At 45.0% G+C, this 144,179-nt stretch overlaps 1 protein-coding gene across 1 annotated transcript; it reads right to left on the reverse strand.

Annotated features, from left to right (window-relative positions):
* Positions 1-3,595: 3,595 nt before the first annotated feature.
* LOC126237190 (dehydrogenase/reductase SDR family member 11-like) lies at positions 3,596-95,154 on the reverse strand. Its single transcript, XM_049947066.1, has 6 exons — positions 94,963-95,154; positions 58,256-58,418; positions 14,469-14,598; positions 9,804-9,933; positions 6,927-7,070; positions 3,596-5,160 (listed from the first exon to the last, which is right to left on the reverse strand). The coding sequence occupies exons 1-6, from the start codon at positions 95,098-95,100 to the stop codon at positions 5,116-5,118; spliced, it is 750 nt and encodes a 249-aa protein (XP_049803023.1). The 5' UTR covers positions 95,101-95,154; the 3' UTR covers positions 3,596-5,115.
* Positions 95,155-144,179: the final 49,025 nt, after the last annotated feature.

Genomic DNA, 144,179 nt, shown 5'->3' on the forward strand with positions numbered 1-144,179 from the left:
AGTGTCTTGAAAGGAGGATATAAGATGAACATCAACAAAAGACAGGTTCGACGTATGCTGCTGAACGTACCTACAAACGAAAAACTACCACAGCATTCATGGCGGGTTAATTTATTATTTATTTTGTACTAAGTCTATCCGCAACACATTTCGCTGACAGTACTCACATATATCACTGAATGTAGCTACAAAATTATATCATTATACTACCATAGGTCAGGAGGTAAAACGTCATAAATATTGAGCTGTGTGAAAATAAAATTAATGGGCGAAATTCGCAAGGGATACAGGTGAAATATATGTACAAATAAGTGCGAAATATGTTAACAACATGTGAATTATATTTGACACGAGCGTTCGTGGGCAAAGCCACGTGTAAAAAGCGCATCCTAAACCTCTGGAACGATTTCAACCCAGCCTAGTACACATATTGGTTACGGTCTGGAAAGAAATACTGTGGATGTTAGAACCACCTGCTTCCTGTTAGGTGAGGGTGATAACGTGGAGAGAGAAGGTGGGAGGAGGAGATGCACAGACAGAGGAGGAGATGGACGTAGGGGGTGAATATGTACACAGAAAGCGGAAGACGGAAATGGACAGAGAGGTGGGAGAGCAGAAGATGATCAAAGAAAGGAAAGAGGAGAAGATGGACAGAGACAAGGGAGAGGAGGAGATCGACAGAGTGTGGGGAAGGAGGAGATAGATTAATGGAAGATTCGAATAAATACATAACCAGGCAATGCTGAGACTCAGATAGCATATTTATTTATTTTCTGCATGTCAATAAGTAAAGTATCCAGAAGAAATGGCCAGAAGTCAATGTAACTTCGTACTCCATCAGTAGGTATGAAAATGTTATAGTTGAATTCCTTGAGAATGGTAGAATGATCATAACAGTGCGCTGCGTCAGTGTTTTTGTTCATGTTTGGTGTTGTTAGCAGGCCTGGAGAGGTACACAAGCGACGGGAAGTGCATCAGATGTCGGGTGATTACTGTGAGGTACACAGAGCTGCCACGTACTCATGGGAGACAGTGTTATCAGCACCTAACAGGGCTTAAAAGGGCCCCCATTGTCGGTGTCCGTTGGGCCAGCTGTTAAATCATCCAGTATCTAGATTTATGGAGCACTCGTATGTGACAGCAACCCTACGTTGGACTGTAAAGGAACTTGAAGTCTGGCATTCTCATTGCCAAGGTTACTGTTAGCACCACAACACCAGCTGTTGCATTTGGAGTGGTACCACGACAGGGATGCATGGACTGCTAGTAAACGAAGTCACATTGTGTTCAGCGATGGTTTGCGGTTCTGCATTACCCAGGATTACCATCATCAGAGAGTATGGTGGTGGTCTGAGGTCCCATTCTTGGAATATTTTGGACAGCTGTAGAAACGTTTTTCCTGGCGTTATGATGCGAGGAGCCGTTGATATGACTTCAAGTCAGGCATAACGTTGACTGAGGGAGTTCTTGAGGCACAATAGAATATTATAGATACCCTGGGTCCTCACCAGTTACCTCTCGTGTGCCATTTTGCAACAGGACAGTGCTCATTCATACATGGTACATGCCTCTATGAGCTTTCAGCATGATGTCGTGGTATTTCCAGGACCACCAGGGTACCCATATCTGTCACCAATAGAACGTGTGGAAGAAGCTTGGACACTAACTCTATGCCAGTGCCAATAGATGAAATGTGAAGAATGAATTGCAAAACCAAAGCATGTATCCATTCCAGAGATAAGTGGGCTCGTACTAACAAGTTCCCTCTAAATTTGACTCGATATTAATAAAACCGACAAACTTCATGGACGGATCCCAGAGTGGAAATGGAGGAAACCAGGTTTCTATGAACATGTGTCCAGAAATGATTAGTGTACGCGTGACGACAACAAGTTGTCCAAGAACACAGCAAACAATTGCATAACATCCACGGCGCCAAAGACGTTCAAAAGGGCCTCCATGTGGTTGTAGGTGACGGGGAATAGTAGCGGTTGTCATGCAGGATACACATAAGCCTATTCTGGGTTACACCATGTTGGCGGGCCACTTGCCTGGGGCCTACACTAGAGTTCGTGTCAATGTCCTGTAGAATTTGGTCCTCTGAATCTGGTGTACGCACAGTCCGCCGCCTCCCTGCATGTTCGTCTGTTTGAAGGAACCCATGGTCACACAAACGCCCGCAAAGGGCTTGAAATGTTGGGTGATGCGGTTGATGTCTGTGAGGGTACTTGTTTCGGTACAGCCATGCTGCCTCTCGATCATTTCCATCTGCTTGGCGATACACAAAAACCATCCCGACTTGTACCTGACACGAATAAGAGACAGTTCTGCTGCTTACAGTAAGCTGCAACAATCACACAACCTGCAACACACAAGGAACACGCAGCACTTGGTCAGAGGGACTGCCATATATCAGCACCATCTAACGTGGCAATGATGCGTTTCCGGACACATGTAAATAGGACCTTTTTCCTCCATTTCCAGTGAGGAATCCGTCGCTGCTTTTTGTCGGTTTTATTAATGTTCACCCTATACATACACATGCTAGCTGAGTTTAAATATCCATCATTCGCCCTGTTAACGTAATAAGTTCTTCTTTTGCACCATAACTTTCCAGTGCTGGTTTCTTGTTTTGTATAAATTTTGTATCAAAATTTCAGCTCAACAGTCTCATACATTCGCTTATGAGCCTGGGTCACCCGACTGTATTTGTCTAAGTTATGTACTGATGAACTAATATGTTGTCACATTGTTTTTATTTAAAAAACTCCTGGAATTTTCGATAGTACTGTCCTTTCTTCAAATGTCGCATTGTAACTATGACCAAAAACCCGTATTGTGTGCAGTTCCAGTAATTTACATGTAAATTGGTTAAACATCGTGTTTCCATATGTGCCTTATACATATCTTTTATTCATATTATCTTATTTGGAAGTGATAAGGCATGTGTTACTCTACACCAGATGCTTTAGAATTCTAGAGTACGTTAAACTCAAATAAAAAACATCCACCCTCATGAGGAAACCAGACAGAAATAATTTCGTAACCACTGCTGGTTTTCAGTAGTGATATCTGACAAATATAAACAAAATATTTCATTACTTCCTGGTCTGGTGAATGAATTGTAGCACTTTCGTGGAGCGTGTGGTATGTTACCTCATCAATTTCTGGTGGCACCTGTTGTAGTAGCTAGTACATTCATACAATGAAGGCTTTCACGACCGGATGGTACTGTTGTTGATAATTCTTCCGGGTTATATGGCCGTGGTCCATGGAATAGAAGAATTCCATGGACCACGGCCATATAACCCGGAAGAATTATCAACAACAGCTAGTACATTGACTGAAATAATGTTTCTGAAAATACTATATATGTTCAAAGTGAACTCCATCATTAGTGTAAGTAACGACATGTCAACGCTCATCATACTGCAATATGAACTATTCACCACAATCACTCTTATATTTACCGGCAGTAGCAGTCCCGTCTGCCTTTCATTTGCAAAAGTATTATCACTGCATGTCCAATCATCTACTACATATTCATTGTGAAGCAGTTGTTTCATTTACCGAGCCACAATAATAAAATTAACACTAACATTAACAAGTGGTTGATTTTATAGCGAAAAATACATGATTTTCATTTTTTATGTTGTTTTATTTGCTGCACATGATACATTATACACTGAAGGGCCAAAGAAACTGGCATAGGCATGTGTATTCAAATACAGAGATATGAAAACAGACAGAATACGTTACTGCTGTGGGCAATGCCTATATAAGACAACAAGTGTCTGGCGCAGTTGTTAAATCGGTTACTGCTGTTACAATGGCAAGTTACCAAGATTTGAGTGAGTTTGAACGTGCGATAGGCTTCTCCGAGGTAACGATGAAGTGGGGATTTTCTCGTACGACCATGTCACGAGTGTAACGTGAATATCAGGAATCTGGTTCAACTTCAAATCTCCGAAATGGCTGCGGCCGGAAAAAGATACTGCAAGAACGGGAGCAACAACTGAAGAGAATCCCTCAACGTCACAGAAGTGCAGCCCTACCGCAAATTGCTGCAAATTTCAATGCTGGGCCATCAACAAGTGTCAGCGTGCGAACCATTCAACGAAGCGTCATCGATATGGGCTTTCGGAGCCAAAGGCCCACTCGTGTACCCTTTGTGACCGCGCGTTACAGAGCTTTACGCCTCGCCTGGGTCCGTCAACAAAGACACAGGACTGTTGATGACTGGAAACATGTTGCGTGGTCGGACGAGTCCCGTTTCAAATTGTATCGAGCGGATGGAAGTGTAGGGGTATGGAGACAACCTCATGAATCCATGTACTCTGCATGTCAGCAGGGGACTATTCGAGCTGGTGGAGGCTCTGTAATGATGTGGCGCGCGTGCAGTTGGAGTGATGTGTGACCTCTGATACCTTCAGATACGACTCGGAAAGGTGGCAAGTACGTAAGCGTCCTGTCTGATCACGTGCATTAGGCATTCCGACGGACTTGGGCAATTCCATCAGAACAATGCGACACGCCATAAGTCCAGAATTGCTATAGAGTGGCTCCAGGAACAGTCTTCTGAATTTAAATACTTCCGTTGGTCACCAAACTCCCCAGACATGAACATTATTGAGCATCCAGAACTAAATTTTCACTCTGCAGCGGAGTGTGCGCTGATATGAAACTTCCTGGCAGATTAAAACTGTGTGCCGGACCGACACTCTATGGTAGAGCACTTTCCCGCGAAAGCCAAAGGTCACGAGTTCGAGTCTCGGTCCGGCACTCAGTTTTAATCTGCCAGGAAGTTTTATTATTGAGCATATCTGGGCTGCCTTGCGACGTGCTGTTCGGAAGAGATCTCCACCCCCTCGATCTCTTACGGATTTATGGACAGCCCTGCAGGATTCATGGTGTCAGTTCCCTCCAGCACTACTTTAGACATTAGTCGAGTCCATGCCACGTCGTGTTGCGGCGCTTCTGGGTGCTCGCGGGGGCCCTACGCAGTATTAGGCAGGTGTACCAGTTTCTTTGGCTCTTCAGTGTACTACATACGCATGTTTTGTTAACCTTAAAATCAGAAATTACAGTACACTGAAAGAAACATTCAGTGCAAAATCACTCGTAAAATTCTCCTGTTGGCCGGATAATGATGTCGTGAACCTGAAACAAATTAAACACATTAGTTAAGAGGAGAAGTAAGGAAGAAATTAATGATAATGGCAAATACATTCGGTTTTCATAGCTGCTATTTTTTCATTGGCTTAGGGCAGGAGTAGTGGACGTTTTTTACCTATAGCCCCCTTCGGTATCTCTGATAGCAGTAAAATTTTCTATCTGCTCATTGGCCCCACAATAATGGTGGTTTATAAAGTAGGGAAGTAACCGTACTTGGTGGAAATGATAAAGCAGAGTTATTGCAAGTTAAAGCGTGTAACTGTTACTATTTAGCAATTATTTTATGTCAAATTTTCATGGAAAGCTAATGGAAATGCTTTTAACACCCAAACCGCCTAGGACCCACCATGAATTCTAAAACGCCCACTAGTGGGCAGCAGGGGCCAGGTTGACTACCACTGACTTATTCTATGACGTAGCATTGGAACAGTGACAGAGGGTGACATCAGAAACTCCTTCCGCTGTTGGGTGGGTATATGCTGCCGAATGCTTATGGAGTAAACGTTTTCTTTATTGTGGGCTCCAGGCAGGGCCTGGTCGGTGTACCGCACGGCGGCTCCCTGTGCCACGTGGCTGCCCACCGGCAGTGGCCGGCCGTGACACGTGGACCTGTTAAGAATCAAACCAGTAGGCGCGACGTCACTTCCGCCGCTAGCATGCACTGTGGGTTCCTTTCCACCGTTCGCGTTTGCTCTCATTACGGCGCAAACCACGACAGATAAGTGAAATGAAAGAGGAGATCAAAGGAACTGTGTCAGTGTACAGTCGAGATTTACAATTCATATGTACGAGAAGATACAACTCCGAGAAGATGTATGTACCTGAACTTCAGCATGTAATTAATAACTTTAGTAATACTTATTTTCAAAAGAGATCAAACACTAATTGTAGCTCTTAGTAACGAACCTTGATTGAACTACTGACATGTATCATATCATAATTAATTGAGCTGTGAGACACTTTTTTAATTTAACTTTAATTAAAATCTGCATCTAATTTAATATATGATACATATGCCATTAGCAAGGCAGCATGTCTTAGTGGTCACAATGACAAACCTCGTCCAACATCTGGTCCGTACGATTTTCATTCTGTTAATTTGCTGTTTATTTATTTGCGTAGTTTCGCCTGCAAGCTAAAAACTACTTCACCTAGCATAATTCTGAGTAGTTCAATGGAAAGAAGAGGAAAAATCCAATAAGAATATGGCGCCATATGCATATTTACTGTAATAAGTTACAGCACAGAGATTACGAACTGATTTTCAGCACTGCAACAAATTTTGTATTTATTTAACTTTAAATTTTGGGCTAACTAGTGCACGTAAAAATAAGGGTATGGTTTCTGTCCTGCTTAGAATTTTAGTGCACAGGTAATGGCGCAATCAGATTTTATATATCATACATGTATTAAAAGTTGTGAATAAGGCTGTTGAACGTACAACATATCAAGTGACGTAGATTCTGGGTGTTTCCATGAGGGGGGAGGTCTGGGGCCTTAAAAGGGCGACAGTCATCTCGCAGTCACTCACAGTTTGGTGTGAAGCTGAAGACGCAAGAGCTATGTTGGTATGGGTGGTATATCACCGGTCGTTTGCTGCTTGCGTAAATACTGGACGACTACCACTCCATAATTACAAGTTTTATAAGTAATCTTTAAACTGCCCATACCTGCAGTATTAAAAAACTTTAATTGGAAATTTTCGAACATTTCTTAAATAAGGTAATTTGAAGTAGCAGTAGAAAACTCACCTGAACCCTTGGGGGCTGCGAAAGCATGTAGACCACGGCTTTTGCTATGTCTTCCGCTTCCAAGTAAGGCATTGTCTTGAACGTTTGTGCCCACCTTTCAGACTGGTTCATCGCATTGGTTTTCACGACCCCTGGAGAAATTTGCTGCAAACAGAGGAATTAATTGTTAGTGTTCCATGTATGTACAATGATAAGGTGATGTTTGTAATTCTGTTTTCGATACGAAGGAATGTTTTATGTATTGTAAAAAATATTGCAATTTTTAATGGTTACAGAATTATACAAGCGTAAGCGCGGAAGACCACGACGTTCTTGGACAGACCACATAAATGCAGTAATGGAAAATCACTGCATCGACAAGGAAGATGCACTGGATAAAGGGGCTTGGCGAAGAGCAGCAGGAATACAACAAGATGTTGTTACTAATTAATCTTTTTAATCCTGTAATAATAATAATAATAATCTTTTAATGAATGGTATCCATTTTTTTTAATTCAAGCCAATCTAATTCAGACACAGGACGACAACATGGTTTGGTATTATACCTACTGTAGGAAAGGTACCTTTTTGCTAAACATACCTATACTTGAGCTCTAATCTTTTCTTCGAAGCCAGAGTAATACCCACGCTTAGCGATTTTGACAAAATTATGTCTGAGACGGAGACTCTAAGTCGCCTTTCCCATGGGAAGGTCAAATATGTGGCTTAGAGTCTCCATATAGCACACAGTTTTGTTACATATGTGCTTGTCTACTACTTGTCTATTACTGCAAAATATATTTTTCACTAGCACACTGGACTCGCATTCGGGAGGACGACGGTTCAATCCCGTCTCCAGCCATCCTGATTTAGGTTTTCCGTGATTTCCCTAAATCTTTTCAGGCAAATGCCGGGATGGTTCCTTTGAAAGGGCACGGCCGATTTCCTTCCCAATCCTTCCCTAACCTGAGCTTGCGCTCCGTCTCTAATGACCTCGTTGTCGACGGGACGTTAAACACTAACCACCACCACCTATATTTTTCACTGTTCATATGTAACGTTGTTGGTAAAACCTACAATTACCAAAATTATGTTTTTGTGTTCATTATGAAGGTGGAACTTATTTTACAGCCGATATATCACTTAATTGTAGATTACAGGCTTTGTAATGATAAGACACATACTTCGAAACTAGATGCCTATGTGTATTACGACCATAATTTATTGATTATGAATTCCAGAATAAAACTCAATAAAATACACAAACGTAGGAAATTAATTCCAATGCCAAAGGAAGTACTAACTGACAGTAGCAAATATTACCGAACCGTCATTCCAATAAGTCATGGTTGCAAAACACGAGCGCAAATTATTTACGGAAGAAAGGAAAAACCTGGCAGACTCCTACCGCGTGGAAGGTCAGTTTGAATTCCGGAAAGGTGGAGGAACACGCGTGGGAATACTGACTTTACAACGTGTCCTACAAGATAGCCTGAAGAAAGACAAGTCTGCCTGTATAGCATTCATAGAATACTTTAACATTATTTGAAACTCTGAGAGTAGCGGGAATAAAATACAAGGAGCAAAATGTTATTTACGACTTGTACAGAAGCCAGACTGCAGTTATAAGAGTCGAAGGACATGAAAGGGAAGCAGAAGTTAAAAAGGGTCGATGAAAGAGATGAAGCCAAACTTCAGGATGAAGAAATAAAAACTTTGACGTTTAGCGATGACATCATAATTCTGTCAGAAACAGCAGAAGTCTTGGCAGAGCAGTTAACGGAATGGATAGTATTTTGAAAACACAAAATGAGAACAAGTAATAGAATGTTGTCGAATTATATCAGGCGATGCTGAAGAAATTGGATTAGGAAGTGAGACACTAAGAGCAGTAGATGAGTTTTATTTGGGCACCAAAATGACTGGCGATGGCAGAAGTAGAGAAAATACAAAATGCGGACTGCCGATAGAAATGAGGACATTTCCGAAAAGCAGAAATCTGTTAACATTTAATATAGATTAAAACGTTTGGTTCAAATGGTTCTGAGCACTATGGGACTTAACATCTGTGGTCATCAGTCCCCTAGAACTTAGAACTACTTAAACCTAACTAACCTAAGGACATCACACACATCCATGCCCGAGGCAGGATTCGAACCTGCGAGCGTAGCAGTCGCGCGGTTCCAGACTGCGCGCCTAGAACCGCGAGACCACCGCGGCCGGCAAAACGTTTGGAAGTATTTTTTGTAGGTACTAGTCTGGAATGTGGCTTTTTATGGAAGCAATACGTGCATATTAAACAGCAATTGCAAGAAGAGAACAGACGCTTTTGAAATGTGGTGTTACAGGAGAATGTTGAACACTGGACGGGTGGTTCGGATAACTAATAACGAGGTAACGAGTCGAACTGGAGAAAAATGAAATGCATGACGCAGGTTAACTAAAAAAACGGAATTATTGATCGGACACATTGGAAAATTTGTGGTAAGATCTTATGGGACCAAACTGCTGAGGTTATCGCTCCCTAAGCTTACACACTACTTAATCTAACTTAAACTAACTTACGCTAAGGACAACACACACGCCCATGCCCGAGGGAGGACTCGAACCTCCGACGGGAGGAGCCGCGCGAACCGTGACAGAACGCCCTGGACACATTCTGAGACACATAAAGGAGGAAAGTGTATGTTGGTAAAAATTGTAGAGGAAGAACAAAGCATTACTACAACATTGTTCCTAAAACGGATGTTGGTTGCAGTAGTTGTTCAGGGCAGTGCTCAGGATAGCTTAGCGTGGATAACTGCACAGCACCAGTCTACGGACTGAAGACCACAGTGACAACACATTAATGAAAGGATTTCTACATACGTACTGACAGGACGAGAAATGTTGTCTTACCCCAACACGAATATTGCTCTTTTTGGCGACGAGGTCCTTCCTGAGTCCTTCAGCCACGACCCTCACAGCTGTTTTGTTGGCTGAGTGCATCCCGAGGCCATCACTCAGCGTCGGCATATGGGCCGAAATGCTGGAAAGGAAAGTCACTCATACAGCGTCGCCGAAGCTCAGGTTGCTTCGTATCAAGTTCCCATTCTGCAGACTACTGTGAAATTAATGGCAGAGCAAAGGAGGATGGCAAGATTGACTACTAAACTGTCTCTATGCGAGCTGTAATTAATCGAACCTTGTCTTCGCAGTACCTAAGAGACCGATAAGTAAGGGGTGCTAGTGTATTCCTAGACTCTTCAACACCTACTCGTGAAATTTTGTAGCTAGTATTTCGCGGGACAGCCTGTGTCTGTCTTCACGTGCGCAGCAGTTCCGCCGTTTCATCGTCCTAGCAAGAAACCGAAGGCTGCCACCTGCTTCATCCCCTACTCAGCCTATGCGATCATTCCTTTTCATATCACGACAAATTCCTACCTCAAGATATTTGTATGAGTCGACTGTTTCCAGCTGTGACTCTTAATAATTGTACTCATAGGATATTTTGTTTATGCTGAAACTTCCCCTTAGAAAAATTATACATGACTGTGCTTAAACTGACACACAATATTTTTTAGCGCAACGCATCTGACTTTCAATAATCCCTACAAGAGAATGGCCCTGACTAAATTAACCTATACGTTTCACAAATCACTTACCTCACAAAAATCTTCGTTACTCAAACTACTGCAATACAGCGAGCGCCAATACTGCTAGCTAAATAAAAGATTCAAACTACTGAAGGCACTAACTACTGATAGGCATAGTTAGCAAATGAAAGATTTTGATAGAGAACAAACAATGTATTTACCTTAATAGTGTTCAAAAGTCATAATATATATAGCAGTTCATGACATCCCTTCTTACAAATGTACTGTTTCTGATGGGCACACGTCCAGACCACCCGCTCTCAAAAATCCGCCATCTCACTCCCCCACATCCACCACTGCTGGCGGTTCACCTCCAACTGCGCAACGCTACGCGCTGTTCACATCCAGCTGCCCAACACTACAATGGCAGACAACAATGCAAACTAGCCACAGACTGCACACAGCGCAGCCAGCGATTTTCATACAGAGCGCTACGTGGCGTTACCAATAAGAAAACCTAAACAGCCTACTTACAATGCACTTTGTAAAGTGCACAGTTTTATATTTTTGAATATTTAAAGCAAGTAACCAATCATGGCACCTCTTTGAAACCTTATCAGTATCCTACTGGACATTTCTGCCGTTTCTTTTCAGGTAGTACGTCGTTTCAGATAACTGCCTCATCTGCAGAAAGTGTGAGATTACGGTAAAGTCTGCCAGGTCATCAATAAATAACGCGAATAGCAAGGATCCCAACACACTTCTCTGGGCAGACCTGAAGTTACTTTTAAATCTGTAGATGACTCTCTACCCATGTTGGAACCTCCTCACCAAACAATCCTTAATCCATTCACAAATACCGTTTGATGCTCCATATTGCCGACCTTTCTGTAATAAGTGCTGGTGCGATACAACGTGAAATGCTTTCCAGAAGGTAATAAAAATAGCATGCGTCTCGTTGGTCCAATCCTTCGTTTTCGCGATATGATGTGAGAAAAGCGCGAGTTGGGTTCTCATGACCGATGTTCGGAAGTCCATGCCACTTAAAAAATGGTTCAAATGGCTCTAAGCACTATGGGACTTAACATCTGAGGTCATCAGTCCCCTAGACTTAGAACTACTTAAACCTAACTAACCCAAGGACATCACACACATACGTGCCCGAGGCAGGATTCGAACCTGAGACCGTAGCAGCAGCGCGGTTTCGGACTGAAGCGCCTAGAATAGCTCGGCCACAGCGGCTCGGCCACAGCGGGGAAGCCATTCTGTTCTAGATACCTCATAACGTTTCATTTCAGAACCGTAATGTATCCTCTCCCTCCAGTGAGTATTTTTGTGATTTTTAAATTTAAATAAGAATGTACCATGCTGACGAAGGGAAGACAAATCACAACGCCAACGAGAAAAGAAAACGTACAGTTATGAAAATTGGGAAGAAGACGTTGAACCTTACGCTATTTTTGTGGTATAAAATGAATTTATAAGAGATTATTTCTTTACTCTTGCGGGTTTTGCTACAGGACCAGAAGTGGTCGTTGGTGACGTAAGATTGTGTCATTGTTTTCACTGCAAAGAAATAGCCGGCACAGTAATAATAATAATAATAATAATAATAATAATAATAATTACAATTAGGCATCGTTAAAAATATAGGTTGAATTTACAAATGTCGAAATGTGAAAACGACAGCGCGCTTATGACGAGTGATCATTGCGCCACAAAACTGACTACTCCCAACTAATTTAAAAGGCCAAAAGTATACGAAATATTTCATTTTGCAGGAATGACAGGGTAATGCACTTCACAACCAAAATAAAGTCGTAAATGGCGTACAACAGAAATCATGGTACCAGAATGATACAACATTCTAATAGTGAGGCCCTAGGAAAGAGAAAAAGAGGAAAGACTATTTCTCTTATTTTTTAAGAAAAATGATCGAAAATTTCATAGGTGGTTATAGCATCGAAATATAATTACTAACGCATTTTAAAGCTACATCTATGAAAATTGATAACTGACTTCTCGCTTAGAAGCAAAAAAAGGAAACATCTTTCAGTGGTTTTGGAAATTCAGCCCCCTAAAGAGGTGACATTGGGGATGAAAATTTTAAGATATTATTTCATTATGAAAGCATTTTCAAACCTAAATCTGCGAAAATTTGTATTTGGGTCCTGTGTTAGTAATAAAACTCACGTTTCACGGGTTTTGAAAATCCAGTCCCACAAAGTATGAAATAGTGGATGAAAATTTTTAAGAAAATATTTCGTCATTTAAAAAAAATTTGAATATAGTTTTATGAAAACTGTTACTTCACTTCTCGATTAGGTATAAAAGAATATGTGTTAGAGGACGAAAGTTTTTATTGAAATATCACCGCAAGGACGCAAAAGTCATGACTAACCAAAAACGTTGGACTCCAGCTACCAGAATCGCTTTTTGGGAGGAAGTACAATCGGAAAAAACCATTCTTCTATGGCTTTAATTGGCGTGGAAAGTTTAGAAGGTTTTAAAATTTGCGCGTAACTTATAAACTCGATTAATGAAAAAGAAAAACCCTCTGTGCATACCACACAGTCTATGCAAGCGAAGCAGCGGACGATAAGCTAATTATTTAACAAAACAGTTAAGAAAACTTTCCCATTATTCTTTCTGCAACTCTCGTACGTGCCCGACATTTATTGATCGTTCCCATACGAACTCAATATTATCGAGAAATATCGTGAAACACTGTTCATCAGGTAGATTTTTAGCAACTGTAATTAAATGGTGCAGGTCACATTGTGATACTTTTTATTAGTGTCAGCATCATTCAGCAAGTGTTAAAGAGAATTACGGAATAAAATTGTTGATGTCAGGCATCTTCCCTGGTTCCAAAGTAACGGAGAACACATGTTGTCACTAGCGTTTCTACCACAGGACGAAAAATTTCCTCTCCCACTCAGACACTAATCAACAGTGATATTCAGAAAGATTTAATAATTAGTACGAACAGATCGACTAACACTATTTTAAACCAATTAACAGACATATACGTACGTTTTCCGTTGTATTATGCATCCTTGGTGTGCGACACACAGCATTAGAACGATATATCTACTACCGACACTCTCGGAAAAAGTATACAAAAGTAATTACTCTTCAGTTAAAGATATTCCTACTAAAGTTTTACAGGCAAGAAGCTGTCAGCCCATAAAACGCATAAACTCAGGGTGATCTGTGCAGACTCATTTGTAAAATTAATGCAGCTCAAGTGTGTGTTCACAAGAAAATAAAAGTGCCTGTGCTGCAGTTTTTAGTTCTGAAGTAGAAACTCAACCAACAGTGTTTAACAATATTGTACAGAAAAAGAAACGAGATAACATTCAGTTGTCAAAATAGCTTTGTTTCAATAGCTACAGCTTCAAGCACTTGACAAGGATGCAATTTTCAATCTAAATCCGCAACAGTTCGAGTGTGTAAATCGATGTGAGTAAGGAGTCTTCGGACTTGTGTTGAGCCATTGATAAATTTTGTCCTGCTCTGTATCAAGAGACGACATACCTTGCAGATTTAGATCAGTTCTTGCATCCGTGTAAGAAGCCTGAAGTTCGAACCACTTGGGACTGGAATCGAAAGTATTTAAATTTGGCATCAATAAACACAGCTAGGTCGAGAAAGAACTTCTTTCTTGTGTGAAATATCATAACGTACAATTGACACCCACACTGTATGTACAAATGTATCTCAGTTACTCCGACGTGAATAAAGAGTGTAGCAACGTTCATCATCAGTATCGAGGTTGCGAACTCTTTACGTCAGTAAACATTTGATTTTTGGCTACCAAGAATTTTGGGAACGTAAGAGTCTACGATTGCTGTCATTAAAATGAGAAAAGTAATACATATCTAAAAGTCAACAAGGATGTAAAGTACTGTTGGGGTGACAGATGAATCTGCATTAGAGTTAGTCCCACTGCAGTCACTATTGCAGTACCTACTTACTAAATTACCTGCTGATGTGGATGATGAAGCCATCGTCGACGCCCCTCCTCATCATGTCCTGGACCGCCTCCCTGCTGCAGATGGCCAGGCCAAGCTCGTTCACCTCCATCATCTGTCTCCAGTGTTCTGTTTTACCCGCTGAACAAGTCAAGACAATTGAACATCAGTCATATTTCTAAATATGCTTACATAATTTAAATCGCAGTTTTGATGCAATAATTTCAGAGGAAGAAGCAGGTTATAAAACTACGTCTCACACTTCACAGATGATAATACGGTCATTTATGCTTAAAAAAGAAATCTGTCGAGAAAATAAGTTAAAAGGAGACATGAATTTTCATTGTTCATGACTCGTTTCTTAGAGGCTGTTTAGAGCAGCCATAGGAAATTTCTACCATATATTAACTGCAATTTCGTTTTGTAACAGTGGAATGACGGCGTTTACATTAACACGAATGATCCAGTATTTTTTACTCGATATCTATATATTTGATAGCGTTTTCGACACTGTAAATGTAATAAACGTAAGTCACGAGGTGATTTTTCCGTAACGTACCGTTGGGTCTCTGGGGCCCCTACGTTTAAACCGAGATTTAAGGCGCAAATCTTCTGAAATTGTTGATTTAAGTTAAATAACAATTACTTTTACAATTAATTAAGTGTTGTTTAAATACTTATTGTTAATTTAATAGCAGTAAATAACTCCTGTAGTATTTTATTTTTTTGTCACACAAAATCACTTAGTTTCGTGCATTTTTTTAAAATAGTCCACATAAACGAACTGTTAGAGAACTGAATTTTACATTCTGAAGAATGATAGTTTCCCTGTATAAAGTAATTTATCACATAAAACTAAATTCCAGAATTTAAATTTTCACATCAAAATTACGCTCTGTAGATGCAAAAAGAAAGTCTGCAAAATTGACATTCACTACTGGAATCTACGTTTTTCTTTGTCATCACTCAGAACACATTTTATTTTAACTAACATGTTACGTATTTTATTGCAGAAATGGAAAGGTCAACATCACAACTATCCTGACGTTCTCGCTTTCTATGGTCTTCCGCTAATAGATGTGTCATCACTGGCTTTTGAAAAATCGTTGTCTTTTTGTCTGTTTCTTGGTCTATATCGCTGACATCTTCCTCCATCCACCGAAAAACAATTTCATTGCACTTAAGATAGAAAAATTGACGCATTTTGTACTGTACTGAAGAAAACAGATACGAAGTTCAGGAGGCGCGTTCTAGGAGAGCCCAACAAGTCTCAGTGGCACATGTCAACAACAAAGAAAGAAGGCGATAATGCAACCTAACAACAAAATATTATAAGATTGGCGATTTCAAGAGGGTAGGGAGGGCGTAGAAGCATTCTGCCAGAAATGACCATAGAGAGCGAGTCAAAAAATTTTCGCGCGATTTGAGAGACCTCGCCTCTTGATTTAACGGTAAAAACAAATGAGCTTATATTCACGATTACAGATCCATGGCTTTTTGGATGTCTGTAGAAGAATACGTAAACTTTTCAAAGCAATAGTTTGAATGGGTTACGGGAAACGGTGAATTAGTAGCGAAAAATGTACAAACTCAGAAAAATACATTTTAAAATTCCATACGACATTTTTATCTTCATTGCCACACAGTGTTAAATAAAAACAACATGCACAAAATTTCGAGTTATCGTTACTCCCCTGCTATCGGGTAACTACCGTCTTTTCATTACACTAGCTCTCCCCCCCCCTCCCACCCCCCCCCCACCACCCCCACCCCCACACATTTTTTTTTACTGAAGCCTCAGCTTCGTTTACACCTGGTACGTCCACTTCATAAAGTTCTTTCGCCGTACACTTCCCCAAACTCACTACTAGCTTCTCAAGTGTTCTCATTCTATCACTACTTCTACCATTAAATGTAACTACAACATCATAGGTCCCTAATTTAACACTACCCACAAACACTAAAAAGAATATTCCTTTTGGCGCACGTCATGCCTGTTAAACAAAGAACTTCAAGAACGGAATGCTACCTGAAGTATGCTGTCTGGTAAAAAGCAACGAAATCCGCAGCGTTATAAATAGTTTCGGAAGTACATCCAGCCAAATTATTAAACGAAATTCGTGATCAGGTGAGAACAAAACACTACCTAGAGAAGGCTGTCCGCTACAAAGCAACGAAATCCACAGCCTTTTACATAGTTTGATAAAATGCCCAGCTAACTGAGTCAGCGTAATTTCTGACATATTGACAATGTAGATGACTAAGAAAAGACAGTAAAACTAAAAATGTAATCTTTATTCCCAATAAATAATACATAAAAATGTCAAGATGGTTTCAAAGAGGGCATTCCTTCAGAGATGCTGAAAGAGGAAAGATATATCCTACAAAGGAGAGTGTACCACCTAGTCTGTTTATTTGGAGGAGAGAAAGGAACCCGGCAGAATGGGAGCGGTATATAATCTTTCCAATACCTAAGAAGGGGGACCAATCAGTTGCAGAAACCATACAGGAGTTACCTTACTATGCACAGCTTAGAAGATACTGAGCATGTTCTTCCTGCAGCAGCTAACGCCATACATCGAGGAGGCACTTGGATGCCAACAAGCAGGATTTAGAAAGGGAAAATCAATCGTTGGTCAACTACATATAACAAAGCAAGTGCTATCCAAGAGCTAGGAATTTTGCAGTGATGTTCAGTGTCTTTTTTGCCGACTTTCAACGGCGTTTGGTAGTGTGAACAGGCAAGCTATACACTGAGGTGACAAAAGTCATGGGATAGCGATGTCTTAATATACAGATGGCGGTACACAGCGTGTAAAAGGGCAGTGCAATGGCAGTGTACTCAGGTGATTCACCTGAAAAGTTTTCCGACGTGATTATGGAATTAACAGACTCTGAACGCGGAACGGTAGTTGGAACTAGAGGCATGGGACATTCCATTTCTGAAATACACTCCTGGAAATGGAAAAAAGAACACATTGACACCGGTGTGTCAGACCCACCATACTTGCTCCGGACACTGCGAAAGGGCTGTACAAGCAATGATCACACGCACGGCACAGCGGACACACCAGGAACCGCGGTGTTGGCCGTCGAATGGCGCTAGCTGCGCAGCATTTGTGCACCGCCGCCGTCAGTGTCAGCCAGTTTGCCGTGGCATACGGAGCTCCATCGCAGTCTTTAACACTGGTAGCATGCCGCGACAGCGTGGACGTGAACCGTATGTGCAGTTGACGGACTTTGAGCGAGGGCGTATAGTGGACATGCGGGAGGCCGGGTGGACGTACCGCCGAATTGCTCAACACGTGGGGCGTGAGGTCTCCACAGTACACCGATGTTGTCGCCAGTGGTCGGCGGAAGGTGCACGTGCCCGTCGACCTGGGACCGGACCGCAGCGACGCACGGATGCACGCCAAGACCGTAGGATCCTACGCAGTGCCGTAGGGGACCGCACCGCCACTTCCCAGCAAATTAGGGACACTGTTGCTCCTGGGGTATCGGCGAGGACCATTCGCAACCGTCTCCATGAAGCTGGGCTACGGTCCCGCACACCGTTAGGCCGTCTTCCGCTCACGCCCCAACATCGTGCAGCCCGCCTCCAGTGGTGTCGCGACAGGCGTGAATGGAGGGACGAATGGAGACGTTTCGTCTTCAGCGATGAGAGTCGCTTCTGCCTTGGTGCCAATGATGGTCGTATGCGTGTTTGGCGCCGTGCAGGTGAGCGCCACAATCAGGACTGCATACGACCGAGGCACACAGGGCCAACACCCGGCATCATGGTGTGGGGAGCGATCTCCTACACTGGCCGTACACCACTGGTGATCGTCGAGGGGACACTGAATAGTGCACGGTACATCCAAACCGTCATCGAACCCATCGTTCTACCATTCCTAGACCGGCAAGGGAACTTGCTGTTCCAACAGGACAATGAACGTCCGCATGTATCCCGTGCCACCCAACGTGCTCTAGAAGGTGTAAGTCAACTACCCTGGCAGCAAGATCTCCGGATCTGTCCCCCATTGAGCATGTTTGGGACTGGATGAAGCGTCGTCTCACGCGGTCTGCACGTCCAGCACGAACGCTGCTCCAACTGAGGCGCCAGGTGGAAATGGCATGGCAAGCCGTTCCACAGGACTACATCCAGCATCTCTACGATCGTCTCCATGGGAGAATAGCAGCCTGCATTGCTGCGAAAGGTGGATATACACTGTACTAGTGCCGACATTGTGCATGCTCTGTTGCCTGTGTCTATGTGCCTGTGGTTCTGTCAGTGTGATCATGTGATGTATCTGACCCCAGCAATGTGTCAATAAAGTTTCCCCTTCCTGGGACAATGAATTCACGGTGTTCTTATTTCAATTTCCAGGAATGTAGTTAATGAATTCAATATTCCGGAATCCACAGTGTCAACAGTGTGCCGGGAATACCAAATGTCGGGCATTAGCTCTCACCACGGACACTGCAGTAGCCGATGGCCTTCACTGAATGACCGAGAGCAGCAGTGTTTGCGTAGAATTGGCAGTGCTAACAGACAAGCAACACTGTGTAAAATAACCGCAGAAATCGATGTGGGATGTACGACGAACGTATCCGGTGGGACAGTGGCGCGAAATTTGGCGTTAATGGCCTATGGCGAGTGCCTTTGTTAAAAGCACGACACCGCGTGCAGTGCCCCTTCTGGGTGCCTGGTCATATAAGTGGGTCCCTAGAAAAAGAGTTCTCAAACTTTTTTCGTCGTGCCCCCTTCTGAAACATAAATAACTGCCCCCCCCCCTCCCACCGCCCAATTTTTCTTTCCTTCCTCAACACTTCTCATACTTGGCACAAAAATGGCTCGCAATATCTATTTACTTCTCTATAATTTTTGCAACTATCAGTTACTACAACAATAATATTAATAATGATAATAATTAGAGAGTTTCTTTCAGGCACGTCAAAATTAAAGTTTTTTAAAAGTATTGTTCAGTGTGGTGAAATTTAACAATTACAACTTGTATAAAAGTAACCATGGCTCTGTGTGTAGAGTTATTGGAGCTGAGCAAATATTTGTATTTCACTACATATTTTTTTACACGTAAGTTCACAAATTAGTTAATTGGTTCAAATGGCTCTGAGTACTATGGGACTCAACTGCTGTGGTCATCAGTCCCCTAGAACTTAGAACTACTTAAACCTAACTAACCTAAGGACATCACACACATCCATGCCCGAGGCAGGATTCGAACCTGCGACCGTAGCAGCAGCCCGGTTCCTGACTGAAGCGCCTAGAACCGCTCGGCCACAGCGGCCGGCAAATTAGTTAATTAATTAATGTCTAAGTTTAATGATTTTTCCATCTATACGTCTTCTAATTCATTTAGAATGTTATAATATTTGAAAAACCGTGAGGTACATATGACGATAGAACAGTAATCAACATTAAAAAGGCAATTTAAATGATGTTATATTTAAATTATCGTCAAAAAACGGAATAAATAACAGTAGAAATGCACATGGTTCAAAATTCGGAAATTTTCTCATATTTGCACATTTAGTGTGTGTGTGTGTGTGTGTGTGTGTGTGTGTGTGTGATTGAAATTGTTTAGAAATCAGATTCAATCTTGACTGTACCGCTGAAACGGCAATTCGCAGATCTCCTTCCACCTGCAGCCGAGACCAATATTTCGACTTGATTAATGCTATTACGAAATATGTTGACTCACTCAAGTAAGCTGATGTGAAGGATAATAATACGTCCACTGCCTTTCTTGCTAGATTGGGATAATAATTGCGAGTCTGCAGCCAGAAATTTTCAAGTGACTTCGATTTAAATTCGTTTCGAAATGTTCTAGCACTTAAGAGTTCTATTAGCTCCTCATGTTCTGTTGTTGACAAGAGTCTGGTCGGTAGTCTGTTACAATAGTAACGAACGAGTTGTAGATTCAGTCATAACCAGACGAAGGTTCTGGAAATTTATACTCGAGTTGTTGAAGAAGGTTTTAGAGATGTACTACGCCCATTCTACTATTTTTGTCTACATCTGACTCATTTTCCTTCGCGAAACTATGTAGACAAAATAACATCTCGCAGTTATCCTCCTCCATCAGTGTTTTCCAAAGCCCAAGTCTTCTCTGAAACGCATACACTTTCTCACTCAGAAGGAGGAGATGATATTACTATTGCGGCCTTAAAGTGATAGGTTAAGGTCACTCAGTTTTTCAAAAACATCGGCCAAGTAGTAGAATATAAGAAGCCATTTTTCATCCAAAAACGGAGCCAAAATCGGAAGTTCATCGTTCAAACCCTCAACGCAACGAAAAACTTACAGCTGAGTAGCCGGCATTGTCCGGGTATGTATTTATTCCAGTCTTTATTAGTCCATCTCCTCCTTCCCCCTCTCTCTGTCCATCTCCTCCTCTCTCCTATCTGTGCCCTTAGAGTCCTTCCCCCTCAATGTCTGTCTATCTACTCCTCCAGTCGTCTCTCTCCATGTTATCACGCTCGCCCCAATAGAATGCTAGTGGTTCTTAATCCCACAGTATTTCTTTGCCAGATCGTAACTAATGTTGCTGTTGTTGTGGTCTTCAGTCCAGAGACTGGTTTGATGCAGCTCTCCATGCTATTATATTTCGCCTGTCTCATACATCTTGCTCACCAGATGGTAGAGTTTTGTCAGGACTGGCTCTCCCAAGGCTATCAGTAGTTCTAATGGAATGTTATCTACTCCCGAGGCCTTGTTTCGACTTAGGTCTTTCAGTGCTCTGTCAAACTCTTCACGCAGTATCATATCTCCCATTTCATCTTCATCTACATCCTCTTCCATTTCCATAATATTGCCCTCGAGTACATCGCCCTTGTATAGACCCTCTATATACTCCTTCCACCTTTCTGCTTTCCCTTCTTTACTTAGAACTGGGTTTCCATCTGAGCTCTTGATATTCATACAAGTGGTCTCTTTTCTCCAAAGGTCTCTTTAATTTTCCTGTAGGCAGTATCTATCTTACCCCTAGTGAGATAAGCCTCTACATCCTTACATTTGTCCTCTAGCCATCCCTGCTTAGTCATTTTGCACTTCCTGCCGATCTCATTTTGAGACGTTTGTATTCCTTTTTGCCTGCTTCATTTACTACATTTTTGTATTTTCTCCATTCATCAATTAATTTGAAATTTCTTCTCTTACCCAAGGATTTCTCCTAGCCCTTCTCTTTTTACCTATTTGATCCTCTGCTGCCTTCACTATTTCATCTCTCAAAGCTACCCATTCTTCTTCTACTGTATTTCTTTCCCCCATTCCTGTCAATCGTTTCCTTATGCTCTCCCTGAAACTCTCTTCAACCTCAGGTGCTCTCAGTTTATGCGGGTCCCATCTCGTTAAATTCCCACCTTTTTGCAGTTCCTTCAGTTTTAATCTACAGTTCATAACCAATAAATTGTAGTCAGAGTCCACATCTGCCCCTAAAAATGTCTTACTGTTTCAAACCTGGCCGGCTGAAGTGGCCGAGAGGTTCTAGGTGCTACAGTCTGGAACCGCGCGACTGCTACGGTCGCAGTTTCGAATCCTGCCTCGGGCATGGATGTGTGTGATGTCCTTAGGTTAGTTAGGTTTAATTAGTTCTAAGTTCTAGGGGACTCAGAAGTTAATTCCCATAGTGCTCAGAGCCATTTGAACCTAGCCAATATTTTACGCAAGAGGACGCCATCATCATTTAGTCATACAGTAAAGCTGCAAGCCCTCGGGAAAATTAAGGCTGTAGTTTCCCCTTGCTTCCAGCCGTTCGCAATACCAGCGCAGCAAAGCTGTTTTGGTTAGTGTTACAGGCAAGCTAAGTCAAAGGCTGCTGCCCCTCTTCAGGGACCACATGTTTGTCTGGCCTCTCAACAGATACCCCTCCGTTGTGGTTGACCTACGGTACGGCTATCTGTATCGCTGAGGCACGCAAGCCTCCCCACCAACGGCAAGGTCTATGGTTTATGGGGGGGGATAACTAATATGTGCACTAAATTTGGTTCAATTCGTTCCAGGGATTTAGCATGAGCTTTTTACCTGTAGTTTTGCTCACCAACGCACATGTCAAATATATTTCATATATATTTAACATATTCACACCTAACTGTGCACATATTTCATACGTAATTGTACACGTATTTCACCCGTATCTCTAGCAAATTTCGCAATGCAGTTGCATTTTCACGCAGCTTAATGTTTATAACGTCGTATATCCTGAACTCTGTGCCGTACAGTGGTACAGTTCTACAGCTACATCCGGTGGTAAATTTGGCAAGTGTCTGCAAAATGTGTTGTGAATGGCCTCAGCAGTAAAAAAGTAATAAATTAAAACGTCGTGCATGATGTGGCAGTTCTTCTCGCATCTCAGTGTTTGTGACGTTCTATGTTCTAAATTATGTGTCGTACGATGATATACACTGATCAAAAAATGGTTCAAATGGCTCTGAGCACTATGGGACTTAACATCTGAGGTCATCAGTCCCCTAGAACTTAAAAGGAAACCTCCCCATCGCACCCCCCTCAGATTTAGTTATAAATTGACGCAGTGGATAGGCCTTGAAAAACTGAACACAGATCAATCGAGAAAACAGGAAGAAGTTGTGTGAAACTATGAAAAAATAAGCAAAATATACAAACTGAGTAGTCCATGTGCAAGATAGGCAACATCAAGGACAATCTGAGCTGAGGAACGCCGTGGTCCCGTGGTTAGAGTGAGTAACTGCGGAACGAGAGGTCCTTGGTACAAGTCCTCCCTCGAGTAAAAAATTTAGTTACTTTATTTTCGCAAAGCTACGATCTGACCGTTCATTCATTGACGTCTCTGTTCACTGTAATAAGTTTAGTGTCTGTGTTTTGCGACCGCACCGCAAAACCGTGCGATTAGTAGACGAAAGGACGTGCCTCTCCAATAGGAACCGAAAACATTTGATCGCAAGGTCATGGTTCAAATGGCTCTGAGTACTATGGGACTCAACATCTTAGGTCATAAGTCCCCTAGACCTTAGACTAACCTAAGGACATCACACACACCCATGCCCGAGGCAGGATTCGAACCTGCGACCGTAGCAGTCCCGCGGTTCCGGACTGCAGCGCCAGAACCGCTAGACCACCGCGGCCGGCCGCAAGGTCATAGGTCAACCGATTCCTCCACAGGAAAACACGTCTGATACACTCTATACGACACTGGTGACGGCATGTGCGTCACATGACAGGAATATGTTGTCGACCCACCTAACTTGCACACTTGGCGAATGGGTAAGAAGATTCTTCTACCTTGCCCGATTTAGGTTTTCTTGTGGATGTGATAATCACTCCCAAAAAAGTGATGAAAACATAAAAGTTTGTCACATAAACTGCAACAAATGAATGCAACAGTTTCACAGTCGCACAGTTTTCCCTGTGCTCTGTCAAAACATATGTTTTTAACGTTTTCAAATGTTTCCGTGTGTAGACCGTCAAATCCTGCATATGTCCAAGCAAATCTAAACATGTCCTGGAATTTTGGAGAGCGAAGTTGATTATGTGTGAGTGCCTGACCTTTAATAATTGTCTGAAAATAAAAAATTAAACTTTTCACTCCAGAGAAGATTTGAACCAAAGACCTCTCGTTCCGCAGTTGCCCACGCTAACCACGGGACCATGGCGCTCGCAAGCTGACACTCTCCTAGATGTTGCTAACCTTGCGCATGGCCTGCTCAGTTTGTATATTTTGCTTATTTTTTTCATAGTTCCACACAACTTCTTCCTGTTTTTTCGATTGATCTGTGTTCAGTTTTTCAAGGCCTATCCCTGTGCCAACTTATAACTAAATCTGAGGGGGGTGCGATGGGGAGGTTCCCTTGCTAGAACTACTTAAACCTAACTAACCTAAGGACATCACACACATCCATGCCCGAGGCAGGATACGAACATGCGACCGTAAACGGTCGCGCGGTTCCAGACTGAAGCGCCTAGGACCGCTCGGCCGCACCGGCCGGCTACCTACACTGATCAGCCACAACATTATGACCACTGACATACAATCGATATAAACCCGTCCCGTCTGACGAGGAATAACTGCTAGTCAGATACATGCACGGTGCATGCACTGAAACTTCCCCTTTGAATATTTTTACAGGACTGTGCTTAACCTGACACACAATATTTTTTAGCGCAACGCAATCTGACTTTCAACACACAATATTTTGTTAGCGCAACGCAATCTGACTTTCAAAATCTCTAGAAGAGAATGGCCCTGACTAACATTAAACTATCTCTTTCACAAATCACTTACCTCACAAAAATCTTCGCTGCTCAAGCTACTGCAATACAGCGAGCGCCACTACTGCCAGCTAAATAAAAGATTCAAACTATGGAAGGCACTAACTACTGATAGGGATAGTTAGCAAATGAAAGATATTAATAGAGAACAAACAATGTATTTACCTTGACATCATGACAAATTACAAAACTGCGCCATCTCTCTCCCCACATCCACCACTGCTGGCGGCACACCTCCAACTGCCCAACGCTACGCGCTGTTCACAGCCAGCTGCCTAACACTACAATGGTTGAGTATTACAACAATGCAAAGCAGCCACAGACTGCACACGGCACAGCCGGTGATTTTCATACAGAGGTGGCGTTACTAATAAAAAAACCTAAACAGCCTACTTACATAGCCCCCATGCTCCCCACAAAAAATTTTACAAATTTTGTTGGGCACTGGCCAATACATATTTGTTAAAATTTTTTTTTACAATTACAATAACAAAGAAATCAAATGCACACACTTATTGATACAATGTTGGTCAAAAGCTAAAATTTTCTCACAGTCCATAAAGACAGTCCTGATCATTCATCACATTGCAGTGTTTTTCTCAAAGTCTGAGCAGTAAAAGAAAATGCACACGGAAGTAGTGGATTTCCATGCAGTCTTGAAGAAGTATCGTTGTCCTTCCAACGGAAAGACAGTGCTGACTCTCGACATGCTGACAGGTAATGGGCCACAAGAGAGCAAACCCACAGCGGAGTCAGTCGAAGTTTTGAAGAGTATTGGTGGGTAGGTCATCACAGAGCAGACCCACTGTAGTCCTGGTAGAGATTACGGTATTGGTGGGCCACCAGAGGTGCAGACCCACTGCAGTCCTTGTAGAAATAATGGTATTGGTGAGTCATCAAAGGTGCAGACCCACTGCAGTCCTTGTAGAGATAATGGTACTGGTGGGCCACCAGAGGCGCAGACCCACTGTAGTCCTTGTAGAGATGGCCAGCAGCCATCTGTTGTGACTGTGCAGGTACACAATCACCTTTGAAGAGTCTTGCGGATAATATAACAAGTCCATAACCACCACTTGTTCACTCACAAAGTTGTTGGAATTGTCCTTAGAACAAGCAATGCTGTTATCCAGTCCCTTGCTGAATTATTAACACACGTGCAAACACTAACAGTCCCTACTCCTCACATATTGTCCATATACTATGACCAATAGAAACGTGTGCAGTGAAATGTAACTTACAAGTTAATTAATTTGATGACCTGGTGTCAATTACAATTTTATAACATAAGAATACAATTACAAAGGTACAAAATACATCATTAAAAACATAATAGTAGAGATAACATTCGTAGTAATAGGGGCTTTACAAAAGAATAGAAATAAACATATACATCAGTGTTACAAAAATAATGACATAAGTACATACATAAAGATCAGAATAACTTTTGGAATATCAACTTCCACATGAGCATTAAAACAAAACAGAACAAATACTGTTTAAACATGTTTACAAAGTAAATAACATATTATCAATGCAAATTATATTTGAGGATAACAGTATTCCTCATCATAGTTCATGTAGCTTAGTATTAGAAGAAGAAAAATTCTATGAAACTACACAGAGACAGGAAGAAAAGAAATACACAAGGGTACACAAACACATAGTGGGATAACACAATGGAAAGGACAGGGTTCGTTTTCAGTGTAACTTTTGGTACTGCAGTCCAACCCAAAACTTCATTCCATAGATCTTTCGTCTTATTTCCACATTTGTTTCCACCAAAAAAATCCTATTCAAGCATGCTTTCTGTATATATATATGTTCACATATTTCTTACCTCATTATTTATTTTCCATTATCTTACTTCATCATTTATTTCCAAGAAAATCCTACCTAAACTGTTGTCCCTAAACCCTACCTTTTTTTGGTTCATATCCTATTTCAAAATACTGTTTTGGCCAAACCATTTTCTTATAGATTTTCAATGTATTTCTTCCAATTCATCATAGTTAGTTTCTTATATAGTCTACCCCCTCTTAAGCTAACTTAAATCTACTGAGCTCAGATATATATACCAAGGGACGAGGCAATGCAGCATCACATAAAACAATTAATATAAACAGCAATGAAAAAAAAATGCAGATTTGCGAAGCAAGCAGCATTAAGAAATTAGCAAAGCAATTGTAATATTACAACTAATCTAAGGCGATGTGCAGCAAACAATAAAAATATAAAAATAAATCATTAGTAAAACTGGCTTAACAGAATAATACAAAATCAAATTCAATAACACTATGCCTGGCAAACAGCAGCAACTTATACCTAAATATGACATAGCTCAAGCAGAAAAAATAGTACACTAAAGATAACAATGCAGATAAGGGAAATGTATAATCACATCTTAATGTCTAAGTAATTAAAGTGGTGCACCACAAAAACTAATTCTACAAAAGATTCCTAAATACTAGAAAAGAAAATTATGTATGCAGTTCCTGTTATTAGTCCCTTCTCATTGTTCTTTCCATTCCAAGAGCTCCTTTTTCAAAGAATGTGGATTACAAAATTATTATTTAATAGATCTGCAGACAGAAAATATTTAAATTAGTACATCTATAAAATTTTATTTTAACCAGTGCTGCAGTGCAGCTAGAAACTAGATATTAAACAAAATGGGCAAAGCAAGGCGTGAAACGTCATTCACTAGCCATATGGCATTTCTCTCAATTAACACGACAATAGCCGTGAAATGTTTCTCATCGTTTTCAAGTTCGACCGTGTCGTTTTTGCGATGCTTTCTACAAAGGAACGTCAATAGCGATTATAATGGCCTCCCCTAATGGCTTTTTCTTTTTCTACCTATGCCGCTGGAAGGCTAATGGCTTTTTTTTTCGGGCGGCTGTCGCCCAGCTGCGTGCCCACGACGCATTACGTGCAGGTGGTCACTGAACTTTCTTACCGAAATATATACAACAGCAGTTTCCGCTACGACAGTCTCACATAAAAATATTTCACAGGTCAAGAATTAGCGTTGCAAATCTGTAGAAACAAAATCCTATGAATATAAGTGTCCAAGAAATTTTCGCCGTCATTGTGATACATTCACGCATTTACACACATTTCATAACTCTTAAAGTACGATTCTTGGTTTCCAACATCCTTTTCCACAAATCAGAGTGCCCTAATCACTATTCATTACTCCTTACCTTATTACATATATACAAATTCGTCGACGCTTCTTCAATATTTCCTGTTAATAAATACATAACATAATCAAATAACTCATATAGCATCAGCTCCTTGACCATAAACATACATCAGCAGCATAATACACATCATCGTCATAACATCATAAAACCTCAGCCAAATCTCAAAATCGTCGTAGCTTCCTGAATATTTTAAAACCTAAAAAAAAATTCTCTGCTCATTTCAAAAGTGTTATCTACCTCAAACGTACTTTAAAATCATGCTCCCTTACCAAATATATCATTCAAAGCTCTCATAGTATCACAATGGGTCCAAAAAAATATGAACAGTTCACAAAGTATAGACAAAATACAATTTCGTAAGTGTGAAGGTATCCAACTGTGTAATTACGTAAACATCTGTCACTGATGTAGTAAAAAGAAGGTTTGTTTCTCTGTCAAATAATCAGATAGCTGTGTAATTTATGTGTTAGAGAAATATGGTACCGATGTGTAAAGTTGTATAAGCAAATACCATATTAGCTAGGGTTCCTTGTGGTTGCCACACACATGGTACACAAAGTAAGCGTGTACCCCCCTGAGGATTAATGTAATTATACCCTCAGGTGTTACAGATTACAGCAATGGAATGAAATATATCTCGGAAAACGTTCTTTGCAATTTAAAAATCTTTAAAAATAAATGTTTTAAGTACAAAATTAATCACTCAAATACGTGTCCTGTAGCGCTAAACTGTGCGTCTTGTTGTAAGACAATCTCTGTGTAAGTGTCGTAGATATCGTCCTCCGAAAGCTGAGTTCCACAAAAGTCAATGTACTTACCTCATGATACACAAAAGTGAAATGCTTTGCGTATAGATATCTTAGTTATTACGCTTATTGCCGTGATGAGGAAAGTACTGTCCTGTAACGTATTGTTGTGCCACGAAAAAGGCTGTCTCATTGTAGCTATACCACAAAAGTTACTAATAAAACATGTTTTTCTTTCCAAAAGAATTCAGAAAACTGTGCAAATATAAAACAGAAACACCTCAAAATCAACAAGGTAAATTGTGTCACACATTAGTAGCGTCGTGATATAGTCGTGTAGCTGTCAAATAAACTAACCTCTGTGTCATCTGGTATCTCTCAGAAAGCACTTTAATTTCAGAATGTATTTTCAAATAAACCAAAATGTAGCATTAAAAGAAAAGCAGATTATCTTTCAATAAACGGTTTTACATGTGAAATGTGGTGTAAACCTTTACTCTTCCTAGTACGCAGAGTTTCAACTTCAACGCAATTATCATGTGGTATACGTCGGATTCTGTAAGGTCCATTGTAAACTAGAAAGAATTTGTGACTCAAGTGTTTCTTCTTATGTGACAATGAATGAGCTTTAATGAGAACTTTCTGACCAATATACAATTTCTTTGCGTTTGCTTTTCCGTGTAGTTTTCTCCTTTTGTCTGCTGCAGATTTTATATTTTTAAGAGCCAAATCAATTATGTCTTTGTGTCGAAGTTTACGTGTGTTCGGGAAATGTACAAGCTCTCTAATTCTGTTCAGCGGTTTTTCATTCTTCAGTACAAGAGTAGGTGGTAAAGCAGTGGAGTCATGAGGCATTTCATTCAGCACGTTTTGAAATAAGTGTAAATATCTGTCCCAATGCTGATGCTTTCTGTGACAATAAAGTCTGCAAAGCTTATTGATTTCTTTCATAATCCGTTCGGAGGGGTTACAATGTGGTGAGTACAATGAAATAAAAACAGGTTTGATTTTATGGTTGCGAAGCATGCGAGACCAAACAGCAGATCTGAATTGCGGTCCGTTATCTGAAATGACTTTAGCAACGTGGCCAACTTCACGTAAGAAATTTTTAACAAAGGCGTTGGATACAGATCGTCCAGTGGCTTTACGTAACGGAGTGAAAGAAACAAATTTGGAAGTAAGTTCAACAGCGACTAGAACGTACGAAAATCCATTCGATGTTCTGACAAGGGGTCCCAATAGATCAACTGCAGCAAATTCTTTTAATTTAGAAGGAATAATAGGAAACAACGGAGCACGATGTGAGACAGTAGATGGTTTCGCCTTTTGACAAAGTTTACAAATAGACAAAACTCTTCGAATTCTCTTTTCCATATTGTTAAAATAACAAGTCGTTCGAAGAATATGATAACATTTTCGTGGACCAAAATGTGCGTAGCTGAAATGAATGTACCAAATGAGCTTATTAACAAAATCGTCAGGAATGCAAAGTACCCATAGCTTGTCATCAACAGTGCAGCGTTTGAACAGTATATTGTTTCTAACCAGATAATAATGCCGAATCTGTGTGTGTGTCTTTTCATGCCATTTGCTTTTGATGTCTTTCCAAATCGGATCTTTATCTTGTTCATGAGCAATGTCCTTTAAAGATGTGGTGATGAAGTTTTCAAAGGCGACTTTCTGAATGTAAAGAATACTGAAATTTTTCTCGAGGTTGCCTTCTGTGTTACTTTTCTCAAGCCCAGCCGGTGCGCGTGACAGTGCGTCCGCAACAATGTTCTCCTTGCCGGGAATGTAGACTATTGTGAAGTGGAATTCTTGCAGAAACAATGCCCAACGTTTTAACCTGTCATGATTTAATTTTGAAGACATAAGAAATTGTAATGCACGATGATCACTGTATACTTTTACGTGCTTACCAGAAAGAAAGAAACGGAATTTGTTAAATGCCCAAACAATAGCTAAAGCTTCTAATTCAGTAACGGAATAATTTTTTTCAGATTTTGTTAGCACTCGGCTAGCAAAAGCAATGGTTTTCTGAACAGTAGTGTCATTTTCTGTGGCTTCTTGAAATAAATGGGCACCAAGACCGACTTTAGAAGAATCCGTGCTAAGGCAGAAATCTTGTGACAGATCTGGATGAGCTAGAATTGGCGCGTTAAGTAGCGATTCTTTCAAAGAATTGAATTCCAACTGTGCTTGTTCGTCCCAGTTCCAAGTAGTATTTTTTCCAGTGAGAGAACAAAGTTTTGGTGTAACAAGGATTTGCATATTCAGAAAACGACGGTAAAAATTTACGAGACCTAGAAAACTGCGGACTTGTCTTTTTGTGGATGGAACTGGAATGGCTCTGATTGCTTCTAACTTTTCAGGATCCGGCTGAATGCCTTCAGAAGAAATAATATGTCCCAAAAACCTCACCTTTGACCTACCGAATTCAGACTTTTCCAAGTTAACTGTAATTCCAGATTCTGCAAAAATACGTAACAAACTGTTGAGGATGCGATTATGTTGTTCCCATGAAGCTTCTGCTATTAGAATATCGTCCACATATAAGGTGATGTGACGTTTTAAGAACTCAGGTAATATGGAATTTAGCCCGCGAATGAATGCTGCTGAAGAAATGTTCAAGCCAAAAGGAAGTTTCCGAAACTGATAACAAACGCCGAAACAAAGGAAAGCTGTGTATTTTCTACATTCTGGATGAAGTTCGATCTGATAAAAGCTGGATCTGAGATCAATGGAAGACAACACGTTTACACCATTAAAATTTTGAAGAAGTTCTTCCAACGTTTGCGGCCTGTCTGTTTCAGGAATAATGATCGTATTAATTTGTCTCGAATCTAAGACAAGCCTGATTGATCCATTTTTCTTCTCAACAACATGTAATGGATTGTTGTATGAGCTTACTGCAGGCTCAATAATGCCCTCGTCAAGCATAGATTGTATTTCTGTTCTAACACGGTCCCTATAATGCGTCGGAATTACGTATGGTCTAACACAAAATTTAGTATGCTCACGAACACGAAATTGGTATTGAAATCCCTTGATTGTTCCTGTTTTATGAGTAAAAACTGTGGAATGTGCTTGTAAAATCTCAAAAAGGTCTTGCCTATCATTGTCATTACAATTCTCAATTGTTTGAATTTTATTCTGAATTAACTCATTAGTATCAAATGCGCCGTCGATATCACCCCTGTCAGTACTTGCAGAGTGATTGTTAGTGTCAAGTTCCGTCGAAAATTCCGAACTGTTGTCTAACAGGAGGTAAAGCCGATTAATTTCTTCGTCATGGTTTGAGAGCCAATCTTCAAAATTCAAAGCTACTGACTTACCTTCTTTTTCTAAACTTATTTCAGCATCGTGAAAGCTTAAGATTGCTTTGTATTTATTCAAAAAGTCTACTCCCAGTATAATTTCCGTCGACAATAATGGAACAATAAGAAAGTTCATAGAGAAGCTGTGGCTTTGACAAAAGAATTCTAAGTAGGTTTGTTGGCGTATATCTACACTTTTTCCAAAGATTGCACCTTGTAATTTAATCTTACGCAACGGAAGTGTGGGGCAATCGTTCGATTTGTTGCATTTGTTAAAAGCTGTTTCACTAATTACTGAAATGGGACTGCCAGAGTCAAGTACTGCCGTAAATTTTACGTCATTTACTGTAATGTGAATCACAGGATATGCAATGTTGTTATGTTTTACGTCGTGTTCTTGGAGTAAGATGTCCCTAATGTCTTCCATTTTTACGTAGTTACTAGCTGCGTCGTTAGTCTCATACGAACGTTTTGTGGCTGCCTGTGGTATGAGTCATTGCCTTTGTTGGCGCGCGTCGTTATTGGGATTCGGAGACCGAACCTCCACAAATTCACCGTGACGAGAGGGCCCTGCCCTGTTTAAATCCCGCCAGTTCTGATGCAATTCAGGTCTGTCGTTACGATCACATCGTCTGTCGTCATGTCGGTAGTTTCTGTGGTTTCTTTCTTGTCGGTTAAGTGGTGGAGAATTTCTCCCTGAATCGTAACTGCGCGCTGGACCGTTGCGTCTAAAGTTATTCTGCCCCTCGTAATAATAATTGTTTTGGTTCCCATATTGTCTGTTTCTCTGATTGTCTCTGTGATAGTCATTACCGCGGAGAGGTGATCTTTCCCTGTAATTATTACTACTCTGCCAACGGTTGTTATACGGGTGGTGTCTGTTTCGGTCACGATTTGTGTTGTGAGAATAGCCTTGTCGCGTCCAGTTATTATTTCTTTCATCGCGTAATTGCGACGGATGTAATCTGTAATTGTTGTGCTCCTGCGTTCCGCGATTGTCAGTGTCAATTTCCAGTTCTTGTAACAGTCCCTGAAAAGCTTCAATGTCGTCTTTGCAACGTCCTGCCAAAATAATATGTCTTAAATGTTCAGGTAATTTGATTAAGCAAATGCGGATGGGTTCTGAGGGGCTGTATGGGTTTGACAGGTACTGATTTTTGTGCAACATGTCTTCAAAATATTTCACAAGACTGGAGAATTCAGATTGTTCGAAATGTTTCATCATTATGATGCCATGTTTTACTCGGTCTTGTGTGGCTTGAGACCAGTATGCGGAGAGGAAGGCATGGTAAAATTCTCCTTCACTGTGGCAATCGTGAATGACCGATCGCATTCTTACAGCTGGTTCATTCTCTAAGTAGCTACACATAAATTCTAATCTGTGTTCTAACGACCAGTTGGGAGGAAAACAATGAGAGAATTGATGGAGCCATGCTTGTGGATGAATGTCGTTGGCAGAATTCTTAAATGTTTTAAATTTACGTGTAGTAATGAACAGCTTATAGTCAAAGTCATCATGTCGGCGAGTCGCATATCGGTCATTGTTACGTCGTGTCGGCGGTTCCATCTCAAAATTCGGTGTGCCTTGCCAATTTCTTTCATAATTTCCGAAGTGTCTTGTGTTATTATTTTGTGGTTGTTCCGTATTTCTATGTCCCTCTTCCCGTGTTGGGGCGCGAGTGTCCTCTGAAATACGTAATTCTTGTATTACCTGTGTCAGCTGATCTTGTACTTCGCGGATTTCTCTTTGGTGTTGCGTATTAATTTGATTTTGATTTTGTTTGAATTTTCTAATTTGTTCATACTCTTCTGTGTCAGTGAAGGCTACAGGTGTTGTGTCATTCAGATCATCATCTACCCTCGTAGATAAGTTAGTGAACTGATCTGAAAGTTCGGCTACTTTATCCGATAATGTACTTATTTCCTCAGTGTGTTTTTCTGCTGTGTCTTTTAAGTTTTCCTGGGTTTTTGCAAGTTGCGTAACCGAATCGGTAGATGCAACTGAGTCAAATTTAGCTTGCAAGGTCTCATGATTTTCATGAACAGTGGTTTGCAGTTCTTTTATGGCTGCTTCGTGATTCTGTAGTGCATTTTCATGCCGCGAAAAAATAGGTTGGAAATGTTCACAAATTTGTGTTTTTACGTCATTACAGACTTTTTGACATTTCGATTCAATGTGATGTAACTCATTAGTTAAATCCTCACGTGTTTGTTCAAGTGTGGTATCTAACTTTTTAAGATTTTGTTCCACTGTGTCTAACTTTTGAAGATTTTGTTCCATTGTGTCTAACTTTTGAAGATTTTGTTCCATTGTGTCTAACTTTTGAAGATTTTGTCCCATTTGTTTCATTTCTCTCTGATTTTGTTCCATTTGTTGCATTAATTGCAATAATAATGTATTAGTGTCTGGAATCTGTTTCTCTATGCTTTTTTGCAGTGCATTTTCACCGGCAACATTCACATTTTGACAAGCAGAAAATGTGTCTTGACTTATTTGAGAAAACGGTGAGGATCCAAAACCTGAATCTACAGTATTTGTGAGATCGTCTCGTGTCATTTCGGATTCCTGAGCCGAGCTATTGCCGACCGATCGATCGATAATGCTTCCCTGTTCTCTAATTGTTTCGCTGTCTACACCATTGTTTGCAACCCGCTCCATCTCCCTATGCGCAATTACCAAATTACTACTTTTAACATTAGTTAATTCATTACTCTGCGGCGCTAACATACTGCTTTCGTCTTCGCTGTCGTTTCTCAATTTACTTTGGAGCCTAGTGTTACGCTTTTCACACGCCATTATTGTCACAGTATTTCACACGACAACACAGAAAAAACACAATTTGAAGAGCAAAAATAAGAGAACACATTAACATAACACTGAAAATAATATCTAGTTAATTGCAGCTGCGAAATACTTGGTGCAAATCTACATGCATGCCACAACTATTTTACTATACAACACTGAAAAACTACAACTACAATGGAGATTCTCTCTACAATTACGCGCTAGCAATAAACAAAATCTACACTAATTATACAAACTACAAGAAAAAATCAGAAGATTCCAGTGAGGTATCCTAGGCTAAGGGTCGACATATGAAACTACCCCTTTGAATAATTTTACAGGACTGTGCTTAACCTGACACACAATATTTTTTAGCGCAACGCAATCTGACTTTCAACACACAATATTTTGTTAGCGCAACGCAATCTGACTTTCAAAATCTCTAGAAGAGAATGGCCCTGACTAACATTAAACTATCTCTTTCACAAATCACTTACCTCACAAAAATCTTCGCTGCTCAAGCTACTGCAATACAGCGAGCGCCACTACTGCCAGCTAAATAAAAGATTCAAACTATGGAAGGCACTAACTACTGATAGGGATAGTTAGCAAATGAAAGATATTAATAGAGAACAAACAATGTATTTACCTTGACATCATGACAAATTACAAAACTGCGCCATCTCTCTCCCCACATCCACCACTGCTGGCGGCACACCTCCAACTGCCCAACGCTACGCGCTGTTCACAGCCAGCTGCCTAACACTACAATGGTTGAGTATTACAACAATGCAAAGCAGCCACAGACTGCACACGGCACAGCCGGTGATTTTCATACAGAGGTGGCGTTACTAATAAAAAAACCTAAACAGCCTACTTACAGCACTATCAGTGAGCCTGCTGTAAGTGTGTAGAACGGGGAAGGTGCGCGATCTGAGTTTGACCGAGCATAGATTGTGATGGCCTGGAGGGTCGGCGCGAGCATTTCGGAAACTGCACGACTTGTGTGTTCGAGGAGTGCTGTGCTGGGATTGGGTGACAACACTCATTACAGATGTCGGACATCGTAGGCTGGGCAGAGTGGTAGAGCAGGACAGGCGGTGCACTGTGGTGGAACTAACGCCAGACTGTAATGCTGAGCAGTGTACAAGTGTGTCTGAACACACAATGCACCGAACACTCATAACGATGGGCCTCCGCAGCCGACGACCTATGCATGTGCCAATGTTAATACCACGACATCGGCAACTACGGGCACTTGACCATTGGCACTAGACATTGTCTGATGACTTCCGATATCTTCTTCACCATGCCGATGGGAGGGCGCGAATCCGTCGTCTTCAAGGGGAACAGCTCCTTGGCATCTGTATGCGGGACGGAGACAAGATGGCGGCGGCTGCATTACACTCTGGGGACCATTGACTTGGGCATCCACGGAGCCAGTAGTGCTCATGAAGGCACCGTGATCGCCAAAAGGTATCGTACAACGGTCGGAGACCACGTACACCCATTCGTGACGATCATGTTTCCCTACGGCAATAACATTTTTCAAAATGATAATGCACCATGTCACAAGGCCAGGAGTGTAATGGAGTGGTTCGAGGAATACAGCTGTGCCCCCAGCTCGCAAGATCTGAACCCGGTCGAATACATCTGGGACGTGACTGAATGTGGCGTCAGAGCTCATCGCCTCCCTCCTCAGAATTTACGGGAATGAGATGACTTGTGTGTGCAGATATGTCAGCTCCCTCCGGCGTCCTACCAAAGCCTTACTGCTTCCATGTCAAGAGGCCTCGCCGCTGTATCCGTACCAAAGCTGCACATACCCTCTATTAGGTAGGTGGTCATAATGTTCTAGCTGATCAGCGTACTTTTGTAGGTACATTCAGGGGCACACGTGGATACTGTCTGCGAGAAGAGTTGCGAACAGACTCATCAACAAAGAAGTAACAAATCAAAACGTCATGCTTCATGCGGAATTCTCACTGCATGAACAACGAAAACGTAGTAAGCGATAATTTTTTTTCTTTTTATCACTTTATGGGGGTTGTCAGCGAGAAAAAGTCTCGTACTTGTTTGAAATTATGCGTGAAGTTTTGTTCCTAGTCACTAAGTGCTCTCATTCTAAAATACTGGATGCCAAAGTATGTCTTTTTCACACCACCGCATCCCTTTGACAGGTAGATGGTTCTTACCCCCACAGCGATGATTTCCAGACACTAAGTGATGTGTCTACGAAATTTTGTTGAAATCAGTCCGATGTTTCAGGGGGAAATGATGAACATACGGTACATACATATGTACCATTCATACATACCATACGTAAATATAGACATCCGTCTTAATAATACGTATGGATGCCTCCCAGTGTATCATGCAACAAGTGAATTTTACATAAGGAGAAACACAACATACTCCCTAGAACCGCTATTTAGTTGCAGAAAACGCTGATGCCGCTTTGGTAGATGTATCAACACAGTTTTTCCATGACAGATTGTTGTCAGCAAAAAGGAAATCACAAGAAAGAAAATAGCTTCGCCTGTAGCCCTCCTTTCCAGAGCTTTACAAAATAGAAAGCGCTCGTGCAATTCATTTTCATACCAGTAGCGTACAAAAACAAGAAGCTGGGGAAGATTTTCGATGTCATCTGGTTGCAGGGCGAATTTTGGACCATCATGAAGACTTGATAGCAATTAATTTTTCATGTCGGACGCTACTGCATAAATACCGCGACCACGGTATCATCTGAGAGTGGCACCGACTTCAGCCTCTCGCCAGACCTTTCTGCATGCGTTTTGACGGCTGCAGGAAAAAGTAATTCCTCACCAATAATGCGTGGTGATTTGGATTTTTCAGTTCAGTAGGTTACATCTTGAATGCTCTTAGGGCTTTATTAGGAATTCATACTTGTTTCTTGAGGAATCTACCGTTTCCTTCTGGTTGTTGCTCTTGGTCCTAAAAAAATTCGAAGAGTTTACTCACACGTCTGGATGTTTCGTCTCAGGTGACTCTTTAGTTTTGTACATTTCAGGCTGTAGCTGACTAAAATCAAATACCCATTTCAGCCTCCCTCGTTATTCAAACGAGTGCTGGTAAAGCCTAATGTCAGATAATCAACATTATACCGGGTGATCAAAACGTCAGTATAAATTTGAAAACTTAATAAACCACGGAATAATATAGATAGAGAGGTAAAAATTGACACAGATGCTTGGAATGACATAGGGTTTTATTATAACAAAAAAAAAAGTTCACAAAATGTCCGACAGATGGCGCTGGACAGCGAAACGTCAGTGACTGCGCATGACAATCGTGTATTAAAGGAGCACTCGCAGTCGAGCAGCCCATCTAGAGGGTTGGATCCCCTCCTTCGAAAGCGTCAGATTGCAAAGCCTGGGCTACTCTCAGGGTGGAATCTCCGTCTTCGAAGATTGTGTTTGTCTGTCTGTCTGTCTGTCTGCCCGCCGCTTGCTGCTATCGCTGTTCGTTCGTTCGTTCGTTCGTCCGTCCGTCCGCCTGCCTGCTCGCTGTCCATCGCGGTCGTCGTAACCACTGCCGCCGCCGCCGCCGCCACCGCCGCCGCCTGCTATTCGTCCGTCTGTTCGCCGCCGACCATCGCCGACGACGCCGCCGCCGCCGCCGCCGCCGCCGCCGCCGCTTGTTGCACGTCCGTCTGTCCGTCGCCGTTCGTCTGCAATGAGTACTCCCACCTCCACCGTCATCTACACCCCCCCTCCCCCTCTCCCACAGTCACCTCCTGGAGTGCCGCCCCTGGCCTCCCTCCTTACACCTCCCCTTCCCTTCCCCCACTTACCCATCCCCCAATCTCCTCCCCTGCTGTATACCCACACCTCTACACCCTTCCTCCAGCCTCTACACCCTCAACAGCTCCCACTACTACCCCCGCCCTCACGTACGCCTCTGTTGCCGCCTCTGCTGCCGCCCCTCAGGTGGTTGGCTTCCCCTCTCTCACTGACCCCGTCGCTTCGTCTTCTGCATCTCCCGCACGCATCACGTCGCGCCGAGCCACCATCGCCACCACTGAACTGGCTGCTTCTCCCGGTGCCTCCACTACGCCACAGGGATCTGCCACCCGCCACCTCCCTCTCCTCCCCGTCCCTCTCCCCTCCTCCCAGCCTCCAGTCTCCAAAAAACCCCAAAAGCGCGTCCTTACCGACTTTGCTCCTGCCACTTCCCACAAAAAATCAACACCACCTCCCCCTCCCCCTGCCGTCACCATGGACACCACCCCTCCTCCTGCCACCCATACCTTGGCCCCCACCCTCCACACCTTTGTCCTGTCAACTCCGGATCCTAAGTTCCTCGACGCTCGTACCCTCACCAAGGAAATACGAAAGTATTTACCTGGTGCTCCCATCTCCCAACTCATTTCCCGCAGGGACTCAGTCCTTATCAAGTCCCCGTCCCCATCCTTTCACACAGACCTCCTGCAAAAACTCCCACGAGTTATGTTTGACCCCCACGCCTCTCTGACACCCTTCCTTTCCGCTTCCACTCCTCGTCAGCCCCAGCCTCCCCGTCGCCCCCCCACCTACACCGCTGTCATCACCAAGCTCAGCCCAGTGATCACAGAGGATGAAGTGTTGGTAGAACTGAACTCCCACCCGGACTTGGAAATCTGCCCGCCGTATCCACAATGCCTCTGGTCCCACCTACCTCATGCGGGTATTCCCTGAGTCCACCCCATCCATAGACCATCTCCTCACCCAGGGTACCCTGATATACCACCGTCGCCACCCTGTTGAATCCTCCAAATCCCCTCCCCAATCCTACCGTTGCCAGCGGTGCCTGATGTACAATGACCACCTGACTCCCAACTGCAAAACCCCCCCCACCTGTCCCCATTGCAAGGCCTCCCACTTTCTTAAGAACTGCCCCAAACTCGCTGCTCCGCCTTCCTGTAATACCTGCAATGGCCCCCATCCCACACACTCCCACAAGTGTAAAGCTAAACCCCCTCCAGCCACCCCTGAACTTACAGTCCCCATTCGTCCCGTCGATCCCCCTGTCCATCCCAACAATTCCCTCCGTCCACCCCCCACGGCCGAGGACATCATCCGGTTCATTACCATTGTACTCCAAAACATTCACCCTTTTCAGCGCCCCCACACCTTCCAACAAATCTCCCTTGCTGCTCGCTCTGTTTTCCACCTGAACACCTTCGCCACTTACTCCCACAACCAAGCCCACTTCACCTTCACCCGCCTCGACACCCTAGTTTAAGTCTCTTCCCTTCCCTCTCTTCCCCCCCCCCTCCTTCCCGTCATGGCGCGGCATGAGTCTCGCATCCTCTTCCAGAACATTCACTCCTTCTGCTCCAACAAATACCTCCTCATGCACACCCTCTCCCACCACCAGGTCGACACCTTCCTCTTGAACGAAACCTTTCTCCAGCCCCACCATTCTATCCGCACCTCCCCCTATATCCTCCACCGCACTGACGCTCCTGGTCCTCGTGCGCAGGGTGGAGTCGCGATTGGCCACCTTAAGCATATCCCCGTCCGGCCACAACCTCTCCTCAATGACCCCACTGAACACCTTATCCTTAGTGTCTTCTTCCCCTCCCGTACCATTACCTGTGCTACCATCTATGTCCGCTCCACTGCTCCTCTTCCTTATGACTTCATCTTACACATTGACCACACCTTCCCCACCTATGTGATTGCTGCCGACCTCAACATCCATAGCCGCACTCCTGCTGCCCTTCGGCGGTGGCATCAGTTCCTCTCCACAATCCAAGGTGACCTTGTTCCCCTTCCCCAGCACATCCGACCCGAAAGTGACACCACCCTCAATGTTGTCATTGCCTCCGCCAACCTCCTTGGGCGTATCGCTGTCGCCGTCCTTGACCCCACAGGTAGCGATCACCTCCCTGTCCTTCTCACCATAACACCTGCTCACCGCCCCCCTCCGGCTCCGCACCCTGCACCCCCTCCCAAGGTCGTCCATGACTATCGCCGTGCCAACTGGGATGCCTACCGGGATTCCATCTCCACCCAGGTCGAAAGCCACCCTCTTACCTATCGCCATCCTGACGACATCATCCAAGCCTCGTCCTTCTTTCAGAAGGTAATTACTGACGCCGTGGAGGCCCATGTTCCTACTAAAACCATCCAACCACACCGTCCCACTCTCCCTCCGTGGGCTGTCCTCCTCCTCCGTGAATCCCGCCACCTCTATCGCTCCTTCCTGCGCACTCGTGACAGGGATACACTACAACGCCACCGGCAAATACAGCGACACGTACAGAACCTTATTACAGCAACGAAACGCCGCGACTGGCGCCAGACCTGCACGCAACTCAACGCCACCCTCCCTATCAACTCCTCCAAGTACTGGTCCACCTTCCATCGTCTTACTGGTTCCCTTTCCGCTCCCCACTACCCCCTTCTCCATAACGATCGCCCCCTTCCTGACAACCTCAGTAAGGCCAACCACTTCGCTTCCCACCTTTCCGAGGTCTTCTCCATCCCCGATGATCCCCACTTTGATTATTCTCTTTTCCCCACAGTCATGGAACGTGCCAATACCTCGGTCGCTCCACTTGCTCCTAGTCTCAAGTACTTGGGGCAGTTGCCCCCCTCCGACGTAAACACTCCCATCACACCACAAGACATTAAACTTATCCTCCGGTCCAAACGCAACACGGCCCCTGGTCACCTACCGTCACCTTCGTGAAAGCCCCTATTCCTTCCTGACTGTCCTCGCCCATCTCTATAATGTCGTCCTCTCTACTGGCTTCTACCCTGACCTGTGGAAGACCTCCCGCGTCCTCTTATTCCTCAAACCCAACAAACCCCCTTCTGCCGCCTCTTCCTATCGCCCCATCTGCCTCATCTCCGTGTTCAGTAAGGTCTTTGAATCCATCCTCTCCCACCGTATCCATCAGCACCTTGCTCAACACCACCTCCTCCCCCTTACCCAGTGTGGCTTCCGACCCTCCTTCTCTGCTGACGACCAACTCCTCAACCTTGTTCACCTTCTGTCCCTCCAGCTCAACTCCCGTCGCTCCGCCATTTTTGTTTCCCTTGACCTCCAAAATGCCTATGACCGTGTATGGCATCCCGGTCTCCTCTTTAAACTCCAAACCTACGCCCTGCCTATCAATTTTGTCCGTCTGGTCGCTTCCTTCCTCTCGCACCGTCCTTCCTATGTCACCCTCCACAACACCAACTCCCGTATCTTTTATCCCACGGCTGGCGTCCCCCAGGGTTCTGTCCTCTCCCCTCTCCTTTATCTCTTGTATACAGCTGATATGCCCAAGCCACCCCCACCAGTCCACCTTCTCCAATATGCTGAAGACACCGCCTTCCTGGCTCTCTATCCTACCCTTCACCGGTCTCAACGTACCCTCCAAACCCACCTTAACCAGTTCACCACTTGGTGTAACCAGTGGTTCCTCCGTCTCAACCCCTCCAAAACCCAGGCAATCATCATAGGCCGCACCACTCGCTCCTTTCGCCTCCATGATTTCTACCTCACCCTTTATGGTCGTCCTATCCAACTCACCCCCACCCTGAAATACCTTGGCCTCACTCTTGACCGACACCTCACCTGGACCCCTCATCTCCTGACCATCCAGCAGAAAGCCCATTCCCGCCTCCGCCTGCTGAAACTCCTGTCTGGCCGGACATGGGGATTGCATCCTTCTACCATCCTCCACACCTACAAATCCCTCATCCGTCCTATCCTCTGTTATGCCAGCGTCGCCTGGATCTCTGCCCCCACCCGCTTTTACAAGGCCCACCAAATCCTTGAACGCCATGCGCTCCGCCTTGCCATCCGTATCCGCCTTCCTTCCCCCACACGGCTCCTGTATGAACTGATCCCCTTCCCCCACCTCCTCCTGTTCCACCAACATCTCCGCATCCTTTACATTGTTCGCAGGCTTGATCCCCCCCACCCTCTGGTTTCCTCCTTGCTCTCCACCCCCCGCCCGTTGCCGCGCCTCTATCGCTGTATCCCTCCCTCTCTCCACCTCCACACCCTCCATCTCCTTCATCAGGGCAATTTCCAACGCCTCCCCCTCCCGGATAACGAACTTCGCCATGACATCTACCCTTCCTTCCAACTATAACCAGGCCTTGTTCCCCCCCCCCTCCCCAGGGCCCCTTTTCCTCTTTCCTCCTTCTCCCAGAGCGGATTTTCCTCCGTCCCCCCCCCTGAGACCCTGCACCCCCTACTTGCGTCTCTCCTTCCCACATCCCTCCCTACCTGGCCCTCTTCCGCGCGCCCCCCGCTCACCTCCCCCATCTCTTCCCCTCCCTCCCTTCTTCAGGTCTCCCTCATCTCCTAGCGCCTGGCAGATCCTCTGTATTGATCATCATCAGTGTGCAACATCAGTGTTGTGTTTCGTGCTGTTTCTCGTGTGCGTCTAGAGGTGTGATTTTAATTGTGTACTACCTTGAGGTTCGCCGTCAGTGTTACGTTATGTGCTATGCCTTCCGTCGCTACCTTTCTGCTCCCGTCGTACTGTGCCTTGTGTTCTTTTAACCGTCGCAGTGTGTGGCTTTTTGTGTGTGCTACTTTTAAACAGTTTTTTATCTCCATTTTACAGTCACCCCGTTTTTTGTCTATTGCCTTCCATGATGTTCCCCCTTTTATATATCTATGTTCACCTTATTCTCTCCTTTGCTGTTTTTTAAATGTCTTCCACATGTTTTGTTCTATGTCTTTCGGTTGAAGAGCAGCGCCTATGCTGCTGCCAGTCCGCCCCGATGGGGAATTGAAATACAATAAAGAAAAAAAAATCGAGCAGCCGACCCGAGCGGAACGCTGCTCTCTGCACCTGGCGTAACTGCCCGCTGATAGCTCCTCGGAGTGGTCACAAATAAGCTGCAACTGGCGTAGCTGCCGGTGACGCTCTACTGAGCGGCACGAACTAGCCCAAGCCGCTTAACGCTTCCGGGCGCTAAGTGGCAAGAGTTTCGGCTCAACTTCCGGCAACTTCGGTTGCAAACCTCCCCAGCGGGACTCTCCCGTTCTTTGGTAGGGTAATCTCAGTGTCAGGGGCCCGTTCGCGTCGGATAACCCCGCGCACTGTAGGCCGCTCTCTTCAACCCGCGCTCTCTTGCGCCGCGCATTGCACTCCGCGCAGATAGGTCGTAGGGACACCCCTCTTCTGTAGGAACACGATACACAGCGCTTTCGCCAAAAAGCAAATATTGTCGTCTCGCGAAAAGAGCAAAATTGTCGTGCATCCATCCTTCCCTATCCAAATAAAATTCCCGAAACAGCAAAGATGTCCGATCTTTCCTGTGCTTCCCCACCACTTACCCGCAGCAAAGCTGCAGCACAAGAGGCGGAAATGCCGGCTACTCCCGCCATCATTTCCGTCCCACTGTCCACCTTCCAAGAGCAGGTTGCCTTGAAGGACAAACAGATCGCGGAACAGCTGGAGCTGATCGCAGAGCTGATGGGCAGTGAAAACACACAGACAGAAACACCCACACCACACACACAGGCACCTGCTGATAAACCGAAGGACATGCCCCCTATTTCACCTCTGGCGGCCCAGGCAACGACGGAACCGGAACCAGAGCCGACGAAGTACACAACCAACACAGACGAAGACGGGCCGTGGCAGCAGGTCGGCCCACGACGCAAACAGCCGACAAATACGCAAGAAGTGAGCCCACAAACTCACGAGGCAACGGCCGAGTGCTGTTGCCAACACCATCTACATCGCGAACCAACAACAAAGGCAACACAGGGACCAACACAAACAACCCTGCGACTGCAGCAACCACAAATATACAAGCAGTTACGCAGAACACAAACAACACCGCGACTGGCTTCCCACCAGTCATCATACACAACTACGGAGACCTAAGTCTCCTAAACAAGGAATTTAACAGTCAACACAGCCCCACAACATACTACTCTAAGCTCACTGGGGAACACGCCGCACTGTACGTGGCGAACAAGTCAGATTACACAAATCTACTGGACTTTCTTAAAGAAAGGAAGGCAGAGCACTTCACGTACAGGACAGTCCTGGAAAAAACACAGCAGTACGTGATAAAGGGGATAGACTCACGAACCCCGACCGACACAGTACACAATGAACTCTCTGCTCTCGGGTGGGAGTGCATTCGAGTAAACCGAATGTCAGAGTTCGGCACAGCTAGACCGTCTCATTACTACATGGCGGAATTGGCCGACACGGCCAAGTCCCGCGACCTGCTGAAGTTAAAGCTATTTCTTCACATGGTCGTCAATGTAGAGATTTACAACACGCCGCGCACCCCCCAACAATGCCACAACTGCCAGCGCTTTGCGCACGCGGGTATCAGATGCGGTCTCGCACCCCGCTGCCGCATTTGCGCTGGCGGTCACACGACCCAACGCTGCAAACTCCCCCATACAGCACCTCGCAAGTGCGTCACTGTGGCGCTGCCCATCCGGCAAACTACAGAGGGTGTATTGCTTACAAAGCAGCTCTGAGGCGCAAAATCGCGAAACATGCGAAACCTACCGCCATCACAGTTCCAAAACCGCCCCCGCGCCCAGTAAGAAGTGGAATATCCTTCGCTGGAGTGGTCGCTGGCAGCCCCAGCAGCGCGGGACGGTCGGAGGAGCCCCAGAGCTCAGTACACGCGCAGCAAACACCCCCAGCAACAGACACACAACAGACAAACACAACACCTGACACCACACCCGCACCGGGCACACCACAAGAAACCAGCAACAACACCACCCTACCCCCTGAGATCGCGGACTGCAGCCCACCACAGGCTACAGAAAACGCACCTACACAGGGACGACCACAGCACCAGAGGAGGAGGAGAAGGAGAAACAGCCGCAGCACGAGGAACACGACCACACCACAACAAGCACACAGACAACAGGACACCAACACTCACGAATACAACCCGGACGCCAACTCAACAACCCACATAACACACCCACTCTCCACAGAGAATACACAGGCGCCCACAACTGCCACACGAACAGCCGACACTCAGGACAGCCCTCACCAGACGCCAACACTGGAACAAGCGGCCGCTAACACGAGCAATAACTCGCAGGCCGACATGACCAACATTACGACAACATTCCGGAGAATAATGGAAACATTATTCCCCGGACGCACGACCACCGAAATAGTCACGAAGATTATGGGGTGTGTCTCACAACTCTTCATGCAGTTCATGTCGGGTACGCTCAACTGGACTAGCTTCCAAGCCACTATCACACCGCTTTTTACACTACTACATGGACAATACACCACACCAGCCCCGAAACGCAGACTTAAACACAATCTCACAGATCCTGTTTTGGAATGCCAACGGGATCGCAAGCAAAAAAGCCGAAATGGCCGCGTTCATGGAGCGAAAGAGTATCCGAATCGCTCTTGTGAACGAAACACTGCTTACGCCTCGCAAACAACTAAACTTCCCAGGGTATTGTGTCTATCGTACCGACCGAGCGGATGGCGGGGGGGGGGGGGGGGGGGCGGCACGGCAATCATCATACACAGAACATAGAACACACGAACATCGAGCTCCCAGCACTTGAAAGACTAGAGGCTACGGCCGTCAGGGTCAAGTTCAACGGAGCCAACACCACACTGGTATCGATATACAATCCTCCTAAAAACATAGTAACACGCGATATCAGCACAGTACTCAACATAGCACCGCGGGTAATTGCCGCTGGAGACCTCAACGCAAAACACCCTGATTGGAACTCACGAATACGAACCTCCAACGGCAAGAAACTGTACGAACACGCACTAGGCCGACACTACATTATACTTGGGCCGGACGTTCCCACGTTCGTGCCTACACAGGCTCGACATAGGCCAGACGTGTTAGACATAGCCCTCATAAAGGGCATCACATGCACACTCAACCTAACGGTTGAAAACGATCTGGACTCAGACCACATGCCTGTAATACTGCACATGGAAGAGACACTGCAGGACATCGAACCACGCAGGATGCTTAACTACAAGCGTGCGAATTGGACACTGTTCAAGGAAACGCTTGATAGTCGCATTCCTGACACTCACGAAATTAACAAGACACAGCAAATCGATGAGGCTGTGGAGGCTCTCACAACTGCCGTCCAAGACGCAATGACTGACGCCATTTCATTTACAACACCAAGACAACACTCGACGGCCCTGCCCCAGGAAATCCTGGGCCTTATCTCAATGAGGAACCGCCTCAGGAGATACTGGCAGCGTACCAGGCGCCCGTTCTATAAACTGCACGTCAACAGACTCCAGGGCATAATACGGAATAAAATACAAACATTCAGAAACGAGCAATGGGGACAGAAACTCGCTGGGCTGGATACCACACGTCCTGGCGTGTGGCAGCTGGCCAGACACTTCACCAGGGAGAAACATTACATTCCCACGTTACAAGGACCAGACGGCCCGGCCTAACCGCGACGGAAAAGGCAGAGCTTATGGCCACAACACTTGCAGCGTCCTTCATGCCGAATCTGGTTCCTTCAGACCCAGCATTCACACTTGAAACGGACCTGGAGGTTACACGACTTGTAGCCCAGCCCTCGCGCAACGAAATAAGACGTACTAGCACAAATGAAATCACATGGGCTATCAAGCACACCAACGCTAGAAAAGCCCCTGGGCCTGATGGCATTCAAAACCGTGTCCTCCAGGAGTTCACGGATAAAGCCGTAGAATACCTCACACACTTAACGAATGCCATCCTGACACACCAACACTTCCCTGACTTTTGGAAGGCGGCCAAGGTCCTGATGTTCAGGAAGCCAGGGAAAGACCACTCCCTCCCACAAAATTACCGACCCATCGTCCGCCCCCGGTAGCTGAGTGGTCAGCGCGACAGACTGTCAATCCAAAGAGCCCGGGTTCGATTCCCGGCTGGGTCGGAGATTTTCTCCGCTCAGGGACTGGGTGTTGTGTTGTCCTATTCATCATCATTTCATCCCCATCGACGCGCAAGTTGCCGAAGTGGCGTCAAATCGAAAGACTTGCACCAGGCGAACGGTCACACGACATTTCATTTACCGACCCATCAGTCTGCTGTGTTCGCTCAGCAAGATTGTTGAGAAGGTAATACTAAAACGTATCACTAGGCATTGCATCGCCAACGACACCCTAAGACCGGAGCAATTCGGCTTTAGGAATCACCACTCGACAACACAACAACTCCTCCGTGTAGTCGAACATATAACACACGGCTACAACATGAACAAAGCCACAGGGGCCGTGTTCCTAAACATCGAAAAGGCTTTCGATCGTCTCTGGCACAACGGACTCATACGCAAACTAAGCGAAGCTGGTTTCCCGGACGGACTCGTACATCTCATACACTCATATCTCACGAACAGATGTTTCAACACTAACGTGCAGGATAAACAATCAACACAACACGGTATCCAAGCTGGAGTACCCCAAGGGAGCATCCTAGGACCCATCTTGTTTAACCTGTACATTAATGACTTCCCAGCGACACAAAACACGACGTTAGCCGTCTACGCGGATGACACAGCCATCCTCGCGCAAGACTGGAAACCGTCGAACATCAATTCACGAATACAGACAGCACTCAGAACAGCTGAGCCTTGGTTGGAGCGATGGCGTATTAAAGTAAACGTCGACAAGTGCGAAGCAGTTCTGTTCACACGCAGACCGAAACTACTGCGCAAACACCAACACTGTAGACCAATAACACTACATACACGCCCAATACGTTTCCGAGAGAAAGTCAGGTACCTTGGTGTCTGGCTGGACCGGAAACTTACATGGGGGGACGACATCGAATACGTTGCCAACCGAGCGCACGCGAGGCTCAAACAGCTCTACCCAATGCTCAACAGGGAAAGCACACTGAATAGGAGGGTGTCAAGGTCCATATACATGACACTGATTAGACCTCTGATGACGTACGCAGCTCCCGTCTGGGGATATGCAGCTCCTACACGACTGCGCCGCCTGCAGATCATACAGAACAAGGTGCTACGAATCATCAGCAACGCTCCACGCTACACACGCACCGTGGATCTTCACCATGAATACCGCCTTGATACCCTCAAGGAAGTATTCAAAAAACACGCCACACGACTATACAGGAACTCGACACACTCGAACAATCCTTTCATCCTCACTCTGGGAAACTACGATCACAACCACAGGTGGAAGCACACGCGACCAAAGACACTGATAGCTAGGGCATAGCCACCTATGGTAAACTAACATACGCAAACAGCGACAAACGTCGGCAAACCCCTGCATATCAGCAACACTGACTGGCAACTACCAGCTGCTATTAGAGCCGACCAACAGGCCACAGCAGGGACACCGACGAGCTCGCCCACAGACGCACAAACAATCTGCCAACATTCCCTCACACTGTGCCTCCGGTATATGACCTATCGGACACAAGATCGATAACAAACCTAACTGTTGCAGGTTGCAGGACGCTGAACGAGGACTCTGTACCAACACCCAGCGCCAGCCGCCGAGCAGCACAAACGCACAACGTCAAGGTATCGACATGCATGATACCCACTACTAACAAAGCCTATCCTTGCACGACCTATCGCAGGCAGTAAGACAACCGCTACTGCTCTTGCCGCCCGACCTAACTATCGCAGAGGTTTTTTTCCCTTGGCCCTTGCCTTGGCACTTTTTTTCCTCTGCCCTTCAAACCGCTACCCTTCGTCAGATTTCGACCAATCTATCTCCAGATGAGCGCGTATTAATGGTTAATCCTAACCAGACGTACGCAAACATCGCAGTTCCCACATCCTGCGACACCTCACTTTAGTGAATACTAACCCTTATGCAGAGATGGCAGTGGACCTTTTGTGTTGGCCATCATGCCGGTGTGGGCGTGGAGGGGCTCCACCTCAAATAAAAAAAAAAAAAAGAGAGAATCTCCTTCCCCCCCTTTTTTCCCGTCATCCGACCAGTTTCCCCCACCTGCTCTCGGGTGTGGTATGTCATATTGGTGCCAACTTTTTAGTGCAGTGTTTAAGTGAGTGTTCAGTGTTGTGCGTCTTTCCACAGTGTTGCGAACGGAAATCATGCTTGCGCTGGGTGTGCCTTTTATATCTCTTGCGAACAGAACCCAGACTGTCGCCGTGTTTTTTAATTGTCTGTCTATTATTTTTCTGCTTCCTGTGTATTTTATTAGCATCATCAACCCTGTGTTTTATGTTTTAAGCTCCAGCATTTTTCTGCCATTTTACCTGTAAGTCACCGATTTTATCGCCAACTGTTATTATTTTTTCTTATCTTCATCTTTTTAAAACAAATTCTGTAGGCTGAAGAGCGGCGTAATAAGCTGCTGCCAGCCCGCCCCCTTTAGGGGGAATCGAAACTCAATAAAGGAAGAAAAAAAAGAGAGAGAATCAGATGCGCCAGCAGTCGCAGCATGCTGACGTTACCTGAAAAGGCGCTTTTAGTGAAGCTGTATTATCAGAATGGAGAATGTGCTAGTTCAGCGTTACGATCCTATCGCCATAGGAAAGGGATTCGAATAAAGCGCCATCTGTCGGACATTTTTTGAACTTTTGTATTTTTTTGGTTCTAATAACACCCCATGTCATTCCAAGCATGTGTGTTAACTTGTACCTCTCTATCTACATTATTCCGTGATTTATTCAGTTTTCAAATTCATACTGACTTTTTGATCACCCAGTATTTGCGCATTTTGGTTTTACGTTTCGAACTACCTTTGCTGATAAGAACATTGGAATACACGCAAGAAGAACGTACTTTGGTTAAATTCGAAAATTTTCCGTTATTAGAGCTGCTTACCTTAGAAGGAGAAGAACAGTCAGTGAATCATTAACACTAGGTCTCTCGTTACCACTGCGAATCTGCCACTTATCCACTGGAATGGCGAAACTACTATCGCTTTATTTTAAACCCGGTTAACTACTTCGACTGCAGATGCACTATAATTCAACTTCTAGTTAATTTAGGCCTACACCCTTTAAACTACCAAATACATGTAAACAAAAACCACAAGCATGGTGAAAGCGAATAGAAAGATGTCAGAGACGTTCAAGATTAGGACTGGAATGCGACAGGGAAACTGCCTCGTCGCCTCCCCCCCCCTCCCTCCTCGCAATCCTTTTCTTTTTACCGTGGTTCTAGAAAGAGCAATTACAAAGGAAAGAAGCTTGGAGACAGGAATTCAGCTTGATAGAAGGATCAACACGCTGGTCTATGCGGATGATCTAGTTTTAATTGTACAGAATGTGCACGGTCTGGTTCAGATGACGAGGGTGTAGAAATGGAAGAGGCAATGAGAGCAGGTTTGATGATGAATATGGATAAGAGCAAATACCTTTGTAGTGAGAAGTGAGAACTATGACAGACCTTTAGATGTGGATGGTAAGATGTCTGAAATGGTAAGAGAGTTGAAACATCTTGGGGCAATACTCTGTGAAAGGGATGAGACAGACCAGGAAATAAAGACAAGAACTCAAGCAGGAAAGACGTCAAGGTTTGCACTCGGAAATCACCTGATGTCCCGGCTTCTATCAATATCGACAAAGGTTAGGATCCACAGGGCGGTAATACAGCCTATCATCCTATACGGAGCAGAGATCTGGACCGTGACACAAAAGATAGAAAGAAAACTGCTGATGTTTGAGAGTGCTGTTGTGAGACAGATTTTCGTACCAGTGAAGAGTGGAGACGACTGGAGAAAAAGAGAAAACCGCGAACTGCAGGAGCTTCACAAATCGCTGGACATTGTGGGTGTGATTATAGAGTGGAGACTGAAGTGGTACAGGCACATCATGTGTCGAGAAGACCAGACCACACGGTAGGTGGTGAAGGAGACAGCAAAGGCAGCAGACCGAGGGGAAGACCGGGGCTGAGGTGGATTGAAAGGATCAGAGAGGACATGAGTTTGATGGAACTAGAGAGCGAAGAGTACATGGTCTGAGGAAGACGGAGGTGCCTGAACGACGATGCTAAAGACGGACTCCGGCTTGTATGGCTAACGTAGTAAGTAAGCAAGGTGATTATAAAGATTTTTATGAAACAAAAGAATTTACCATATGTTTATTTTCTTCTCCGTCTCTCGCTTTAAAAGAGTCCACATGGACGCTTGGCGGTGTTAATAATATAGAAAACGGCATTCACGGATGCCAAATAACAGCTCTTAATACACTAGACCTGTGGAAAAGAGAAACATTCCAGTAAAACCACAAAACACGTCTGAGTCGAATGTCGTACACCTATGAGCCAATACATTATGACGACCACATTAATATCATGTCGGTCCGATTTAGCACACAATATCGCAGCGATTCTGCATCTCATCGATTCTGCAAGTCCTCAGCAGGTGTCGGGAGGAATGTAGCACCGGATAGCTACGTACAGGTCACGCAGTTCACTTAAATTACGGGCCATTGGTTTGTTGACAAGGAGTTTGCACCCGAAAGTGACCCAGATGCGCTCCATCGAACTTAGATCAGCGCAATTTGGTGGCCAAGACATAAACAAGAGTTTACTGCTCTGTTCCCCGAACCACTGCAGCACAGTTCTGGTCTTATGATGTGAACTGTTATCCTGCTGGAAGACCTATCGCCGTAACAGAAGACATTCAGCATGAAAGAATGCAGGTGATCCGCAATAACGTTCACGTAGCCCAGCTGTCATTATCTTAGATTGCCCACACAGGTCCCATAGAAGCCTAAGTGAATGTCATCCATTGCTCTCGCCCACTGGCTTGTGTCTTGATGTGATGCGACGCTTTTTTTTGGGGGGGGGGGGGGTTGTAGACGTCCACCTGGATGATGAAATATCTGGACATGATTATCGATCTGGTGTATCAAGAAATGTAAATCGTCTGACCAGGCGACACGTTTCCATAGACCCACTGAGCAATCTCTAGGTCACTGTTCCCACTGTTGTCCTAACTGACAATGCCTTTAGGTCAGTGGGAATATGTAACCGGTGTCTGCTGTGAAGCCTCATGTTCAGCAATGTACCATGAATGGTGCACTATTGAACACTTGTTCCAGACCAGCACTGTACTCTGTTGTCATATCTTCTAGAGATCGCCGCCTGTCCTATTCAGATAGAACAAGCCTCCGACGTTCACGTTCTGTGATGAGGCGTCAACGTCCAATACCCCGTCGCCTGCTCGTGGTTTCGCCGTCCTCTAGCAACCGCCTTCCACAGGTGATCACTACAGCAGCACACCAGCAGCCGACCAGCTCCGTCGTTTCCGAGAAGCTCATTCCCAGGAGCCTCGCCGTACCAACCTACCCCACCCACAGTCGACTATGCCTGTGGATTTCTACATTTGCGGCCTGCATCGTCGCTAGAATGATACTGCGATCGCACTCCGCTTATGTAGTCTCCTTCATCCCCGCAACATTACCGGGCTTCGTTCAATCTCGCTGTGACCACTGGTCGTAATGCTTTGGCTCTTCGCTGTGATTCTTTCTGGAATAATGGAAACGTTCAGGTAATTAAAGGGAAAATGTTTTTACGTGGGGTATCAAAATGACTGAATAAAATTAATAAAAAAGAATTTACGGTGCTTATATGTTGCATAAAAAGAGACATAAGCTATTACAGATGGAATTAATGCAGAGTTAATTATGGGGTAATGTTACTTCATATTTTCAACCTCTGCTAGATGCACAGAATATACTTAAAACTTGAAAATTGCAAAAGTAATATTAGTCTATAAGAATACCACACGGGAACACGCTAACTGATACACCTTAAATATTCTACATCAGTGTTATACGCAACAGACTCTATAGGTGAAAAATCGTTATTGAAGGACAAATGCCCTTTAGAGAAAGTTATTCATCTCCTTATGCTACACTCCTGGAAATGGAAAAAAGAACACATTGACTCCGGTGTGTCAGACCCACCATACTTGCTCCGGACACTGCGAGAGGGCTGTACAAGCAATGATCACACGCACGGCACAGCGGACACACCAGGAACCGCGGTGTTGGCCGTCGAATGGCGCTAGCTGCGCAGCATTTGTGCACCGCCGCCGTCAGTGTCAGCCAGTTTGCCGTGGCATACGGAGCTCCATCGCAGTCTTTAACACTGGTAGCATGCCGCGACAGCGTGGACGTGAACCGTATGTGCAGTTGACGGACTTTGAGCGAGGGCGTATAGTGGGCATGCGGGAGGCCGGGTGGACGTACCGCCGAATTGCTCAACACGTGGGGCGTGAGGTCTCCACAGTACATCGATGTTGTCGCCAGTGGTCGGCGGAAGGTGCACGTGCCCGTCGACCTGGGACCGGACCGCAGCGACGCACGGATGCACGCCAAGACCGTAGGATCCTACGCAGTGCCGTAGGGGACCGCACCGCCACTTCCCAGCAAATTAGGGACACTGTTGCTCCTGGGGTATCGGCGAGGACCATTCGCAACCGTCTCCATGAAGCTGGGCTACGGTCCCGCACACCGTTAGGCCGTCTTCCGCTCACGCCCCAACATCGTGCAGCCCGCCTCCAGTGGTGCCGCGACAGGCGTGAATGGAGGGACGAATGGAGACGTGTCGTCTTCAGCAATGAGAGTCGCTTCTGCCTTGGTGCCAATGATGGTCGTATGCGTGTTTGGCGCCGTGCAGGTGAGCGCCACAATCAGGACTGCATACGACCGAGGCACACAGGGCCAACACCCGGCATCATGGTGTGGGGAGCGATCTCCTACACTGGCCGTACACCACTGGTGATCGTCGAGGGGACACTGAATAGTGCACGGTACATCCAAACCGCCATCGAACCCATCGTTCTACCATTCCTAGACCGGCAAGGGAACTTGCTGTTCCAACAGGACAATGCACGTCCGCATGTATCCCGTGCCACCCAACGTGCTCTAGAAGGTGTAAGTCAACTACCCTGGCCAGCAAGATCTCCGGATCTGTCCCCCATTGAGCATGTTTGGGACTGGATGAAGCGTCGTCTCACGCGGTCTGCACGTCCAGCACGAACGCTGGTCCAACTGAGGCGCCAGGTGGAAATGGCATGGCAAGCCGTTCCACAGGACTACATCCAGCATCTCTACGATCGTCTCCATGGGAGAATAGCAGCCTGCATTGCTGCGAAAGGTGGATATACACTGTACTAGTGCCGACATTGTGCATGCTCTGTTGCCTGTGTCTATGTGCCTGTGGTTCTGTCAGTGTGATCATGTGATGTATCTGACCCCAGGAATGTGTCAATAAAGTTTCCCCTTCCTGGGACAATGAATTCACGGTGTTCTTATTTCAATTTCCAGGAGTGTATTTTTATGACGGCTTCATGAAATTAGTGACATTGTAACCAAGATAAACGCTTAAAATTTGCACACAATCCAGTCACATTAATGTGAATACCCCCTACATTCGATGTCAATTTGTAATAACCACGCTCACAGACGACAGGTGGACGGTATATAAAGCATGTCGCGGGGACGCGGGCACAGTACAGTCATTGTCGTAATGCGGAAATTGAGCGATGTGTCTGACGTCCAAAAGAACATGAACATTGGTTTTCGGGCTAAGGGTGTAAGAATTTCCCAAACGGCTAAGATTATAAACTGTTTGCCGCCGCGATTAAAGTATATCGTGAAAGGCAAAATGGCGCTATCCAAAACCGGCGCCAGGGGACTGTAGTGCACCAAGGCCACAGATGACAATTCAATATTGCATTGCCTGTGTTATTCCGAATTACCATGCAAAGACACTGCGGCGACTGCAACCGTTATGAAATACATGAAATGTATTCGCAGTTCGAATGAAGACTGGCATCAGCCTTATAATGAAATAACGACAATGAAAATTGTGCCGCACAGGGACTCGACCCGGATTTCCAGCTTACCATGCATGCATGTTCAAAAGAACTTTGCGTCGTAATTTGGAATAACACAGGCACTGCAATATCATAGGCCGCGCGGGGTTAGCCGAGCGGTCTCAGGCGCTGCAGTCATGGACTGTGCGGATGATCCCGGCGGAGGTTCGAGTCCTCCCTCGGGCATGGGTGTGTGTGTTTGTAATTAGGATAATTTAGGTTAAGTAGTGTGTAAGCATAGGGACTGATGACCTCAGCAGTTAAGTCCCGTAAGATTCGACACACATTTGAACATTTCTTGCAATATTATATTTATCTGCTGAATCTCCAGTACAATGTTTCGCCTGTACGAGAATATACATTATGGATGTACGAATACAGACTGTAGACACATCTTTCACGACGTATGGAAGTTTGTGTCTAGCCCTGAGTCGTGCTCGCATAGCCTAACGGTAAGGCGTCCGCTCGCGATAAACTGGAAGTGGGGTTCGTGTCCCTGTCCTGCACAAATTTTCATTGCCGTCATACCATTATACAGCTGATGGTTGTCCATATTTGCAACTGCGAATACATTTAATGTGTAGATGACAATAGTGAACGATGGCTCCGGAGGTATGTACGAGCGAATAGGCGTGCCGCTGTTTTATCAACTGACGGCCCAGATGAACCAAGGGGCTACCTACAGAGTCTCCTCAGAGACGGTCCAGTGAACTTTGCTGTGTATGGGCCTCTGCGGCAGACGACCGGTTATGCACCCACGCTGATTGCTGTTCATGCGACGAAGACTGGAACTAGCACACCAGTACCGCAACTGTACGCCTACTGAATGGTGACTGGTGATCTTTTCACATAAATCACGCTTTATGCTCCATCGGACAAAGGCCCAGATGGCGTGTACGGCGTGAAACGTCTGAAATCAAACACCCCAGAACAATCGTCAGAAGGGTCCAGACCGGAGGAAGGAGCGTTATGGTCTGGAGAATGTTTTCGTGGCATACCCTTGGTGATCTCCTCATTCTGGAAAGCACAGTGGATCAACACAAGTATAGATCTGTCCTCGGACACCATGTCCGCCCCTAAATGCAGTTTGATTTTCCTCGGCACGGTGGCGTATTCCAGCACCACAATGCAACATGTCGCACAGCTTGCAGTGTACGTGCGGTGCTCGAAGAGTTAACCATACTCCCCTGGGCACCAAACTCCCCAGATTTAAGCTTAATTGGGAATCTCTGAGACCACATTGGGTTGGCCGCACCACGGATCCTCAGCCGAGAAACCCGGAGCACGTGGCCACTGCACTGGAGTCGGCATGGCTCCACGCCCCTGTCAGTAATATCCAGAACTTCATTGACTCTCTTCCTGCACGTTCACGCTGCGAAAGGTCGTTATTCGGTCTTCTGACATGTGGTCATATTAATGTGACTGAACTGTGTATTTTTGTACAGAATAGCTTTAATAGTGTTTTTTGAAAAGAAATATGGAATTAAATGAAGCATAGAGGACGCTGATATCAAGAATTGAATGCGGCCGCCAAAACACTCATTTATGTTGATTCTCGATGGAGTATGTACAGATGAAAAACTATTTTCGGTTACTACATGAGGATAAATCTATACAATGATGTTCAAAGCTGGTCATGGTTTGAATGTGGGAAACGTTTTTATAAAATCGTTAACTCTAGTATTTCTTTTCAACAAATAAGATAAAATACTATATATGCTACAATTATTAACTCTTCTGAAACAAACAAATTTTTAAGTCCTTTTTTTATTTGGCCTATGTGCTACTTTCGGCAGGTATCATTGAGTATGCGCAATCTCCCATTCATAATTTTGAACTCGCCAGACATTTTTATGTTAAATAATATCTTAATGTCATTGTCACCACAGTTGTCACACACCGCAACAGAGGAAATCGCCCTGTGAATCACGTAAATTTTGCTGAACATTTATTGTGTTTCTGTGGAATAACAGCCATTTGCCACACGAGTGTGGGCAAGAGACCTTGAGGCTGCACCCAACCCGGCCAGAGTGCCGTAACAGTAGGCGTTAATTCTGTTCGCAGTGGCGACGCACGTGGAAAGCTTAATTGAGTTGTCTCGGTGTATTTCTTTGTTGACATTAAAATGTACAGATATGTTGCAGTATTAGTAAATTTTTAATGTAGCTGATAATTTTCATTGTGCAGCGGTGTCTGCGCTGATATGAACTTCCTGGTGGATTAAAACTGTGTGCCAGACCGAGACTCGAACACGGGACCTTTGGCTTTCGAGAGCAAGTGCTCTGCCAATTGAGCTAGCCAAAATGATTCATGTTTCGGAGATTGCGCTTTCGCAGTTCAAAAAATAGTTCAAATGGCTCTGAGCATCTGGGCTCTATGGGACTTAACATCTGAGGTCATCAGTCCCTTAGAACTTAGAACTACGTAAACCTAACTAACCTAAGGACATCACACACGTCCATGCCCGAGGCAGGATTCGCGCGGTTCGAGACTGAAGCGCCTTGAACCGCTCGGCCACAACGACCGGCTTCGCAGTTCAGTTTGTAGAGTACTTGCCCATGAAAGGCAAAAGTCCTAACTTCGAGTCTTGGTCCGGTAAACAGTTTTAACCTGCCAAGAAGTTTGATAATGCATGTTTACATTTTTGATCATTTATACATTAATTCAATGTAAACTCATTAAAATGTGAAATATTTGCATACATACATATAAAATCAGTGTCGTAGTCGGCACCGGCGCTGTTGACCAGGATGTCGATTCCATTGAGGTTTTCCCTAATCCATTTGAAAGCTGAGAGGATGCTTTCTTCTTTCCCCACGTCTCCCTGAAGAGCGTACAGTTTTCCAGGCGACCCCTTCACTTCAAGAGCCTAAGGGAAAACACAAAGAACGCTTTTAAATGCTTCATAAGACAACAATGTCAACAGCGATAAGAAACGCGACCCTGATATGTTGCTCTACCACAGAATGTTAGACATGTTGTTCCATGCATAGCGCAAGCGTTGGTCCTCTGTTGTGTGGGCAGCTCGCGGTCGCTGCCTGCCTCTTGGCCGTCTGTGCGGACACTGTGGCGGGTGGCGTACCGGTTTTAACTGAGAAAGAAGTAGACGAGATAGGAGCGGCCTTGGAAAGAGGAAAGGGAAAATCGTTGCGCTATGTAACTCGACATACTGCTGTGGCAGTGGCCTCTGCTAAAAACACCGCTGTTCACGAATTCAAACAGAAACTCGAAAAATCAACGGTAGTGTGTCCATTCACCAAGTCACATACTGCTACCGCGAAAACTGACTGTCGGTACGCCTCTGTATTGGCTCTAATTTCTCGAATTTCCTTGTCGTGGTCATCACGCGAGGTGTATATGCTGTCGGACTCTTCCCAGAAAGCGCTTTCTCGAAATTTCAATTGTAAACCTATCCATGATGCGCAACGCGTCCCTTGTAACGTCTCCCAATGGAGTTCGTTGAGCATGCCAGTAACGTTCTGGCACTGACTAAACGATCCCGTGACGAAACGGGCAGCTCTTGGTTGCGTCATCTCTCTCTCTCTCTTCTATCAGTTCCTACCTGGTCAGGACCCTATATTGATGAACAATACTCAAGAATCGGTCAAAGAAGTGCATTATGGGCCACTTTCTTCGTGGATGAGTTACATTCGCATGAATATCAGCCTGACACCCGCTTTTCCTTCCAGTTGTTTTATGCGACCATTCCACTAAACGTCCCTCTGGATAGTTACTCCTAGATACCGTTTCCAGTAGTTTCTCACGAATAGTGTACTTTTACTGTAGTGGCTTTCTTGTCCTACGTATGCGCAACCTGTTACAGTTACTTACGTTCAGGGTCAATGATCGGACTCCTGTGAACGTCATTCTGCAAATCGTTACTGCCTTCTGGAGTTTCTATTTTGTTATAGATAACCACATCATCTGCGAAGAGCATCCGACGCTTTCTACTGGATCATTTACATACGGCATATTTTAAACAGCACTTGTCCAAGTGAAAGTTGCAGTTTTGAAAATCCTCATCAGTTACATGTAGAGGATTTATATTATGTAAAAATCTGACTGTGGTCTGTAATTAGTGTAATATAAATTATTGCAACAATTTTTTTTTCACCTAGTTCTGGTAGGCACGCGAACAATATATTGCATCCTTTCGTCAGAGATCTAGTAACTGAGGAAAAGAAAGTTATTTCAGGGAGGGAAATGCTAGAGCTCACATCGCCAATGCGTTTTTGACAATATTACGAGATGTTATTATGGTGGAATTGTCCAACGACAGGACAGTTCTTTGCGCTCGCAGCCTGCATGCTGCGTTTTTTTTTTTTTTTTTTTTTTTTATAATAACTATGCAAAAATAAAGAAAGTAAAATTTTCACTCGTGGGAGGACTTTTTTTTTTTTAAATAGAAGGTGAGGGAGGGCGGGGAAGGCAGAGCGATCAGGGGTCGTAACCCGAGGCCTGGTCACAGTGCCTCCTCGTCCCTCAAGGAATCAAGGAATCAGGAATGGGAAGGGGAAATCTTTTGTGGGAATTATTATTTATTTATTTATTTATTTTTATTTACTGTTTTAATACGTTCTTAATGTGGTTTTACTTTATACCACTACAAAAATAAATGTATCTAGCACCGCATCGTGCTCTGAGAAAAAGAAAACAATATCTCGGCACGTTCATATACCGAGGTAATGTATATGGGGAAAACGAAAAAAAAAAAAAGTGCTTCATACAGGATGCAGAAAGGTGTGTCGCTACTCTCCTTACGCTTCATCATCCAGGTACGTCTTCACGTATATCGTGTTATTCCACCGAGAATCGAACTTAGTCTTGTCAGCTCACTCAATGGGTGTCTTCTCCTACCTGTTGATGATCCAGCTGCGTGGATGGTCGCGTAGGGCACTCCCTAAGTAATTAGAAAAATACTGTCTGTATTTTGGGTTCCGTACGATCTTGCGATGACGTTCTTGTAGGTAGTTCCAAAAGTCGAATACATCTTTAGGTCCATCGTGAAATAAGTAGTGTACCGCATACGCACGGATCCATGTGACAGCGTTGGTCTTGGCTCACGGGAAATACTGTTGATCCGGAAATAGTAGAAACCGAGGTGTAATGTGTTCCGGAGTCACTCGTAGAAAATACGACAAAATTTGTCGCACCAAGCGCCATACGTCTGCTGCCGCGCCACATGTGAGACGGTGTTCGACCGTGTCTGGTATCCTGCAGTCTACACAGAGAGGCGATTCCGCCATGTTTATCTTGTGGAGGCGTGATCGGGTGATCTGTTTACCATTGACTGTGATGTACCATGTGGAGCGGACGGTAGTGTCCAGTGGAACCGTGTGAATCGTCTTCCACACCACTTTCCAATTAACCTGAGGGCTTTTGGTCTCCACGATGTTCGGTGGGCGCCTCTGCTGTAGGACATGATATACATCCCGCGCCGACGCCTGTTTCGTCGGTGGTACTGCGATATGGACATAGCTGTGTTCAATGTAAAAGTTCCCGAAATAGTAGAAGGGTGGGGGTATGTCTTGCGTCGTCAGTGGGGGGGCATAAGGGAGGGTGGAGCTAAGGACTCCAACAGCAAACCTGTCAAACTTTCCGGGTGGTGGCGCCACAGCTTGATGTGTGAGCTGACATACAGGGCCACAGCTCTGTCGTGGACATGGACTAGACCAAGACCTCCCCTTTCTGGGGGAAGGGTCAGTGACTCATAACTGACTTTGAAGAGCATGCCTGTACTGACGTAGGCTCCGAATGCCGCTAATAGACGTCGAGCCATCAGTAACGGTATTGGAAGAACACGCGCTATGTGTGGAAGGCGCGAGGCGAGGTAAACATTGACGAAGTGTGTCCTTTGTAGAATGTCGAGGGTGCGCAGACGAAGGTTGAAGATCTGGACCCGAATTTGTTGTAATAAGCGGCGTATGTCGTCGTGAAACTCTATTCCGAGACATTTGATAGTGCCACGAAGCTGTAGGGGTTCGACACACGCTGGGGTCAACCCGTCTCCTATGGCCATGGCGGCGGTTTGGCGACATTGAGACAGCTGCCGGAAGCCACACGGTACGTGGTAATCCATTCTAGTGCTCTGTTGACATCGTCGCGGTTGCGGAACACGAGAACCAGGTCGTCTGCATATGCTGTACAGCGAAATGTGACGTACCGTAGGGTAAGACCGGTGAGGCGTTGACGGAGGCCACAGAGGAGCGGTTCCAGTGCCAGAGCATATAGTAACGTCGACAAGGGGCAGCCTTGACGCACGGAGCGGAAGATCGGGAGGGACTGCGAGAGACGCCCGTTAACGAGCACTTTGGAAGTCGCCCCTCGGAGGAGGCGCATCACGACGTCTGTGAATTGCTGTGGGTACTGCATGTGCTGGAGAACGGACGTTAGGTACGTGTGATCCACTCGATCAAAAGCTTGGCTAAAATCTAGTGATGCCAGCGCTCCCGGGATGCGGCGTGCCCTGGCTAGGGCTATTAAGTCACGGTATCGACACAGTGCTGTGTGGATGTTGTTGATACCCCCTAGGGAAGCCTGATCTGGCGAGATGACGTAAGGTAGGGTCGGTCGTAGACGGTTTGCTAATAGTCTGGGGAATATCTTCATGTCGCAGTTGACGAGTGTTAGCGGGCGGTAATCTTGTATTCGAGCCCCACCTTTAGGTTTGTGAACCGGTATAATTATTCCTTCTACGAAGGTCGCTGGGAGCGGCACCGCGGGGGACATAAGCTCCCGACAGATGTCTGTTAACTTGGGAGCCAGTAAATACTGGAAAGTTCTATAAAACTCCACAGGGAGCCCGTCGGGGCCAGGAGACTTATTCGCCGCTCCTTTACCGATGGCGTTGATAACTTCGTCTTCCGTAATGTCGTTCAATAATTCAGTTTGTAAATCCTGTAGGACAATGCCGTAAACCAGTTGTGAGACTGCTATCACCGTCGTCGGGTCGGAACATTGAGCAGAATAAAGTCGTGCGTAATGGTCGAAGAAGGCTGCAGCAATATCGCGTTGTGTGGTGTGATGACGGCCGTCCTCAGTGGTGACGGCATGTATCAGCGCCCGTCTTCGCAGTGTACGTTCTCGGATGACGTGGTACATGGTGGGTCGTTCCGTTGCGAGTCTGTCTTGTGTTCGCGCTCGGACGATCGTCCCTTCGAGGTGTCGGCGCATATGGGCCACGATCTGTGCTTTCGCACGCTGAACTGTCAACTGTCGTTCCGGTGTGGGTGGCAAGGAGGCGCATTCGCGAAGGACGGTGAAATAAAAATCAAGGGTCTGCCGCTTCCAAGCAGCAGTCTCACGACCATACGTAATAAAGGTTCGCCGTAGGGCCGGCTTGGCGCAGGTTAACCACCAACTAATCGACGTAGGATACGTTGGGAGGCGGCGGACGCACAAACTCCACGTGTCTTCGATGGCGCGTCGACAATCCGGAGAAGCGAGATGAGCAAGGTTTAATTTCCAGGGATGTCGGCTGCGCCACACCCGTTGGCGACGAAGGGTGACGGCACATATATAGGCCTCGTGATCAGAAAAGGCTACTGGCCACACCTCCGCGTCACTCACCGTTGCCGCGAGAGAACGGGAGACGTAAATCCTATCGATGCGACTAGACGAGTGACTCGTGAAATGGGTGTATCCCGGTCTATTGCCTCGGACATGTTCCCATGTATCTACCAGCTGGAGATCGCCGATGAGTGTCCCAAGTTCGGGGCACGGTGAATGGCGTAGCAGCTGATCTTTAGGTGCTTGGGTGCAATTGAAATCGCCCCCTAATATCAAGTCATCGTGCCTGCCCTGAAAAAGCGGTGCTATTCCTTCTGCGAAGAAGAGCGATCGGTCACGACGGCGATTCGTTCCGGAAGGGGAGTACACATTGATAAACCGGACGCCTTGCACCGTTACGGCCATTCCTCTAGCGTCGGGGAGATATCGGACTTCGTCCGCCTCGAGGCCCTCTCTGAGTAGAATTGCGACTCCACTGTTAGTTGGCGAGGCGTGGGACACATGAGCCGTATAACCATACATACCCGGGAAATCGGCGACGAAGACTTCTTGGAGAAAGACAATGTCAACGTCTGCTGCATTGAGCATGTCTTGGAGCAGCGACAACTTCGTACGTGTCCGAATGGTGTTAATGTTGATGGTCGTTAAGCGATAGGTCTGTAGGTCGTCTCCTGCGGTGGGGGCCGCCGTCAGTGTCGCCGTAAAAGGTGGGGCCTGTGATCTGCTGGCCGCGCCCGCGCCATCATCTGTTGCTACTCGGGAGGGGCCGAGGTGTGGGAGGAGAGAACTCTCCTCGTCCACCACAGGGGACGTAGAATCGTCTTCAATGTCATCCGCCCAAGGTCCGTAAGTTAACGGTGGCTGCGGTAGAACACTTGTGGGCTGAGTGACTAAGGGTGAATCCGCAGTTGTTTCCGGTTGTGTACCAACGGCGGTCGCTGTGCTGGTCATCCGTTTGTCCGAGAGAGCGGAATCGGGTTTGTCAAAATCAGACAAAGTGACAGGTGAGGGCGATCTCGTGTCATCCATTTTCCTCGTCGTTTCGTCGGCCGTCCGGTCGTCAACTGGAGAAGACGTCCGCTGGAGGCAATCGTCTGAGGGTGTGCGACGTCGCTTTTTATGTTTTCTCGGTGACCTTTGTTTGCGGACGTGGGTCTCTGTGTCCGAAAGAGTTTGTGGTTCCCGTATAGCATCCTCCTCAGGTATAAAGGCAGAGGTCGGTACAACCCTAGCGTCGAGTTCCATTCTCTCGTCCGAATCTTCATGTGGAGTCGATGGGCGGCGTTCTTCAACCTCTGCAGACACCATAATGGAGTTGGTCAATCCAGGACCGGCGACAGGTGCGCATTCTAACGCTTTCTGTCTTCCGGGGAGGTTGTCGTCTGTCATGACGGTCGATCGTGTCACCTCTGCGTAATTGAGGGGGAGGGCCGTGAGCGTAGGAGGTGGTGTCGTGTCATGCAATGGAAGTTGTGTAACCCGACGTTGAATACACTCCGAGCGCACATGACCCTCCTGGCCCCAACCAGAACAAGTACGAGGTTGTCCGTCGTACATTACTATTGCTCGACAGCCACCTATGACTAAGTAGGACGGCACATGTTTCTTTAATTCAATTTTCACTTGTCGGACGCCGTTGAGGACCTGATACGTCTCGAAGGTGTTCCATTTTTCGGCCACGTGGCTAATTACCGTCCCATAAGGGCGGAAAGCTGAGGTAACGACGTCCGGTGGTACTTCGAAAGGGAGTTCGAAGACTCTTAGTGTGCGTAATCCTAGTCCAGCATGGTCAACAGTAACCTCTCCGATGTGACCATCGGAGTGTTTGAACTTGAGAGTGTTCGCGCATCTGTTCACAACTGCGTGACATAACTCGTCATCGACCATCTTGACGTAAACGACGTTACTTGTGACGGATAGGTGGATACCGATGATGTGCTGTGTTGGTATTTGAACTTCGTCACGGATGAATCGTTCGACTTCAAAGGCTCGTGGTCGTGCGTAGTCGGGCTGGAAGCTGATCTTGTTGGTAGCTTTTCTGTACGAATGAGCCATGGCGACTCAGTCTTAACAGACGCGAGTATTAGCTGCGGCGAGGAAGTAAACAAACTACGCGCGCTCGCGACTCTGCGGACGGGACGTAAACAAGACGTCCTCGCCGCTCACCGGCCGAAAGCAGACTAAAGTTTTGAAAATCCTCATCAGTTACATGTAGAGGATTTATATTATGTAAAAATCTGACTGTGGTCTGTAATTAGTGTAATATAAATTATTGCAACAATTTTTTTTCGCCTAGTTCTGGTAGGCACGCGAACAGTATATTGCATCCTTTCCTCAGAGATCTAGTAACTGAGGAAAAGAAAATTATTTCAGGGAGGTAAATGCTAGAGCTCACATCGCCAATGCGTTTTTGACAGTATTACGAGATGTTATTATGGTGGAATTGTCCAACGACAGGACAGTTCTTTGCGCTCGCAGCCTGCATGCTGCGTCACTGATTCCCGCGCATCGTCATAGCGAAATATCCTATATATGCCGGCTAATGCATTTGTACTTTAGTGTAATTGAAGGGGACGGCTGAAGAAAGTGCTAACTCACAGGAGCATATTTTGAGGTATTCTGCACAAAACCTCCTCGTTCTTTACCTTATCAGTCTACCTAATTTTCTACACTCGTCTGTAGCACTTCATCTCAAATCCTTAGATTCTCTATTGTTCCGTTTTTCTCACAGTCCATGTTTTTGTAGCATACAGTGTTGTGCTTCTTCCTCAAATTAAGCTCTATGTTTGACACTAGTAGACTTCTCTTGGCCAGAAATGCCCTTTTTACCAGTGCTAGTCTGCTTTTTATGTCGTCCTTGCTCTGTCCGTCATGACTAGGTAGAAGAATTCCTTAACTTCATTTACTTCCTGACCATCAATTCTGATGTTAAGTTTCTCGCTGTTCTCATTTCTGCTACTCCTCATTACTTTCGTCTTTCTTCGATTTACTCTCACAAGGGAACCTCCCCATCGCACCCCCCTCAGATTAAGTTATAAGTTGGCACAGTGGATAGGCCTTGAAAAACTGAACACAAATCAATCGAGAAAACAGGAAGAAGTTGTGTGGAACTATGAAAAAAATAAGCAAAATATACAAACTGAGTAGTCCATGTGCAAGATAGGCAACGTCAGGGATAGTCTAAGCTCAGGAGCGCCGTGGTCCCGTGGTTAGCGTGAGGAGCTGCGGAATGAGAGAATCTTGGTTCAAGACTTCCCTCGAGTGAAAAGTTTAATTTTTTATTTTCAGACAATTATTATCTGTCCGTCCGTCCGTCCGATGCGAGGTAACTGCGCCGTAGTATGGGGACGCTACACCTAAAGAAACATCGAAACATCCACAAGAAAATCGGGCAAGGTAGAAGAATCTTTTTACCCATTCGCCAAGTGTACAAGTTAGGCGGGTCGACAACATATTCCTGTCATGTGACGCCCATGCCGTCACCATATCGTATAGAATATATCAGACGTGTGTTCGTCTGGAGGAATCGGTTGACCTATGGGCTTGCGATCGAATGTTTTCGGTTTTCGGTTCCCATCGGAGAGGGCCCGGGTTCCCGGGTTCGATTCCCGGCGGGGTCAGGGATTTTCTCTGCCTCGTGATGGCTGGGTGTTGTGTGCTGTCCTTAGGTTAGTTAGGTTTAAGTAGTTCTAAGTTCTAGGGGACTTATGACCACAGCAGTTGAGTCCCATAGTGCTCAGAGCCATTTTTGAACCATTGGAGAGGCACGTCCTTTCGTCTACTAATCGCACGGTTTTGCGGTGCGGTCGCAAAACACAGGCACTAAACTTATTACAGTGAACAGGGACGTCAATGAACGAACGGACAGATCATAACTTTGCGAAAATAAAGAAAGTAAATTTTTCACTCGAGGGAAGACTTGAACCTAAGACCTCTCGTTCCGTAGCTGCTCACGCTAACGTTTGTATATTGTATATTGTATATTGTATATTTTGCTAATTTTTTTCATAGTTCCATATAACTTCTTCCTCTTTTCTCGATTGATCTGTGTTCAGTTTTTCAAGGCCTATCCACTGTGCCAACTTATAACTAAATCTGACGGGGGTGCGATGGGGAGGTTCCCTTGCAGTTCGTATTCTACACTCATTAGACTGTTCATTCCATTCAGTAAATCATGTAATTCTTCTACGCTTTCGCTGAGAATAGCAACGTCACCAGCGAATCATATCACTGATATCCTTTCACTATGAATTTTAATTCCACTCCTGAACCTATATCTTATTTCTATTATTGCTTTTTCGATGTATAGATCGAGCGGTAGGGGCGAAAGACTACATCCCTGTCTTACGCTCTTTTTAATCTAAACATTTCATTCTTGGTCTTCATAGTATCAGAGAATAAATTATTTTTTTAAATGTAGAACTTGTTTGGACTATAATAAATGGATGTGTCGTTTAGTACAAGTGTGCAGTGAGTTGCGACAGACTGCATTTCCGTCAGTTGCGATGAGTCTTCCTGTCACCCAGTCAGTCTGAGGCCGCCACGCTCGAGCCGTATGAAGCCTTGGCCGGAGAGGAAGGCAGTCCGTGCAGAGCCACTGTGGAGATGCAAGTTCGCGTGGCCAACAGTGGAACAGGGTGGTTGAGTCGGGCGAGAGCTAGCAGCCAACGAACCTTGTTGTCAATGCGCGGACGTGGGTTCCTGTTCCGAGTAGATGGACGACGACTTGCGTCTTGGCTCCAGAGGTGGCTGTGCTAATATACTCAAGTGGACAATCGCTGTGGTGTGTCCTCTTGAGCAGCAGTGCACACGGAAAGTATCGTGCCTGTGGTACTTGACGAAAACATTGGCTGTAGAGTCACTTGCATTCTGGTTGCGATTCACCTCCAGTCTCAGCCAGCAGTTGGAGGAGTCAGTGATTTCCTATCTACTACTGTCAGTGGGGCCGCTGCAAGGCCTATGTGTGTTTAGATGGAATACGTTTTGGTTGTTAAATATTTGTGTGACTTAGATCTAGAGGGGATGCTCTAATACACTATAAGACACACACAAAAAAAAGAAACGAAGCACCACCAAGGAATTATCCGAACGCGCCGGAAGTCGGTAGAAGTGATGTACTAGTACCGACAAGCAAATGATGACAATTCCAGAAAAGTCGGATGATTTATGCAAGAGAAAGAGCTTCACAAACTGAACAAGTCAATAACGCGTTGGTCCAACTCTGGCCCTTGTGCAAGTAGTTATTCTATTTGGTTCAAATGAGTCTGAGCATTATGGGACTTAACTTCTGAGGTCATCAGTCCCCTAGAACTTAGAACTTCTTAAACCTAACTAACCTATGGACATCACACACATCCATGCCCGAGGCAGGATTCGAACCTGCGACCGTAGCAGCCGCGCGGTTCCAGGCTGTAGTGCCTAGAACCGCTCCGACATCCCGGCCGGCTATTCTATTTGGCACTGACGCATTTGCTGGATGTCCTTCTGAGGGATATCGTGACAAATTCTGTCCAATTGGCGTGTTAGGTTGTCAAAATCCCGAGCTGGCTGAAGGACCATGCCCATAATGCTCTTTGTTCTCAATTGGGGAGAGATCCGGCGACCTTGCTGGCCAGCGTTGAGTTTGGCAAGCACGAAGACAAGTATCGGAAATTTAAACGTAGGCTTCCACGACCGCTGTCACAGTCATTAAAATTCTTCTGAGTTTGAGGCCGCATTGTCATCTGTAAAATTCCGACGTTTCGGCGACTGTTGCAAGGCGCCTTCCTCAGGGTATGTTGCTAACTGCTGAATGAGCAGCAGTTTGGATACTTATATACTATGGAGGAGTGCTGTCATTGGATGTGAGGGTGAGGAGGAAGGGTATTAGGAGTTCATTGTACTGGTCTTTGCATTACGTGTTGTCGTGGGTGGAAATGGCCGTTTTCCATTGGAGTTTCCTTTACTGCTTACCATTGGTGGAAATCGGTGAATAGGAGACTGAGCGGCGACTGCAGCGTAGCGTTGTTTACTAACTGCCTAGTATCGCCTAGGGCGCGTCAGCGCTCTGTGTACCCTCCACCGCTGTGGCCAACCGCGCGCCTGCTGCTCTGCGAGAGCTGTCCTTCCGCAAAGCTGTCACTGCTCGCTTGCAGACGCGGAAGTGTTAAGACGTGCTACGCGGTCGCTCTTCCGTGTGACGCTTGTGTTTACCTACTAGTGCACACGCGTAACAGCTTTCGTTTGGTACGGTTTTCTGTTAGGCACATTAACACCTGACGTTACTATCGGTGACGGCAAGCCCCGCCATGTATGGTGGGGTGTATGGAGAAGGGGGTGGTGACTCCGACGCCCCTATGGGACAACATCAACAACAACCACCTGCCCAGCGGCTGCATCCTGATGCAGCACCCTTACCAGCTCCTCCAGGAACTACATTGGACAACACGACGGCTGTGATCAGCCACTCGTTAGCAGTTGTTCGGGGAGAATCCGGAATACAGCCGGCAGAAGAGCATATGGATTTATGGGAACAGGATTCCTCCAGCTTCTCCGCTACGAGAAACAAGCGACAAAGTGAGGTCAGTCTGGATTTAAGAAATTCCGAAACCTTCATAGCAGACTCTAATCAACTCTTACCTGTAACTGACGTTTCAAATGTAGCTGACCCCCTGTAGCAACTGCTTCTGGGCTCACTCCTAACCAACATGCTGCAACTAACACCCCTCCTGTGGGACCTGCACCTACTCCGAGGTCTCTCAACTTTTACAAACGTACAGATAGGGGACCATTCGTAGTTTACATGGAATGTTTGGACAAAAACTTAGGCCGCTTGCACCCTATGGCACTAGGGAAATTATTGCATATTTCCTTGCCAGAAGTGAAGAATTCTATCCTTAACATCTCTTCAGCAGGAAAAACAAAAGTTAAGGTGGAACTGAAAACCCCAGACAAGGCTAATTTCCTAGTTACCAGTGAAGTATTAAAGTCAAAAAATATAGAAGCTTACATTCCTTCCTTTGTTGTCCATAAGCTGGCAGTAATCAGGAAAGTAGACACCAACTTTGAAGAATCGGAGATTTTGGAAGTCGTACAATCCCCCTTCCCTGTTGTAGGCGTTCGGAGGTTTACGAAGAGATATGGTAAAGACCAAATCGTTAAATTGCAGACCTGTTTGTTGACCTTCGACTCCCAAACCTTACCGGAAGCCGTGTCTATTCACGGAACAAGATGTCCCGTAGACCTTTATGTACCAACTGTCAGGCAGTGCTTTAATTGTCTTCGTTACGGGCACATCAGCAAACAATGTCGATCTCAGATGACATGCATTAAATGTAGTGGTCCACATAATGTTGAATCCTGTGTCTCACCTATCACTATTTGCGCTCATTGCGGGGGACAACACGCATCCACGGACCGTTCCTGCCCGGAATATCATTTACGGCGACGAGCTCAAGAATTAGCTACGTTCAACAACATTGACTTCAGGGATGCGCTGTCTATTGCTCGTATGCCAACCTATGCATCTGTCACCGGGGTTCAACAACATCACTTGCCGGCTCCGATCATTCCTGCTCCAACAAATTTGAGCTCTCCGGACTTTCAAAACCCACAACTCTTCCCGCCGCTGCCCGCCGCAAGCATGCAGAGTCAACAACGCGGAAGTGGGGACGCAACTCAGTGCGCAACTGTGCCCCAGCAGGCACACGTCGCTTACCGGCCTCCCCGGCGGCAGGCGCAAGTAAACAACCAAAGTAACGTTCGAGCGTGGTCTCAGTACCGCAGCCTGTTATATCCCATGCAACATTCATTCACTCCTATCAGCCAAAATCCATACCAGCCTGCTGCTCACAGATTAGAAACCCCACAAGCGCCGAATCAACGACAGCCTCAAGGTCATGCTGAGCTTATAGATAAGATAATAAATGTGATTGATATTGTCATGCAAAACATGAGACAAAATAGTGATATGAACAATTCCGATATCCGGCACCTCGTTACTGGCATATTTAAATCTCTCTCTCCCTAAATTATCGCGACTTTAAAAGTATTGCAGTGGAATGAGAGATCGGCTAATAGAGAAAGCTTGCAACGAGAACTGTTCGTAAGTCAGCCTGATATCGTTCTGTTATGTGAAACTTGGTTCAAATTCGAACGAACTGTTCGCTTTCAAAATTATTCTATAGTAAGGGAAGACCGTCTCGATGGGTGGGGCGGTGTAGCTATACTGGTAAAAACTTCGCTGCCGCATCGACCACACCCGTTACACGTACCTGTCACCAACCTTGAATTAGTTGCTGTGGAGATACGAACTGCCCACAAAACCTTTACAGTTGTCTCGTTGTATAACGCTCCTCACCACAGTATCGTGGAAGATGACTGGAGACAATTAATAAGTCAGCTTCGTCCTCCCTTTATCGTTGCTGGAGGCGTGAATGCTCACCATGTAGCGTGGGGAGGAGACGTGACAGACAGGAACGGCAGGACCTTGATAAGCGTTATCGAAGATAAAAACCTAGTAATACTCAACGATGGCTCTCCTACTATGATAACTCCACCTCTCCGTAGACCCTCCGCAGTTGATGTAACTCTTTGCACCCCCTGCTTTACTGAAATATCTAATTGGTGCGTTAAAAAGGATTCAATGGGATCCGATCATCTCCCAATAGAGTTTCACATTAACATCAACGTCGATACTACGCACATCTGTTACTCTAATAGTACGTGGAAAATCAAGGAAGCCAGTTGGGCCTCTTATCAGGAAACGGTTCGGCGGGCACTTGCAAATACGAGACGTGACTTACGGGACGAAGATGCATACCCAGTTTTACTCAGTGCTATGAACGTCGCAGCTGGCATCAGCATCCCTAAGAAAAAAGAGTTTACAGTAATGAAGCACCGTTCTCCTCCTTGGTGGAATTCGGAATGCTCTCGGGAAATTGCGAAGCGACGACTCGCCTTGAAAACCTATCGTCAGAATCTTTCATTGGACAACTTCTTGGCTGTGCAAAAAGTGGATGCGCGAGTTAACAAATTCCTGAAGAAAACCAAGAAGGACAGTTGGAAACAATTTTGCCTGTCCATAAATAATGAAACCAGTATGGCAAGCATCTGGCATAAAATAAAATCTTTTAGAACAAGAAGACTGTCTTCCTCCCCCCCCCCCCCCCCTGCTACCACGGCCTGTTAGAGGAATTCATAGATACAATCGCTCCTCCCACGGAGCCATTTTTAAACCATCGGTTCCCTGCTGAAGAAGACCGCTATCATGTTCTCCTTCGTCCTTTCTCTAAAGAAGAACTCAACGAAGCTATTAAAGTATCGAGCGACAGTTGCCCTGGCATTGATCATATACACTACTCTATGCTTGCACACCTGCCTATAGAAGCGAAAGACTTTCTCTTGAACATTTTTAATCAGTACTGGATGAAGAAAGACCTCATATCAACATGGAAGACGCAAGTAATAATTCCAATTCTCAAAAGTGGTAAAGATCCAAATGTCGGTACTAATTATATACCTATTGCCTTGTCGTCGTGTGTTGCAAAAACACTGGAACGAATGGTAAAAAGGAGACTAGAATGGTGGCTTGAAAAAAGTAATTTGTTGCCTCGGAGTCAATACGGCTTCAGAAAAGGCAAAGGGACCATTGATAACCTGTTTTTGCTTAATATGGATATCACGTCAGCCTTTCAAACGAAAGAGACAGTAGTGGCAGCTTTTCTTGACGTTAAGGGTGCATATGATCACGTACAAATACCGATACTCTTGGACAAGCTGGCAGGATTTGGAATTCCTTCACGGATGATCTACGGTATCAGTACCCTGGTTACTCAAAGAACGATCTACGTCCGTTTCAAAGGTACCATGATCGGACCTTTTTATGTCTCCCAGGGCTTGCCGCAAGGTGCAATTTTAAGTCCTCTCCTGTATATATACGCACGACCTAGAACGCATACTTATTCCCCCCCACAAAAATCCTACAGTATGCCGATGATATATGTGTTTATTCTACTGCTGCTTCATATCTTCAGGCCAAAACGGCATTAACCACAACCATCGCACACATCGATGAGTGGCTCTCTATCAATGGGCTGGAGATCTCGGCTGAGAAATCAACAGTCGTTCCCTTCTCCAAGTCGACGACAGCTCGCACTGAAGATCACATTACCTGTGGCAATTACACCTTCCAAATAAAATCTCACGTACGATTTCTGGGGATGATTTTTGACTCTCGGTTAAGCTGGGCGCCCCACATCCGATCCACCGTTACCAAGTGTGAAGAAGGTTTAAATGTAATCAGATCACTCACTCGTGTCTGGTGGGGAGCGCACCAGAGTGTTTTACTCACCGTGTACCGAGGAATAATTCGATCTCGATTAGACTATGGCTGTCAATTCTACCACACTGCGTCAAAGATTCATCTCTCCAAATTAGATACTCTTCAATATAGAGCCATTCGTACCTGTCTTGGAGCCATGCGATCGACGCCCACCAACGCCCTTTTAATAGAAGCAGGGGAGATGCCCTTGAGCATTAGGCGCCAAATGTTATCGGACAAATTCTACATTCAAGGCATGGCCATTATGGACAGTTCCGTCTATCAAAGTAGAGACTGCATTTATAGACTGTGGATTGCATCCCACAGAAGGAATAAAGTGCCAGCCGTTTGTGCCAGCTTTGACACTTGGTCACCTGTCATACATTCTATACGGCGTTCAGCGCATCTACCTGTTTTTGAATATGATCTTCAAACGCTCTGCTCCCAGATCCCAGTCCATTATTTAAGTACGACCTGGCTGGACAGTACTAATGTCAACGTTAGCTTCAATCGTCTCGTTCAAGCACAATGGCCGGGTTTTCTCTGTGTATATACCGATGGCTGCAAAATTCCGCAAGAAGAGTGTACAGGATGCGCTTTTTTCTGCCCTCAGATCCAGATCCGCAAAACCTTCAAACTGCCTACGAGCACTTCTGTTTTTACGGCGGAGACAGTGGCAGTTTTGGAAGCACTTAAGTTTGTCTCTAGCACTTCGTTTCCCAAGATATTGATAGTATCTGACTCGCAAAGCGTTCTTAGAAACATTCAGTACAGTCGATGGAACAAAACAACCAACAGTTATACCTTGGATGTGATATCTGAATATATTCTCTGCCCACGCACGAGCCGGACGATCCATTTGTTGTGGGTACCTTCCCAGTCTGGTATCCTCTATAATGATGAAGTTGATGTATTAGCCAAACAAGCGGCAACCTTAGGCACCGTCCTGGGTCTGCACCTTCCTTATACAGACTACTTACGTGAAGTCAAGGATCACGCAAGACAACAATGGCAGGAAATGTGGAGCGTTTCTCAACAGACAAAAGGCGGTTATTACGCAGTGCTACAACCTCGGATTCCTTCACAGCGGTGGTTCATGAGGACACATCTGGGCCGATCCACGATTTCTACCATCATAAGACTCCGCTTCAATCATGCCTCTTTCCCACAACATCTACATCGGATCAACGTTTACAGTTCACCAGCATGTGAGTGTGATCCTGAGTCGGAAGCTCATGTCAACCACATCTTATTTATGTGCCCCAAATTTGACCGTGAACGGTTGGTCTTTCTGAAGACATTGCTGAGTATGGGCTACCATCTTCCTCAATCAGCTTCTTCTCTTTTGTGTACTAAAGACGTTCGTCTATAAAAAGTGATAGTTAACTTCATCAAGAGTACTGGTTACAATCTGTAGGTTTTAATGGTGTACGTAAATTATAAATATGTCTTGCTGATGAAGATATTTCAGAATTGGTGTGAATTGTAAGCCAAGACACTTTTAATTATTTTCCAATGCAATTCAATTCCATTTTTAAAACATTATGTACAAAACTGTAACAGTTAAGCTTTTTATTCTTGTAAATATGCATTTCTGTATTTGTTTATTCAATTATGTGTACATTGTCACTATGTGTTGCCGATGGATAAATTGAGTGCACACTCAAAGGCCAAATAAACAAAAAAAAAAAAAAGCTGTCACTGCTGGCAGCCAAGACGCTGGAAGTCGGTGCCGGTCTTCTCTGTTCATGTTGTCGGGTCACTTGGCTATTTCTATAGCCTCTCTAAGCTTCCTCCTCCGACTAAACGGCTGTTTCGCCTGTACGCGGGCCTCTCGAAATTCGATCTTCATCCTGCACTGTTCCTGATGTTCTGCCACCGCTGATTTGTTGTATTGTATTTGAGGTGGATATATCTCTCGTGTTCAGTTAACCTTGTGCTTATTGGACTGGCGCCGAAACGTCGGTATTTTACATATGAAAATGCGGCCTCAAACCCAGAAGAATTTTATTGAATTAGCGGAAAGTCTCGCAGTGTGCGGGCGATCACTATCTTGCTGAAATGTAAGCCCAGGACGGCGAGCCAATAAGGGCAACAAAATGGGGCGTAGATTAACGTCAATGTACCGCTGTGCTATAAGGATGCCACGGATAACAACCGAAGGGGTCGTGCTATGAAAAGAAATGGCACCTCAGACCGGTGATCGAGGATCATTCAGAAGCAGGGCTCATACTGAATACAATTCTACTCCCATCAATGACATTCCAGCCCGAAGACGTGTCTGGAGTCGACCCGGAGAATGGTGGGATACCAACCTGACTGTCGCGCCATACGGCCCGATAACCGCCAGTTATGGTCTGCGGTGCCATTTCTTTTCTTAGCAAGACCCAGTTGCTTGTCATCCGCGGTACCCTTACAGCACAGCGGTACCTCGACGACATTCCGTGCCCCGTTTTGTTGCCCTTAACGCCACGCCATCCTGGGCTCACATTTCAACAAGATACTGATCGCTTGCACTTTATGAGCGTTTCTACTGCTTGTCTGCGTGCCTGCCAAACTCTGTCTTGGCCAGCGAGGTCGCCAAGTCTCTCCCCAACTGAGAACGTTTAGAGCATTGTGGGCAGGGCCTCCCAACCAACTCGGGGATTTTGACCATCAAACGCGTCAGCTGGGCAGAATTTGGCACGATACCCCTCAGCAGGACACGCAACAACCAAATCAACTGCATAATGGCGAGAGGTGGACCAACGCCTTATTGACTTGCTCAATGTGTGAAGCTCTTCCTTTTGAGTAAATCACTCATTTTTTCTGAAATTTTAATCATTTGTTTGTCTGCTTAGAGAGTATTTTCACGTCGTAACCAGAATCAAATCCAAAACCGAAAGCAGGGTCATCAATGAAAACGCTACTGAGAAAACGAAGTTATGGTTTACATTGCGTATGTTTTCACAACGGATTTGACTGGTCTTTCCAGACACTGCCTTACCTCTAGTCAGTTCTAGTGGGACGATGAGTTTTATGAGCAGGTTGATGGTGTGACCATGGATAACCAATTAAGTCCTACGATTGCAAATTTTTACATGGAAAAATTCGAACAATTAGCTCTGGAAAAGCAAGTAAGAAACCATGTCGATGGTATCGATACGTGGATGATACATTTGTTTTTTGGTCACATGGCAAGAAAGCTTTAGAGGAATTTTTCTGTTATTTAAATAGTATAAATCAAAAAATCCAGTTTACCATGGAAATGGAGAAAGACAATGCAATATCCTTCTTGCATGTCTTCTTCACGAGACAGACTGATGGCAGCTTGAAACATACAATCTTTCAGAAGGTTACATACCGACAGATACTTGCATAAGGATTCCAATCATCATACACAGCAGAAAAGAGGTGTAATTAAAAGTCTAGTGGACAAGGCTACAAGGATTTGTGCGCCGGAACACCTCGACGCCGAGTTAAAACATCTAAAGCAGGCTTTTGAGAAGAATGAGTACTCTAGTAAGGAAATAAATAGAGTTTTGCGACCGAATAACAGGAGGCCTAAGGGCAACGATAGGACACAGCGATGGAAGAACACGGTTTCTCTACATTTCATGAAAAAAGTAACGGATCAAATTTGCAAGATTCTAAGGAAACATAACGTTCGACCGATTTTCAGACCAACTAAGAAAATAGGCCAAGCACTTCCTTCCGTTAAGGATAAACGTCCCCCTCTGTCTGCAAGTTGTGTATATAAGATTCCGTGTACGTGTGGCAAGGTCTACATTGAAACTACAAAGAGAAGTGTGAATACACGGTTGAAGGAACATGAAAGTGTTTGCCGACTAGGGAAAACAGACAAATCAGCCGTGGCGGAACATGCTCTTCAATCGTAATAAAATTTTCGAAAACTGAAGTTTTATGCACTATGACGAACTATTATCCACTGCTACATAGAGAATCCATCGAAATATATAAACATGGGGATAATTTTAACAGTAAAGAAGAAGCCATGAAACTCCGTGATATATGGATTGTGGCGCTACAGAATCGATGAGAAGTTATTATCTTTGAGGTACTACAATCGATAGTTTAAAAAAATTATCTTTGCTATCACGTGAACTCCAGACCACGCCCACTTTCCACAGTATTTAGGCCTCTCTTCGACGTCCGACTCGTCAGTCGGCAAGACTCAGCACAACCAGGAGCACCTGCGAAGATGTCCAACGTAGCCTTGGACGAAACGTCAGGGATTGAAGAGTTCCATCGATCATTGAAAAATCCAATAGGCCACAGTCGATTAGAGATTCACACAACTGGTTTCACAACTTTCAAGTTGCTTCTGCTGCTGCATATAATGCTATGTAACGTGGTATAGAGAGCTATAACAGAATGCCGCAGAGCAAAGGTTGGCGTGTCTAGGCAAAATTCTCAGCCCGTAAGGTTTTCATGTGTTTTCTGCCATGATAAATATTTCGCGTTTACTTTAATGGGACAAATATGCATGAGTGCCCTGTACGAGTAGTGGGTAAGATAGTTGACATTGTGTTTAATGTAACCTGCGGTGCGCTTCGTCGCCAGTCAGTTGTGCAGGGTTAGGACATTCTTATTAGAGGCAGAGTAGCGAGCAGTTGAGTTTCAAAGGAGGAGATCTGATATTTGTAAATCTGGAAGAAACTATTTGGAACTACGGAGATGAAAATTTTTTGATAAAGATATTTTCTCGGTTCTGTGGATGGAGAAGATTTTCGAAGGAATATTTCAAGGTAAATAATGCATACGCAAGAATGAAATCCTTGTTGTAAGAACTATTCATTGAAGGAAATCTTTGTCTCTTAGATAACTAATCATACTTATGATTAGTGTTAGTCTTATCTGTTTGTTTTCATTACGTCGTAAATAACGCAATAGGTTTAAACGTCTGTTATTTTTGTAATGAGTGAATTTCGTAATTGTTAGAGTCTTCTGATGTTGTACTGTCTTTTTGCACAATAATCATAGTTTAATTTTTCTAGAACGCTTTTCTTTAAAGTAAAATCCTTCTTCATCATTCTTAGTAAAATTTAAACATTTTGTCATGTGTGCAATGCATCTTACGCCACACGCAGCCCAGGTTGTTTCTGACAAGCAAAGAAAAATTTGGTAGTTAGTGGATTATTTTTCTTTAGTTGCTGCATTTCCTGATTTCAATTTGCTTTCGAGAACGCCAGTACACCAGACACAAAACGGAATACTAAGCAAGAGGTAAGTTACTTTTTTTTTCAGGGTAGAAGTCACTTCGCATTCTTGTGAGCACACAATACGTAGTCAGAATTTTCAGGCATTGTGCTACGTAAGCAGATTAATTTACTATGAACAACGTAGATAATTTTAAAGAGTTTTTTTCCGAGTTAGGCAGTATTATATTTTGTAGATACTTCAAGTCAGATATTGAACTTAATGTTATGTAACTTTCAGAACGTACTTCACTATTGAGCTTCAGCTGAATAATTTTCGCTGAGGCCACAGTTAGTTTCTTTTGGATTTAATTAGATTCATTTCTATTGTTTCAAATTTAGCATTTCACTAAGATTAAAGTTTGACTGTCCACAAGCGCAATACAGGGCCAACCAATAGTCAGTATTGCTCAGCAGTTGAATACAGACGCGTCACACGAGAAGAAAGTTTTTGAAAAAGATTATTCAGTATTTCCTATATAGCTAAATTAAATAGCCTTCAGTTGGTAAAAATATCATCAATAATGAAAGTCCAGTCTGTGTTAAAATCACGAACTGTCATCACTTTACCGATTAAAATACATTCCTGTGAGCCTATGTCCAGCAAAGGGCGGTGCCCTCGTAAATATCATCCAGGAAAATATTGGGTCCGGTAACCGCCTCCAGACCCAATGTTTTCCTGGCTAACATTTACCAAGAGCATCGTCCGTTGCTTGACGAAGGCCCACAGGAACATACTTTAATCGGTAGAGTGATGACAGTTTGTGTTTTTAACACAGACTGAACTTTCATTATTGATGATGATTTTACCAATTGAAGAAGGCTAAGAACATTGCCTATCCAGGCCTATTGTTACTCTACAACATTCTGTAATAGCTCCCTATACCAGAGGACACAGCGTTATATGCACCAGAAGAAGCAGCTTAAAAGTTGCAAAACCAGTTGTGTGAGTCTCTAATCGACTTCGATAAATACAGCTACTGTAGATGAATTTATATTTCAACAACTGCATGTAAACACCTTTGGTACTGTATGAATTGGTCAATCAAATATGTTTTGTTTATAGTTTTGTTAGTATAACAGACATTTACTTAGCCCATCTATTTCCATATATCCTTAGAAACAGCGAACTGAAGATCCTTTTTTCTCACATCCCTATCAAGTGAGGTGTCGTACTGGTTACCTCACTGGACTCTTACTCGAGGACGACGGTTCAAATTCGTGTCCGAGATACCCAATTTAAGTTTTCCGTGATTTCCCTAAATCGCTCCAGCCTAACGCCGGGATGGTTCTTTTGAAAGCCGATTTTCATCCCAACCTTAGAAATAATCCGAGGGTTTTGATCCGCCTCTTATGACCTCGCTGTCGATGGGACTTAAAACCCTAATCTTCTCTCCATTTCTCACATCATTTTATTATTCTCTCAGTTAAAACGGTGAAATGTAAATGGAAACACTTCAGAGACAGTTACAGAGGAAACTTTAAAAATTTGGCAAATTGAGGTCACGTGATCCAGGGAAAAGTGCATCGAAACTCAATTCCACTTGGCCTTGGATTCATCACATAAAATTTTTAAAAGACTTTTTAAATCCATGAGCTACGCGCAGTTCCTTGCTAGCTGAAACAAAACCATTGACCAAAATGAAATATCTCAAGAATTTTCAATTTGTCTGTGTCACAAGATGAAGAAGATCATTCTGAGAGGTTATCATTAGCTCTACGCAATGCACCCCCGCCACTGCCAAGTACAGCATCATTAAGAGAAAAGAAAAAACAAATGGGAAAAATATTGAAGATTTTTTGCAGCTAAGGAGGACAAATTAGCTCGGATGAAGGCTCACGAGACATCGCCCATGATGACGACACATATTACTTCCTGAGAATTCTCAGGAGTGCATTAAACTCCCTTCGTCTTCAGACAAATGTTAAAATTCAATAGCTTGTGTATAATGAATTGGAAACGGTGAGTTCAGTATGAAGGTCTCCTTCAAAACAACGATTATGCACTAATTCCTCTTACCTTATCATTATAGACAATATTCCTGCGAAAGTATATTCTGTTTTGAAATTTGTTATTTAGTGTTCTCCAGTAGATACTGAAATATATTATTATTCATTCTGTAATACGAATAAAAGCTTTCAGTCGAGTTTTTTAGTTGTTCGTGGAACGATAAGAACTCTCTGAGAATTCTTTTCGTTTCAGAGGATACTAATGGGATGGGTCTCTAACAACCTATTTCCTCTACGTTTCAAAATTCGACAAGTAATTACACTCTCAAAATAATACCAATAAAGCAATGAAGGCATTGTTCTGTAAGGTGGCTCTGACTGACTGGTGGTAAACAGCTTTTGGTAGCAGCTGTGTTATCGCGGCCTTGTATGTTAGTTGTTTTTCATCTCGAAAGCAATTAAGCAGGACGTCATAAACTTTAATTATAGTCCGACGATAGAGATGTATCAACTTACATTAATTTCTGTACAGAATATTCACCACTTCTGGTTTCAAATAAGAAAACATATATTCCACTTAACTGTAGGATATGGAGAAGAAAATTGCTTGCCTTTTATAATGTTTAATGTGAGCTACTGTAAGAACATAGCAGATGATTGTGTAGTTTAAACAGTCGTCGCCAAGTGAATAATTCGCGTATATGTGGAGTTTTCTCTAAATGGATGATTAAAACATAGGAAATTCCAACAGTAGGCCACCAATGATGGCTAGTAATTCGTTTTTATGTCCTGTAATTTTTGACGTTAATCTCAAGCCATGCGGACTCCAATCGGCTCATGATCGCGGCCTTGACATCATTAAATAACTCTCATTTATTTCTGCTGGCGGCTATCAGTATCACTACCATTTAAAGGTCTTTTATACTTTTAACTACATTTCACTTGCAGTAATGTATGGTCCGAAAAAGTGGAGAACGGGAAGCTACAAGCCACCACACTTTTTCAGTACAGGATTTGTAAGTCAGGTGCACATGCTCATCAATTAGAGTCATTTCACGATGATACACTACTGGCCAAAAAAATTGCTACACCACGAAGATGACGTGCTACAGACGCGAAATTTAACCGACAGGAAGAAGATGCTCTGATATGGAAATGATTAGCTTTTCAGAGCATTCACACAAGGTTGGCGCCGGTGGCGACACCTACAACGCGCTGACATGAGGAAAGTTTCCAACCGATTTCTCATACACAAACAGCAGTTGACCGGCATTGCCTGGTGAAACGTTGTGATGCCTCGTGTAAGGAGGAGAAATGCGTACCATCACGGTTCCGACTTTGATAAAGGTCGGATTGTAGCCTATCGCGATTGCGGTTTATCGTATCATGGCATTGCTCCTCGCGTTGGTCGAGATCCAATGACTGTTAGCAGAATATGGAATCGGTGGGTTCAGGAGGGTAATATGGAACGCCGTGCTCGATCCAAACGGCCTCGTATCACTAGCAGTCGAGATGACAGGCGTCTTATCCGCATGGTTGTAACGGATCGTGCAGCCACGTCTCGATCCCGGAGTCAACAGATGGGGACGTTTGCAAGACGACAACTATCAGCACGAACAGTTCGACGACGTTTGCATCAGCATGAACTATCAGCTCGGAGACCATGACTGCGGTTACCACTGACGCTGCATCACAGACAGGAGCGCCTGCGATGATGTACTTAACGACGAACCTGGGTGTAAGAATGGCAAAACGTCATTTTTCGGATGAATTCAGGTTCTGTTTACAGCATCATGATGGTCGCATCCGTGTTGGGCAACATCGCGGTGAACGCACATTGGAGCATGTATTCGGCATCGCCATACTGGCGTATCACCCGGCGTGATGGTATGAGGTGCCATTGGTTACACGTCTCGGTCACCTCTTGTTCGCACTGACGGCACTTTGAACAGCGGACGTTACATTTCAGATGTGTTACGACCCGTGGCTCTACCCTTCATTCGATACCTGCAAAACCCTACATTTCAGCAGGATAATGCACGACCGTATGTTGCAGGTCCTGTAAGGGCCTTTCTGGATACAGAAAATGTTCGACTGCTGCCCTGGCCAGCACATTCTCCAGATGTCTCACCAATTGAAAAACGTTTGGTGAATGGTGGCCGAGCAACTGGCTCATCACAATACACTAGTCACTACTCTTGATGAACTGTGGTATCGTGTTGAAGCTGCATGGGCAGTTGTACCTGTACGCGCCATCCAAGCTCTGTTTGACTCAATGCCCAGTCGCATCAAGGCCGTTATTACGGCCAGAGGTGGTTGTTCTGGGTACTGATTTCTCAGGATCTATGCACCCAAATTGCGTGAAAATGTAATCACATGTCAGTTCTAGTATAATATATTTGTCCAATGCATACCCGTTTATCATCTGCATTTCTTCTTGGTGTAGCAAATTTAGTGGCCAGTAGTGTAAATGGTAAATCTGTTATCATTGCTACCAGATTGCCATAACGTTCAACAACATCATCCACTCCTGGATAAACGATTCAGAATTTTCCCATGCACTGCGCTCGTGGTCTGCACACATTAATGCTGACTCTGTTTTTTAGGGTTTCGCACCTGAATCGGTAAAAAACGGAGTGTAGGATCACTTTGTTTTCCGTCTGTCTGTCTCTCCGGCTGTTGGAAACACTTTTTCTCTGGAACGGACAAGCGTATACGGCTGAAACTGATGTTACACACTGAGGCATGTGGCTCTTTGGCTATGTAAAACATTGAAATTTCTAAGTCAATATAATCGAAAGATACGGCCATTTATATCACTCGTGTTAATACTCGCAAACTCACATATCAAAACCTATAGGGTACTTCCCCTTGACTTAGCATCATGAAATACGGGAAGGAGCAAGGTTTCACAGTAAAATCAAAGGAAAAAAAACGAAAATCGTCAGCCTGTAATTATACCACACGAAAAAATATTTCTTTTGTCAATTGCTATCCGATGACAAATTTGAAAGTAAAACAGACAGTAGTGTTGTATACAGACCGATTGTGTCCCAGTGGTCTCCGAAAGTTTATTTCACACAAAACTTGAAACGCCATACCTATGTACAGTAACCGCTCCTGGATATCTGATGATGGATAAATTCCGATAAGCGTCATATGAGTAATAAAGTCATTCCTTCCTTGCCTGATGTTTCATTTCTACCATTGCCACCCAGCTAGTCTGAATGGAGAACCACTGATTATCATAATAATGGCTCTGAGCAATATGGGACTTAACTTCTGAGGTCATCAGTCCCCTAGAACTTAGAACTACTTAAACCTGTCTAACCTAAGGACATCACACACATCCATGCCCGAGGCAGGATTCGAACCTGCGACAGTAGCGGTCGCGCGGTTCCTGACTGTAGCGCCGAGAACCGCTCGGCCACTCCGGCCGGCTATCATAATAATGGTCACCTGCCTCCTGCAAGACTTTAGGTCACGTTTATATTATTCAAATTAAAACATTCCTGAAAATCTTGGAATACCTCAGACCGATATCTTGTCACTATCAATGTCGATAACAGGTAAAAATGGTCGAGATTCTTCACTCCCGGAATGCATGAACTGTCTATATAGTGGTACGTAATGAACTTTGTACCGAATCCTACTCGCACCTGGCCAGTTTTCTTCTAATATTTGTGTACCTTCTACTCGGTTTCTTTTTCGTTTTTTATGCCTTGTAATCCAGAAAGCAAGTTCCTTGGTCCATTTTTCACCCATTCACCTCGCTAGTGCCCCACCCAATCGCACTTCATTTTCATTACGGTCAGAATTACACGCACCGCACCAACCTGTTTCTCATTCACGTGCTTGTCTCTCTCTCTCTCTCTCTCTCTCTCTCTCTCTCTCTCTCTCTTTCTTTCTCTCGCTCTTAGTAAACCGCGACGCTTCTCTCCGCTACTCTCTGAACAACTCTCAATTACACGTACAAAGCGAAGACTGCATCGTACCAGTGCTACAGATTTTCCGTCCGTTCATTCGCATATTGCAGAAAGAATGGCATACCCTAATAACTTTTATCTTAGAGAGGAATTCTATATTCTGCAAGACACATTTGTAGTTTTGCTTTGATTCAGATATGCTTCAGCACTGTGGTACTATCGTTCAGTGTGTTTATTTACTTTCTTTCTAAATAATTTTTGTTAACTTCTAAAGGAAACTTTTGGTACAAAATACTTACGTTTGTAAAATGAATGATTCTTGTCAAATATTTTGCATTAGTTTGAATACTGCACGGGGTTGGGACATTTATCACTGAGTTGAAGTTGTTCGTATCGATATGTCTAAAAGTTCTAGTTTCACAGTAAAGCCGCGCGGAGCGGCCAGGCGGTTTGAGGCGTCATGTCACGGACTGCGCTGCCCCTCCTGTCGGAGGTTCGAGTCCTCCCTCCAGCATTGGTGTGTGTGTGTGTGTGTGTTGTTCTTAGCATAGGTTAGTTTAAGTAGTGTGTAAGTCTAGGGAACGATGACCTAAGCAGTTTGGTCCCTTAGGAATCGACACACAGTTGAACATTCATAGTAAATTTGGGAATAAAGTGGATATATTCGTACACATTTGTTTACATACCTCACATGAGGCTTCTGGTTGTTAATTTGGTAGCTTTAGATCTACTACGCAATCTACAGCTTGTCACCTGTAAACAGCAGAACACTTTTATTTTTATGTTTATTATTATGCATTCCCGACTGACAGTCGCTATACAGGGTGCTCCATTGATCGTGACCGGGCCAATATCTCACGAAATAACCGTCAAACGAAAAAACTACAAAGAAAGGAACTTGTCTAGCTTGAAGGGGGAAACCAGATGGCGCTATGGTTGGCCCGCTAGATGGCGGTGCCATAGGTCAAACGGATATCAACAGCGTTTTTTTTAAATAGGAACCCCCATTTTATTACATATTCGTGTAGTACGTAAAGAAATATGAATGTTTTAGTTGGACCACTTTTTTCGCTTTGTGATAGATGGCGCTGTAATAGTCACAAACATATGGCTCGCAATTTTAGACCAACAGTTGGTAACAGGTAGGTTATTTAAATTAAAATACAGAACGTAGGTACGTTTGAACATTGTATTTCGGTTGTTCCAATGTGATACATGTATCTTTGCGAACTTATGATTTCTGAGAACGATACGACATTCCTCTCAACAGCGAGTAGTTCGCCTTCCATAATGTTCGCACATGCATTGACAATGCGCTGACGCGTGTTGTCAGGCGTTATCGGCGGATCACGATAGCAAATAACCTTCAAATTTCCCCACAGAAAATAATCCGGGGACGTCAGATCCGGTGAACGAGCGGACCATGGTATGGTGCTTCGACGACCAGTCCCACATGTCATGAAATATGCTACTCAATACCGCTTCAACCGCACGCGAGCTATGTGCCAGACATCCATCATGTTGGAAGTACACCGCCATTCTGCCATGCAGTGAAACATCTTGTAGTAACATCGGTAGAACATTACGTAGGAAATCAGCATACATTGCACCATTTAGACTGTCATCGATAAAATGGGGGTGAATTATCCTTCCTCCCATAATGTCGCACCATACATTAACCCGCCACGGTCGCTGATGTTCCACTTGTCGCAGCCATCGTGGATTTTCCGTTGCCCAGTAGTGCATATTATGCCGGTTTACGTTACCGCTGTTGGTGAATTACCCTTCGTCGCTAAATAGAAGGCGTGCAAAAAGTCTGTCATCGTCCCGTAATTTCTCCTGTGCCCAGTGGCAGAACTGTACACGACGTTCAAAGTCGTCGCCATGTAATTCCTGGTGTATAGAAATATGGTACGGGTGCAATCGATGTTGATGTAGCATTCTCAACACCGACGTTTTTGAGATTCCCGATTCTCGCGCAGTTTGTCTGCTACTGATGTGTGGATTAGCCGCGACAGCAGCTAAAACACCTACTTGGCATCATTATTTGTAGCAGGTCGTGGTTGACATTTCACATGTGGCTGAACACTTCCTGTTTCTTTAAATAACGTAACTATCTGGCGAACGGTCTGGACCCTTGGATGATGTCGTCCAGGATACCGAGCAGCATACATATCACACGTCTGTTGGGCATTTTGATCACAATAGCCATACATCAACACGATATCGATATTTTCCGCAATTGGTAAACGGTCCATTTTAGCACGGGTAATGTATCACGAAGCAAATACCGTCCGCACTGGCGGAATGTTACGTGGTACCACGTACTTATACGTTTGTGACTATTATAGCGCCATCTATCACAAAGCGAAAAAAGTGATCCAACTAAAACATTCAAATTTCTTTACGTAGTACACGAATATGCAATAAAAAATGGGGGTTCCTATTTAAAAAAAACGCAGTTGATATCCGTTTGACCAATGGCAGCGCCATCTAGCGGGCCAACCATAGCGCCATCTGGTTTCCCCCTTCAAGCTAGACGAGTTTCGTTCTTTGTAGTTTTTTCGTTTGATGCTTATTTCGTGAGATATTTGGCCCGGTCACTATCAATGGACCACCCTGCATATCGGCATATTACCTTGTTACTTAACAGTTTTTGATGTTTTGGTGTTTTTCCTTTGTTTGTGTCGACGTAACATGCTTATTTCTTTCGCTATGATCGTTACACACGCATTTTCTAATATTTATTCTCCACGCATAGAGTTTCCGCCGCCATTACATGTTATTATGACCGTTTGGTGTTCGTTTGCCTCGTGGCATGTTCGTTTGGGATCTGGCACGACGATTTGAAGTGTTGTTGACGTCTGTGGTGTTTAGATCGTGTGTGTGTGTGTGTGTGTGTGTGTGTGTGTGTGTGTGTGTGTGTGTCCACGACAGAGAGAGGAGCGAGGGAGTTAGGGATAGGCAGGCAGCGTGAATGGTGTGGAGTATGGGTTGAGGGTAATTTGATTTTAGAGGGTGATAACATGCACTTATTGGACGGGGGTTGTTTATAAAGTTCTTTTACTGTGGCAAAGAGGGTTTTTTGTTGCACAGTGATGTCTACGCTTAGTACTTTTCTTCACTGGACTATTGATTTTTGAGTGTGATAATTTGCTTTATTGTTAATTTTTGGTATAGGCTAATAGTAGTTTTAGGATATTTTAAATCAGTCTCCATGTTTCTTGCGTCGTGAATCTGTGCTATTAGGTGATCTGCAAGTGTTAATTGTGAACTAGTATTTTTCACTGTTATGAGGTGTTCTGTATACGTGATTCTTAAATTCCTGCATGTTTGATCCACATATACAGATTGACTGCAGTTGCATGTTAGTTGATATACACCAGACTGGCTGTATTTGTAAGTGTTGGTGGTATTTCTTCCAAATCTGTTCTCTATTGTGTTGCTGGTTCCGTTTCTCCAGAGCCTAAAATACAATAATTTTGCAGAAAAAAATAAACACACAAGTTCACTGAAAGCAGCACAAAAAGTGCTGAAACATGTTTGGGTTAAAACAAAACTACAAAACTGTATTTTGCATAAGGCGGAATTCCTCTCCAATTTTCCTGGCACCTGCGGAAAAAAGCAGAACCGCAACATTCACAAGATAGTCACTGTCTTATCTTATTTCCGTGATCCCTTCCTGACACATACGACAGTGACCTTATAATGGTCGAACTGCATTCTGTATTAGTTTCTCTAAATTTACTCAACAGAATTTCGCGAGAACTACTCGTATTTCTTCAAAGCATTACCCATAAGTTGCATCGGATTTTCTGCTAGACTTCTGCGTCGGCCGGATCGACCTGTTACGATCCTGGCAACGCGTCTCCATTCTCGTCCGATGTTCGTTGTTGTGTCTGCTTAATAGGGACTGCTGATACTGTAACAACACTTTGCAGTCCTCTGACGGAAAAAACCGCAACACCCAAAAACAATCAATGTAGCGTAATGAACTTTCGTGGATACATTTGTCGAGGTAACATAATTGAGTAACATTGCAAGATAACAGCCGGCCGGAGTGGCCGAGCGGTTAAAGGCGCTGCAGTCTGGATCCGCAAGACCGCTACGGTCGCAGGTTCGAATCCTGCCTCGGGCATGGATGTGTGTGATGTCCTTAGGTTAGTTAGGTTTAAGTAGTTCTAACTTCTTGGGGACTGATGACCTCAGATGTTAAGTCCCATAGTGCTCAGAGCCATTTGAACCATTTGCAAGATAACAGATTAATGTAAGAGCGAGATACGCCACTGCAAATGACAAATGCTGGTACATTAATAATCGGTCTAACCGCCAGAACGTTGAATGCAAGCATACAGCCGGCCGGAGTGGCCGAGCGGTTCTAGGCGCTACAGTCTGGAGCCGAGCGACCGCTACCGTCGCAGGTTCGAATCCTGCCTCGGGCATGGATGTGTGTGATGTCCTTAGGTTAGTTAGGTCTACGTAGTTCTAAGTTCTAGGCGACTGACGACCTCAGAAGTTAAGTCGCATAGTGCTCAGAGCCATTTCAACCATTTTTTTGCAAGCATACAAAATGTGAATGCATTGCGTCGTACAGGTGCCGGATGCCACTTTGTGGGATCGAGTTCCATGCCTGTTGCACTTTGTCAGTTATTACAGGGACGGTTAGTGTCGGTTGTGGATGGCGCTTGAGTTGTCGTCTGATGGTGTCCCATATGGGCTCGATTGGAGACAGATCTGGTGATCGAGCAGGTCAAGGCAACAGGTCGACACTCTTAGAACATGTACGGTTACAACAGTTAAATGTGGGCGAGCGTTATCATGTTGGAAAACACTTCTTGCAATGCTGTTCATAAATAGTAGGAAAACAGGTCGATTCATCAGATTGACGTACATATTTGAAGTCAGGGTGCGTGGGATAATCGTCAGAGTGTTCCTGCTGTCGTACGAAGTCGCATCTCAGACAATAACTCCAGGTGTAGGTCCAGTGTGTCTAGCACGCAGGTTGGTCGCAGGCTCTCAACTGGACTCCTTCTAACCAACACATGGCCATCAGTGGCATCGAGGCAGAACCATCTTTCATCAGAAAGCACAACAGACCTCAAACCCTGACCTGTAATGAGCTCTCGCTTGACACCACTGATGTCGCAGACGGCAGCGGTTTGGGGTCAGTCCAGTGCACTCTACAGGAAGTCTGGCTCTGACGGTGGAGTAACTGTTTTGTAACAGTTCGTTGCCAATGTGGTGCTAACTGCTGCTCAAATTGCTGCCGGAGGCACAGGACGATGCGCCACAGCCATACGCCGAACACTGTGGTCTTCCCTCTCGGTAAATCCACGTGACAGTCCTGAATCTACATCAACATACAAACTCCGCAAGCCACCTGATGGTGTGTGGCGGAGGGTACCCTGCATCTTGCGCCCCAAATTCTCGTGACGCCCCTGCCAGCAATCATGTACAGTGACTACTTCCCTTCCAAGCTTTCTATAATATCGTAGAAGGAACATGGAGCTTCTCGTATCCCTATTACACCACCTCGTTCAAACGCGGTGAGGTGTTGAGAATGGCGTCTTTGTCGCCTTAAAGGCATTCTCGACTAACATCAACTCACCATGTCCAGTCTCAAACATAACTAACGCTCACGACCGTTACAGCGTATATTTGAAGTAAACCTGATACGTATCCTCATAGTGGCGCCATTAGCGCCTTCTTATGCGACTGGTTTGAAATTTGAATAGACATAATCTTTCAGATGTAGGACCACGCCTACCAATTTTAGTTCATGTCGCACAACTCCTTCTATTTTTTTCCGTCAGTGTATTACGAGAACGCAGTCTGAACGAACCTCATTCGTAAACGTATTGTGTTTTAAGTGACCTCTATTACACGTGCTGACTGGCTGTATGAAAGGGGAATTCTTGTTTATGATGTGGATGGCTGACGCAATGTACTCAACAGTCTTCTTCGTTTCTCTTGTTTTGTTTAAAGCAAAACGTTTATACAGTACGCAAGTATGGTAACTTAAAGTAAAGTGACTGACGGTATAATGTCGAAAGTAAAGTCAAATGTTCGCTCTCCTTTGCAACTATATGTTGCTGAATCTTTACAAGCAGTGGGAGAATTCTATTCTGTCAGAAATGTGGGAACTCAGTAAGCGCAGACCAGCGATCTCAAGTACTACAGTATTTAGCAGGTATTAAACAAAGAACAATCCTTTCACGTACAACTTCTAGCCAAGCTTTTTTTTAGGTGAAGCAGCTTCCTCTTCACACACTCTAGTTTCAAAAAGTTCCGAATATTTCGCAGATATATGCACCACTTTCCTTTCGTGTGATATTCCTTTATGTAAATTGAGAAGTCCAGCGCTCAGAAATTTTCTTACGAAATACACAAATTTTGAAACACCAGAAGAATCAACATTAAGAAAATTGTATGTGCCTGCCTGTCACGAATAAATGCTAGGAAAGATCAGAACAGAAGGTGAAAATTTAAAAAAGAATGGGTAAGCTTTCACGAATCATCTGGCTGTAGAGGTAGCAAAGTGGTAAATGTGCGAGGTGTGCTAGAAAATGATGAAATAGTTTCCAAGCTTTGTTTTCTATTAATATATAAAGAAATATCAGCATGGAATCATTTAACAATGGCTCGCTTATTCAACGAATCTCTGCAGTAGTTGTGGCCGAATGGGGTGAAATTTAATAGGGTTCTACTCTTACTTACGGATGCTGCTCCATATATGGAGAAGGCAGCCGAAAGCCTCTCTGTAAGCTTCCCACATATGATATACGTAACTTCACATGATATACGTAACTTGTATAATACTTGTTTTACACACAGTATGTGAGCAGATATGTACATTGTATCCTAAAGTGGACAAATTGTTCTCAAATGGCAAAAAGGTAACTGTGAAAGCGCTAACAAAAATTGATTTGTTCAGAGCCAAAAATCCACATCTTGCACTTCCACCTAGACCCATAGTTACTGGTCGGGGGACTTGGTTGGAAGCAGCAGTGTATTATGATAACAATTTTGAAAATTTTAAATCGGTCATTTGTGAATTAAATAAGGATGACTCTTCTTCAACTAAAATTCCTCAGAACTTGCTCAATGACAGTACACCAAAAGATGAATTGTCTTACATAACCGAAAATTTCAGTTTTTTGCTTCACGCTATCAAAAAATTTGAGACATCGACCAGCCTGTTAACTGATACAGTTAATGAAGTGCATCGCTGTGGAAAAAAATTAATGCTCTGGAAGCCGCAATAGTGAGAGCTTCTAAACAAAAATTTAAAATTGCGTTCGAAAAAATAGTGGATTTCACACTAATAATGGGCCGAATTTGTAACAGACGTTTCAACGTTTACGGCTGTAACAGCGACCACTTTTTGTAATGAAGCTATGTATATTTTCTGTAGCATTGAAATGAGCCTTGGAAGAGTACTTAGACATAACATTTACGGAACTTGATGAACCAGTTGCAATTTAATACCGTCTTGGATATGGAAACTAGTAAATAAATGATACCACGAAGAAATTTCCCAAAAAATGAGTCCGCTGTCCAGGGCCGAATTATATTCCGCGATCGGTGAACAGGACATTGAAAATATCCTGGGAAGCAAGTCCAGCAGTCCTAATCATGGAAGGTGACAAGAGACTCAATCCCCAAAATGTGATACGGTGAAAAGGAGAGTAATAGCTCTATAATAAGGTGACATATACAAAAATTTACGTCTATGGACGCGAGTGTGCGAGATGTAGTTTTAGTGTGTGTGTGTGCGTCTGTGTGTGTGTGTGTTTGTGTGTGTGTGTGTGTGTTCCACCATGACTATGGCACGTCACATATGATTTCCTGTCTGAAAAGAACACTGTGATTATGGTAATACCTTTAGGGTGGGTTTGAGAAGGAATGTGGTGACCCATAAAAAGAATCGAAATCGATTACAAGAGTCGAATATCTGCTTCTTGAGGTCGGTAGCCTGATTATTAAGGATTTGGTGTACATTTTGGATGATCAAGAACAGTGAATTAGAGGCCGCCATGCCACTCCCTCAGGTAATTTTAAGTTGCTTTCTGAAGGGTGGGTGTATTCAAGCAGTTTCTGTAATCTTGAGCTAGATGCAAACTAACAACGTTAATTACAATGAATTTAATTTAATATTACAGTGACTTTATAAAAGCTTTAGTTTATTTTCTTTAACTACACAGCAGAGAAAAATTTTAGTTCTATTTTATTTCTTTTCTTACATTTAGGTAAATGGGCATCTTTCGAGGAACTAGAACAATAGACAGATGCAACATGACGACACAGGCGGGATTTGGTGATCATTCTCTGCCGAGGACAGTGTGTTCGTATTTGCCATACATGTCTCAGGAATGATGAACTGTCGATTCTCTTATCGCATATCTAAAAGAATAAATACGGATGTATCGTTGATAAAGCGTGTGAACATGACTGGGTTTTCAGTGCTATTGACAAGGGATTTCAGATCGATTTCGTACTTTCGGATTTCCGGAAGGCTTTTGACACTATACCACACAAGCGGCTCGTAGTGAAATTGCGTGCTTATGGAATATCGTCTCAGTTATGTGACTGGATTTGTGATTTCCTGTCAGCGAGGTCACAGTTCGTAGTAATTGACGGAAAGTCATCGAGTGAAACAGAAGTGATTTCTGCCGTTCCCCAAGGTAGTGTTATAGGCCCTTTGCTGTTTCTTATCTATATAAAACGATTCGGGAGACAATCTGAGCAGTCGTCTTCGGTTGTTTGCAGATGACGCTGTCGTTTATCGACTATTTAAGTCATCAGAAGATCAAAACAAACTTCAAAACGATTTAGAAAAGATATCTGAATGGCGCGAAAAGTGGCAGTTGACCCTAAATAACGAAAAGTGTGAGGTCATCCACATGAGTGCTAAAAGGAACTAGTTAAACTTCGGTTACATGATAAACCAGTCTAATCTAAAAGCCGTAAATTCAACTAAATACCTAGGTATTACAATTACGAACAACTTAAATTGGAAGGAACACACAGAAAATGTTGTGGGGAGGGCTAACCAAAGACTGCGTGTCATTGGCAGGACACTTAGAAAATGTAACAGACCTGCTAAGGAGACTGCCTACACTAGCTTGTCCGTCCACTTTTAGAATACTGTTGCGCGGTGTTGGATCCTTACCAGATAGGACTGACGGAATACATCGAAAAATTTCAAAGAAAGGCAGCACGTTTTGTATTATCACGAAATATACAAGAGAGTGTCACAGAAATGATGCAGGATTTGGGTTGGACATCATTAAAAGAAAGGCGTTTTTCGTTGCGACGAAATCTTCTCACGAAATTGCAATCACCAACTTTCTCCTCCGAATGCGAAAATATTTTGTTGACACCGACCTACATAGGGAGGAACGATCACCTAGATAAAATAAGGGAAATCAGAGCTCGTACGGGAAGATATAGGTGTTCATTCTTTCCGCACGCTATACGAGATTGGAATAATTGAGAATTGTGAAGGTGGTTCAATGAACCCTCTGCCAGGCACTTAAATGTGATTTGCAGAGTATCCATGTAGATGCAGGTGTAGATGAACAATATCTTCTACAATGGAATTGTGAAAGAGTGCATTCTGAAATTCATTAGTGTAACCTTCCTCATACTAACTTGCGGTAGTGATCATATAAACATTAATTGTGCCTCTCTGGGAGAATTAGAAAATTGTCACATGCAGCATGTCAACACTAGGATCACACAACATAAGCGGCACTGCAGGACGGGGCAGGTGGAGAAATCAGCCATGGCAGAGGACGCACTGTGTGAGGCCGACCACATAGTAAAATTCGCCCACACGGATGTTCTGGCTGTAGAGAAAAACTATCAAATCCACTTGTTCAGAGAAGCTATAGAAATACAAAAACATGATAATAACTTCAACAAGAAAGAGGAAAGCCTCAAATTGAACGGATCCTGGACTCCCGTACTGCATCAATCGACCGTTGCAGGTAGCAAGAGGAGAACCGCACTGGAAATGACCACGAAGAAACCCTTGGACGTTGGCGCGCTAAGTACATATAATCTGATGCGGCGAGCTCGACCCCAGTCCACCATCAGCAATGGAGGGTGAAGCTTTGACAATGTCAGCCATTCGTGCAGGCGAAACGTCAGAAAAATCATCAAATAAACGTCGGCTGACGAACCCAAGACAGAAGCCAACAGGCAATTTGTCAACAAGTGGCCACGAAAGCCTTAACAATTTTGTAAATATTATAAATCTTGCGGTGGGTGATCGTCCATTACTGTCGACTCTGTGTAAAGTGTTTGCTATACATTCCTCGAAAATGATGAACTATAGCATCTCTTGCTGAAAAGCTAATGAATAGCTATGACTTTATCGTGACAATATACGGAAATTGTTTATACAGTGAATAGCCCCTCCTGCGTAAAGATATAAGAGAGTGCGTTCCGAAAGGAATAGTTGCAAAGTGTCTTGCATTCTTCAGGAAGGGCCTAAATGTATTTAGGAATGTTCCACAGACTGACCTTGATCAGTTCCACCCTCCTGGCGAGGCCGACCACGTGAATGCCGTGCTTGAGCAGCTCCTGAGCGATAGCGGCGCCCATGCCGGAACTGGCGCCAGTAACCAGGGCCACGCGGCCAGCGTACTCCTCGATGCCCATGTTAGATGCTGCTGCTGCTGCTGCTGCCTACCGCTGAGCGTCTCCCCTAGCATCGACGGATGACATTCGGAGCGCGGACGTAACGCAGTCCCTCCCTCCCACCCCCACCCCACAGCAGACTACGCCGCCAACGTCACGTGACCGCGCAGTGCCGCTCGCCAGGCGCGAAGGCCATTCGTACCGCTGCCTGACAAAACGGTTGAACATCGCGAATTCTGCTACGCATCGTTATGTCGCTTTCCTATATCGACAAAGTAGCTGCTCTCGAAAACTGAACGAGTTACGACATTCAGTTACTTGCACAGGTTAGCAAGCTACTTCCGTGGGATTGACAGTTACTTCGTAAATTAAATATGTGCTACACTTAACCTTATCTTACTAGCTGACAAACTCGGCATTCCTGTTGTTTTCATTTTGCCAATTTTCTATTAGGAACGAAAACAAAGAACAGTGTTCGCAGCATAGTATCGCAAAAATTCCATTTCCAACAATACGAGAGAAGGACAGTTGCTACTCACCATATAGCGGAGATGCTGAGTCGCGATAGGCACAATAAAAAGATTCACACAATCATAGCTTTCGGCCATTAAGACCTCTGTCAGCAGTAGACACACACACGCACACACACACACACACACACACACGCAAGTGCAACTTGCACACACGTCTGCGGTCTCAGAGAGCTGAAACTAGTTTCGGTAGTAGGCAGTGTAATTTCAGCTCTCTGAGACTGCAGACGTGTATGTAATTTGCGTTTGCGTGAGTTTGTGTGTGTGTGTGTGTGTGTGTGTGTGTGTGTGTGTGTGTGTGTGAGTGTGTATGTGTGTATGTGTCTCCACTGCTGACAAAGGCCTTAATGACCGAAAGCTATGATTGTGTGAATCTTTTTATTGTGCCTATCACGACTCAGCATCTCCGCTATATAGTGAACACAACTTTCCTTCTCTCGTATTGTTACATTCCATCCTGGATTTTCCATTGTTTGAAATTCCATTTCCATGTATTCGTGAAAACATCTTCGAAATTATGCAGCAGTCTCGGTGTGAGACGATACCGGACAGTTTCCGCACGCTGGGCGCAGGTGCTTCGCGAGTCTTCAACGAGATTTTGTAAACGTCTCTACGGCAACATCTCTTCATAGCTGTATAGAAGGTTACTGTTTTCACCTACAGCCATTTGCGCTTCGTAGTTGAAAGTTATCAAAAGCGTTGCCAGCTGTTTGGTTCAAAAAAATGGCTCTGAGCATTATGGGACTTATCTTCTGAGGTCATCAGTCCCCTAGAACTTAGAACTACTTAAACCTAACTAACCTAAGGACATCACACACATCCATGCCCAAGGCGGGATTCGAACCTGCGACCGCAGCGGCCGCGCGGTTCCAGACTGTAGCGCCTAAAACCGCTCGGCCCCTCCGGCCGGCTTGCCAACTGTTTCCTTAAGTTGATTTCCGTAAGTTGACTCGACTGCAGCAGTGTCTTAGAGGTAAACAATAAATGTATTAAAACCACATGCCTTCTGCGTCATTTTTTTTCACACATCTCTGTGTTTATGATGTCATATCTCTTGAACTGTGTGTCGCACAATGGTATATTTCTGTACTGCGAATGTTCAACAGCATAAGCGCATACTGTTGGTTGGTTGGTTGATTCGGGAGAGGAGAGCAAACAGCGAGGTCATCGGTCCAATCGGAATATGGAAGGACGGGGAGGAAGTCGGCCGTGCCCTTTCAAAGGAACCATCCCGGCATTTGCCTGAAGCAATTTAGGAAAATCAAGGAAAACCTAAATCAGGATGGCCGGATGCGGGTTTGGACCGTCGTCCTCCCGACTGCGAGTCCAATGTGCTAATATACGTGGATACTGCCTGCCAGACATGTTGTGAACAGAGTTAGCAGCAAACAAGTAACAAGTTTAAACGTCACGCAAAGTGCGATAGTTTTTGACGCATCTCAGTGTTTATAAGGTCATATGTCCTGAACTGTGTGATATGACGTAATTCTGCAGATCCATTTAGAGGCATATGTGGATAATGTATGTGAAATTATTACAAATAGACTTAGTAGCACAGAAGTAATAAATTCAAACCTCATTGTCATGCATGATGTGGCACTTTTTCATGCATTTCATTATTTATGACATCATATCTTCTGAACTAAGATATCTCAGTGGTTTTCAAACACACAGCGATTGCTAGCTGACAGTAAGTAATACATGTAAGAGGTATGGTTGAAATCGATCCAGTAGGAGGTGATGTGGAACATACTCACACACACACTCACACACACACACACACACACACACACACACACACACACATACGCACATCCATTTTTTTAATATCTTTAGATTACTCTGCATTCAGTTGTTATTTTTAATCTGACATTCAACATGTTTAGTTTCCAAGTACACTGGTGCACAAAACTTAAGGAGGGATGTGACTTTCGCATGTGTTACAGCCAACCAACATAGCTGGATGAAACTTTTATTCATAGGCAGTAATTACGTACAGTCACCGTGACTTATTACGGTCTCCTGTACATTACAAAAGGGAGGACATGGTTTTTAAAGGGACCTGTGATCACCAAGGAAGGCCACGCACGCTCTGCAAAATCTCCCGTACTGGCCACAAGGCTGTTATGGATTTCTTGTGGTAGGTCGTTCCATTCTTCCACGAGCGCCGTGAACTACTGGTACATAGTCTTTGGTGCGTGTGGACGTGCTGCAAAATACGTCTCCCCAACGCATCTCAGAGGTGCTCAACGGAATTTCAATCGGGGACTCTGTTCTGTCCTGACTTTATTTTTAGGGCTAACAAGGCGCAATCGCATGGAACAGCCCATCATCCCGCTCACCGCCCCCCGGCCCCCGCCCCCCGCCCCCGCCCCCGGCCGGCAAAGCGCACGACGATGCCCATTGGAAGTGTGTGCCTACTGTATATCGGCCAATAAACTATCCAACTGATATCCCTATCAACTACAAAAAAGGCTTCAGGACACAACCCTGTAATCGAGGTACGAAATCCGTTGAGTTCCTGAAGAAATATACACATCGAGGTTCTAATGGACTCAACAGAGCAGCAAGGTGTTTGGCTATACGGGATGCTCGAGAACCAGTGTTACTAACTATAGCCCTAAGAGGAATCCTTTCGTTGAAACAAAAGCGAAAGTCCCTCCTGTCGGATTTGAGTTCGTTCCGGCGCTTAAGATGTTAACTTAGGGGAATACAGCCATGTGACGGCTTTGACAAAAATCCTCTCATTTCCAAACAACAAAATTTCTGAGTAATTTGGGACACGCGACCAATGGTCTCCGGTGGCGCATTACACATTAATAACTTTGTTATGATTTACTTTGACTGTTAACGAAGTTACCTTTGTTTCTGTGAAAATGCCTGTGAAAATGCCTGAAAAATACCAACAGCAAACGTACAACACACGAGTACTGCAACAACTCTCAGATGCAAAAGAACTGTGATGTGATTGCCGTCGCTGCGGTTAACAACTTGGTATACAGGGTGGTCCATTGATCGTGACCGGGCCAAATATCTCACGAAATAAGCATCAAACGAAAAAACTACAAAGAACAAAACTTGTCTAGCTTGAAGGGGGAAACCAGATGGCACTATGGTTGGCCCGCTAGATGGCACTGCCATAGGTCAAACGGATATCAACTGCGTTTTTTTAAAATAGGAACCCCCATTTTTTATTACATATTCGTGTAGTACGCAAAGAAATATGAATGTTTTAGTTGGACCACTTTTTTCACTTTCTGGTAGATGGCGCTGTAACAATCACAAACATGTGGCTCACAATTTTAGACGAACAGTTGGTAACAGCTAGGTTTTTTAATTTAAAATACAGAACGTAGGTACGTTTGAACATTTTACTTCAGTTGTTCCAAAGTAATACATGTACCTTTGTGAACGCGTGTAAAAAATCTGTCATCGTCCCGTAATTTCTCCTGTGCCGAGTGGCAGAAATGTACACGACGTTCAAAGTCGTCGTCATGCAATTCCTGGTGAATAGAAATATGGTACGGATGCAATCGATGTTGACGTAGCATTCTCAACACCGACGTTTTTGAGATTCCCGATTCTCGCGCAATTTGTCTGCTACTGATGTGCGGATTAGCCGCGACAGCAGCTAAAACACCTACTTGGGCATCATTATTTGTTGCTGGTCGTGGTTGACGTTTCACATGTGGCTGAACACTTCCTGTTTCCTTAAATAACGTAACTATCCGGCGAACGGTCCGGACATTTGGGTGATGTCGTGCAGGATACAGAGCAGGATACATAGCACACGCCCGTTGGGCATTTTGACCACAATAGCCATACACCAACACGATATCGACCTTTTCCGCAATTGGTAAACGGTCCATTTTAACACGGAGAATGTATCACGAAGCAAATACCGTCCGCACTGGCGGAATGTTACGTGAAACCACGTACTTACACGTTTGTGACTATTACAGCGCCATCTATCACAAAGCGAAAAAACTGGTCCAACCAAAACATTTATATTTCTTTAGGTACTACACGAATATGTAATAAAAAATGGGGGTTCCTATTTTAAAAAATGCAGTTGATATCCGTTTGACCTATGGCAGCGCCATCTAGCGGGCCAACCATAGCGCCATCTGGTTTCCCCCTTCAAGCTAGACGAGTTTCGTTCTTTGTAGTTTTTTCATTTGATGCTTATTTCGTGAGATATTTGGCCCGGTCACTATCAATGGACCACCCTGTATATCCGTTGTGCCGCTCTTCCACTGTAGTCAGTTAGTTCCTACACGAAGTGCGTATCAGATAATTCATCAGTAACCGTATTCATATATCTCTGTATTAATGTTAACATTCAGCTAACACTACCGGAAAAACAAACCCAAAACAAAATCAGTTAGTACTGAACGCGTGCTTGAGAGCTAAGAGTTAAATGGAAATTACTGTTGTCAAGAGCAAATACTATGAGTGAAAGGAACAAGTTTGTTGCCAGACAAGGCACACAGCGCATGCCGTCGACATGTGGACTTGAAAAATTGGGGTCCAAGGAATGGAAAGTAAACTGGATAGGAAAGATACAGGAAGGAAATGACGACTTCGAGCCGCACAGGGCATTGTGGCAATGCATGGGCGAGAGTTGAAAATTTGTGCCGGACCGAGACTCGAACCCAGATGCTCTGCTCCTCTCGAACCGTTGTCTTAACCATCTCGTCCATCCGGAAGCGTTTTCCATCAGGTCCAGGTTCCCAATTTCCAGCTCGCCTCACCGCCACTCCCCCACACATTAACCTCCTACTCGCAGATTTCTGACTCCCTTAGAAGTTCGGATGTTGCTTGTGCTTCCGCACTGAAACTTTTTCATCAAACAGCCGTCGCGTCTGTAGAGTTATAGACATGGGTTTTGTCTGTTCTGTCAGACATGCCGGATATTTCTAAAAGATATGTGCAGTGTTGCACAGATACTTCCAGCAGAATGCAGATAAACGACGATAAGAAATCAAACGAAATGTATTTACTCTGTAGTGAACCACCAGAGGCCACTGTTTCTGCAAGATAAATATTCCTGAACGACCTCTAACATTTTGTCAACTGAGTTCGGTTTCACCCCGTATGTGCTACACGAACGTAAGAAAGAGGTAACTAATGACATGCTGTAGAAATGAAGTAAGCGATAAACACCAACATTGGGGACCAAATTGTGAAAGAATGAAGAAATTCTCGTACCTTGGAAGAAACACGTGAAGGATGAATCGACAAGGACACAAACGCAGGCTGGCACAGGAAAAGGGGGCATTCCTAACAAAATACGTCTGTCAGCATCAAAGATAGGCCTTAATTTGAGGAAGAAATGTCTGAAAGTGTGCGTTTACTATTTGAGTGCAGGATTGTATGGTAGAGTACTGGTCGCCTAACCAATCTACGAGTTTTTGTTGTTATTTCTAAACGTTTTCTCACTTAAATTCTCATATGTAATGTTGTTTGTTGTTGTGGCCTTCAGTACTGAGACTGGTTTGATGCAGCTCCCCATCCTACTCTATCCTGTGCAAGCTTCTTCATCTCCCAGTACCTACTGAATCTGCTTAGTGTATTCATCTCTTGGTCTCCCTCTACGATTTTTTCCCTCCACGCTGCCCTCCAATACTAAATTTGTGATCCCTTGATGCCTCAGAACATGTCCCACCAACAGATCCCTTCTTCTAGTCAAGTTGTGCCACAAACTCCTCTTCTCCCCAATTCCATTCAGTGCCTCGTCATTAGTTACGTGATCTACCCATCTAATCGTCAGCATTCTTCTGTAGCACCACATTTCGAAAGCTTCTATTCTCTTCTTGTCCAAACTATTTATCGTCAATGTTTCACTTCCATACATGGCTACACTCCACACAAATACTTTCAGAAACGCCTTCCTGACACTTAAATCTATACTCGATGTTATCATATTTCTCTTCTTCAGAAACGCTTTGCTTGCCATTGCCAGCCTACACTTTATATCCTCTCTGCTTCGACCATCATCATTTATTTTGCTCGCCAAATAGCTAAACTCCTTTACTACTTTACGTGTCTCATTTCCTAATCTAATTCCCTCAGCATCACCCGACTTAATTCGACTACATTCCATTACCCTCGTTTTGCTTTGTTGATGTTCATCTTATATCCTCCTTTCAAGACACTGTCCATTCCGTTCAACTGCTCTTCCAAGCCCTTTGCTGTCTTGGAAGAGCAGTTGAACGGAATGGATACGTAATGTTCGAATATAATTAGTTGTGGCCAATATGACGAACAGGAGTGCCGCTTCAGCAGAGGCTGTTTGCTCCCGCGGAACGTGCTGATCAGCAAGCTACTCTGCACCGCTGTCAGCAGTCAACAGGGAGCGAGGGAGAGGGAAGGCCGTGTCGTCTGCCAGCCATTGCCGGAGCGCCGGAGAGTGACTGGACGCTCTCTCTGCCTCCGGCTTTCAGCTGGCTACGATGTGAACTATCTCCTCTCTATCATGTTTGTGCTGACTTGGTTACGACAGCAAAATTACGTTTTCCTGTGACCACCTTGGGGCTAACGATCTCTCACGCTGACTAGGGCACCCCCAAATGTATACCGAATCGCAGAATGTATTAATGTGGTTTCTTTTTATTGAAAAAGAATCCCTTCAGAAGGCCACATTCTAAACTATCCTGGCCAGGACACACTCTGATTCCAGGAATATCGTAAAAGAAGAGAATCGATGCGTTTCAGAAGGGTTGCTATACAAGAATATCGAAAATTAGATGGACCGACGAGATATGGGAGGAGGATGTTCTCTGCGGAATAGACGAAGAAAGGGACATACGGAAAATACTGACAAGAAAACGGGACAATATGATACAACATGTGTTAAAACATGAGGGGATATCTTTCAAGTTAGTATATGGAGCCGTAATGGGAAAAAACTGTAGGAGAAAGTAGCGATTCGAATATGTCCAACGAACAGGTCAGAAATATTTTAAATTTTCGATATGCACTTGAGAATCGTTACAAAGCCAGAATCATGATTGTGTAAAATAAATTAACAATTAATAGCCAAATGGCGGAAATCTCTTTCAAAAAAAATAATTCGGATGTTGGCTGCAAGTACTACTCTGAGGTAGAGAGGAATTGGTGGCGGGTCGCATCGAACTTGTCAGGTGCCGATATACATGGTGTTACTTCTGCCAGGAGTAAGTACTGGTTCAAAACAAGAGCAAAAGTCCTATAAAAGCGTCACTGGAAAGGAATATTTGTACATGAATGGGCCATTCTGTCCTATAATAACCTCCTGTTGACACTACAGGTAGCACCGACATCCTGCAGCCCACTTTACGAAAGAACCTCAAATTTGCATGAAAACACCTTGTAAGGTTTTCAGTTATTTTCTGCCATTGTAAATATTTCCCCTCACTGTACTGGGACAAACATGCAAGAGCGAGCGTAACGGGTAGTGAATAAGGCCCTTGTTTGCGTGTTTAATGTAATCTGAAGTGCGCTTGGTCAGTAGTCATTTGTATACCGTTATGGCATTCTTACTACAGGCGTAATAGCGATCAGTTAAGCTTCAGAGAAGAAGATCTGATAATTGTGAATGTGAGAGAAATTATCTGGAATATCATAACATGTAAGCTTTCATGGCCGACGTCTTCATTAATCGAAACTTGCGGGCTGAATTGCCGTGGTCCATATATAACTTCTTCTCCTTCCTGACGTTTCGTTGCCTACTGCGGGAAACATCTTCCGAGGTGGGTCGGCGACTGGCTGCTAGGCGCTGGAAGTCCCGCTTATATACAACGCTTAGATGTATGGTTGAAGAAGGTTATGTAACCAATGCAAGCGCAAAAAAGAAACGTTCGTTTTCGGAACTATTAATTGAAGGAAATCTTTGTCCCTCATAGCTAATAATACTCATGATTAGTGTTAACTTTATCTCTTTGTTTTCATTATGTCGTAAATAATGCAATTGATTTAAATGTTTGTTATTTTTATAATGGATGAATTTGGTAATTGTTAGAGCCTTCTTATGTTGTACAGTCTTTTTGTGCAATAATCACAGTTTCATTTTTCTAGAAGCCTTTTCTTTAAAGTAAAATCCTTCTCCATCATTATTAGTAAAGTTTTAAATATTTTGATCGTGTGTGTATTGCACCTTACGTCACACGCAGCCCAGGTTCCTTCTGACAAGCAAAGCAAAATTTAGTAGTGAGTAGATTATTTTTGTTTAGCTGCTGCATTTTCTGATTTCAATTTGATTTCGAGAACGTCAGTACACCAGACACAAAACAGCACGCCAAACATGAGGTAAGTCACTTTTTTTCAGTGTAGATATCACTTTGTACTATTTTGAGCAAACAGTACGTACTCAGAATTTTCAGGTGTTGTGATAACTAAGCAGACTAGTTCACGGTGAACTATGTAGGTAATCCTAAAAAGTTTTTTTTTAGGGTTGAGGACTATTTTATTTTGTGGATATTTCAAGTCATACACTGCACTTCATCTACGTAACTTTAATAACGTACTTCAGTATTGAGTTTTAATTAAATAGTTTTCAGTGAGTACACAATTAGCTTCTTTTGAGAGTTAATTAGAGTCATTTTCATTATTTCAAATTCAGCATTTCACTACGATTAAAGTTTTATTTGACGAAACTGTTCATGAGCGCGATACAGAGCCAATAAACAGTCAGAGTTGCTCAACAGTTGAATATATCATAAGGACGCATTGCACGAGGAAAAAGTTATTGAAAAAGAATTTTCACTATTTCAGATACAAATAAATTACATAGAAACCTTAAAACCTGGCTGCTCTCAGATTGTGTCCAACACACATGGCCGGCCATTGTGACCGAGCAGTTGGTTCTAGGCGCTTCAGTCCGGAACCGCTCTGCTGCTACGGTCGTGGGTTCGAATCCTGCCTCGGGCATGGAGGTGTGTGATGTCCTTAGGTTAGTTAGGTTTAAGTAATTCTAAGTCTAGGGGACTGGTGACCTCAGATGTTAAGTCCTATAGTGCTTGGTGCCAGCACACATGGGACACCATTCTCCGGTAATGTGTACTCGTTGTCGTTGGAAGTGGAATACTTAAGCGTTCTTCATGCCTTAGCTCTAAATCTGATTAAGGTCGAATGTGTTGGGACGTCATGCTACTGGATATTCCCAACCTGTCTATAAGGAAACGTTTGTTATGGGTACTGCCTACGAGGCGTAGAAATTGGGATGCTACCCGGTCGTGCATAAACCACATCTCTTTCCGTAAAGGCAACATGTGTGATTTATCGAATAGAAAGTGTCAATTTATTCGGTAAATTTTACGGCCCTCTAAGTCTATTACCCACAATCACTGCACACACATTGATAATAAAGCAAAGCTGAAGCCTTGATTCCATCATCGCAAGGAGATTATCATGTGCCTACACGTGGCTTTTGTGGTACAATGTTGTCCTGCTCTGTGTGAAATCATCTTCAGTCTGTTGCAACAGTCGCTTCGCAACCTAGCGAACAATGCGATGTCTACCACGATACCTGTTCGCATGATCCCATATCATCAAGTCGCTGGTTCAACCTCTGCCTAACTTTGCATATGAAATTCGGCGCTGAGGATGTCATCGGACGTGACAGTCGATTAACGCCGTAGAGCAGAATACAGCACTACGTGATCAAAAAAATACAGATATCACCATTAACGAAAAACTGAGCACTAGATGCCACGAGAGACTGACTCGCCAGTATAAAAGGAAGAGGGGAGTGTTGTGTTGTGAGTAGAGAAGCAGTGACAGCAGATTGGGTCAGACAGGAGAACTCACTACAAATTTGAACTAGTCACTGGATTTCATATCAGTAATAAATCCGTCAGAGACAGTTAAACCCTTCTAAAGCTGCCCAGGTCGCCTGTTGGTGACGAGATCGTCAAGTGTTACCGCGAAGTAACAGCTACAGCTAAGCCAAGGCAAGGCAAAACCTAATGCTCAGACGTACAGGGACTGTCAAGGATTACGGACGGTGGTTGTAAAAAAATCGCATGTAATCAGCGGAAGGAATTTTTTGTGAGTTCCAAAGCACTGCCATGAGACCAGCTAGCACAACAATTGTGCGTTGTTGTTGTTGTTGTGGTCTTCAGTCTGAAGACTGGTTTCATGCAACTCTCCATGCTGCTATATCCTGAGCAAGCTTCTTCCTCTCGAGAAACTACTGCAGCCTACATCCTTCTGAATCCGCTTACTGTATTCATCTCTAGGTCTCCCTCCAGAACTTTTACCTCCCACGCTTCCCTCCAGTGCTAAACTGATGACCCCTTGATGTCTCAGAATGTGTCCTACCAACCGGTACCTTCTTCTAGTCAGGCTGTGCAACAAATTTCTTTTCTCCCCAGTTCTATTCAGTACCTCCTCATTAGTTACGTGATCTACCCGGAGTATCCTGCCCACTCGTCTAATCTAGGGTTCCTAAGAAGCTGTTTTCTTGGATCTCTAGACAACAATTCAAGCAAATCATATCAATGGAGATTATTACAGTAAATTAAATTGACGGTACTTAACTTCGCGTATTCACAAAGATATGTTGCAAGCAAATGGCGACATGCAAGTAATCATTGTCCTTTGGTATATACAATTTCAATGCAATCAAAACTGTAGCACCACATTTCAAAAGCTTCTACTCTCCTTTTCTATACTGTTTCTCGTCTATGTTTCACTGCTGTACATGACTACAGCCCATACAAATACTTTCAGGAAAGACTTCCTGACACTTGAATCTATACTCGATGTTAACAAAGTTCTCTTCTTCAGAAACGCTTTTCTTCCCATTGTCTATCTACATTTTACATCCTCTCTACTTCGACCATCATTAGTTATTTTGCTGCCCAAATACCAGAACTCATCTACTAATTTAACTGTCTCATCTAATTCCCTCAGCATCACCTGATTTAATTCGACTACATTCCATTATCCTCGTTTTAATTTTGTTGGCGTTCATCCTATATCCTCCTTTCAAGACTCTGTCCATTCTGCTCACCTGCTCTTCGAAGTCATTTGCTATCTCTGACAGAATTACAATGTGATGGGCTAACCTCAAACTTTTATTTGTTCTCCTTGGATTTCAATTACTACTTCAATTTTTTCTGTTGTTTCCTTTACTGCTTGCTCAATATAAAGACTGAATAAGATCGGGGGATAGCTACAACCCTGCCTCACTCCCTTCTCAACCACTGCGTCCCTTTCATACCCCTCGAGTCTTAGAAATGTCATCTGGTCTCTCTACAAGTTGTAGATAACCTTTCGCTCCCTGTATTTTACCTCTACCACTTTTAGAATTTGAAAGAGAGTATTCCGGTCAATATTGTAAAATGATTTCTTTAAGTTTACAAATGCTACAAACGTAGGTTTTCCTTTCCTTAACCAATCTTCTACGAAAAGTTGGAGGGTCAATACTGCCGCCTCGTGTGTTCCTACATTTCTCTGGAATCCAAGCTGAACTTCCCCAAAGTCGGTTTTACCAGTTTTTCTTCTTCTGTTAAGAATTCGTGTTAATATTTTGCAACCCTGACTTATTAAACTGATATTTTGGTAATTTTCACAGCTGTCTGTACCTACTTTCTTTGGTAGTGGAATTACTGCATTATTCTTGAAGTCTGAGGGTATTTCGCCTGTCTCATTCATCTTGCTCAGCAGATGGAAGAGTTTTGTCACGGGTCGCTCTCCCACGGCTATCAGTAGCTCTAATCGAATGTTGTCTACTGCTGGGGCCTTGTTTCGACTTAGGTCTTTCAACGCTCTGCCAAATTCTTCACACAGTATATCTCCCATCTCATCTTCAGCTATGTCCTCTTCCGTTTCCATAACATTGCCCTCAGGTATATATTCCTTGTGTAGACCTTCTAAGTACTCCTTCCGCCTTCCTTTTTTCCCTTCTTTGCTTAGGACTGGTTTTCCATCTGCGCTCTTGATATTCATGTCTTTGGTTCTTTTTTCTCCAAAGGTCTCTCTAATTTTCCTGTAGTGGGCTTCTATCTTTCCCCTAGTAATATATGCTTCTAAATGCTTACATTTGTCCTCTAGCCATTCGTAGTTAGCCATTTTACACTTCCTGTCGATCTAATTTTTCAGGCGTTGGGTATTCTTGTTTGTCTGCTTCATTTATTGGATTTTTATACGTTGTCCTTTCATTAGTTAAATTCAGTATCTCTCTTGTTACACAAGGATTTCTACTAGCCCTCGTCTTTTTACATTCTTGATCCTCTGCTGCCTTCACTATTTCATCTCTCAAAGCTGCCCATTCTTCTTCTACTGTATTCCTATCCCACGTTATTGTCAATCATTCAATGATGCTCCCTCTGAAACTCTGTGCATAGGAAGGTAAAAAGAATGAGGTGCAATGATAGAGCAGCTCCCCATAACCCACACATTTCTGTATCAGTGTTAAGTGACGCTAGAGGTATTCTAAAGAGCAATGCCACTGGACAGTGGATGACTGGAAACGAGTGTTTTGCAGTGATGAATCACGCTCTACTCTGTGGTAATCCGATTGAGGGGTTCGGGTTCGGCGAATGCCGAGAAAACGTTAACTGCTATAATGGTGTTACGGTTTCTGCACCACTTGTTAGCAGCAGACACAGCGGCTGCACCAAAGACTGAGACGGCGTGGAGTTTTACAATTATTTATTGAACTTTCTTTACAATTTCTCCCTTGTCATCACTGCCCAGCCCTGCGGATCCCTCCGCCTGGCTGCTGCTGAGTAGATTCTCCGACAATGCGTGCTCCGCTGAAGCCAGGATGCCCTGAGGTTGAGATGAACTCGTCTCCGTGAGGTCAGCTGCCGATGTCTGCTGCACCAGCGGCTGGGAAGCCGTCAGTCACGATGTCTAAGAGGTCCCATCATGGATGGACCACGCACCATGGGCCCGGGTTGCCGTGAAGTCTGGGCGCCAGTCACCGGCGGCACCTGTGACCAAGACCACGCTGTGGCCGGTCCTTCTGGAAGTTCTCGCTGTAGTTAGTCAGCCATGGTGCCAACCGAACTCAGGCCGACCTCCAGAGCTGAAGTTGACATCTAGCGGTAAACAGAAGACTCCTGCGAGCTGGAACAGACTTCCGGAATCGTCACCTGCAAAGATTGAACATTCGTACACGGACCACGTCCGTCCTCAGATCCGAACTGCTTCCAAATATCTTTTGTCTGTTGCTGCCTGCTCTCGACTGTTTATATCCAGCAGGAGGACGTTTTTTACCCTCGGTGGTAGCTTTTTGTTATTACTCCCGCAGTATATTGCAGCGTAACTTAGCGTGCTGGCCTCACTTCCCCTTACTCAGCACTCTCCAGGCTTCGCTCGGCGCTCGGTCTGTGTGCGTCCTTGCGTCAGACTGTTAGCAGACTGCTGCTGTCAGCAAGGCTATCTGTGCCTGCCTACTTCGCAACGCCTCGGTCGCCGGGGTGCCTCTGTGTTCCCATTGTCCACTGTGTGAAGCAATGCTTACTACATGTGGCCGTAACACTGCCTCCTACTAAAAATTAAATTCGTCCCCGAATTTACCCTATACGTTAACTCTAGTTCTATCCTATATTGTACTTCTTCCCTATATACATCCAGGTTGCCCTGACTCATGCCCTACTGGTAATCCATTCTACAGGAATCTCATGGAGCAGTCTTGCATTAACATGCTGAATGCTCCGTTTTAATAAGACATATACCACACCGATAAATACAATCAACATGGTAATAGTACTGGTTGAAATACCAATGGTCACTATGCTACATTTCCGTCTGGTATCCTACTCCTCCACATCCCTTAATAATTGCTGCATTGAAATTTGATCTTTCTCCGAATCTACTAGTTTATCTATCGTTTGCAACAGTGTTGTTAATATATGTCAAATTTTCTCCTGGAGCATGGTGAATGACTCATCTGGCCAGTACAAAGTCAGATGAGTATCTGTAACCTTGGTGACTCCCGTGACTGTTGCTGGTAAGCTGAAACGATCCCCTACTATTTCACAATCTGTCCCATTGATTAGCAAACCACTGTCCCATAATTCCATCTCCGTGGTTGCGGCCCATTCCCATTGCCGTAACACTTGGTTGATATCCTCTCCGTAGCGAATACTGAATGCAACCAATGCCTCCCAACTTGCTGAAAATGTGGCGTGCGCTTCACTATTATTCTCTGACACTCCTAAGCTTCTGCTTCTGTCCTAAATAACTGGATCTCACACGACCCCTTGCCCGTGAAAACAACCTGTGATGGACAAATGGAAACTGACTCCATTAGACATCTACTCAACTCTAAACTCGACATAGCAGCATGAGTATCCCCCTCCTTAGAAATTAATAAAACCTCCTGTGTCCTGGACTGCACGCCCTTCCCCATGCACTCCCATCTGACCGGATAAGGATACACTGTGTAACAGTGATACTGTCTCCCCACACTAGTTACTGGAAGTTTAATCCCTATATACATCTTAACTAGATCCGTTGTTACCTTAATCCTCGACATTTGATAAAAACGTGACACACTCGCTTCAATTATCGGCACTACGTGCTCTACCCCCTCTGGAAACTCTCCCTCTGCCTGCTTCAGACTCCATCTGAATTTTTCTGGTGACATCAATGTCACACTCACCTGCCCGTGCAATGCGTGATGTACTGCCTCTTGCAATTCATCCATCCTCACTCGTGCATCACCAATGCTGTTAAACAGTTCCCACATCAATTTAGCCGTTTCCAGCTTCCTTTCCACTATATCCAATCGCGTTTGCACCTGTTTCAGATCCGTATTCAATAATTTCTGTGTTGTTCTATATATGCTCGTAACCCTGCAGCCATCCCACGCACCACGCGTCTCACATTCAACAACTCTGTACCTAATCCCCGTATCTCTGTTGTGTGTATATCTACTAACTTCCCTATGCTTTTCTCTCTGTCGCGAGTAACTGTTAAAGAATTGTTCAAACCCTCAATATTGTCTCTATCCGCTGTTCCAAAAATTGTTTTCAGCAACTTCGCACCTGCATTCAACCAACCCCTCTTTACTCTCTTTCTCCTCCCTGGAATCATGCTCACGACTTGGCGCAGTTGTTCCCTTATTTCCTTACAGAACCTATCCAAAGCCTCGTACTCTTCTTGCACGTCCCGTAATATTCCACACTCGATACCACCTCCTGTAGCTGCCACATCTCGTTCTTTACCTGTAGGATGCTGAGTGCCAGCCGAAGCGTCCACTCGTGACTCATGAGGACCACATCTGGTTGTTTCCCCAAACAACACCCCACTTCACAACGGCATATCCTGTACCTGGCCAGCTTGTGCCAGCTGCCAGAGGACTACGCCCCATACTATCCACTTGTGCCCCATCCTGCGTCACCTACAGAATGGAGAGAGAAGGAAAAAACTCCCATCACTACCCCTAATACCAATAAAATAACCCTAGTCCTTGCACAAAAATAATACACACATGATAATTACTGCTAACTACACATCCCTCAAACGCAACTTATACTTAATACCTGGTTTACTGTCTGCGTCTGGCGCTTCTTTTCGGTTTCTGCCAGAAGGAGAATCACATATACACTGATCTACTACCCCCTGGAACGACTTAACTCTGCTAACATGAACCACCGTTGTCTTGGTAGGCAATTGTAATTTTACATTGACAGGTGATGTCATTTCCACTACCTGGTACGGTCCCTGGAACTGGTTTGTGAACTTCTTGGTTCTCCCTTTAGGAACATACGGATTACCTAGTAGCGCCCATTGGCCTACTCTGTAATGTGGCAACTTCCTCGTTGTACCTCCCATCTGTTCTTGTCGTTCCAATGCTTTTGTGTTAGCTCGTCTAACTCTCTGCCATACTTCCTTAATGGTTTTCACAAATTGCCTTACATGCTCGCCCTCCGCTCCCAGCCTTGGACGAAGCATGCCAGAAGGTGATGGCATCCTCCGCTCATACACCACTTTGTACGGCGATAATCCTGTCGACATATGTACCTTACTATTATATGCACTGGTTATGAATTGCAAGTACACATTCCAGTCGGTGTGTTGACTATCTACATAGTGACTCAACATCATAGCGATCGTGCAATGCACTCTCTCCGTTCGTCCGTTTGCATGCAGATAGAGTGGACTAGTCCATAGTTGCTTCATCAGATCAGCTGTGAAATTAGTACCTTGATCCGAGATTAAGGACTGAGGTATCCCATACCTCAGTAACCAATTATTAACTAAAGCTTGTGCCACTGTACGAAGTGCATTCAAGTTCTAAGGCCTCTGATTTTTTTTTCTCCAGACTGGAAAGAGATAGAAACATGCGCATTGTTTTAAAATGAGGCCGCATTCATTGTCAATACGTCCCAGAGATGGCACCTCCGTACGGCAGATGGAATTTTACCGCCAGCGGCGAGAATGAGAACTGTTTTAAATACTTAAAATGGCGACGTTTTCCTTACTTGAACAGCGTGCAATCAATCGTTTTCCGAATTTGCGTGGTGTGAAACCAATTGAAATTCATCGACAGTTGAAGGATGTGTCGAAAGTGCGTTCGTGGGTGCGACAGTTTAATGAAGGCAGAACATCGTGTGACAACAAACCGAAACAACCTCGGGCTCGCACAAGCCGGTCTGACGACATGATCGAGAAAGTGGAGAGAATTGTTTTGGGGGATCGCCGAATGACTGTTGAACAGATCGCCTCCAGAGTTGGCATTTCTGTGGGTTCTGTGCACACAATCCTGCATGACGACCTGAAAATGCGAAAAGTGTCATCCAGGTGGGTGCCACGAATGCTGACAGACGACCACATGGCTGCCTGTGTGGCACGTTGCCAAGCAAAGTTGACGCGCAACGACAGCATGAATGGGACTTTCTTTTCGTCGGTTGTGACAATGGATGAGATGTGGATGCCATTTTTCAATCCAGAAACAAAGCGCCAGTCAGCTCAATGGAAGCACACAGATTCACCGCCACCAAAAAAATTTCGGGTAACCGCCAGTGCTGAAAAAATGATGGTGTCCATGTTCTGGGACAGCGAGGGCGTAATCCTTACCCATTGCGTTCCAAAGGGCACTACGGTAACAGGTGCATCCTACGAAAATGTTTTGAAGAACAAATTCCTTCCTGCACTGCAACAAAAACGTCCGGGAAGGGCTGCGCATGTGCTGTTTCACCAAGACAACGCACCCGCACATCGAGCTAATGTTACGCAACAGTTTCTTCGTGATAACAACTTTGAAGTGATTCCTCATGCTCCCTACTCACCTGACCTGGCTCCTAGTGACTTTTGGCTTTTCCAACAATGAAAGACACTCTCTGTGGCCACACATTCACCAGCCGTGCTGCTATTGCCTCAGCGACTTTCCAGTGGTCAAAACAGACTCCTAAAGAAGCCTTCGCCGCTGCCATGGAATCATGGCGTCAGCGTTGTGAAAAATGTGTACGTCTGCAGGGCGATTACGACGAGAAGTAACGCCAGTTTCATCGATTTCGGGTGAGTAGTTAATTAGAAAAAAATCGGAGGCCTTAGAACTTGAATGCACCTCGTACTTGCTTTCTGATCTGGTAATGCGACCATGATTAAATACCTAGAAAAGTGGTCAACAGTGTTAACACATACTTATTCCCTGTTGCACTCCTACTAAATGGGCCTAATACATCAATTCCGATTTGTTGGAAAGGTCTGTCTGCCTCTGGTAATCTTTGAAGCTGAATCTTTTGATGGCTCAAGTCCGCACGCTGTGCGCATGGCACACAATTCCTGACGTACTCGTCCACATCTTGAAGTCGTGTCCTCCATCAAAACTTCTCCGCTATCCGCCTATCCGTAGCTCTTCTCCCGCCATGTCCTGAAAGAAAATGGTCATGCGCCTATTGCAAAACTTCAGATCTTAACGCTGCTGGTACGACGACGCGCGGGCCACATTTCGTCGACCTGCAAAGTAACCCGTCCTGCACTAGGAACTGCAGTTGCTTTCTGAAGAATTGATAATCACTATCCACGGCTTGTGCCCTTTTCCACTCATCTACAGTCACCCGTGTTACTTGTAAAACTGCCACTTTCCTGCTCAATGCATCAGCATTGGCATGTTTCACACCTGGCTTCTGTATTACCTCATTATCGAACTCACTGAGTTTCAGCACCCATCTCACTAGCCTACTCGCTGGGTCTTTCAGACCTAGTAACCTTTTCAGAGCTGAATGATCCGTCACAACCTTAAACCTTCTACCGTACAGATAACATCGAAAGTATGAAGTCCCGTATATTACCGCTAACAATTCCTTCTCCGTCGTGGTGTAATTTTGTTCCGCCATGTTAAGTTGACGAGACGCGAACGCAATCACTAATTCTTTGCTATCAATTTCTTGCCCAAGTACAACCCCAAGAGCGTGATTAGACGTGTCACCGTGTAGTATAAACTCCTTCGAAAAGTCTGGAAACTTCAAAACTGGATCTCATGTCAGTATCCGTTTCAACTCTTCAAATGCTTTCTCGCACTCTGACGTCCACTTGAAGGTAACACCTTTTCTTAGCAACTTGGTAAGTGGCCTCGCTATTTCCGCGAACCCCTGTACGAATTTTCGATAATAGCTCACAAGAACAATATATGATTGCAGTTGTTTAACCGCCTGCGGAACCGAAAAATCTCGTACTGCAGAAGTGAGACGAGGATCTGTCCGTACCCCGTCCTGACTGATAACATGCCGGAGATAATTTACTTGTGCTGGCACAAAATGGCATTTGTCCAAACTTAATGTTAGCCGTGCTGCCTCTAATCTTTTAAACACCTCCTATAACTGTTCCACATACTGCTCTATATCTCTTGAAAAAACTATAATGTCATCCAGATACACCATGCATTTTTTTGTTTCAACCCGCGCAGGACTCCATCCAACAACCTCTGAAATGTTGCTGGAGCGTTTTTTAGTCCAAACGGCATTCTTTCATACTCAAAGTGACCACAATGCGTCGTAAATGCTGTTTTTGGCCTGTCCTCTGGACATACTTCAATCTGGTGATAACCGCTTCGCAAATCCATAGCGAAGAAAAATTTACACTGCCCTAGGTTGTCTAATGTTTCTGTGATATTCGGAATCGGATATACGTCCGCCACTGTCCGTTCATTCAAATGTCTGTAATCGCAACAAAAGCGAAATTTTTTCGACCTGTCCGGTGTCTTCTTCAGAACTAGGACCACGCTACTAGACCAAGGACTATTACCGTGCTGGGTTATCCCATCTTCCAGTTGTTGCTCTATTAATTGCTCTATTACTGGTTGCAATTGTTTCGGTAGTCTGTATGGCTTACGATACACCGGAGCGTGATTCCCTGTTGGAATACGATGCTGTGTTATTAGTGTAGCAGGTAACGTACCCTGTGCTTCAAACAATGCTTTATACTTTAGTAATAATGCTTCCATACCCGAACAATTTTCCTCTCAAATGATTTACCTTGTCACGAAGTGCAGACGCGTTTTGACGGTTTGCTTTACATCATAGTCTAGCCTCGAACTATCGATGTCCTCTTCATCCATTAACTCTACTGTGGCTATTACTAATCCCTTCGGCAGATCGACATCATCCCGCCCGAAGTTATCTAAACTCACCGGAACCATAAACTGCCCATTTATGTCCGTTACCCGTGATACACTCCTACGAATAAAGCATTGCTTTTCGTCTGGAACCTCATTACTCGGTAGTGGCTCTACCAAGAATAACCCCTGCTGTGGCACATCGACATCCACCGGTACCCAGGTTCCCTGTACCTGTTCGTACTTTGTCACACGAAATCACCTTTAATGCACTTGTACGCAGTTTACTTGGTATCGGTGCACCTTGCGACTCTGAAACATTTGCAACGGCTGTACCCATTAAGAACAAGTTCCCATCGAGTTCCAGTGTATGTTGTGAAAGGTCAATTTTGGCGTGATGTTTAATCAGAAAGTCCAACCCAAGTATCCCTGAAAATCCCTGTCCCACAGTTGACAACACCTCCATTTGCTCCCAGAACCACATGTTCCCTATCTTAAACTTGAGTTGTGCTGTCCCTAGTGCATCTAATTTTTTATCACCTACTGCGTGCAATATGTATCTAGGAGCTTCCAATCCTTTCTTGCCCACGAGGTCCACACTGACAACTGAACATGCGCTCCAGTATCCACTAAAACTCTTCGCCACTTATCTTTTATCCAAACCATCAAACTATAATCCGCCTCTTCGTGCACTCTATGAGTACCTCTTCTTACTGGGAATGCCTCCCGACGGCAGGAAAACTCCCTTTTTCGTTTAACAGTTTTTTACCTGCTGTATCATTAACCTGTTTTTTGGCTTTACACTGCCATGCCTTATTCCTCCTATTTTCTGACAATTGAAACACTGCGGTTCCCGACATTGTCCCTTAAAATGACCTTGCTTCCAACAACGGTAACACTCTTTGGAAGACGAAAAAATTTTCTTGTCATTACGACTTCTAGTGGCGCTATCAACTTCCAGCAAATGTGTAGCTACGCGCAATGCTGCTGCTAAGACACGTGGAATTTCCATCCGTATCCAACGTGAAAAATCCGGCGAGACCCCTCGCAAAAATGTGTCTAAAGCTCTATTCTCTGCTTCTTTCAATAGAACTTCATTTGCACTCGCATCTTGCGTTAACTCATATGTGTGCGCATTCGTTCTCCTAATTCTGTCTGAAAATTCTTCTACCGTTTCACCCGTTTTTTGCATCATCCTCGCCAATTTTTCTCTAAAAAATCTGGCACTGTTTTGTTTCCTAAACCTTTGCAACAATCCCTCAGCCAACGCTGTGAACATAGTAACATCCTTTAACCCTTTGTGGTATGCCACATAAGTCTTTGCGTCACCTACTAACCGTAACCTCGCCATTTGCAAACACATTTCATCCAACCAGCCACACAGTGTAGCCGTACTACGTACGTCACCAATGAAAATATTCACATCCTCTGATGTTTTACCCGAGAAGGAAGGTATCAAATTAGCCGCTGAACAATCTGCCACACCAGAAAAAGACAGTACCCTTGCATTCTACACCATCGCTTCCCGAGCCTGATTGAGTATTTTGCAACAGTGGTTGCTCCATCCTCTGCATGTGCTGCTTTTGCAACTTATTTTCTTCAATCAGTTTCTTAACTTACTCTGTCAATGCGACTACGGCGTCACTTGTCCCGGTTGCATGTGTCTCTGGCATTTTTCGTGTGGTATACCTCACCTCACAAAAATAAAATTGTATTACCCAGAAGCAAGTTAATTCCTAGCACGTCTAATGGCAAGCCATCTAGACTTACCACATTGCCCCGTTACATGACCATAGAAGCCACACAAGTCACAAGTGCTTGGTACAAATTTATCGCAACGAGCGACGTGACCTGTTAATCCACACACTCCACACTTAGATGGTACTAAGTTAACGTGACTATCATTCCCACGAAACTGCGATAAATCTACAGGGCTGCTAGGCCTTTCAAATGACACTCTCACATCTCTTAACGTTACCCTCGACATGTCTAGCTACACAGAAAACATGGGGAGAAGGCAGTTGCTGGACTCACCCTCTTCGGTGTTTCTCAGTTGCTCCACATGGTGCTAGGCAAAGCCGTGGCGTGGGTGTGCCTGACACCACTTGTTACAGCTTCTGCACCACTTGTTAGCAGCAGACACAGTGGCTGCACCAAAGACTGAGACGGCGTGGAGTTTTACAATTATTTATTGAACTTTCTTTACAGTTTCCCCCTCGTCGTCGCTGCCCAGCCCTGCGGATCCCTCCGCCTGGCTGCTGCTGTGTAGATTCTCCGACAATGCGCGCAACGCGCTGATCGCACTCGGGAGCCTCAGGCCACCAGTGCTCTGCTGAAGCCGGGATGCCCTGTGGTTGAGATGAATTCGCCGCTGTGAGGTCAGCTGCCAACGCCTGGTGCACCGGCAGTTGGGAAGCCATCAGTCGCGATGTCCGCGAGGTCCCGTCATGGACGGACCACGCGCCGTGGGGCCGGGTTGCCGTGAAGTCCAGGCGTCAGTCCCCAGTGGCACCTGTGACCAAGACCGCGCTGCGGCTAGTCCTGCTGGCAGTTCTCGCTGTAGTTAGTCAGCCATGGTGCCGACCGAACTCGGGCCGACCTCCAGAGCCGAAGTTGACATCTGGCGGCCAACGGATGACTCCTGCGAGCTGCAACAGACTTCCAGAATCGTCACCTACGAAGATTGAATATTCGGACACGGACCACGTCCGTCCTCAGATCCGAAGTGCTTCCTAATGGCTTCTGTCTGTTGCTGCCTGTGCTCCACTATTTATATCCGCCAGGAGGACGTTTTTTACCCTCGGTGGTAGCTTTTGTTATTACTCCCGCAGTATATTGCAGCGTAACTTAGCGTGCTGGCCTCACTTCCCCTTATTCAGCACTCTCCAGGCTTCGCTTGGCGCTCGATCTGTGTGCGTCCTTGTGTCAGTCTGTTAGCAGACTGCTGCTGTCAGCAAGTCTTTCTGTGCCTGCCTACTTCGCAACGCCTCGGTCGCCAGCGTGCCTCTGTTTTGCCATTCTCCACTGCGTGAAGCAACACTTACTACATGTGGCTACAACAATGCCAACAGTGTCGACAGCGATGTATGTAGGTGATTACGTTGTATGGATATGAACAGCATTGTGTACTGGGTACTGCAGAGAACAATTCGGAAGCAAGCGTCCGACTTTACTACTATCTCTCATTTCGGCATGTGAGGAAGATTGGGCTGCCATTTGACCGGCATTCAGACACCTTATTGAAATTGTTGCTAACGGATTTCAAGGCTTCATAACGGTGAAGGGTGGACACACCCCATATTAATGTCCACTGTTTACATTGTTCATACTATATGGAATCACTAATATGGGTCTGGTGCGCATATACGCTGAAAACAATGCGCAAGGAATGTCTGACTTAGGAAGCCAAATAGAGATCGATTGTTACTATTGAAGCATACAGATTTTTCATTCTTCTCAATAACGTACTTCGCACGTCTATCGAAATTTAATTTATTTTCGTGCAATCTGAGCAATGCCCATGTTGGAAACGATTCTTCCCGGTCATGAAACTTCTATGCTCGGCGTTTCAAAGCGAAGTTTGTTCGCCGTCTCACGAGAGGGTGCGGAGTCGCTCGCCACGCGCATTCCTTCCTGCTCCACATCGGTCGCGCGTTCTGTTAACAAACTGCGGTCGCTCACCGAGGACGGAGATCAGATTCGTCATGTGGAAAGTATGTGCACACGACAGATGAAGAATTACTGCTTCCATCAGCTTGCGTAGTCGTTATTTTGCGTCTTCGAAGACGGCACGCTTCCCATTTTGGCTGCCTCGTCTGTGCATGCTGCGGTGCCAGTATTTAATACAGCTAAGGAGGGCCATAGAAAGGAAACGGTGTGAAGAATCATTGCTTTCCCCTACCTTCATAGTCGCGCGTTTGTCTCTCCGGAGTATGTACTTCTTTATGTTATTATTTTTGCTGCCTTTGCTGTGGGTGCTGCGCAGCGAAAAAAAGGCGTACCGAGAAAACTGTGAGCACCTCTATTATGTGTCGCTAAAAGACGTAAAACGCTGTTGCCATTCGCGAAATGCCATGTTCGTTGAGCGAAATTCGATTTGGGTTTTCCCGTAGCACGCTGCTTACCTTTCACCGTTGAGGTTAAATTTGCCGTAGATTTTTATGTGGATCACCATTCCATGTTCATAGATCATGTCAGAGTTATTTTGGGGCGTACTTGTAAAAATTATGAGCCTATTTGTAAAGGGCAAACAGGATTTTAAATAATAATGCTGACGCTACAGTAGAAGTGTCATTTTTGTATCCAGTTCCAGCCGGCCGGTGTGGCCGAGCGGTTCTAGGCGCTGCAGACTGGAACCGCGCGACCGCTACGGTCGCAGGTTCGAATCCTGCCTCGGGCATGGACGTGTGTGATGTCCTTAGGTTGGTTAGGTTTAAGTAGTTCTAAGTTCTAGGGGACTGATGACCTCAGATGTTAAGTCCCATAGTGCTCAGAGCCATTTTTGATAACGAGTTCCACTTCTTAGCCCCAACAACATCTGCACACACAATCTTTGATGCTTCTGTTTTCAACAGACGATCTTCATAATCTTGTGATTTTATATTGTAGGGACAGGGATATTTCTCCACCTCAATTATTATCAGTTCACTGTCCAAATGATCCAATGGAACGACATTTACAGAGTTTCGGACACTGCCACACACAGACGAAACAGAACAGCATACAGTATCCATGTGGCTGCTGCACGACTGGCGATAAGAAGAACCAAGTGTGGTAGAGATGGCGACGCTTATTTCCACGCCAAAAATAGACCCAGGCCCATTCAGCAGTGACAGCCGCCGCGGAAAACGGAGCGACAGTTGCAGCCCAGTGTGTCACCCTCCGTCTGCAATAATAAGTTCCATTTCCGGCGCAACAAAAATCGTTGACCTTCTGCGGAGAAAATTGCCTAGTGTGGCATTAGCCTAAGGCAGATTGGTAACGTGCGATGCAGCAGATATGCTAAACTGAAGTAGACTGCTAACTGAGCACCAACACCAGTGGAGAACTGCATTCTACCAATCTTATACTTGTTGATCGAAAAAACAATACGACATCCACTTTCCCAAGAAACAAATTTTACAGTACTTTGTTATTCGATACCTCCATACCGGTACATTTTCTCCACCTTTAAAACATTATCTTTAACCATCCGACATTGGCAGTGATGGCTCCGACGAGAATAGCTGTGTTACGTAGTATCTTATACCAACTTCCTTTGTATTTATTTCTGCTTTTCACTCCTTTTTATCTTTAGTTAACGATGCGATAATTCACTTTTACGAACAGAAATATTTAATATCTTCTGTTTCACTTCACTAACTTCCATGGAATTTTTATTTAGCTTATTGTCGACTTGGCCCATTCCAGAAAATACGATCAGGTTCAAGATTAGCTTATTAGATTTTACAAAGACGGCTCATTCTGATTTTAATATGTGAACATTCGTGTTGCATACGGTACGATGCAAGTAAGTTCTTGATGTAAGCGGCTTTATCTAGAACACGCACTTGACAGTACCTTCTTTATCTTTTACATGTTATCTTATCTGTGTTTCTACTCACCCTTTCGTTAGCTTTGTAGAGTACCACGATAAGCAGAGCTTTAATATCGGTTATGATGCTGTGTTAGTCATCTGCCGCAATAACGTTCATAAGAAGTTCTCGTCATTACACTTTTCTTTGTTTTCGTGCTACTTCAATTATTGGGAGTATAAATCTGCATTCTTCATTACAATTTCCGTCTACGTTTCACCTTCAATTAATTTGCTTCCAAGCATACAATATATTTCGCAAGCATCATCATCAGGTGCCGAGTGCATGTGCCAGGAGAAAACGCGACTATGTAACCAAAAAAACAAAAACTGATTTAGAGCCGCCTTCTTGTACTGATTTTTATTGCCTATCTAGTGCTGTATCCACTAGGCTGTAAAAATGACTCTAAGACTTTTAAAAGGTGAGGTGTGTAGGAGCTGTCACACAAGATGTATACTATGTTCATCATAAGAATAAACCTGATGTTAACATTAAGCCATGTATTCATCCGCGTTTGCTTGAATCTCGTTGATTTCGTTTCACGTGGAGCGAAACCCAAGTTGTGACCAGTACAGTCAAGTACAATCATAAGGAAACGTTTTATGCTGTGTTACACCGACATAGACAGAGCGATAATGCGCAGGACAACAGCTTTACTGGGCAATACTGGCCGACCACAGGTCCAACTAATCTGTAATGACGTGAGCAGTTGCAGTGCAGACGTAAAAAGAGACAAGTAAAGAAACAATATAGCTTCGAATGTCATTTAATTTTTAAAGAGAATGAAATAATATTCGGAAAAACTCAAACACTACCGCGCGCTTCTTAGCTGACCAGACGCTAAGCGTAAAATGCTCTCGTTTTCACTTGACACAGTATTATAATCACAATCTAGAGTGATGAAAATTCCTAACTTAAACACAGCGTAATTTTTGTGAGCGAGCCACGTGTGATGCAAAAGTATACTGCAGGGACTTGACCGTTCTGTTGAATACTGAAGCCAGTGAAGGTAGTAATTACAGTCAGTCGTCTGGTAATCTGTTAGCTCCTTCCTTATCCGAATCCGAGAAATACACTTCAATACTGGAACTGTCATCTGCTACGTTGATAACGAGTCGATCAACAACAGAATCCACGAAGCCACTCATGTGTCGCATTTTCTCCTTTTATGACATGTCATTCTACATTCCGCCAAAGCTCGGCAGTGACATGAGAAAGCCACGTGCCTTAGATCCAGTACGTCTGGCACCTTAGCCTTGTTATTTCTCGGGCCAGATCCCTTAACTTGGCTCCAGGTCAGTTCTATTGGGTTCATATTGTAATGGTGCAGTGGCAAATGCAAAAATGCAGCATTTGTATGGTGTGCTCGATGCTGTGAAAATGATTGTTTTTCCTGTTCCTAAGACACATCTGTGGTATAAAACAATGCACATAGTCCAATTAAAGAGTGAAACTTTCTGGCAGATTAAAACTGTGTGCTAGACCGAGAGTCGAGCTCGGGACATTTGCCTTTCGCGGGAAAGTGCCTTACACAGTTTTAATCTGCCAGGTAGTTTCATATCAGAGCACACTCCGCTGCAGAGTGAAAATCTCATTCACAAATAAAGAGTATTTAGTGTTTCATTTTTCCCTTAAAAAAATTAAATTGTTATGTTTTCTTAATTTAAGCAACCTTTATAACAGTCTTTCATAAAACATCGACAATTGAGAATCTATATTTGAAATGAAAACAGGAATTTCGCGTGCAATATTTAATTAAAAACAAGAAGACGTGCAGTACTCATAAAAATGATGAAGAATTTTACAATTACGAGATGTAGGTAATTCAAATTGTACAAGAAAAAAATTGACTCAGGCTAGACTTAAACCAGCGAACCAAGTGCTGCAGTAAGTACTCTAGCTATTATATTACCAATTCCCTGTTCAGTATTTGCATTTTCTTTGCTACTGTACCTAATACAGTCCCTCGGAAAACTTTAGAGCCGATTATCTCTGTAAATTTATGACAAACCTTAAGAACAACAGGGGTAACGCAGGAGTAGGTTTAATAATGAATAAAAAAATAGGAGTACGGGTAAGCTACTACAAACAGCATAGTGAACGCATTATTGTGGCCAATATAGACACGAAGCCCACGCCTACTACAGTAGTACAAGTTTATATGCCAACTAGCTCTGCAGGTGACGAAGAAATTGATGAAATGTATGAGGAGACAAAAGAAATTATTCAGGTAGTGAAGGGAGACGAAAATTTAATAGTCATGGGTGACTGGAGTAGGAAAAGGGAGAGAAGGAAACATAGTAGGTGAATATGGATTGGGGCTAAGAAATGAAAGAGGAAGCCGCCTGGCAGAATTTTGCGCAGAGCATAACTTAATCATAGCTAACACTTGGTTCAAGAATCATGAAAGAAGATTGTATACATGGAAGAACCCTGGAGATACTAAAAGGTATCAGATTATATGATGGTAAGACAGAGATTTAGGAACCAGGTTTTAAATTGTAAAACATTTCCAGGGGCAGATGTGGACTCTGACCACAATCTATTGGCTATGAACTGTAGATTAAAACTGAAGAAACTGCAAAAAGGTGGGAATTTAAGGAGATGGGACCTGGATAAACTGACTAAACCAGAGGTTGTACAGAGTTTCAGGGAGACCATAAGGGAACAATTGACAGGAATGGGGGAAAGAAATACAGCAGAAGAAGAATGGGTAGGTTTGAGGGGTGAAATAGTGAAGGCAGATGAGGATCTAATAGGTAAAAAGACGAGGGCTAGTAGAAACCCTTGGGTAACAGAAGAAATATTGAATTTAATTGATGAAAGGAGAAAATATAAAAATGCAGTAAATGAAGCAGGCAAAAAGGAATACAAACGTCTCAAAAATGAGATCGACAGGAAGTGCAAAATGGCTAAGCAGGGATGGCTAGAGGACAAATGTAAGGATGTAGAGGCTTATCTCACTAGGGATAAGATAGATACTGCCTACAGGAAAATTAAAGAGACCTTTGGAGAAAGGAGAACCACTTGCATGAATATCAAGAGCTTTGAAGGAAACCCAGTTCTAAGCAAAGAAGGGAAAGCAGAAAGCTGGAAGGAGTATATAGAGGGTCTGTACAATGGCGATGTACGTGAAGACAATATTATGGAAATGGAAGATGAAATGGGAGATATGATACTGCGTGAAGAGTTTGACATAGCACTGAAGGACCTGAGTCGAAACAAGGCCCCCGGAGTAGACAACATTATATTAGAACTACTGACAGCCTTGGGAGAGCCAGTCCTGATAAAACTCTACCATCTGGTGAGCAAGATGTATGAGACAGGCGAAATACCCTCAGACTTCAAGAAGAATATAATAATTCCAATCCCAAAGAAAGCAGGTGTTGACAGATGTGAAAATTACCGAACTATCAGTTTAATAAGTCACAGCTGCAAAATACCAACGCGAATTCTTTACAGACGAATGGAAAAAGTGATGTAAGCCGACCTCGGGGAAGATCAGTTTGGATTCCGCAGAAATGTTGGAACACGTGAGGCAATACTGACCCTACGACTTATCTTAGAAGAAAGATTAAGTAGAGGCAAACCTACGTTTCTAGCATTTATAGACTTAGAGAAAGCTTTTGACAATGTTGATTGGAATACTCTCTTTCAAATTCTGAAGGTGGCAGGGGTAAAATACAGGGAGCGAAAGGCTATTTACAATTTGTACAGAAACCAGATGGCAGTTATAAGAGCCGAGGGGTATGAAAGGGAAGCAGTGGTTGGGAATGGAGTGAGACACGGTTGTAGCCTATCCCCGATGTTATTCAATCTGTATATTGAGCAAGCAATAAAGGAAACAAAAGAAAAATTCGGAGTAGGTATTAAAATCCATGGAGAAGAAATAAAAACTTTGAGGTTCGCCGATGACATTGTAATTCTGTCAGGGACAGCAAAGGACTTGGAAGAGCAGTTGAACGGAATGGACAGTGTCTTGAAAGGATGGTATAGGATGAACATTAACAAAAGCAAAACGAGGATAATGGAATGTAGTCGAATTAAGTCGGGTCATGCTGAGGGTATTAGATTAGCAAATGAAACACTTAAAGTAGTAAAGGAGTTTTGCTATTTGGGGAGCAAAATAACTGATGATGATCGAAGTAGAGAGTATATAAAATGTAGACTGTCAGTGGCAAGGAAAGCGTTTCTGAAGAAGAAAAATTTATTAACATCGAGTATAGATTTACATGTCAGGAAGTCGTTTCTGAAAGTATTTGTATGGAGTATAGCCATCTATGGAAGTGAAACGTGGACGATAAATAGTTTAGATAAAATGAGGATAGAAGCTTTCGAAATGTGGTGCTACAGAAGAATGCTGAAGATTAGACGGGTAGATCACATAACTAATGAGGAGGAATTGAATAGAATTGGGGAGAAGAGGAGCTTGTGGCACAACTTGACTAGAAGAAGGGATCGGTTGGTAGGAGATGTTCTGAGACATCGAGGGATCACCAATTTAGTATTGGAGGGCAGCGTGGATGGTAAAAATCGTAGAGGGAGTCCAAGAGATGAATACACTAAGCAGATTCAGAAGGATGTAGGCTGCAGTAGATACTGGGAGATGAAGAAGCTTGCACAGGATAGAGTAGCATGGAGAGCTGCATCAAACCAGTCTCAGGACTGAAGACCACAACAACAACAACAACATTTCTTGGCACTTTTTAATCGTGTTCCACACGCGTGTTTCCGTTTCACTACGAAGCAGGAAGCAGCCACAGTCATTTTCATAGTGCGTATTAACAATCAGAGCACAACAGAGCAGAGGTTGTGACTAAACACGACTTTTTAAATAAAAACTACATAACCAAAGCGTAATTAAGGAAATCATTGATGGCTGTTAATGCATTTGAATATCTTAAAGCTTCATTTAACGTAACTTAGTAATAATGTATCTTCTACATGAGTAGGATCTACTTCCAAGAGCGTAACAACACCAGAGTATGTGTGCCACGGCTTCTGACCAACCACCGCGTTTGTGTTTGTTTACATAAGGTTTATTCTTATGATGAACGGAGTATAGCGGCTGTCGCCCAAGGGTTGAGTGATAGGGGAGGGAAGCGGTAATATGCGTGCGCAGTACATAAATTTAGCTCCGTTCTGCGCATTACATCACTGTTGAGAAGCTTCGCTCAGTTCTCGCGCAAATAACTAACGTCTTTATAGACACGCAAATTAAATATCTTGACAAATGCAAGAAGAGGACACATTGAAGTCGCGAAGATATAAATAAAACATTCGTTTCATGCCCTTCATCCAGGAAAACTTATAATTATGTAAGTAACATGATGAGTGTATCATTACTAGGATTTCCGACTTTAGAAAGTGAGGTGTCTATAAGGCGGTAATCAGATGAAAACGTGACAGTTTATATAATGAGCATGCCATGGACGTTGGCAACGCAGGTAGGTGTGTCTAAAGAAGTGCCCTCTATTATTGGGAATCAAGGAGGAGCACCACAAATGTTCGCCACTGTGCCAATTTGTCTGTTAGACATGTTCGACATGAATTCAGAGAGCCGTGTGTTTGTACGACTTCATTACGGAGGCTGGGGAAGAGGAACAGAGAGGTGTAGTGGATTTTTGACGGCAGAAGGAGAGTCAGGAAGTGAAATTCATGCCTGAATGTCTACAGTGTATGATGAATATAGCACGTCACGTGCACATGTGTTAGCATGGGAATAAGGGATTTCGAGAAGGCTGGATGTCAGTGAACGGTAGCAGTTGGCCAGTAATAGGTCGTCGTGCCATAACCCTTTCTGTTATAGCTGCGGTGAGTGCTACCGACAGAAATGACGATGGCGGATGGTGAAAGACATTCAGCTCTTGTGGGGAATCAATAACGCTCACGCCATCATAACAGAGCATCTGAAGTTCCAGAAAATCTGTGCGCAGGCGGGTTCCTCACAGCCTCACGGAGAATCAGAAGCTGAACAGAATGTTGACATCACTGCAGCACGTGGAACGGTATTACAATGAAGAATATCGTTTCCTGTCCCGTGCTGTCGCGGGAGATGAAACGTGATGCAGAGATTTTGAGCCAGAGAGGAAGTGTAAGAGCCAAGAATGGAAGCACACTGATTTACTCCCACCGAAAAAATACAAAGGCTTGCAAGCGATCTCCGGGAAGTCATGATGATCTTTTTCTTTGAGTGCAAGTGCCCGCTACGCATTGACTCTCTGGAACAGAGCTACAATTAACGCACAGGAGTACGTGCACACTTTGCAAAAATTGAAGTGCACCATCAAGTCCAAATGTCCAGGCATGTTGATGGACAGCATCATTCTGTTGCAGGATAATTGGCCACCGACAGGTTGCTAAGGTTGTTTCGATTACGCAGAAAAAGTGTCGTTAGGAAGCACTTCCACATTCTCCACATATTCCAAATCCCTTCCTATGTGATTCCCGTATTTTGGGCGCCTTTAACAAAGGCTTTCGTGGCCATCGATTTCCTTCAGATGAAGAGGAAACTCCTGACTACAATCTTAGTTCTGTAGGCAACCACATTTTTCCATGAACGCATTGAGCGTCTTGTCATCTAGTGGGATAAATGTATTAATAGTTATGGAGATTACTTTTGAAATAATGAACAGTTTATTTTCTTCCTTCTGTCTCGTTTTCTTTTGATTACCCCTTATAAATCTTATGCTGGCATTTCGATTAGTGCATGTTAGTTAATCTGAAGCTTCTGCATAATTATATGTGTGTCAAGTAATTGGAGTTGTGGCGTTTTCTCGTTACATCATATTTGCATGAAAAAACTATTAAATACTTTTACCAACTGTGACACGCAGAACGTGTTTACTACACTGGAAACTGGGTATGCAGTACTGCTGAAAATGAAGGAGGGCACATTATAAGTTACCTAGTAGAGAATATTGGGTAATGGCATGTACATATGTCAAGAGCAGTCGTAATTTATAGCTTCGCTCTTCTCATTACAAGGAAAGCAACATAGAGCTTTGTGGCCATAGGAAGTACCAACATTCGCTCGCTGTGTTTCTTTGTTTCAACCATACATTGCACTGCACTTCAGTTTTTGTAAATGAATGTTAATTTAAGGGGAATTATGTCACATTAGTATGTAAGAAAATGTCACACCCTGCTACCGCTTCTTGACAGTGACGTCACTGCCGAACACGTTGGACCAAACTTTTATGTAGCAGTCTCAGCTGTTGCAGGGCCAAGTGCAGAAGAACTTAGATTGTACCAGTGACTTTTTGGGTTCTGATACAGACAAAATTCGATTAAAGTACCTGTTGTGTGCAGCTGCAGGTGGAATTGTCCACTGGAAGCTGTGTTGGCCACGGTCCAGATGCTTCGGGATGCTCCATTGAGCTGTGGCGGCCTTGGAGCACCTCAGATGAAAGCTCTGGCTCCTCTGAAGCTTATAGCGCCACCCGGGATCCCTGATGCAGCTGCGCCTTCCAATCCACAGGTCCCCACCAATCAACACTCGACTGATTGTGGTGGGCGAACAGTGGCAGGAGTCGCAAATATCTGGATAGAAGGCAGAATTGGGTACCAGCTACATCGCTGTACCCATACACCACAAATCAGGTTTGACGTATTGCCCAGTGCTCGATTAACGTACATCTGAGCCAGTACGGGATGCCTCACCTGTTGGGACTGTGGACGATCTCCCTGAAAGGTCTGGACGAGCATAGAGGGTGGAATTGCTTGTCATTGGGAACTCCAGTACTAAGCAGATGATGAAGCCCTCACAGAAATAAAAGGCAAATCAGGAAAGAAGGCCAGTTTCGTCTGTGATTTGGAGGAGGCCCTGCCAGCAGCAGTTAAGCACACTCATTGCACCCAGTTGCAGATCATGGCGCATGTCAGGATGAATGACGCCTGCAATCTACGTTCAGAGGTCATTCTCGGTTCCTACAGATGGCTCGCTGATATGGTGAAGACGGATAGCCTTCCTCGCAGGGTGAAAGTAGGGCTATCATTTTGTAGCATTGTGCCCAGAACATATCGCATTCCTCTGGGTTTGAGCCGAGTGGAAGGTTTAAACCAGAGGTTCAGACGGTCTTGGATGCGAATTTCTTTACCTGTGCTGTTAGGTGAAGAACTGTACGGTTCCCCCTAATAGGTCAGGCATGCATTACAGGCAGAAAGCAGTTATTACGATAGTGGAGTACATATTCCATGCACATGTGCGTTTTTTCGGATAGAGATCGGAGAAAGGAAATGTTAATAGAGTATTACAGTAGCAACCCTCTCGTCCGCCTTCAGCTGGTCCACTACTCTGGTTGATCCGACCGTGCTCGTGCCAAACTCGCCGCGACTCGTAGCGGTGACTCACTACTCGGCGCGCCATTATTGTGTATTGTATTATTCCAGAATGAGATTTTCACTCTGCCGCGGAGTGTGCGCTGATATGAAACTTCCTGGCAGATTAAAACTGTGTGCCCGACCGAGACTCGAACTCGGGACCTTTGCCTTTCGCGTGCAAGTGCTCTACCAACTGAGCTACCGAAGCACGACTCACGCCCGGTACTCACAGTTTACTTCTGCCAGTACCTCGTCTCCTACCTTCCAAACTTTACAGAAGCTCTCCTGCGAAACTTGCAGAACTAGCACTCCTGAAAGAAAGGATATTGCGGAGACATGGCTTAGCCACAGCCTGGGGGATGTTTCCAGAATGAGATTTACACTCTGCAGCGGAGTGTGCGCTAATATGAAACTTCCTGGCGGATTAAAACTGTGTGCCCGACCGAGACTCGAACTCGGGACCTTTGCCTTTCGCGTGCAAGTGCTCTACCAACTGAGTTACCGAAGCACGACTCACGCCCGGTACTCACAGCTTTACTTCTGCCAGTATCTCGTCTCCTACCTTCCAAACTTTACAGAAGCTCTCCTGCGAACCTTGCAAAACTAGCACTCCTGAAAGAAAGGATATTGCGGAGACATGGCTTAGCCACAGCCTGGGGGATGTTTCCAGAATGAGATTTTCACTCTGCCGCGGAGTGTGCGCTGATATGAAACTTCCTGGCAGATTAAAACTGTGTGCCCGACCGAGACTCGAACTCGGGACCTTTGCCTTTCGCGTGCAAGTGCTCTACCAACTGAGCTACCGAAGCACGACTCACGCCCGGTACTCACAGCTTTACTTCTGCCAGTACCTCGTCTCCTACCTTCCAAACATCACAGAAGCTCACCTGCGAACCTTGCAGAAAAAGCACTCCTGAAAGAAAGGATATTGCGGAGACATGGCTTAGACACAGCCTGGGGGATGTTTCCAGAATGAGATTTTCACTCTGCAGCGGAGTGTGCGCTGATATGAAACTTCCTGGCAGATTAAAACTGTGTGCCCTACCGAGACTCGAACTCGGGACCTTTGTCTTTCGCGTGCAAGTGCTCTACCAACTGAGCTACCGTAGCACGACTCACGCCCGGTACTCACAGCTTTACTTCTGCCAGTATCTCGTCTCCTACCTTCCAAACTTTACAGAAGCTCTCCTGCGAACCTTGCAGAACTAGCACTCCTGAAAGAAAGGATATTGCGGAGACATGGCTTAGCCACAGCCTGGGGGATGTTTCCAGAATGAGATTTTCACTCTGCAGCGGAGTGTGCGCTGATATGAAACTTCCTGGCAGATTAAAACTGTGTGCCCGACCGAGACTCGAACTCGGGACCTTTGCCGTTCGCGGGCAAGTGCTCTACCAACTGAGCTACCGAAGCACGACTCACGCCCGGTACTTACAGCTTCACTTCTGCCAGTACCTCGTCTCCTAGCTTCCAAACTTTACAGAAGCTCTCCTGCGAACCTTGCAGAACTAGCACTCCTGAAAGAAAGGATATTGCGGAGACATGGCTTAGCCACAGCCTGGGGGATGTTTCCAGAATGATATTTTCACTCTGTCGCGGAGTGTGCGCTGATATGAAACTTCCTGGCAGATTAAAACTGTGTGCCCGACCGAGACTCGAACTCGGGACCTTTGCCTTTCGCGGGCAAGTGCTCTACCAACTGAGCTACCGAAGCACGACTCACGCCCGGTACTCACAGCTTTACTTCTGCCAGTACCTCGTCTCCTACCTTCCAAACTTTACAGAAGCTCTCCTGCGAACCTTGCAGATCTAGCACTTCTGAAAGAAAGGATATTGCGGAGACATGGCTTAGCCACAGCCTGGGGGATGTTTCCAGAATGAGATTTTCACTCTGCAGCGGAGTGTGCGCTGATATGAAACTTCCTGGCAGATTAAACTGTGTGCCCGACCGAGACTCGAACTCGGGACCTTTGCCTTTCGCGTGCAAGTGCTCTATCAACTGAGCTACCGAAGCACGACTCACTCCCGGTACTCACAGCTTTACTTCTGCCAGTACCTCGTCTCCTAGCTTCCAAACTTTACAGAAGCTCTCCTGCGAACCTTGCAGAACTAGCACTCCTGAAAGAAAGGATATTGCGGAGACATGGCTTAACCACAGCCTGGGGGATGTTTCCAGAATGAGATTTTCACTCTGCAGCGGAGTGTGCGCTGATATGAAACTTCCTGGCAGATTAAACTGTGTGCCCGACCGAGACTCGAACTCGGGACCTTTGCCTTTCGCGTGCAAGTGCTCTACCAACTGAGCTGCCGAATAACGACTCACGCCCGGTACTCACAGCTTTACTTCTGCCAGTATCTCGTCTCCTACCTTCCAAACTGTACGAGAGCTCTCCTGCGAACCTTGCAGAACTAGCACTCCTGAAAGAAAGGATATTGCGGAGACATGGCTTAGACACAGCCTGGGGGATGTTTCCAGAATGAGATTTTCACTCTGCAGCGTAGTGTGCGCTGATATGAAACTTCCTGGCAGATTAAACTGTGTGCCCGACCGAGACTCGAACTCGGGACCTTTGCCTTTCGCGGGCAAGTGCTCTACCAACTGAGCTGCCGAATAACGACTCACGCCCGGTACTCACAGCTTTACTTCTGCCAGTACCTCGTCTCCTACCTTCCAAACTTTACAGAAGCTCTCCTGCGAACCTTGCAGAACTAGCACTCCTGAAAGAAAGGATATTGCGGAGACATGGCTTAGCCACAGCCTGGGGGATGTTTCCAGAATGAGATTTACACTCTGCAGCGGAGTGTGCGCTAATATGAAACTTCCTGGCGGATTAAAACTGTGTGCCCGACCGAGACTCGAACTCGGGACCTTTGCCTTTCGCGTGCAAGTGCTCTACCAACTGAGTTACCGAAGCACGACTCACGCCCGGTACTCACAGCTTTACTTCTGCCAGTATCTCGTCTCCTACCTTCCAAACTTTACAGAAGCTCTCCTGCGAACCTTGCAGAACTAGCACTCCTGAAAGAAAGGATATTGCGGAGACATGGCTTAGACACAGCCTGGGGGATGTTTCCAGAATGAGATTTTCACTCTGCAGCGGAGTGTGCGCTGATATGAAACTTCCTGGCAGATTAAAACTGTGTGCCCGACCGAGACTCGAACTCGGGACCTTTGCCTTTCGCGTGCAAGTGCTCTACCAACTGAGCTACTGAAGCACGACTCACGCCCGGTACTCACAGCTTTACTTCTGCCAGTATCTCGTCTCCTACCTTCCAAACTTTACAGAAGCTCTCCTGCGAACCTTGCAGAACTCGCACTCCTGAAAGAAAGGATATTGCGGAGACATGGCTTAGCCACAGCCTGGGGGATGTTTCCATAATGAGATTTTCACTCTGCAGCGGAGTGTGCGCTGATATGAAACTTCCTGACAGATTAAAACTGTGTGCCCGACCGAGACTCGAACTCGGGACCTTTGCCGTTCGCGGGCAAGTGCTCTACCAACTGAGCTACCGAAGCACGACTCACGCCCGGTACTTACAGCTTCACTTCTGCCAGTACCTCGTCTCCTACCTTCCAAACTTTACAGAAGCTCTCCTGCGAACCTTGCAGAACTAGCACTCCTGAAAGAAAGGATATTGCGGAGACATGGCTTAGCCACAGCCTGGGGGATGTTTCCAGAATGAGATTTTCACTCTGCCGCGGAGTGTGCGCTGATATGAAACTTCCTGGCAGATTAAAACTGTGTGCCCGACCGAGACTCGAACTCGGGACCTTTGCCTTTCGCGGGCAAGTGCTCTACCAACTGAGCTACCGAAGCACGACTCACGCCCGGTACTCACAGCTTTACTTCTGCCAGTACCTCGTCTCCTACCTTCCAAACTTTACAGAAGCTCTCCTGCGAACCTTGCAGATCTAGCACTTCTGAAAGAAAGGATATTGCGGAGACATGGCTTAGCCACAGCCTGGGGGATGTTTCCAGAATGAGATTTTCACTCTGCAGCGGAGTGTGCGCTGATATGAAACTTCCTGGCAGATTAAAACTGTGTGCCCAACCGAGACACGAAATCGGGACCTTTGCCGTTCGCGGGCAAGTGCTCTACCAACTGAGCTACCGAAGCACGACTCACGCCCGGTACTCACAGCTTTACTTCTGCCGGTACCTCGTCTCCTAGCTTCCAAACTTTACAAAAGCTCTCCTGCGAACCTTGCAGAACTAGCACTCCTGAAAGAAAGGATATTGCGGAGACATGGCTTAGCCACAGCCTGGGGGATGTTTCCAGAATGAGATTTTCACTCTGCAGCGAAGTGTGCGGTGATATGAAACTTCCTGGCAGATTAAAACTGTGTGCCCGACCGAGACTCGAACTCGGGACCTTTGCCTTTCGCGTGCAAGTGCTCTACCAACTGAGCTACCGTAGCACGACTCACGCCCGGTACTCACAGCTTTACTTCTGCCAGTATCTCGTCTCCTACCTTCCAAACTGTACAGAAGCTCTCCTGCGAACCTTGCAGAACTAGCACTCCTGAAAGAAAGGATATTGCGGAGACATGGCTTAGACACAGCCTGGGGGATGTTTCCAGAATGAGATTTTCACTCTGCAGCGTAGTGTGCGCTGATATGAAACTTCCTGGCAGATTAAAACTGTGTGCCCGACCGAGACTCGAACTCGGGACCTTTGCCGTTCGCGGGCAAGTGCTCTATCAACTGAGCTACCGAAGCACGACTCACGCCCGGTACTCACAGCTTTACTTCTGCCAGTACGTCGTCTCCTACCTTCCAAACTTTACAGAAGCTCTCCTGCGAACCTTGCAGAACTAGCACTCCTGAAAGAAGGGATATTGCGGAGACATGGCTTAACCACAGCCTGGGGGATGTTTCCAGAATGAGATTTTCACTCTGCAGCGGAGTGTGCGCTGATATGAAACTTCCTGGCAGATTAAACTGTGTGCCCGACCGAGACTCGAACTCGGGATCTTTGCCTTTCGCGGGCAAGTGCTCTACCAACTGAGCTGCCGAATAACGACTCACGCCCGGTACTCACAGCTTTACTTCTGCCAGTACCTCGTCTCCTAGCTTCCAAACTTTACAGAAGCTCTCCTGCGAACCTTGCAGAACTAGCACTCCTGAAAGAAAGGATATTGCGGAGACATGGCTTAGCCACAGCCTGGGGGATGTTTCCAGAATGAGATTTTCACTCTGCAGCGGAGTGTGCGCTGATATGAAACTTCCTGGCAGATTAAAACTGTGTGCCCGACCGAGACTCGAACTCGGGACCTTTGCCTTTCGCGGGCAAGTGCTCTACCAACTGAGCTACCGAAGCACGACTCACGCCCGGTACTCACAGCTTTACTTCTGCCAGTACCTCGTCTCCTACCTTCCAAACTTTACAGAAGCTCTCCTGCGAACCTTGCAGATCTAGCACTTCTGAAAGAAAGGATATTGCGGAGACATGGCTTAGCCACAGCCTGGGGGATGTTTCCAGAATGAGATTTTCACTCTGCAGCGGAGTGTGCGCTGATATGAAACTTCCTGGCAGATTAAAACTGTGTGCCCAACCGAGACACGAAATCGGGACCTTTGCCGTTCGCGGGCAAGTGCTCTACCAACTGAGCTACCGAAGCACGACTCACGCCCGGTACTCACAGCTTTACTTCTGCCGGTACCTCGTCTCCTAGCTTCCAAACTTTACAAAAGCTCTCCTGCGAACCTTGCAGAACTAGCACTCCTGAAAGAAAGGATATTGCGGAGACATGGCTTAGCCACAGCCTGGGGGATGTTTCCAGAATGAGATTTTCACTCTGCAGCGAAGTGTGCGGTGATATGAAACTTCCTGGCAGATTAAAACTGTGTGCCCGACCGAGACTCGAACTCGGGACCTTTGCCTTTCGCGTGCAAGTGCTCTACCAACTGAGCTACCGTAGCACGACTCACGCCCGGTACTCACAGCTTTACTTCTGCCAGTATCTCGTCTCCTACCTTCCAAACTGTACAGAAGCTCTCCTGCGAACCTTGCAGAACTAGCACTCCTGAAAGAAAGGATATTGCGGAGACATGGCTTAGACACAGCCTGGGGGATGTTTCCAGAATGAGATTTTCACTCTGCAGCGTAGTGTGCGCTGATATGAAACTTCCTGGCAGATTAAAACTGTGTGCCCGACCGAGACTCGAACTCGGGACCTTTGCCGTTCGCGGGCAAGTGCTCTATCAACTGAGCTACCGAAGCACGACTCACGCCCGGTACTCACAGCTTTACTTCTGCCAGTACGTCGTCTCCTACCTTCCAAACTTTACAGAAGCTCTCCTGCGAACCTTGCAGAACTAGCACTCCTGAAAGAAGGGATATTGCGGAGACATGGCTTAACCACAGCCTGGGGGATGTTTCCAGAATGAGATTTTCACTCTGCAGCGGAGTGTGCGCTGATATGAAACTTCCTGGCAGATTAAACTGTGTGCCCGACCGAGACTCGAACTCGGGACCTTTGCCTTTCGCGGGCAAGTGCTCTACCAACTGAGCTGCCGAATAACGACTCACGCCCGGTACTCACAGCTTTACTTCTGCCAGTACCTCGTCTCCTAGCTTCCAAACTTTACAGAAGCTCTCCTGCGAACCTTGCAGAACTAGCACTCCTGAAAGAAAGGATATTGCGGAGACATGGCTTAGCCACAGCCTGGGGGATGTTTCCAGAATGAGATTTTCACTCTGCAGCGGAGTGTGCGCTGATATGAAACTTCCTGGCAGATTAAAACTGTGTGCCCGACCGAGACTCGAACTCGGGACCTTTGCCTTTCGCGTGCAAGTCCTCTACCAACTGAGCTACTGAAGCACGACTCACGCCCGGTACTCACAGCTTTACTTCTGCCAGTACCTCGTCTCCTACCTTCCAAACTTTACAGAAGCTCTCCTGCGAAACTTGCGGAACTAGCACTCCTGAAAGAAAGGATATTGCGGAGACATGGCTTAGCCACAGCCTGGGGGATGTTTCCAGAATGAGATTTTCACTCTGCAGCGGAGTGTGCGCTGATATGAAACTTCCTGGCAGATTAAAACTGTGTGCCCGACCGAGACTCGAACTCGGGACCTTTGCCTTTCGCGTGCAAGTGCTCTACCAACTGAGCTACCGAAGCACGACTCACGCCCGGTACTCACAGCTTTACTTCTGCCAGTACCTCGTCTCCTACCTTCCAAACTTTACAGAAGCTCTCCTGCGAACCTTGCAGAACTAGCACTCCTGAAAGAAAGGATATTGCGGAGACATGGCTTAGCCACAGCCTGGGGGATGTTTCCAGAATGAGATTTTCACTCTGCCGCGGAGTGTGCGGTGATATGAAACTTCCTGGCAGATTAAAACTGTGTGCCCGACCGAGACTCGAACTCGGGACCTTTGCCGTTCGCGGGCAAGTGCTCTATCAACTGAGCTACCGAAGCACGACTCACGCCCGGTACTCACAGCTTTACTTCTGCCAGTACCTCGTCTCCTACCTTCCAAACTTTACAGAAGCTCTCCTGCGAACCTTGCAGAACTAGCACTCCTGAAAGAAAGGATATTGCGGAGACATGGCTTAACCACAGCCTGGGGGATGTTTCCAGAATGAGATTTTCACTCTGCAGCGGAGTGTGCGCTGATATGAAACTTCCTGGCAGATTAAACTGTGTGCCCGACCGAGACTCGAACTCGGGACCTTTGCCTTTCGCGTGCAAGTGCTCTACCAACTGAGCTGCCGAATAACGACTCACGCCCGGTACTCACAGCTTTACTTCTGCCAGTACCTCGTCTCCTACCTTCCAAACTTTACAGAAGCTCTCCTGCGAACCTTGCAGAACTAGCACTCCTGAAAGAAAGGATATTGCGGAGACATGGCTTAGCCACAGCCTGGGGGATGTTTCCAGAATGAGATTTTCACTCTGCAGCGGAGTGTGCGCTGATATGAAACTTCCTGGCAGATTAAACTGTGTGCCCGACCGAGACTCGAACTCGGGACCTTTGCCTTTCGCGTGCAAGTGCTCTATCAACTGAGCTACCGAAGCACGACTCACTCCCGGTACTCACAGCTTTACTTCTGCCAGTACCTCGTCTCCTAGCTTCCAAACTTTACAGAAGCTCTCCTGCGAACCTTGCAGAACTAGCACTCCTGAAAGAAAGGATATTGCGGAGACATGGCTTAACCACAGTCTGGGGGATGTTTCCAGAATGAGATTTTCACTCTGCAGCGGAGTGTGCGCTGATATGAAACTTCCTGGCAGATTAAACTGTGTGCCCGACCGAGACTCGAACTCGGGACCTTTGCCTTTCGCGTGCAAGTGCTCTACCAACTGAGCTGCCGAATAACGACTCACGCCCGGTACTCACAGCTTTACTTCTGCCAGTACCTCGTCTCCTAGCTTCCAAACTTTACAGAAGCTCTCCTGCGAACCTTGCAGAACTAGCACTCCTGAAAGAAAGGATATTGCGGAGACATGGCTTAGCCACAGCCTGGGGGATGTTTCCAGAATGAGATTTTCACTCTGCCGCGGAGTGTGCGCTGATATGAAACTTCCTGGCAGATTAAAACTGTGTGCCCGACCGAGACTCGAACTCGGGACCTTTGCCTTTCGCGTGCAAGTGCTCTACCAACTGAGCTACCGAAGCACGACTCACGCCCGGTACTCACAGCTTTACTTCTGCCAGTACCTCGTCTCCTACCTTCCAAACTTTACAGAAGCTCTCCTGCGAACCTTGCAGAACTAGCACTCCTGAAAGAAAGGATATAGCGGAGACATGGCTTAGCCACAGCCTGGGGTATGTTTCCAGAATGAGATTTTCACTCTGCAGCGGAGTGTGCGGTGATATGAAACTTCCTGGCAGATTAAAACTGTGTGCCCGACCGAGACTCGAAATCGGGACCTTTGCCGTTCGCGGGCAAGTGCTCTACCAACTGAGCTGCCGAATAACGACTCACGCCCGGTACTCACAGCTTTACTTCTGCCAGTACCTCGTCTCCTACCTTCCAAACTTTACAGAAGCTCTCCTGCGAACCTTGCAGAACTAGCACTCCTGAAAGAAAGGATATTGCGGAGACATGGCTTAGCCACAGCCTGGGGGATGTTTCCAGAATGAGATTTTCACTTTGCAGCGGAGTGTGCGCTGATATGAAACTTCCTGGCAGATTAAAACTGTGTACCCGACCGAGACTCGAACTCGGGACCTTTGCCTTTCGCGTGCAAGTGCTCTACCAACTGAGCTACCGAAGCACGACTCACGCCCGGTACTCACAGCTTTACTTCTGCCAGTACCTCGTCTCCTACCTTCCAAACTTTACAGAAGCTCTCCTGCGAACCTTGCAGAACTAGCACTCCTGAAAGAAAGGATATAGCGGAGACATGGCTTAGCCACAGCCTGGGGGATGTTTCCAGAATGAGATTTTCACTCTGCAGCGGAGTGTGCGGTGATATGAAACTTCCTGGCAGATTAAAACTGTGTGCCCGACCGAGACTCGAAATCGGGACCTTTGCCGTTCGCGGGCAAGTGCTCTACCAACTGAGCTACCGAAGCATTACTCACGCCCGGTACTCACAGCTTTACTTCTGCCAGTACATCGTCTCCTACCTTCCGAACATCACAGAAGCTCTCCTGCGAACCTTGCAGAACTAGCACTCCTGAAAGAAAGGATATTGCGGAGACATGGCTTAACCACGGCCTGGGGGATGTTTCCAGAATGAGATTTTCACTCTGCAGCGGAGTGTGCGCTGATATGAAACTTCCTGGCAGATTAAAACTGTGTGCCCGACCGAGACTCGGACTCGGGACCCCAGCCTTTCGCGGGCAAGTGCTCTACCAACTGAGCTACCGAAGCACGACTCACGCCCGGTACTCACAGCTTTACTTCTGCCAGTACCTCGTCTCCTACCTTCCAAACTTTACAGAAGCTCTCCTGCGAACCTTGCAGAACTAGCACTCCTGAAAGAAAGGATATTGCGGAGACATGGCTTAGCCACAGCCTGGGGGATATTTCCAGAATGAGATTTTCACTCTGCAGCGGAGTGTGCACTGATATGAAACTTCCTGGCAGATTAAAACTGTGTGCCTGACCGAGACTCGAACTCGGTACCTCTGCCTTTCGCGGGCAAGTGCTCTACCAACTGAGCTACCGAAGCACGACTCACGCACGGTACTCACAGCTTTACTTCTGCCAATACCTCGTCTCCTACCTTCCAAACTTTACAGAAGCTCTCCTGCGAACCTTGCAGAACTAGCACACAGATTGAATCTGCCAGGAAGTTTCATATCAGCGCACACTCCGCTGCAGAGTGAAAATCTCATTCTGGAAACATCCCCCAGGCTGTGGCTTAGCCATGTCTCCGCTATATCCTTTCTTTCAGGAGTGCTAGTTCTGCAAGGTTCGCAGGAGAGCTTCTGTAAAGTTTGGAAGGTAGGAGACGAGGTACTGGCAGAAGTAAAGCTGTGAGTACCGGGCGTGAGTCGTTCTTCGGTAACTCAGTTAGTAGAGCACTTGCCCGCGAAAGGCAAAGGTCCCGAGTTCGAGTCTCGGTTGGGTACACAGTTTTAATCTGCCAGGTAGTTTCATATCAGCGCACACTCCGCTGCAGAGTGAAAATCTCATTCTGGAAACATCGCCCAGACTGTGGCTAAACCATGTCCCGTAATATCCTTTCTATCAGGTGTGCTAGTTCTGCTAGGTTCGCAGGAGAACTTCTGTGAAGTTTGGAAGGTAGAAGACGAGGTACTGGCAGAAGTAAAGCTGTGAGTACCGGGCGTGAGTCGTTATTCGGCGGCTCAGTTGGTAGAGCACTTGCACGCGAAAGGCAAAGGTCCCGAGTTCGAGTCTCGGTCGGGCACACAGTTTTAATCTGCCAGGAAGTTTCATATCAGCGCACACTCCGCTGCAGAGTGAAAATCTCATTCTGGAAACATCCCCCAGGCTGTGGCTTAGCCATGTCTCCGCAATATCCTTTCTTTCAGGAGTGCTAGTTCTGCAAGGTTCGCAGGAGAGCTTCTGTAAAGTTTGGAAGGTAGGAGACGACGTACTGGCAGAAGTAAAGCTGTGAGTACCGGGCGTGAGTCGTTCTTCGGTAACTCAGTTGGTAGAGCACTTGCCCGCGAAAGGCAAAGGTCCCGAGTTCGAGTCTCGGTCGGGTACACAGTTTTAATCTGCCAGGTAGTTTCATATCAGCGCACACTCCGCTGCAGAGTGAAAATCTCATTCTGGAAACATCGCCCAGACTGTGGCTAAACCATGTCCCGTAATATCCTTTCTATCAGGGGTGCTAGTTCTGCTAGGTTCGCAGGAGAACTTCTGTGAAGTTTGGAAGGTAGAAGACGAGGTACTGCCAGAATAAAGCTGTGAGTACCGAGCGTGAGCCGTGCTTCGGTAGCTCAGTTGGTAGAGCACTTGCCCGCGAAAGGCAAAGGTCCCGAGTTCGAGTCTCGGTCGGGCACACAGTTTTAATCTGCCAGGAAGTTTCATATTAGCGCACACTCCGCTGCAGAGTGAAAATCTCATTCTGGAAACATCCCCCAGGCTGTGGCTAAGCCATGTCTCCGCAATATCCTTTCTTTCAGGAGTGCTAGTTCTGCAAGGTTCGCAGGAGAGCTTCTGTAAAGTTTGGAAGGTAGGAGACGAGGTACTGGCAGAAGTAAACTGTGAGTACCGGGCGTGAGTCGTGCTTCGGTAGCTCAGTTGGTAGAGCACTTGCACGCGAAAGGCAAAGGTCCCGAGTTCGAGTCTCGGTCGGGCACTCAGTTTTAATCTGCCAGGAAGTTTCATATCAGCGCACACTCCGCTGCAGAGTGAAAATCTCATTCTGGAACATCCCCCAGTCTGTGGCTAAGCCATGTCTCACAATTATCTTTCTTTCAGGAGTACTAGTTCTGCAAGGTTCGCAGGAGAGCTTCTGTAAAGTTTGGAAGGTAGGGGACGAGATACTGGCAGAAGTAAAGCTGTGGGTACCGGGCGTGAGTTGTGCTTCGGTAGCTCAGTTGGTAGAGCACTTGCCCGCGAAAGGCTAGGGTCCCGAGTTCGAGTCTCGGTCGGGCACTCAGTTTTAATCTGCCAGGAAGTTTCATATCACCGCACACTCCGCTGCAGAGTGAAAATCTCATTCTGGAAACATCCCCCAGGCCGTGGCTAAGCCATGTCTCCGCAATATCCTTTCTTTCAGCAGTGCTAGTTCTGCAAGGTTCGCAGGAGAGCTTCTGTAAAGTTTGGAAGGTAGGAGACGAGATACTGGCAGAAGTAAAGCTGTGAGTACCGGGCGTGAGTCGTGCTTCGGTAGCTCAGTTCGTAGAGCACTTGCCCGCGAACGGCAAAAGTCCCGAGTTCGAGTCTCGGTCAGGCACACAGTTTTAATCTGCCAGGAAGTTTCATATCAGCGCACACTCCGCTGCAGAGTGAAAATCTCATTCTGGAAACATCCCCCAGGCTGTGGCTAAGCCTTGTCTCCGCAATATCCTTTCTTTCAGGAGTGCTAGTTCTGCAAGGTTCACAGGAGAGCTTCTGTAAAGTCTGGAAGGTAGGAGACGAGGTACTGGCAGAAGTAATGCTGTGAGTACCGGGCGTGAGTCGTTCTTCGGTAGCTCAGTTGGTAGAGCACTTGCACGCGAAAGGCAAAGGTCCCGAGTTCGAGTCTCGGTCGGGCACACAGTTTTAATCAGCCAGGAAGTTTCATATCAGCGCACACTCCGCGGCAGAGTGAAAATCTCATTCTGGAAACATCCCCCAGGCTGTGGCTAAGCCATGTCTCCGCAATATCCTTTCTTTTAGGAGTGCTAGTTCTGCAAGGTTCGCAGGAGAGCTACTGTAAAGTTTGGAAGGTAGGACACGAGATACTGGCAGAAGTAAAGCTGTGAGTACCGGGCGTGTGTCGTGCTTCGGTAGCTCAGTTCGTAGAGCACTTGCCCGCGAAAGGCAAAAGTCCCGAGTTCGAGTCTCGGTCGGGCACACAGTTTTAATCTGCCAGGATGTTTCATATCAGCGCACACTCCGCTGCAGAGTGAAAATCTCAATCTGGAAACATCCCCCAGGCTGTGTTTAAGCCATGTCTCCGCAATATCCTTTCTTTCAGGACTGCTAGTTCTGCAAGGTTCGCAGAAGAGCTTCTGTGAAGTTTGGAAGGTAGGAGACGAGGTACTGGCAGAAGTAAAGCTGTGAGTACCGGGCGTGAGTCGTGCTTCGGTAACTCAGTTGGTAGAGAACTTGCCCGCGAAACGCAAAGGTCCCGAGTTCGAGTCTCGGCCGGGCACACAGTTTTAATCTGCCAGGAAGTTTCATATCAGCGCACACTCCGCTGCAGAGTGAAAATCTCATTCTGGAAACATCCCCCAGGCTGTGGCTAAGCCATGTCTCCGCAATATCCTTTCCTTCAGAAGTGCTAGTTCTGCAAGGTTCGCAGGAGAGCTTCTGTGAAGTTTGGAAGGTAGGAGACGAGATACTGGCAGAAGTAAAGCTGTGAGTACCGGGCGTGAGTCGTGCTTCGGTAGCTCAGTTGGTAGAGCACTTGCCCGTGAAAGGCAAAGGGCCCGAGTTGGAGTCTCGGTCGGGCACACAGTTTTTATCTGCCAGGAAGTTTCATATTGTATTATTGTTTACATATAACTAACTGTTGTTATCGCTTCATCGTTTTAGTACTCAGTCATCTGTCATATCGTTTCTGTCTGTGTTTATTGTACAGAACTGCACCCTGAAGTTCTGAGTCCCTACAGTTTAGTGGTTTTAGGACATTGCCCTTCTGTGTTAGTTACAGTACTGTATGTATTTGTTTCACATTGTATGTACTTTACAGTTGTGTGTATTTTTCCAACATGTCAGGAGTTCACCGTAAACACGTTACTCTTTCATTAAATGAAAAATTAGCAGTGCTACAAAGACTGGACAAAGGGGAATCACGCCAAAAAAATTGCGAACGATCTCAATGTAAGCGTACAATTGCAGTATACTTTTGATTCTTGACATGAATCCTGTATCTTTACAGTGGGCTCTATCATAATTGCTATTACTCTTCTACATATAAATTCCATAAAAGAATAGGTTGGCCTCATGTTTACACTAGTCCGACATATTTTTGATTTGTAGTGCAGTATCTCCACAAACATATCAGATATGTTTTAATTTCATCGTAACACTTTGCTGTCCACACGTCTCATACAAATTTACCCACCTGGTGCCGACAGCACTAATTCGGATTACTTGTCTTGTCACCGGCTGTTCTTGACGTTATCAGGAGATAATAAATTGTTACAAATTTACTAACCTCGTCGTTAGTTCTCATAATTCTCCCTGTTCCCCTACTTTCGAGAAATTTTGAAGATATACATACATAAACAAATAGAAAATTTGTTTGTTTCATATATTTGTTTATTTTCATTTTCTTTGGTACTTAGTATTTCTCTTTCATATGATATGCAGCAAAACGGTCCCCAAGATGTAACGCAACTCCGCAAGACCTGCACTTTAAGTTTGTTGTTTTTTTGTTTTGGAACATACATGGCAGTTTCTTTATTTTTATTTATTTGTTTCATAAATAAACAGGCCTATTAGTTGGTGTTGCTTTATGTGACTGGAAAGTCTGTCAACCGGATCATGTTGAGATGTATGTGATGTAGTGGCAACGTGCAACATTTGCTGTGCGCATTCATCGTAAATAATCGTATCGTCTCTCTTGTCTGCCATGGTGAAAGGGCACAAGTACTTATAAAGACAAAAAAACTTGTTGACGTGTGTAACTTATTGTTACCTAAACAAAACACCAACAGAACGCAAAAGATACTAAAGTGCCGGCCACTGCGTATACTATGCTCATGGCACCACTGTGGTGTCGCCGGCCACTGAGCAGTACAGTACCACACACACAACACCACTGTGGTGTCACCGGCCGTTGACCACTATTTCTCGCACGACACCACTGTGGTGTCGCTGGACGGCAGAGTGTTAAGTCAACTAGTTTTCATTAATACAATAGCCTGTTAATGTTGCAGTTTAGACATGTGCAATTACGTAACTTTGCATAGTATCATAGTCTCCAATACATATCAAATCACATCATACACAAATTACTAACATATATTCTTTTCTTTTATAAATGCCTTGTTAGTGTCCTTCCTCCACATCGTATTTGAAGCACCACCATTCAGTATCCCACTTCTCCTCAACTTCGTTCAGATGCTTTGTTATTCTCTGAAGTAA

This window comes from Schistocerca nitens, chromosome 2 (genome assembly GCF_023898315.1).
Source record: "Schistocerca nitens isolate TAMUIC-IGC-003100 chromosome 2, iqSchNite1.1, whole genome shotgun sequence".
Lineage (NCBI taxonomy): Eukaryota > Metazoa > Arthropoda > Insecta > Orthoptera > Acrididae > Schistocerca > Schistocerca nitens.

Excerpts from the sequence above, each read along its gene's own strand:
- LOC126237190 (XM_049947066.1), bottom strand. The coding sequence starts at position 95,100 with ATGGGCATCGAGGAGTACGCTGGCCGCGTGGCCCTGGTTACTGGCGCC. Across the intron at positions 58,419-94,962 it reads GGAGGGTGGAACTGATCAAG|GCTCTTGAAGTGAAGGGGTC; the intron begins GTCAGTCTGTGG and ends GTTTTCCCTTAG. Across the intron at positions 5,161-6,926 it reads CGCAGCCCCCAAGGGTTCAG|GTTCACGACATCATTATCCG; the intron begins GTGAGTTTTCTA and ends AATTTGTTTCAG.